The following is a 144,179-nucleotide window of genomic DNA, read 5'->3' on the forward strand; positions in this document are numbered from 1 at the left end:
CTGATATGACAGTGATTCATGAGTACAGGTGATCACAACTGTACTTATTACAATGAGCTCTGTCCAGTGCTAGTTTGGATTTAGTATCCTAGTCTGGGAGTGACAGTCTTTGTGGCAGTGCAAGAATGATGACATCTTCAGTAAAGAATCTCCCCAGGAGTGGCTGTCCTCCTACAGACGAGGCACTAGATAGAGATATTCATGGAATCAACCACTATTTTGTCAAAGGTCCATTCAACTCTGCATTGTACAGAGATACAGGTTTTTGTCGTTCAGAATTAGTCTGAAACTTGTAACTACATGTATTTACAATTCTTAAATAGCTGTGTTTAAGAAAAACAGGCTTCATAAATTCAGCCCAATATGTATAACTTTAAATGCCAATAATGGAATGTAATTCTAATGTAATGTAATTTTAATGTTTTGTTATAGTTGGTTGATTTCCGCAACGTTGTGTCGAGAATGCTTGGTCTGGACATGAACACTCTGGCTGTGCCCGACTATGAGATCATCTCTCGTCTTGAGAAACTCATCGGTGCTCACCACGCCCAGGTCTTCACAACGACCAACCTCGAGGAAGCTCTGGCAGACATGGAAGATGGCTTTGTCAGCGATTACGATGCTTCCCGTCGGATCATCGAGGGGACCGATCCGCTCATCAAACGCTCACGCGACCGGTCGAGGCGCAAGGCAGCCAAGGCGCAACTGAGAGCACGCTCACTGTCACCTCAGAGACGGGTGCGCGTGGCGGTCGATCCGAGGGCTTACTAACTGGTGTATTCACAATCAAAAACAACATAGCTTTAGTATGACGCTCCTGTGAAATATCAGGGTTTTATCATGGGCACTGGGGGTTTAATATCTGTAAAGACAAAAACAAGAATAAAAAGTTTGAAATGTTATATTATTCAACATTGGGGTAAAACAAGAATGACGAGTTTGATTGATATGTCATCTGAATCAACAGATCCCTATATTAATACTGAATCAGCATTGGGCATTGAGGACAAAACAGGAATAACATGAGCTGTTAATTGAATCAGCAGATTTTTGTATTAACACAGAATCGGCAGATTTCTGTGTTGATATTGAATCAGCAGATTTCTGTGTTAATACTGAATCAGCAGATTTCTGTGTTAATATTGAATCGGCGGACTTCTGTGTTAATACTGAATCAGCAGATTTCTTTGTTACCATTGAATCAACATCATAATAGTCAATTTTAATGCTATATATTTGACCAGAATATATTTTAAAGTCACTGTTCAAAGTTTTCAAAGTTTTCAAAGTCCTTTGTACTTTAACCAATGTTGATATATTGGCATAATATTTGGTTTGAAAAGTATCAAGACTTTATTGGTAACCTTTAAAAAAAAATTAACTATAGCAAAATCTTAAAAATTAATGTTGAAATGAAAATGCGATGATAAAAACAATTATATGATAAAAAAACAAACCTTGTAGAGAATTCTGTGATATATGTTCTATCATTCCTTATTAGTACTGTTATTTCATTATTACCACCATACTTGATTAAACTTTGTACAGTTGTTAGAAATGTTTTATTACAAAGTTATTCTTCATTCAAATGTTATATGCTCCAATACCTGTCTAGTTTAATACATGTATGTTTATAAGTTCAGTATGATACATTTATTATTTATGTAGATGTACTTTGTATTGTTATAGTGTGCCTTTAGTACAACGACATGATTCATATTTACATATTTTGTACATGTATATTTATTTTATCATTTTGACTTTTATTGATTTATGATTCAAATATTTACACAATAGTGATAGTAATGTTGCTATTTGATGATTACATATACCCTAGAACACATGATATAACGAGATGAGGATAAGTATGGATAATCTGTGCCAGAACCAAAAGATCATGCCCTGTGCTTATAAACCTTTTAGAGTCCAGACTCCATCTTTAATGACGTCACACACATACAATTTGTATGGCGTTGTCATGACATTAGTGTGTCTGACTCTATTAAGAGTTTCAAGTCTAGACTAAAAAAATTATAAGCACCAAACCAGATCTATTCTATAGACCTGTGGTATTAGCTCCTTTAAGAAAACGTGTGATGTTTAGATATTGCATGAAGTAATTTAATTTGTAAGATAACGTAAAATGATTAATCAATACCTCAAGATACCCACTTTTCCTTGTTCCTTTTCAGTAAGGTGTATGGGTAATAATGACCAACTGATTGATGGGGAATATAATTATTTAATATGTTAACTGCACAAAGATAGGTCATGTCAAATTATTGGGGGAAAAGCAGGAGAAGCATGGGTTAGAAAACAAAATGTGTTTTTTTACCAGAGTTATCCCCCTTATTGAGCACAGTTAAGAGATATATGTATATACATGTATATATTTATTACATTGTTTTTAATTTATAACTATATTTCTTTCACTAGTTATTAAGACAATTGAATCTTGTAGGAAGGTAGAAATCAAATTATATCTATATGTGTCAGATTTCAAAAAATATTTGTTTTTCATATTCAGTTAATTCATCAATTGTTCATCTAATCTGTATGACGTGATTTTTCTTCCAACATAAACCATTATGAATGATGCAGTCATTTTCTACTTATCATTTAGTTTGTTTCATTAACTGGGGTAACCAAGCATTGGTTTTTGCAGTTAGGTATACTTCACCATAAGTATAAATAAAGACTGAACTTGTTTTTTATGGGTTCACCATGTTTAAACAAACTATTTATCCTTTAATACTTTGCTGTCCTGAATTTTGTCACAATGTTATATCTTATATTTTTTTCTCTTAACAGTAACTAATACTTATAGAATTAATATTTTAATCCTGTTGTCTGTTCATTTTAAGCAATGGTTTTAATTCTGTTGTCTGTTTATTTTGATGCCTGATTATCATGTTTTATTTCAGTGATATTTCGTCCTTTGTTACTGTGATCTGTTTTTATACATACATACATACATCTGCCTTTACTATGTATATGTCATAGACACGGTGCTTTACTGTCTCTCTCCTCGTCAATGAGATAAAATATTTGTAGGGTTCACGGTGTTTGTTCTTTTCTATATAGAGTAATTTTAATTACACTGATAGAAATAAATCAGGAAACACAAGGATTACAAACCAAATTTAATTTACTACTAGTGTAGTAATGTCTGTATTTCATACAAAGATATAATGTATCAAATCGCCTGTTATCGGTAACATAGACAATATGATTTCAAGGTCACTATTTGCTGAGAGATGGTGGGTAGGGGCAGGATGTAGCCGAGTGATAAAAGGGCTTGCCTGATGTTCAGTCAGTTTAGAATCGATCCCACTTGGTGGGCCCATTCGGCTGTCTAGCCAGTGCACAATTACTGGTATATCAAAGGCCATGGTATGTGCTATCCTATCTGAAGGATGGAGAATATAAAAGATCCCATGCTACTAATGGGAAAAATGTATTGGGTTTCCTCTCTAAGATTATATGTCAAGATTATCAAATGTTTGACATCTAATAGCTGATTATTAATAAATGAATGTGCTCCAGTGGTATCATTAAACAAACTTTAACTTTTTACACTGATGGAAAGAAATATGGGAACACTAGGAATTGTATACCAAATTTAATTTGCTACTAGTATAGTAATTTATGTATTTGCTTCTAAGATGTAATGAGGGACTGAATGACAGTACTGAACTGACTGCTAGTAACATGGGTCAGCTTCTGGCAATAGAGATTGTGGGTTTTTGTTGCAGTCACTATTTTCTGTTGGTGTTTATATGATCCCTGTTTCTTTTCGTCAGTTTATTAACTGACAATAGGAAATAACCATCAAATTGAAGATTATTAGATAATTTTAAAAGGTCTCATTTGTTAAACATTTTAAAGTTTGTTTTGTGGAACAACACCACTAGAGCACATTGATTTATTAATCATTGGCTATTGGATGTCAAACATTTGGTAATTCTGACATATAGTCTTTTATATCCCATAGGCAGAATAGCACATACCACAGTCTTTGATATACCAGTTGTACATTGGCTGGAATGTGAAATAGCTCAATGGGCCCACTGACGGGGATCGATCCTAGACTGACTGTGCAACAAGCGAGCACTTTTATCACTGGGCTGTGTCCTTCCCCTTGCCCAGTTTGTGTACAATTGTGGATCTGAGATGGAGACACTGGATTCTTCCCCCTCCTCGAGATTACAGGTTAATGTTTTTGCTAGTTCATATTCATTAAAACATTGGCAGATTTGTAAAATAAAAACATCACTTATTTAGAATTCTTATCCACCCTCCAAAATTCTAGGTCTGTCTTTCTCTTTCCAAGATTAATGTTATAATATTTGAGGTAAGTTACCAACAAAACAAACCAAAACTTGAAAAAGAAATTATTGTGTTATTATGAATAGTTGTGTCTTCATATTTTTCATTTAAAAAATAAGTAGTTTTTAAATTATTTGATTTTTGTTTAATTAAGGTTGTTCGAGAAGTCCCGATGGAAAGGGTGAAACACTTTTTAGATTCCGTACACATCACGCAATGGCCAACAAAGACCATCTGTAATGAATGTCTGCTGTGCAAAGAAACTCATATTTATTATCTTCACGCAAAACTAAAATCTACCTACATGCTTATTAGTCCCCCTCTGGTCCAACAGGAGGGGACTATAGGTTTCATCTCCATTACTGTTTGTCGGCCTGTCTGTCCATCTGTTTGTACCACATAGTCTTCTGGATGTATTTTTCACAATGTCTTGAGATAGATGAAATTTTGTGTATATAGCTTTATCATGTATTGTTACAAATCGAATTTGACTTTCATGACAAATTCGCGATTGGTATAGCAACGGCCATGGTATGTGCTATCCAGTCTGTAGAATGGTGCATTTAAAAGATCCCTTGCTACTAATGTACAAAATTTAGCGGGTTTCCTCCCTATGACTGTGTCAAAATGACCATATGTTTGACATCCAATAGCTGATGATTAATAAATCAATGTGCCCTAGTGGTGTCGTTAAACAAAACAAACTTTTTTCATGACAAATTAACCATTTTTGACAAAGTTTAGGAGAGCCTACGAAAAATGTTTGAGCCCAGTAGTGACATGTATTGCTTTAGTAGTACTCTCAGAATGCTTGTTTAAAATAACCTCTAAAGACAATAATAAATGAGTTGATAGATAATAATACATTGGGAACTCTACCATGGATCCCCTCTTCTTGTGATAACAGTTGTCTTAAAGGTCGTAGCACTTTGTATAAAATGTTAATGTAAAGCATTGCATACTAGTACTTTGTGACCTAAATCTATAGTAAGAATGTTCCGAGAGATGATAATAAGACCTTTTAGTTTGATTATTCATAAATGCATTAAGCAAAAGATTTCCGGTGAGTTCTCAATATCAACTTTTCCTAAATTTATATAACCATAAGTGAATCATTGAACCAAGCGGACGCATTAACATGACAGATATTTGATTAAATCGCATTATGTACGCAATATGTATATCATACACAGAATACAAATACCAAGGGCGTTGGCCGAGAAACGAAACATTTTTACAGTGCAATATATTCATATAGATGTCCAAGGAAAATGTAGACAGAAGGGTTCGCTAGGTTCATACTCGGCCCCCTACAGGGGCGGATTATGGGGGGGGGGGGGTCCCAGTTGCACGGAAACCCCTCCCCGGCTAAAAAAAATCTCCAACCCCACCACGTAGATCTAAATTGATGTCCACGTAAAATTTATAATTTCAAATTATAAACATTTACATATTGTTTCGGAAACCCCCCTTACCTAAAGCATAATCCGCCCCTGCCCTACCCCAGGTCCAGAACACGCTATGTCCCTGAATACACAGACCATATTTTGCTAAATAGTAATTACAAGGAACGAACACAATGCTGCAACAGAACGTTATACACAGATATACGTGCGTTAACAATTTCAAGTCATACGAATGGCTGCTCCTAGGTGATGACCAGGTCACCAATGCCATACGTCCAATAAAAAACAGTGCGATGGAAATCAATTACACCTGGCGTATAGTTAACTTGACAAGTATGTGTCTGTGACGTATAGTTAACTTGACAAGTATGTGTCTTTGACGGGTAAGTCAGCTACAAGTGCAACGGCAGTAAATAACTTCTAGTCGAAAAAGATGTAAGAAATAGAATAATACATTCGCGTCCGTTAGATACCATTTATTCACAACTCGTTTTTTAAAAACGTATCAAACTCGCTTTCGCTCGTTAGGTACATTTTAAAACAACTCGTTGGGAGATAAATATCATAAGGGTAATGTTGAATAAGTTAAAATGTTTGTGCCTGGTGATGGTTTATTTATTTTTGTTTTGTAAATTTTATTTAAATTTTTAATTTTGTTTTAATATTTATATATTACAGAAAATAAATCTTTTTCAATCACACGATGACATTCGTTTCAGATGACAATAAATCATAATAGAAATGCATGTCTGTATATTTGATAAACATGTATGTAAATGTCAGATATGGGCGTACTGACGCGTGTAAAAGCTGTCCTAACAGATTACATATCAATAATTGTTCTGTCACCAATTGAATACAATACATAATTTAAACGATTTCGCCATTATTAATTTTCCCATCGCCAGAGATGGCTGCATTGTTTTAATTAATATTCAGTTCCCGTGTCAGACTATGATGCGTGTAAATGATAAACAGTTCTCGCTCACGTATTATTATTTGTATAACACCCTGCCTGTCGGAATACAAATCAAGGTAAACTGGGAGAAACCTGAATTAATTACAGTTACTTTCTAAACGCTTTAATGCCAACCCCATTCATCTCATTTTATTTGTTTCCGATTCTTTAAGTCCTGCAACAAGGACACATTGTATTTTCATTGAAACTCGCCTAGTGCAAGTATCCATGCATTCATTTATACTTATTTTCGTGCTTATATCCAACTGAGATTGAAGTTGTCCTGGGTACACACCTCAGCTATCTGGGCTGTCTGTCCTGGACAGGGGGTTAGTTGTTAGTGAGAGAGAAGTCGATGTAGTGGCCTTACACCTATCCATTGAGTCGTTAGACTCGCTTGTTGTGACAGCAGGTACCTGGATGCGAACCCAGTACCTACCATCCTTATATCAGATGACTTAACCACTACACCACCGAAACCGAGTGTCTTATCCTATATTCCCACAAAGTCAATATGTGATGATTTTTAGAATGGTCAAAAACAGTTTTTTTTGTTGTTTTTTAAAGATTCAGTTATTGCTCTCTTATATATTACGACACTTAGCGAATGCATATGCTGGTAGTACTAAACCAAATAACTTCCGGCTGGGTCAAAGTTCGAGGTGCACCCAACTTTTGATAGAAAAGTTAACACCATAAGTCCTTTGATTAGTGATAAATGTGAGTGTGTTGGCTGTAAAAAAAAGTTTTATCTGGGCAAAAAATGTAACATGTATGGGGTACCTGTAAAATAAAAAGTACTAAACTTTTATGCGGAACTGAGGTAGTCATAGACGCTATCCGTTATCTCTGAAATAAGCAGCTTGACCCCCATTTTTTTCTGATTCACTTTAAGGGTGAGGAGCGGTAGCATTTATATCCGTTGTGTTTATGTCGATTGATGCGCTTCAGGTAGGAGTTTTAGCCATGTATGTTATTATTGTCGTCTATGGGATTTCATTTGGTAGTATAGACTTCGCTACAAATATCTGACATTTTAGTTACAACTAAACACTTGTAATTGTGATAATTGTGTATTTCATGTGTGTAGGCCTTTTTGTGTCCGTAGATACATATATGGATGCTTCTTTCGCTAAGGTATTAATTATATTGTTGTGCATAATTTATGATGCATTTTTTAACAAACGGATAACAATATAATAGTTCTTACAGTTTCTTAAGAAGAAGGAGAAGTAGAAACAATTAAGACAAGCGAACTATTCACTTAAGGTGTTGAAACATTAAACTGTAAAAGGATATTCACAGATCTATAGACATTTGTGTGTCTGATATATATATATATATATATATATATATATATATATATATATATATATATATATATCCAGACTGCATATATATCCAGACTGCATCTTTATCTTTCTAATTATGATAAAACTCCCATAAAACTAAGTGACATAACAATAATACTGACGGAAAAAGGGATATGTATGTATGTATGTGTCACACACACACACACACACACACACACACACACACACACACACATGTATATCCATTTCTTTCCGTCAGTATTATATTTAGACTACCACTATTTGATGTCTGACATGGATATTTTACTCTTGGTCCGGACAAAGATGAAACCGCCACATATGCCGCCACATAGGCTACTCCTATCGATAAAACGGAAGATCTTTTATATGCACTTTCCCATAGACAGGACAATACATACCACAGCAACAAAATCCGAAGCAACAGAGGGCTATAGATCCTTTGACGCCTCACATCTCATGCAAGCGCTCTAGCACTGAGCTACTATACATTCCGTCTTATAATTGTTAACGGATGATGATCATATGGTAGGAAGTTTTATATCAGTGGTACAATTTTAAACAGCGTACAATAAGTTAGCCCACGATGTGATCATCAACCATGAATCTCAATGCATGAATCACGATGCTCACAAAATAATTAGTAGACCAGGAGCGTGAGCAGGGATTTTAACACGGGTTGGGCGTCTAGACGAGTGAGCGAACTTTGCGTGTGTGTGTGTGTGTGCGCGCGCATGCGTGTGCGTGCGTGTGTTTGGGGGTCGAGACATGCACCCTTGGAAAATGTATTTTTAAAAATTGCTTGTGTGTGTGTGTGTATGTCGCAGTGTGTGTGTGTGTGTGTGTGCGTGCGTGTGCGCGCTTGTGTGTGTGTTAAACCCTGAAACCATCCCCTGTACTCGCACCTGGTAGGCCCTACTTAACCTGCACGCAAAAGTTAAATTAAACACACATACACACACACACACAGAGAGAGAGAGAGAGAGAGAGAGAGAGAGAGAGAGAGAGAGAGAGAGAGAGAGAGAGAGAGAGAGAGAGAGAGAGAGAGAGAGGGGGGGGGGGCAAATGCCCCCAACACAAAAAACAAACAAACAAATAACAAACAAAACAAAACAAAATAATGACGACAGTTTCAATAAAAAACATTTGCACCTGATCAGTTTTCAAAACGCTTGCGGCAACAATATAATAACCGACCGCATGTGTCTGATATACAAAACAAAATTAATGTGACGTGTTAAAACACCACTTATCCAGGCGCGTGTGCATCAGGCGGGTTTCGGACGTCGAAACCTCCACCTGTTCAATGAAATTTTCATTTTGTTTTCAGTATATTTTTTGGGGCACCATGACCCGACCCCCATAAAGACTTCGGTCTCCACAATCTAGATCCCCCCCCCCCCCCCCCACCATCTGCTAAAATGCATGCACACGCGCCAAAACTTAAAAAACTATTTTCTGTTAAAATTAATGTTTGTCTTCTTACAAGAATATCTATCTAGTGTCCCACGACTGTTATGTCAAAGACCGTGGTGTGTGATCCCTTGCTGCTAATTATGTAGTTGGTTACCTCTGAAGACTATATGTCAGAATTACCAAATGTTTAACATCCAACAACCGATGATGATAAATTAATCAATGTGCTCAAACTTTGTTTATTTTCTACAAGAACAATTTTATTTATTTGTTTATTTTCTACATGACAAGGTAGATGTATTTTTAGTGTTCGCAAGTAATATGTCACTATATACACGTGCATCATGTGTAAAATTGTATAATAAATGAATGTATCTCAAATAAAATACTCGACGTTTAATATAAAAGCACATTAAACTTATTTTATTAGTTGCTTCCGAAGCGCAGCTGATGTAAATAATCCGAACACACGCGACAGTCGCAACCGAAGCAAAAAGCCGGACCGCACAGATTTGAATTAAAGGATCATATAGAATGGATACGGTGCGTGCGTGCTGTCCAACTCTTGCGTCTGCGACTTGGGCATACACACCATATACGATTATTTCATTGTGGCTGGCCGCATGCTTTTTTCTGTTCGCACGCATCTCACACATCCAATCTAGACGTTCTCATTGGAACTAATTCATGTATTTCCACTCGTTTTGTTTTAGACAGACCGCACGCGCCGCATCCAGTGTATATAAGCATTTCGTCTGCGAGGTACATGTATATGTTTTATGGAGGACAGACTGGTGCTTCATTGGATTAGGCTCGTTCTAATTTAGGCCTACGTTATTAACATGGATGGCCTCTGTACTGTTGACAGCAGCGATTTTACCCAGTCTCCCATATCACTCGTTACCAGTACCATAGTTCTACGTTATGCACACGGTCATTTAAATGTGCTGGATTATCGTTAAAATATCACCAACCCCCCCCACACACAACCCTAACTCCCATAAAAGAAAACCCCCAGATAAAACCCCAGAAAAGAAATAAAGGAACGACGACAAAAAAGACACCCTCCCCCCAAAAAACTCCCAAAACAAAACAAAAACAAAACAAACAACCCCAACAAAACCCCCACAAAACCAAATCAAAATGCTCGCCCTACCCACGTCTTAACAAAAGTGACAAAAACCAAGAATAAATTTTAAATGACCTAAATTGATAGATTTCTCATTTTAAAAATATCTTATGTTTTTTTTCTTTAACGGTAATCAGTAACTGCACGCACTAGTGGTGATTCTTCATCTTCTGTGCCTATAAACATGGCGGTAACGATTAAATCGTTGTAACATGCAAATGTGCACATGCCAACGTCCACTAAACGCATCCGTTTGATGCGCATACGCACTGCGCCAATTAAAACTAAAGAAATTAAAACTTCAGGTATTACATAACCTAAGAATCAACGTTATTACTAACATCTGTAAATTTTATTAATAAAATATATTTCATACCTTACTGGCAACAAGTATGCCCACCACTTTGTCTATTCTCGTGACGATGTTTGTTTTATATTGACGGAACGTCAAATATTCTTAATATTTCTTTTATGCACATTTAATTTTAAAGCTGTTTTGTTCTTATGTGCTGTAAGTTATACGGAAATAAACTAGTCGCGGATCAAGGTGCAGGGTTTAAGAGGGTGTGGTCCCCCCCCCCTCCCCCCGTACACGTCGAAAAAACGTTTTAAAGAGTTAGCACTGAAGGTTCAGGCACGTCCATCCAGATCGCTACCTCCAACAAATGTCGGTTGTATCGATCGTGACAAAAAGGGGTTATTTTAATATTGGGGGCAATTTAGATTGGCGTTAAAGAGTTAGTACTTAAGTACATTTAAGTACTTACGTGCAGACCCCCGTGCTAAAAATCCTGGATCCGCGCCTGTAAACTGAACTGAACTGAAATGAATTACGCCGGGTGCTGTTGCCGATGCTAATACAACGCTACGTGTTAATGTTTTGTCACAATATCGTTCCAGTAATTTCTCATTTGAATAGGAAAAAATGTTTTAGGGCAACTCAATTTAAGTGTGTTTCCCAGTTCATTGACCCTTTTTGGATGGAACGGGTGGGTGAAAAATATTTACTTGTCTTTTTGAGAATAGCCAGTTGGTCACCCCAACATATACCAACAGCTACAACACCCCCCCCCCCAAAAAAAAACAAAAAATATATATAATAATAATAATAATAAAAAAATAACAACAAAAAAACACCCCCCCCCCCCCCCCCCACAACAACAACAACCCCAAAACAAACCCTAACCGACCACCGTATGGAATAGGAATTGATGTGACTACTATATTGGTTTGCTTTTAGATACGAGTACGTGTGTTTACAATTTCAAGACATACGACTGGCTGCTCCTAGGTGATGACCAGGTCACCACTGCCATACATCCAATGAAAAACTACACGATGGAAATCGATTACAATCATGGGTCTGTGACATGTAAGTTAGCTACATGTGCAATGGCTGTAAATAACCTTTAGTGGAATTTTTTGTTTTTAATTTGCTTAAAACCTAGTTTTTGGGGATATGTAAGAAATAGAATAATACATTCGTGTCCGTTAGATGCCATGTATCTCACAACTCGTTTAAAAACTTTCGCCATGTATCTCACAACTCGTTTAAAATCTTTCGCTCGTTAGATACATTTAAAAACAACTCGTTGTGAGATAAATGGTATCTAACGGCCACTCATGTAGTATTCTCTATTTAGCGAATAGTCTCTCAATATTGAGTTGATCATGCTGCCTTTTAGTATGTTGTAATAGGAATAGACTAATTTAAACTGTTTGTCTGTCTACACACAATTAAGTTGAATTGCCCTTAGTTGTAAACATACTGTTAGTAGGCAACATTCATGCTGGTTTCTATTTTATTGATTGATCGATTTAAAAAAACAAACCCCAAAAACATTGAGGGGGAGGGATATTTAAAAAATGCTTTTGTTCTTAACATCAGTTGAAACTTGAAATTTCAACGCAACTAAAGTAATTCGCACGATATAAAATTATACACAAATTCTACATTAGGTTTTATGTATTTAGATGTGTTTTATTTGATGTATTGCATGAGCCTATGTAACATATGGTCAGACATTTACGTATAGTATTACTATAGTAGCTTTAGTCACGCCGAGTGCAGACGGATGTGGTTTATATGATATGTAGACAAAAGTTCGGCGAAGATGATCAGACTAAAATTGACAACGCAGCACAATCTCTATAATGCATAAAGGGGCGCTCTTCTCGGGTTTATTGTTTTGTAGGATCGATCAAGCTCGGTGGATCCAGAGGCGCAGGCTGGGGGAGGGTATTCGGGGATTCCAACAACCCTCATCTCGCTGGGGCTAAACCAAATATTACAGTGCAATATTAAGCTATTCATATATTTCCAGGGAAGATGTACACACAAGGATTTGCCAGGTTCAGATTCGACCCCCACCCCCGGTTCTAACGAAAATACGCTCCTGGGATCCGTCATGTTTCCCTGTTTCCAAAGTGTGCTCCACGACTGATGCACCGAAGTCCGTGATATGTACTCTCCTGCCTGTTGGAAAGTGCATATTTAATTTATGAACATCCCTCGCTGCTAACGAAAAAATATTGCGGGTTTCCTTTAAGTGTCACAACGACCACATGTTTGACATCCAGTAGCCGATGATAAATAAATCAATGTGGTCTAGTGGTGATGTTAAACAAAATAAAATGGGTTTTTTAATCACCTCAATGTTTGTTTAAGAGCACTTTTTTCTTTTTAAATCTCACTGCTCCCTTTTCTTTTACTCCTTTGAATTCCATCTCATTTCTTCCCAATCTGGTAACTCCTCCTATCTTTCAACTTCTTTCGCTGTCCACCTCCACATCCCAGTCCTGGTCTCTTCAACCGCGACAGGTGCTTGGCTCTTGTGGCTATCCGTACCACACACCTGTCATTCCCCATCAGCTTTTAGCTGTGGGCTTAGTCTGACCACGTCGGATAGTGTTCAGTGGTTACTTCTGGCATTGTTAAGAGGCACTTGTAACTATCTACTATGCTCCCCTACTACCGGCGTGTTGAACAGCACTTCATCACAATGTTCAATCAACAACCGAGGCTAACTTGGTTATTGTGCCACTATAGCAGGAGAAAAGAAACACGACTTTTAATATACATTTTTTTCTCTCTCACATACATACAACATAAACAATGTAATCTATAGAAAATATTACGGGAATATCATTAGGCCTGCATTTTATTTTTATTTTATTTCGTGCTTATATCCAGTTAAGGTTCAAACATGCTGTCCTGGGCACACCCTTCAGCTATTTGGGCTGTCTGTCCAGGACAGAGGGTTAGTTGTTAGTGGTTAGTTAGAGAGAAGAGGGTGTAGTGGTCTTACACCTACCAACTGAGTCGTTAAAACTCGCTCTGTGCTGCGATGGCTTAACCGCGACACCACCGAGGCAAACAGTAGCTTCTACAGTCTAACTTGTGTTAAGTAGCCACCAATGATTTGGTAGCATTAAACAGTGGCTTCTTAACACCGGTGGCTAGCTTAATACAGGTGACCACTAGAGCAGGCCTAAGTTCAACGTTTCGCTAACGTTCGCGAACTATTTGATTGGTTCCCGACGTGGCCATTTGGATTAACGTGAAGCGCATAAACCAGTCTGGCGGACGTTTCTTCTGCTCGGTCTAGCTGAACGATATCTATATATCTATATCTATATCTATATCTATATCTATATATATATATATATATATATATATATATACATACATACATCTAGTATGTGTGTGTGTGTGTGTGTGTGTGTGTGTGTGTGTGTGTGTGTGACAGACATCAAATAGCCGTAGTTCTAAAGCTGATGGGGTGTAGGAAAAGAAATATAGCTTTCCTTACCTTTCCATTATAGTAAAATTAATGTAATTTTCTACATAGACATATTTACGTTGAAAACAAATATGCAGAGTACAATATATAACATACAAAATGCAATTTATAGAAAATACCGAAATGCAGAAATAATTAGATATGACAGAACACTCGATTTACATTGCTGAAGCACGTATGGCATAACAATGCAATTTATAAACATTATAATGCTGAGAAAATATCAGACAGCAGGCCTATTCTACGTGTATATGATTTACAGTGCAGTAACGTCTATAACATAAAGAAGCTGTCTGCTCTCCACTTCGCTCTTCTCACTGGAGGCAATGACGTAATTTCTGATTCGGTGAGGTAATTACTAGTAGAAGACAAAGCGTAAGAAAAATAATCTGGTTATACCTGACTGGGCGTAAATCACCAGATCAAAGGTCGTGAGCCGCATCTGTCGCGTGCTAATCTTCACTTCCGTGTAAAACTAAAAAAAATTATTACGGGATTTGCAGAAAATTTCTGTTTAAATGTCTTCTTGTCAATACATAACGCAGCTTGTTTAATTTAATAGAATATATTGAATATATGTCGGTTTTTATTTGTTATTATTATTTTTTAAACTGGCATCTTTGACTACATTATAATAAACACACAAACAGATTAGATAAATAAATAAATATATAAATTAAAATAACTAAATAAATAAATAATAATAATAATAAAAAAAAAAAAAAATTGAAGTCCTAATAAGGGTACCCCCGTACCCCCAAAAGCAACTGACCTGAGGCAAAATAGTACCAATGTAGGCCTGTCAGAACATTTGGGAACAGAACAAAAATTAAACCGATACCATCAGCTTGTATTGTTGTCTCTGTCTGTCCCATTGGCTGTCCCTCTGCCTCTCTCTCTCTCTCTCTCTCTCTCTCTCTCTCTCTCTCTCTCTCTCTCTCTCTCTCTCTGCGAAAATGCATATAAAAATCCTTTGCTACTATTGAACAAAATATATAGCGGTATTCCTCTGAAGCCTACACGTCAGAATTATCCAAATGTTTGACATCCAATAGCTGATGATTATGTTATGAATGTGCTCTAGTGGTGTCATTAAATAAAACGAACTTTATTACCTTTTATATCATTAGCCATTTTAAAAGTAAGCCATGTATCACATTTAACATTTTACCATTAATACACAACATAATAAACTAGTTTTGTGCTAAAATGCAATCTCAACACACACACGCACGCGCACACATACACACATATACACACACACATACACATATATATATATATATATAGAGAGAGAGAGAGAGAAAGAGAGAGAGAGAGAGAGAGAGAGAGAGAGAGAGAGAGAGAGAGAGAGAGAGAGAGAGAGAGAGAGAGAGAGAGAGAGAGAGAGAGAGAGAGAGAGAGGGAGAGAGATTGCATTTTTGCACAAAACCAGTTGATTATATTGTGTATTAATAGTAAGATGTTCATTTTGATACATGGCTTACTTTTAAAATATATAAAGTTCCAATTATTAACAAAAATAATACATTGAAATTGGTTTGCTCTCAATTTAAAAAACTGACTTCTATTATTTATATATATATTATATCTACATCTTACTGAAATTCACGAATCCAACAGTACTGTTTTCTAAATTCCGCGATAAACCACAAATTACGATGGTGAATGGAGGCCGCCGATTGGCTGCACGTGGGAGCCAGTGTCGCGCGCTCGCTGACTGGCAGATTACCCGGTGACGACCATGCTGGCAAAGAAACGTTCCACGCAACGAGGCTACCGTAATTATAATGAATGAAGTAGGGGGGAATTCCAAAGTCTTTTTGTGTTCTCTCTCAACACTTAACAATATATTCACGTCTGCATCTGTAAAGCTGAACTGTCACGGACTAACTGCTACGTTTAAATCTCTTTAATAACTTTTATTCTTCCTCTTTTCTTTTAAATAGAAAAGTTTTTATTTATTATTTATTTCTCTCATCTATATATCAGTTGTTTAAATCAAACATGAACGAACAATCCTATTTTCATTGGGACATCTTAAGACCACCTTTGCAAGCACCTGGATTTGGAATGGGTTCAACATTCTTTGATGTGAACAGGTAAGTTTAATTCTTCTTTTTTGTTGGTGGGGTGGGGTGATGGTGTAAAAATGTATATCTACCTACCTATCTATCTATCTACATGTCAGTCTGTCTATCTGTCTCTCTTTCTATCTTAGTATCTATCTATCTTATATATACATATGTATATATATATATATATATATATATATATATATATATATATATATATATATATATATATATATATATATGTATGAATCTATCTATCTATCTATATATCTGTCTGTCTGTCTGTCTATCTATCTATTTGTCTGTTTATATGTCTCTGTCTGCCTGCCTGCCTGTCTGTCTGTCTGTCTGTCTGTCTGTCTGTCTATTTATCTATTACGTCAATTCATTCGTCCATCCATCCATCCATTACTCCATCTATCGAGGTAAAGAAAAAAGAGAGAGAGAGAGAGAGAGAGAGAGAGAGAGAGAGAGAGAGAGAGAGAGAGAGAGAGAGAGAGAGAGAGAGAGAGAGAGAGAGAGAGAGAGAGAGATGAGGTGGGAGTTGTATGTACAGTTTTCTAAATAATTTGTATTTCTCTTTGTTTAATATACAACGGCAGCTAATATCATACAGTTCACTAATATATCTAATTTCAAGCATGATAGTGTTCCAAACGACGGCGCCTCGCGACAATTGATTGTGCTTGTCAATAGCGGTAGTAATTAACAAGCTTAACAATTGATTTATTGATTACACCAGTCATTTATTAACTCATAAAACGCACAACAGCGTAAAGGAACACAGCGACAAATGCTAATAATTTTGTTATATTTTCCACATTTTACTCACATACACTGAAATTTGTTTGCACTCAGGTGTGACTAAAGGACGCCATAGCTGCTAACTAGCGGTATTCAACGAGACCCCCCATCATGCCAAACATTCCAGATAAAAGCGCGTGCAGAAAACTGCCAAGCGTACAGAAAATGGTTGATTGAATCCTACAGAAATCAGCACATTAAAAATATGTTTTTACAGGATCGTACAAATGATAACAGAAGTGGGAGAGGGGGTCACAAATATATTTTTTATTTATTTATATAGCGTAGGACATCCCCAAAAAACGCCAAACCCACCTAAAAATCAACAACAAAAATCCTTACATTTTCGAACTCAAGGGGAAGGGGTTACAAAAGATAGTTACCTGTTATCTTCTGCATCTTGATTAAGTAGATGATCAGTTAAAATAAAAATAAAACCATAATATCCAGAATTGTTTAACAATTAGAAATATAAACAGTACAAAATGAAATACTAGGCAATTTTATTTATATGAATCTATCTTATGTCGAAACTATAAGAGAAACAATTGAAACATAATAAAAGAAAGTTAAAAATTAATCTAATCCATATGTATTATGTACGTTTTGCAGTGTATATAGTTTGTGACGATATATATATATATATATATATATATATATATATATATATATATATATATATATATATATATGAACAAACAGATAGATAGACAGATAGACAGCTAGACAGACAGACAGACAGACAGATAGCTAGCTAGCTAGCTAGCTAGCTAGATAGATAGATAGATAGATAGATAGATAGACAGATAGACAGCTAGACAGACAGACAGACAGACAGACAGATAGCTAGCTAGCTAGATAGATAGATAGATTGATTGATTGATTGATTGATTGATTTGACTTTGTTATGGCACATTTTATTTTAGACATTTCTTCATCAAATGTATATAATTATAATTTTGTAAAACATTCTTCAACGTTATGTGACAAATTTACACTTCCAATTAATTCCTCAGTATCTGTTAAACAATCAGCGTTAACTGTTAGGTTGTGTTTGCTAATTACAACATCAAATGTACCACCTGCTCGGCGCACCGCCGTCGCAGTTTTGGAGTATATGGGAGTTTCCAAATGTTCTCCCTGTTTGAGTGTACGGTTTGGGTCTAAAATGCGACAACTCATATTTGCCGAGCGAAGGTTTGCAAACAAAACGCCAATTCCACGAGTGTTTGCCATGTCACCGTACACGGTTTCGCTGGCTCGCGTGCCTCGCCGTGTTGCACGGACGAAATACGGGGATTACCCGGTGACTTTTTAGACCCGCAACTGTCAGATCTCCTGGCTTTATAACTGACAGTGTGGGTTTTATGCTCTTTCGGGTACTTACAGTACAAAATAAAATATAAGACGTTTTATTTATAACTGCTAACAATGTATTGAAATGTACTGCATAAAGGATATTTTACCTACGAAAATAAGAATGAAAGTCTTCAATCCTTTTTTTCTATAATTCAGTTTAGTGGCCACAAAAAACGGGACTATAACACTATGCACATTCAACGTATGATATATATATATATATATATATATATATATATATATATATATATATATATATATATATATATTCCTTTCTGTTGATAAACTAAACAGTATGTATTTTTTTCTAACTTGAAAACTAAACAAATATGAACACATTTAATTTGACAAATTTATTAATAACGAATGAAACAATATATAGTTTAGCTCTGTATAAGATAATATAAATAATTCTACTTTTAATTTTGATGAATGAATACGAAAAAAGGTCCTACAAGGGCGTCCTAAGTTTTACTGACATTTAATCTAGGCGACTTTCCTGAACGTTTTCGTACCCATTTTCTTTTGGATTATATAATTCCAAAACTAGTTTCAACTAATCATATACGTATAGCTCTCAACGGATGTTTTTGGCAAACTGTATAATTACTATATTTATATAAAAATAGGGATTTTACTGTATATTGCCAACGTAATTTGTTAAAAATGTCACAAAATAGCCTAAAGTGAGGATTAAAACTAAAACATTAAAAACGACTGTCGGTAACAAAATCTATATTCGAGCCATGTCAACGATTAAAACTAAAACATTAAAAACGACTGTCGGTAACAAAATCTATATTCGAGCCATGTCAACGATTAAAACTAAAACATTAAAAATGACTGTCGGTAACAAAATCTATATTCGAGCCATGTCAACGATTAAAAATTGTTAATAAATTAAAAATATCAATTTAATATTCTGCAATATCTATTTATTAGAAGGGAAGGTATAAGCTACACAAAAACTAAATTTAAATATTAAATTAGTTTTCTTTAGTTTCTTTAAAAGTATTCAGTTTATATCCAAATGGCTTTTAAAATTATTTGTATTCATCGTAATGTAAAACAAACGAGTAATTTGAAATATTGTATATATATATATATATATATATATTCGCTTTTGTTTTGTTGTTCTGTGGATATGTATTATATAAAAAAACACACCACCAGGAACCAACCTACCACCGCTACCACCACGTTCACTACCAGAACTGTAATTAACCTAACACGACACGTGTAAATATTTTAAGCCATTTTTTCATTTTATAAATACTTTTTAATGTGGAAGGAAATGTGACTGTTGACGATGCTAAGTTTTCGCTTTATAATGATGAAGATTCCACTGATTCATCAATGGCAAACAAACTAACTGCTGTACAGTTTTTCGTAATTTGTTGAAGTGGACAACTGAGTAATTTGAAAAATTATATGATCTAAATTATTGTGACTTAAAAAGTGAGTTATTATGTCTTACCGTCGAAGCTTATAGCCTGCATGTATACAGCTTAGAATTTACAATTTAACTAATACAAACATGAAATGGAGATATGTAAACTAAAATATTCGTATACTAAAATCCAAAACATTACACACAAAAACACACACACACACACACACACATACATACACACACACACACACACACATACACACATATATACATACATACATATATATATATATATATATATATATATATATATATATATATATATATATATATATATATAATTCGGTAAGTAAACTGTCAATATGGGCATAAAATCTTCACGGGATATTGACAATTTTAATAGAGAAACTAATGGGATTCGAACTCAATAATTTTAAATAAAATAAAGAAAACTAAATTAATATTCGCGTTTCTTTTGTTGTTCAGTATATATATTTAAATATTAGAAGCTACGTACAAGCGTTATTATAAATTGCTCTCTGTTTAATATACAATTATACACTTTAATTTCTAGTAAATATACTCTATTTCGCTTTTGAAGTAAAAAAAAAATCTCAGTTAACAGTGCGACAGCCATAACTGCTTTCTGTCTTCTATATTAACATTTTGTTGTCAAATTTTAAGCCTATGTACATTATGTGTATTCCGTCGTTTTAGCAATAACTTTTTGTAATTTTGTAATGTGATTTATAATTATACACAAAACCATATATTCTGGGTGATTTAGATCTGGGTCTTGAATCAGAAGAATTAACACAAATTCCATTCGTCTTCACACACCCCGCATAATTCCAGATGGTCATCATATTATATAGGTTTATATCTTATTCTCTAAACCATATACATATAATTATCCCTAAGTAACATATATCACCAACTGTTACATTCAGTTTTATTGTATTATATATAAAACATGTCATTCGCAAAGCCATTACAAATCCCCTCAAGGAGTTGGATGTAACATAAAACAATACTTTGAAAAAAACCTAAACGTTTCATTCATAAGAACAGGTAATTACGAAACTAATTGTAATACATGTACTGTAAAGACATTATTATTTTTATTATTAATTTCAGAGTAACTCATATAAACTTCAGCTTTAGAACGTTTTATCGTTAAGTCAAATATATCACGGAAATGTAAAATTTAGTACTTAATATATTACGTTAAGTGATAAAACGTAGGCGTAACCAAATAACGAAAAATAAAGTCTGATATCATTTTCGTGAGGGTGATTATTAATTTTATTGTCCTGATTTAGTTAATACTTACTTACTTAGTAACTGGTTTAACGTGTCCATATACCCCTAGGGTTTCGAACACGCCTATCCCGAGTCCGGCCTCCGGGGGTAGCATCTATATTTATTAATGTAAGTAAAAGTATATATTAGTTGAATATTTATTTCTGCTTGAAAAAATAATTTCTAATTAATGTAGTATTTATCTGAAAGAAAAGTTTTGCAATATACCTGCGTCGATAATAAACCATCTAATGTGTGTTCCCTTATTTCATCATAATTATATTAGTCGGTAGATTGGCTGTCTTCCTAAAAACAAGCCATGAAATAGAGATTCATGGAATCAACCACTATTTGCCAAATGCCCATTCGAGTCTGTATTATGTAGAGATACGGTTTTTGTCATTCAGATGATTTAACTTGTATAACTGTAACAGATCGCGGTACCGGCCTCGGTGGCGTCGTGGTTAGCCATCGGTCAACAGGCTGGTAGGTACTGGGTTCGGATCCCAGTCGAGGCATGGGCTTTTTAATTCAGATTCCGACTCCAAACCCTGAGTGAGTGCTCCGCAAGGCTCAATGGGTAGGTGTAAACCACTTACACCGACCAGTGATCCATAACTGGTTCAACAAAGGCCATGGTTTGTGCTATCCTGCCTATGGGAAGCGCAAATAAAAGATCCCTTGCTGCCTGTCGTAACAAGAGTAGCCTATGTGGCGACAGCGGGTTTCCTCTAAAACAAACAGTGTCAGAATGACCATATGTTTGACGTCCAATAGCCGATGATAAGATAAAAAATCAATGTGCTCTAGTGGCGTCGTTAAATAAAAGAAACTTTATTTTGTAACAGATCGCAATCGACTGGTTATGAGACGCTGATTCTGCAAAATAAAAGCATTTAAATACTCTATTCCCAACACCCAGAATAATAAATGTATGGATTACGGCAACGGTAGATAATAATATTTGTACTGTGTGCCGGAACGATTTGTAATACATCATATAATCTATGTTTGTGTCTGTAGTGTTTGTGTCTAGCTGTACAAAATATACTATTGTTTGTACTGTACTGAGAGGCATAAATAACGCAATGGGTATTTCACTGAATATTTTCTTACAGAAATATTATATATATATATATATATTAAGCATGTGGACAAATGACACATTGGCAATAACTCTAACTGAAATAACATTTTGTTCAAATTGGAAAAATAAATCGAATAACATTCGTTTGAAGAAAAAAACATAACTTAGTGTTTATTACAATCGTTTTGCACGTCGTTTGCCTACATCCGTCTATCTATTAAAAGCAACTGTTTGGGTTTTGTTTTTGTCTTTCTTCAATATGCTACGATAAGTAATGCTGAAAAAAGCTATTTTATTGCAAAAAAGAGTGTTTTTTGGTCAAACGCATTTTATACCATTTTTTTCTTATTTGAACAATATCTTTTTTTCAGATACAGTTGTTACCAATATGTCATTTGTGATTGTTTTAACATTTCTGTAAGAAAATATCAGTAAAATACTTATTGCTTTACGTATGCCTCTCAGTGTATGTTGTTCGGTTTGGCTGCCCGATGTATTTACAACTAACATTTTTTTTACATATTGTTGTGTGTGTGTGTGTGTGTGTGTGTGGGGGGGGGGGGGGTATTTTATGTTGTTTATTATAAAAACATCCCCCCTGAATAAAATAGTACAACTCCATAGCTTTATTACCCCTAACAACCCCCTGTCTTGGACACATTCGCCGGGGCAATCGGAGGATGAACCAGGACAGACGTGCCAGAACCTTCAGTTAGAACGTGTCAAATGGTTGATTGATTCACTATGCAACACTAACGTATTGTTTGAAACATAATGGCTTATAAAAATAAGTTTCAGCAGTGGAATAGGCCTATCATACAAAACATCCATTGCTGTTAAAGGAATATATAGTGGCGGCTGCCTATATCGAGACAGCAGATTTCTTCTTTTATACCTTTGATACCCAGTAGCCGATGCATTTTCGTGCTGGGGTGTCGTTAAACATTCATTCATTCATTCTTCTTTTATACCAGAACAAGTATACATATTACCAAATATTATAACTAATAACACAGTAGGAATGGCTTGAATACGTTTTATACATATTGTCTTATTTGTAAACGAGAGAGACGTATTTAAAGAATTTATCTGTCTGTCTACCAAATATTAATTCTGACATCCAAATAGTCGCTGACTGATCAAGTGTTCAATTATCGTTACACAAGTAGTTTTTTCTTTAATATTTCGTGCTATAAAAATGAAACGTTATGGGATGCGCTGTACTATACACAGATTATTTGAGGAAAAAACCCCGCAAGTACATGTATAATTTTCGAAGTGGTTTCACGATTCCACCAATTGCTTATCAGTGCGTCTGCTGTTTGCAACACACAAGATGTTGAGGTGAGAGGGGATCACTGCATGTGCACCTATCTTGACCTGCTTTCCACGTCTCACTGCATGGACGTGCAGTTCGTAAAACACGATCGCCAAACCCTCACGTTTTATCTACGTTACATAATACTGTGCTTCAGCTAAAGCATGGCCTTCTACATGTCTAAAAGTTTATGTTTTTGTTTACAATGTCAGAAATGATAATGCTATCAGGTACTCTATTTTATGGGTAAAAATAAAACCCCTTACAAATAATAAAATTAAAACAAACAAAAAAAACAAAACAAATAAACAACCCCAAAACAACAACAACAACAACAACAAAAATAATAACAACAACGACAACCAAAATGAATAAAACAGATAAAATCAGCAAATATATAAAATAATAATAAAAAAGATAAACTTACAATTACAGATACAGATACCGAGCATAGCCTGTACAACTTACAATTATTTACATATTTTGGGATAATTATATATATATATATATATATATATATATATATATATAATGTAAAATATATATATGAACTGTTTTTGTCACCTTTGTGTTTCTAACGAGCAGAAGGTAGTTAAGTTTTATTTTTACATCGACATAATCACTAGAAATTAACATGTTTGACAAGTTTAACAGGTCGCAGATCCACAAAATCGGCTATTTGAAAAAACTCATAAACTACTAAAAATGAAAATTAGATAATAATAGTACTCATGTACCTGGGGAATGTCTCATTTGCCGTGATATATTTTCATTGCGCCACTGTATGCACATTGTTCCAGCTGGCACGATGATATCAAATTTGACCGACAAATCAATTAACATAATCAAACTCGAATTTCTGCATAATTAAATGCTTTATGAGGTAGATATTTTTGACATATCTCACATTTACCTGTCAAGTGATTTTATTGTCAACTCCAGTGAAGAGTTTACATCATTTATTTAGTAATAAGACGATTCAGAAATTGATCTTTCCCTATCACAACTGCACCGCTGACCATTGTTGAATACATGGACAAAAATGAATTATATGTGCACTACATTGAATATGAATGATACACGCAACAATAATGGGTAGTAGTGTAGGTTTATAATTACTTTTGTCTATTTTATGCCTTACTTGCTTACTTGCCAATATTTTGTTTTATTTCTTCTCCTGAAGATGTTGTTTTTTGTACTGACGAAACATCTATTAATGTTATATACTTTTAACTTTCAGTGGAAACAATTCTTTTAAAAAGAACGAAACACCCCCAACACCAACTCCTTTACAGTATACAAATTGTGGAAATCGTGGCACCATTTTAATATGCAGTTAACAGTTTGGGCATTTTGGAAACCATATTATATGTACGAACAAAACGTTACTAATGAAACTAATATTCTGTATTAATACTGTAGATGTACTGTATGTATGATAGAAAGACAGTGAATATTATGGTTTTGACCATTTTATTTTATTAATAACACAAAACAATATAATACAATACAATACGAGAGAGAGAGAGAGAGAGAGAGAGAGAGAGAGAGAGAGAGAGAGAGAGAGAGAGAGAGAGAGAGAGATATCAGCAGAAGCAGCAAAGCCTTCAAACAAACGACATGTTTTTGTGGTGTGTTTCTTTGTGCGGTATATTATAATTTACTGCTTTCAAATTGTTATGCTTGTTACTATAAGATTCCTTTTCTTCTTTTAACACTGTTCGTATTTTTACTACAGTTGACGTGGCGGACGCATCAATCTTCATAACCGTCTTTGAGGTAAACTGCTGTGACGTAACACGTCCCAATGAAAAATAACTAAAATAATCCACAGAATTGTTATTATTTAAACAAAACCGGTGCTGTCCTCTCAGTTATTATTATACATAATATATAATATAATTATAGTATATTCGTAAACAGACAAAATACGAAACTGTCCTCTATATAAAACAGTTTGTAGTACAATGTATTTATGTTGATATACAAAGTATTAAACGTTTAAAATTAACCTAGATAAAAAACAAATATAGCTTTTTAAATTATATATTTTAATTAACTTAATGCGAAAGTATGTAACAGTTTATAAACATGTATTCAGTGACAAATTCTGTTTTTATTATTAAAATACAGGACATTTCTTGGAAGGAACACAAAATCAGAGTACAATGTAGCTTTTTTCAGTTAGACAACATTTCATTGTTGTTGTTTTTTAAATAGTGAAATATACAATACAATAAAATAAATAAAAGAAAAACTGCATAACTTGTATAAAGTGTCAATGATAACTGACATTAACACTAATAATAGAAAGCGATGAAGTTTAATCAAAATGCCGACGTGCCTTGTTAACTGAACCGCCAGTCATAAAAACACCAACATATTTATTTATAAATCGTTCCATAAAACATTTGTAATAGTAGTTCAAATACAGATGTACAGACGTGTACAAATTTCGATTTATTTTATAACAGTAATTATATGACCACACGGTCAATAACTGCTTTTTTAACGATATTTCCGGAAAAAAAAGAGAGAATTTATATGTGTGTTATACTAAGAGTTTCGTGAATCGTGTTGACAAAACCCAGATTTTAATATGCATTAAGACAGCTGTTGTCAGTAGAAATACCTGGCAAATTATATTTACAAATTTTTCCAACTTCTATAATATACTTATTCTCCTAAGTACATGTACTGCTAATTAAAAACCAAAAACAAATTGTAAGTGTATAGTCTTGTATAAAATAATAACTCTACTCGGGAATTATGAAAAAGGTTACATACAAATAAATAATGGAATTCATCACCGATATGACTTTCCTCACAAAGAGTACATTATCTTGATGTAAACTGTTATTCCACCGTTCAGTATCAACAGGTAAATAGTGATTTGATGTTCCAAATGTTATAATAAGTGTCCACAGCCTTTCAGGAATTTCTAAAACCAAAAGTTGTTCTTTAAAGACGTTGATAGTTTTTCTCTCTTGATTACATTGATATGCTATTGTCCTGTGTTTGTAAAAACTGATCGTATTGTGTCCAAATTTTATTTCGTGTAAAAGCAAAATTAATAATCCAAACATCGCTCATTCTAAAATGCTGCAGTAGTGAACCAATTATGCCTTATTTCATTACTATTATCTCTCAACATAAATCTGTACACTAAACATGCTGATTTTGAATGTTTCATTGAAACTAAGTTAACAAAATAAATTGATTTCGATGTCGAGTGGGCTTTGTTGATTTTTGTTGACGGAAGCAACTCCTTTAGATCGGTGGTCAACTAAATATTTTTCTGAGTCATTTAAGTACTAGTATAACGAAATTAGGACTGGGAATAACGTTTCACCCTGACAGAACAGAACAGTACTTTATTACGCTCAGGCCGTTACACAACGGAATGAGGAACATGATATATAAACTGTAGTAACAAGATAGAATTTACAGGAGACAATAGTACTAATACAAATGCAATAAAGTAATAGAGACAATAGTATAAAACAAATAAAATAAAATAAAAGAGACAATAATATAATATAAACGGAATTATTGTAATTAGTACCAAATGTGTTGATCAGACGCGCACGCACGCACACAAGCACGCACACAGATATATATATATATATATATATATATATATATATATATATATATATATATATATATATATATATATATATATATATATATGTATGTATGTATGTATACTTGGGTAGTAATAGACATTGTAAATAATAATATGCGAATAGAAAATCCTTCTGTGTTGCTGGCACCTCTCCTTTAAAGTAGCAAGGGGGCTTGAGATAAAATATTTTTTAAAAAGAAAACGTCAGACCCTCCTTTAAAAGTCATAAAACATTTCATTGTTGTTGTTTTTTAAATCGTGAAATATACAAACATGAATGCAGTATGGTTTGACGTCTTTTAGCTTTGTTTTATAATTTCCCCGATGAAGCCTGAAGAGGCGAAAATTTGAATTAAAAAGGGATATATGACTTTTAAAGGAGGCTTCTGAATTTTTTCTTTTTAACACACACACACACACACACACACACACACACACACACACACACACACATATATATATATATATATATATATATATATATATATATATATATATATATATATATATGCCAGTGTTCTTTTAGGGTTTGCTGCATTTATCAATAATTTCTTTTATTCATTTACATTTCTTGAGAACACTTATTTTGTTATTCGTCATTAGTTGTTTAAATTTCAGCGTACTTGAGTTATTATAATAATATGGCTTAAGCAAATGTTTACGGGAGTTAGTAAAATAAGTACATGTGAATAAATAGTGAAATTCGTCTCCAATATCATTATTGTTACATAATGTGCACGTTCGATCTTCTAGTGGGGTGTTGTTCCAGCGTCCTATTTTGTTTGGTAAGTAGTGGTTAGATGTTCTAAATTTGAGTAATATAGCCCAGGATGTTTGTGGTAATATAGTAAGATATTTTTCTAATCTAAGGTTTTCTTTAAATATAGTGTACGTTTTACCTCCTGGTGTTAAAGCTATGTTACTATTTCATTGCTGTAAATACTGGTCGTTTTGTCTTAATGCTACTTAATTAAGAAGTATTTTATAGATGAAACACCGATGGTGCATGAGACTAATGAAGATTTCTAATTGTTTACATATATTAGTGCTTTTATGCATTGATACATTTGATAGTTACTTTAAAATAATTACCATTTGCTATATTATAATAATTTATGCTATATCAAACGATTTTTGGAAACTGACAAACGTTAGTAGCAGCAGCAATAGCAACAGCAGCAGTAGCGGTAGCAGACAGACAGACAGACAGACAGATATTTTTTTATTTAAGTCTCATCATGTGTACACAGGTTTAAAAACATTAAATTACAAAAATACAGGAACAGAAGCACACAAGCCAGTCCATACGGAATTACGAGAGACTGACATTAAAATAATACCTTAACTAATATATATATATATATATATATATATATATATATATATATATATATATATATATATATATATATATACACACACACACACACACCAAATAATTATTACATAATATAAAACAATTAAGCAGTAGCAATAGCAGTAGCAGCAGTATCAGCAGTAGAAGAAGTAGTAGTGGTAGTAGTAGTCGTCGTCGTCGTAGTAGTAGTAGTAGTAGTAGCTAGATCAATTGAAATCACAAAAAGCTAGCTAGGCGTTATAGTTACTAAACAGATAAAAAAAATATCCCATTATATGAGGTATTTTACGGACTAGTTATTTTACTGATTTATATTTACCACTTGTGTTCAGATGCATATGATTTATTATCTTGCTGGAAGATAGCTGATGTTAAAAACAAAGCCGCGCGAAGTAAACTAATTGTCAACACAACGAAGGAGAACACTAAAACACGCACACCGGAAACCAGCAGCGACATAATCGCGCGGGAAGCAGACGACCGAGGCTCACTTTATTCACTCTTTATGGCGATATACGTTTTTTATATCTCTAATCTGTCATCTTATGACTGGGCACCGCACTTGAACAATTAAAGGCGGCATATGAGTGACAAAGCTATTAACAATGTCATCCTATCTGTGGACGTGCTTCAAGTTCCTAGCCTGTTTATGAACAAACATGATTAAAACTTATGGTAACCTAGTTTCGTCATTCATGTAAGAGCAGGTCTGACGAATTTTACAACAGAACTATTCCAGAAATTATTTTGTAGATGGGTGTGGGCGGGAAATATACCTTTTTATGGGTAAAGTGCTCCAAAACCTCTGAATGAGGAGAAGATACTTAATTACTTTTACCAAAGGGTGTATACCACCAAATCAAATCCCAAAGACAACAATAGTAACAACTGTGGCTTAAACTCCTATCAGGTGTATCAAGCGACATATACACCACGGATATAAATACTACCACCCTCAGTGTCACCCTTAAAGTGAATTAGAAAAAATGGGAGTCCAGCTGCTCATATCAGAGATAATAGGTGGCGTATAAGACAACCCTAGTTTCGCACAAACCTTTTGTACTTTTTTTTACAGATACCCCATGTTTCAAACACAAAGCCAGGCGCGGATTTAGTGGGGGACCCAAGGGGCCCTGCCTCCCCCCCCCCTATTTTTGGGGTCAAGTTATTTTTTTTTTTTTAACTATAGCATACACTAGAGTGGAATTACACAAAAATGCACTTATTTCCCAATTTTGAAGATAACAAAAACAGTATGACAATACCAAAAACATACGTTACTATAGCTATTTTGTTACTCAGATGCGAGGAAATCGCGTTTCAGGCCACTTAAATTTCAAAATTTCGCGGGGGAGCATGCCCCCGGACCCCCCCCCTAGGAATCTCGGGCACTTCGCGCCATCGGTCCCCCCCCCCCTATTTACAAATCCTGGATCCGCGCCTGAAGGCTATTTGACACAGTGGTACTAGATGAAATAAAATTGCATACATGTTTTGCTCAAATAAAACTATTTTCTGTTACAACCAACACACATTTATCACCAATTACTTGTGGTATTAACTGCTCTATCAAAAGTTGGATGCACCTCGAACTTTGACCCAGCCAGATGTTATTTTGTTTAGTACTACCTATAGCGGACGCAGTTAATTTTAAACAAGTATCTTGGACCACATATTTTATGAACATACAGATATGGGTTGTTGTCCAATGTAAAGTTAATATAAATGTGTACCAAGGTTAAAAAACCACAATATGGACATGAACTCGTGTGTATTTCTCTACGACTTTCTAAAAACAGTAAGATGAAGACTATTTTATTTAACACAACCACGTACACACGCACGCAAAATACGAGTATTATTTTAGTATATTACCACGGCAAGTACCCATACAGTGAGAAATTAGTATGCGTTGGTGCAACGAACAATATTATTAGACGATTTAAGGTTTATAAACCAATGACTTTGTCGGCACTAAATATCATCACAATTTGGTAAACATACACAATGGCGTCATGTAATTTAAAATGTTTCATTTATCGCTTCTCAGTTTTTATTGTTAAATTTGTATTAAAATGTTATTTTTTATAATTATCTATGAATGTGAATAAAAAATTTTTTTATTGCAATACTCAGAACAGTATGTAAAGTGTTTATATGTATACATATATATTGAAAATAAAGGCTGTTTTTAGAACGAAAACAAAATCCTTTAGGTAATTTCAAACGTGAGTCCCTCGTAAAACAATTTTCATTTCTCACTCGCTAAAGCCGGTGACAAGTGACCATTATTACACTCGGGACATACATTTGATAATAACTAGAAACTCGATTATTATCTTCTATGTTATAAACAATACATGCAAGTTCTTAGAATTTTTTTATTGTGATTGTTAAAATACCTACTTTTTAACCACACTCAAGCTTTTATAACAATAATGAGGTAACTCACGTATTATATGAACAGTCAGTTTTGTCATCCGTATGAGACATAGGGACTTGAATTGACAAATTTACAATGGAACTGTTCCACAAATTATTACATAGTGGAGTGGGGCGAAAATACTTTTCTTTTATTAGTACAGTGTTCCAACCCCCCCCCCCCCCCCCCCCCCCACCCCCCAAAACCCACCCCAAAAAACCCACCAAAAACAAACCCCAAACAAACAAAACAACAACAACAACAACAACAACAACAACAAACCCCAAAAACCCCACCCAACCCCAAAACAAACAACAACAACAACAACAACAACAACAAAACCAACAAACAAAAAACAAAAAACCCCAAAACAACCCCGCTGAATGAGGATAGTATTTAGTATTTAGTATCTAGATATCGGATGTTTCCCAAAGTAACATTGTTATAATAATGTATATTAAGGTTCAAAATACAATATTTCTGTACGACGTCCGTAAAAATAGTAAGATGCAGACTATTTTATTTTAAAACCCCACATACAAAAAGGTAAATCACGCATTCTGTGATTAATGAAGTAAATCATATATTCTGTGATCATTGAGGTAAATCACGTATTCTGTAATCAATTACGTATTTTGTGACCAGTGAGGTAAATCAGGTTTTCTATGATCAGTCGATGCAGTACATTGAAATAAAAATGGAATTAATTACCAATGCATCCTTTGTTACATGTATTGCAGATTCTAATGTACCTTGATATAATTCAGTTAGTACTCTATTATTACCTAATAATCTAGTAAGTATAATTATGTTTCATAAAATAATATTTAACAATATCTCGTAAACATGTTTGGTTTTAAATAATCTATTTTCAGGCAAACTGCTTCAGTCATGTGTATTCATATTGCCATAACATATTTCAGTTTTTGAAATATTGGTATTGCGTTCCAAATATCTAATGCTCATGTCCGCTATATAAAAAGTGTTCTTCATAAAACATATTCGTCTAGATATAAAGTCACATTTTCATACAGATTAAATCAAAATTTAAAATGACGGTTGATAATTTGTGTTTATTACTATCAATGCTTCTTTTCCAGAACACTCTGTAAACTTGAAGTCAGACATTAAGCAAACCTCATATTCTCCCAGTTCTTAAAATACGCAACTATTCATTGTTGAAGTTAACATCAGTAAACTTTGTAAACTGTTTTGCTTATTTATTTGTTTGTTTATTTGTTTTGTTTTGTTTTGCTTTATTTGTTTTTTTTTATTAGATTTTGTTTTTTGCTTTGGGTATGTATATTTTATGCCGTTATTGACATTCACTTCGGAGAATTTTGAAGACGCATAATAATACCTAGAAGTTATCTTAAAAGAGTTTTCTATATATAATAGTTATTTTATTGTACGTACAATTATACCTGCACCGATGTGTTCTACCAAGCGTATGTACAGAAAACGTTCTCCGTTTTTTCTTTTAAACCAAGATGGCGACCACTTAAAAGTATGAAATATAAACAGAAACAACCCAATTAGTTTCCCTTCACTGTGTTTGCATGACGATTTCTGATGGTTTATAACAAGTCCTCGTCATATGTACATGAGTCTTTGACAAGTTTTTGAGGTACAAGCATTTGTCAACATGGAGAATAGTTTACTTTTAACGTGAACAACCACTTTCACGACTTAAAATAAGTTTCTGTATTGGATTGGTGAACATGTCATGTGTACAACATTTTTCACATTAAAAACAAAATTAAAATGTTCAATAGTTTATTCGTAGAATCAATATAGTTGGACCAACTTAGGAATGTGTGTGTGTGTGTGTGTGTGTGTGTGTGTTCTTGTGTGTGTGTGTGTGCCCATACTAGTTCTCAAAGGCTGGTATATCAAAGTGACCGCATGTGTACCCACTTGGATTTTATAGATACATGTATCTAATTCGTGTGTGTGTGTGTGTGTGTGTGTGTGTGTGTGTGTGTGTGTGTGTGTGTGTGTGACTGCCGCAGTGACGTCTTATTGTTACCGTTGCTAGTAAAAGTGTATGTCTTTACAGCTATATTTATTCCAGTGGTATCTGTCCAGTGCTACTTTTGAATCTAGTCTAGGAGTGGCAGTCCTCTTTGAGCAGTGCAGGAAGGATGCATTGTCCAATGAAGGGCCTCCTATAGATGAGGCACTAATTAGAGATTAATGCAATCAACTACAATTTCGCCAATAGCCCATTCCACTCTGCAATGTGCAGAGATATGGTTTCGATCATTCAGATTTAAAGTTGTATGAACGTCATATGGTGGACCAAATTATTCATGTTTGTTTTAAAAGGTAAACCTAATATCTTGGACAATCTTCCTTTTAAAATCACAACCAAATAGTTTATGTATTAGCAGAATGTTTTGTTTTTTTAAAATTGGAAAATCTTTAAAGGGTGACTGACAAGTTACAAAGCACATGACGTCAGAGTTATTGCGTACGTGTTTCCACCCATATTTATTTTATAAGGTACGTAGGTAATTAGTTTAACGTGCTCATATACCACTAGGGTAAGGAGGTCTTCGAAGAATGGAGACCTCACTTGTTTATATATCACAAAGTGCCACAAAAAACTGTGTAGGCATGGTGATGCATAAATCATTACGTATATCACTGATTCTAAAATCTCCATATCAATTTTAAGTGATATATCAAGTTGACGTAAAAGTTTCAAATGGGTTCAGGTCTGAGGAACGCGAATATTAATCTATGCATAGTTGGGTTTTGTTTTTTGTCTAGATAATAGCTTAAGGCATTGGCAAGACGTATACAGACATTGCCACTGATCAGAATGAATGAAATCTTCAATGGACCAGCATAACATTTAAAAAACCCCAGAAAAACAAACTATTATCATTGTTTTATTACGTAAGGCTCCAGAAGTTCATGACAACACTATATACCTGTCATTGTTATAGCCGGGGGAACAAAACGTAGGGCTTGAACCATTAACTAAATGCGTGATTGCATATTTATTACCTCTATCTAGACATATTTCCTACTAGATACCATACTGTATTATGCTAATGAGATGGGAGGAACTTTCTAAAAACAATGCTACAGTGATGGGTTGGTTATTCGTGGACTATGTGGTCTGTGAGGGATGCTAAACGTATGTAGCATCACCGACCCTTTATATGACACCACTGGACACATAGTATATAGCGGGTAAGGTATCTGTTGGGTTATCACGGCAGCACATCAAGGGACAATATGCCGGAGCGCGAAACACCGGCCTGTTGACTCAGGTGACGAATCACGCGCCAAACCTTGTTAGAAATTCAAATTAGACAGATTTACACAGTCGCTAGCCTTTTCTGCTTTCACAGTTAACACATTTTCGCGGCATGTTGGTAAAGCTGTTGCCGAAATACACCATATACATGCGAAATCGGAGACATTTTGGTTTTTGTGCGAAAAATACACAAATATATACAGAACAACCCCTTTGTTTTCGCACCTAACTGGTACTTTAATTTATTAACATACAAATTAGAATACAGTATTATGTTTTGTTTTTATTATGCAATGTCATGCCATAAATAATGATAGATAAATAAATACTATGGCACACATTCTAAGTTTATTAACACCAAATTAGAAAGCAATGTAGTTTTAGTAGGCCTATTCATTTGAAGCAATAGATATTGATGAAAATTACTATGGCAAACACTATCCAGAGTTTTCAGCGATTGTTAAGATGGTGTTGTCCAACAGAGACGTTTTGACGACTGTAATTACATATCAAATATTGGTGCTTGCAATGGAAATACCAATAGAAACTCAAGTCCTGTAAAGGATCTCCTCGGGAGTGGCTGTCCTCTTATAGACGAGGCACTAGATAGAGATTCATGGAATCAATCACTATTTTGACAAATGCCCATTCGCCTATTTGCTTTTCACCAGTCATATCTGCATTGAACCAGTGCATATTATAGCATTTTGTACATCTGTTACAATGCAGTTAATAATTAGCATATTACGAGATTGAAACGCAATATACTTTTGCAATACAAGATTTATATGAAATATTTAAATATAATGGTTTCACACATTTATTAATATATTAAAAAATATCTAATTCCATTCTATAATAATCACTGCAAAAATAAATGTGCTAACGGTAATTGTTTAATTCTGACCATTCAATTAATACGTTAAATTGAAGTTGAATAGAGGGTGGAATACGTTATTTTTGCATGCAGAATATATATATATATATATATATATATATATATATATATATATATATATATATATATATATATACATATATATATATATATACATATATATGTGTGTGTATATGTGTATATGTCGCCACTACATGGGCTACTCTTTCCGATTAGCAGCAAGGGATCTTTTATTTGCGCTTCCCACAGGCAGGAGAGCACAAACCATGGCCTCTGTTGAACCAGTTATGGATCACTGGTCGGTGCAAGTGGTTTACACCTACCCATTGAGCCTTGAGGAGCACTCACTCAGGGTTTGGAGTCGGTATCTGGATTAAAAATCCCATGCCTCGACTGGGATCCGAACCGAGTACCTACCAGCCTGTAGACCGATGGCCTAACCACGACGCCACCGAGGCCGGTATATATATATATATATATATGGGGAGAAGGCGTTATAAATAACAGATTTTTAAAAAGTTAATTGTTGAACTGTCCACATTATATACGTATATCACAAACATATTACATTAGGAACGTTAAATAGGCCAACTTTTATATAGTTAAAACAAGGTAGGCCCTAACAATTTAACAAAATTCGTCGTAGAATTTAACAAAAATAAAACCCTGCCCCTAATTTACTTTCGGATTTCGTTTGTAGCTATACAGTTTTGCATTATTTTAAATGCAGATTCGTGGATTTAAGTGTCTGATTAAAGAGACCACTTTGGAATGCAAAGACACACGGCAACAAATTGCGGAGCTTATATGCGTACTTTGTTCATGTGTGCTAAACGGTTCGTGTCAATACGCGCAACGCGCTTCTTCCAATCCTTGGACAGACTTCAAAGTTTGGGAGAGGGTACGCGCACACAAGGCAGTTTACTTGACGAAATCCGGGTCGGATTCTCATTAAAATTACTGCCACTAAACTCCTCAAATATAAATAAATGGTTATTCCTGTAATACTCTGTAATTAATTTTAAACAAAAAACCCCAACAAAAAGCAAACACTAAAACGTACAAATTTAAATTATTTATAACAAACGAATGCAGCCATTTTGTTTTACTAATATACACATATTTGACAAAAATACGTATTTCCTCATATGACACTGAACTTTTTGTCTTTATGGATGGTTATGATCATCTTTACTACAAAGACCCACCCACCCTGTCACCCCTAAAAAAAATAATAATAAAAAAATTTAAATTTGAAAAAAAGATAAAAAGAGAGAAAAGAAGCAAGAAATAAAAGTATCTGTATAAACATTTACGAAGTTATCATTTTCAATTGTAAGGCAGGTTTTTTTCTTTGTTTCTTTTTTATATAAACGAAATAGATGTAAAACAAACAAAAAACAAACTTGAAAATAATTTACAAACATAATTAGTCTCTATTAACATGGCATATGCGTCAGTAGTAGGGGAGGGGTGTCAGGATGGTACTGGCCCCTCTAACTGAAGTTTTTGAATTCCCCGCCACCTCACCACTTCTAAAGCGAATGAATAAATAGCAGCTGACCCTCTCATGCCTGCAGTGGAGGCATCGTCCGCGTCTATGCATGAAAATAAAGACCGGCGTCGGTGGTGTCGTGGTTAAACCTTCGGACATAAGGCTGGTAGGTACTGGGTTCGCAGCTCGGTACCGGCTCCCACCCAAATCGAGTTTTAACGATTCAATGGCCACTACACTCTCTTCTCTCTCACTAACAACTAACCCACTGTCCTAGACAGACAGCTCAGATAGCTGAGGTGTGTGTCCAGGACAGCGTGCTCGAACCTTAATTGGATATAAGCGCGAAAATAAGTTGGAATGAAGGCATCGTCCGCGCCTATGTATGAAAATGAATCAGTGTACTGAAGCTACAGACAGACGTTTAACGGCCCACCCAGTCACGGATTGGTCCGCCCGAGTGTCATTACATAACAACTTTGTCACCCATCTGCTTCAAATATAACGGTGCTGTAAAGTACCGTGTATCACAGTTACTGCAAATAATTCATGCACAGCTGTCACATCGCCGCAGACAATATACGTGTACTAGTATATAATATTATGACCTGTAGTTTGGTACAGTGGAAAAATCAGTGTATTAGATGCAAGTGAAGGGTTTCGCGATCATTGAAATATATTATGACATTTTGCTTTGTTCGTGCAAATATATTTATTAAAAATTAAATAGCACGCGAAATTTACAATACACTTTGAAAATTATACTACTTGGAAAAAACAAAATCAACAACAAAAAAACCAACCAAAAACAAACAAACAAAAAACCAACTGTTGTAGCCATAAGCGTACAAGACAAGGGAGCAGGGTGGGTGGGGGAGCAGGGTGGGTGCGTAACAACTACCCTCACTGGTGCTGGAGTAATCCACAAATTCGGGCAAAAACGGTAGAGTTTGTTTTGTTTAACGACACCACTAGAGCACATTGATTTATTAATCATCGACTATTGGATGTCAAACATATGGTCATTCTTGACAGTCATAGAGAGGAAACCCGCTACATTTTAATTTTAATTTAATTTTTTTTAATTTCATTAGTAGTAAAGGGATCTTTTATATGCACCATCCCACAGACAGGATAATACATACCACTGCCTTTGATATACCAGTCGTGGTGCACTGGCTGTATGAGAAATAGCCCAATGGGCCCACCGACGCGGATCGATCCCAAAACAGACCGCGCATCAAGCGAGTGCTTTACCACTGGGCTATGTCCCGCCCCTCAAAAATTATAGAGATTTTGGGGCAAAATGAGCTGGCCTGAAACCTTTTTAGTATGTATTTCCATCATTCTACCCACAATGTTAGTTGGAATCCATGCACAAAAATTGTAGTGATTCAATGCCCAACCCTACATAGCTTTTGGGGAATAATGCAAATATGAATAAACGTTGAATTATTCATAAATATTCAGGCATTTTTGTTTAATTCGGGCAAATATTAGCCAGCCCCCCCCCCCCCCCCCCCCCCCACTACTAAAATGGGAGCCCGTACGCCCATGGTCGTAGGTTGTCCGAAACTGTTAAGGGGTTTCCGTCTAACAGCATTTTTTTACCACTAAATTTATACATTATATGGACTTTTGTTTGTTTGAAATATCAGTGTCTGTATATTTAATGTGACTTGGTCGTCCTAATGTTTGTAATAGTGAAAAGTTAATTTATTTCCTAATATATATATATATATATATATATATATATATATATATATATATATATATATATATTAGGAAATAAATTATATATATATATATATATATATATATATATATATAATATGTTACAGGCAATGTGTCAAATCAGTCATTTGGCAAAATGACCGAAATATTCAGGCATTTTGTAAAATACCCGTGACCCTTAGACATTTTACAAAATGACTAAAATGTTCAGGCATTTTTATTTTTTTTAAAAAAAATTTGAGAGGGGTAAATATACATGTTATACGTTAGCACTGGTTGTTTTTGCTCTCAGACGAGTGGTTCGTGTCAACTATTTTGAACGTTTTGTGAATTTGTTTTATATCTACCCCCCAAAAAAAACCAACAACAAAAAAACAAACAACAACAACAAAACAACAACAACAACAACATAGCACTATTCGGCATTCAATAAACGAATCGTTAGATATCTTCCGCCAACTTCCATTATATTACATACTTCAGAATGTTTATATATTTCTTCTGTTTTCGTTTTTTTTCTGTCAATAAATACAATACATGTATTATTTCAAATTCATCTGACTTAACTCTTTTCTTTTATTTACTTACTTTTAAAATACTAATATACAAAAAAGGTGCCAACAGCTTGGGTGAACTGTCAGATATATATTAATTAGCCTTTGGGTGGGTGTGGGGAGTGCACTGTTAATTTTGAGGTATGCTATACGAATTTCGAAAGTTCGGACTCCCTGAAAGTCGGAACTATTTCGTCGTCCCCCTTCATGTTCGAGTTGTCGAAGCTTGACTGTATATGAATTATAAAGGTAGATAAGTTTATTTTATTCTTCCATTCTATAACACTAGTACATTTGTTCATAATTTAATGAGCTACGATTTTGTTCAAATATTCCTTTTCTTTATATATTAGATCCCATTTGATTCTGTACGTAGTATTTATAAAACAAAATCCTCATTTGATTCATTTAAATTTATTTGAAGGGATTATGTTGTTAGTATTAAATGTTACATCTATGCCAAATATCATGTTACAAGGTTAATACTTCGAAACATCCCGAACTTTAAACAGTTGTTCCACGACCCCCAGTCCATTGGAAGAGCTATTTAGATGACTTTAAAAAACATTAAATTCATCATCCATAATATACAACACATTTCCCTGAAAACGTATCTCTGGGTCATTCTACAGAAAGCCTCACTTTTCAAAACACAAATTGAAGATAAAACAATTAAAAGATATAAAATTTTATTGTTAACTTTTGGAAACTAGATGAACAAAGAAACATAAAATCATATCTGGCCACGCAGCACTGTAACCGGCCTGCACGTGCAAACATATTTTACTCCATGAACACGATCAATGTCATTGGTGTTACCGAACAAGTGGGGTAGTTCAAGAGTGTAATCCAATTGGTTTGTAGAGATCAAAAGCACATGGACGTATTATTAGAGTGTCCTTAATAACATATTTGGAATAACTTTAGCATTAAAAACTATCCAAGTGTGTGGGGTGGGGGGGGGGGGGGGGGGTGACTGAGAACAAGGGCATAAAGCAAAGTTTCTAGGGGGTTTGGGGGCATGCTTTCCCATAAAAGTTTGAAAACGTCATGACCCGAAATGACCCGGGAGCGACATGCTCAAAACCTTCGTGGTATATGAGCATGATAAAATTATCCACTCCGCTCCGCATTTTACATGTACAAGTAAAATTCATCTCTGCCTTAAGATTTACTACCTGTAATTAATATTTCCTTAAATGTGTTTGGTTTGTTTGTTGGTTTTTTGTGTGGGTTTTTTAGCCTGCAACTATTAAGGGTCTGTTAGCATAATTGTGTGTTTCTGGGACCATATTGATACAAGTTAGATACGGCCGGTCAGAAAGTTTTAAAAATATACTAAATTCAGATACAGAATTTTAAATTTTGTTTTTAGATATTAACTTAAAGATCCATTCATTCATTTATGTAGTTATTTTCGTGCTTATATTAAGGCTCAAAATCTTTTTTACTGTATACTTTGTATTCCACATAACGAGTAAAAAGTATTAATTCTACTTTTGCTTTCACGTAAGCCCTGCAAAAATCTACGCTAAATGATCAAATTGTTTTCTTTTGAAAACGAGGTGGCGTAACGTGTTTCTAATGTTTTCTGTACATACACTAAAGAGAAAATCAAACAAATTATGTCATCATTCAAGATATAAAACATACGAAATACGTCATTATTAAATACGTCATTATTCAAAAGAGTTGGTCTTTTTTCCTTCTAACTAAAAAAACTATTTTAAAGCAGACTTTTCAATATTTTTGAAAAAATTACATTTAAGTAGCCTTTATTGGAAATGAAACATACGTAATGTACTTTTTTGATATTTGACTACAACTTGGTAAGACATTTTTGATATGATTTCAACTTTCCTTTATCATAAAGTTAACCTTTAACACTTAAACAGAAAAGGGTGGTAGTTTCTAAGTGCGTTCAGGCAATTATGCATTTGGAAAAGTAACCTTTCGTCATTTCCATCTTCAAAGTAACTACATGATAAAAGATATGTTTCTCAACTATGCACAATGGACGAACAATTTATTTCATATTTTTTAAAGGAAAAAATCATTTTACAAGTCCAGCGTTCCGGTCCGGTCCGCGTTTTACCAACACCCATCGCTAACACTTGATGTCAATACAGATAGAACGTAATGTTCATACCAGTGAATAGATTGTAAAATATCAATTTTTTAATGAATTGATTCTTAATTAACAGAAAAACCTCACAAATGAACGACATGCATACGACAACAAATCGGATGTTGATTGCGCGAACCGTGCACAAGAAAACAAACTGAACGGAGTTGGACAAGTGCAGCTGACCTACAATATACTTTAAATACGTTTTACCAGTATTGCAATGATTGGAAACTTAAAATTAATAGTAACACAACAAAAATACTGATTTTAAACGGAACTGCTAAAGACTATAAACATATTTTTAAGATTGGAAACACTATTTTAGAAAATGTTAAAGAATACAAATATTTAGGAATTACTTTTAGTAAATTAAATAACTTCCGGACTACCAAGAGCAGACAGGCTACCAAGGCTATGTACTTTGTACTAGCGAAATCAAAGGAATACCATCTATCAATTGAATGCAAACTTAAAATGTTCGACTCGATGGTTCTGCCAATCTTATTATATGGCTGCGAAATTTGGGGGAACGAGAAAAATTATATATTTAACTCTGTACAAATCAACTTCTTTAGACATATTTTACCAGTTAAGAAATCAACACCATGTTTTATGTTATACGGAGAGCTAGGACGAATGCCAGTTGAATTACTCATACATAGAAGAATGATATGCTACTGGGCACGGCTTTTATCAGAAAAAGAATCAAAACTCTCTTTGTTATTATACAAAGCTATGTTAAACGATCATCTTACTAACGGAATCAACTATAATTGGATCACCGCTATCAAAAACATTTTGAATAACTTAGAATGAGCAATGTATGGATATCTCAATCGTTCATATCAGTAAACTGTCTCTCGCAACAATCAAACAAAGGCAACGCGATCAATATTTACAAATATGGAGAAATAACTTATCACAATCATCGAGAGGGAAAGGTTACGAGCTATATAAAGAAAAATTATTTCTTGAAAATTATTTTAGTATACTTCCTGAAAAGCTATGGTCAGTTATCATAAAATTTAGAACGTCTACAAATTATTTACTCGTTGAAACTGGTCGTTGGAATAACACACCTATAGATGAGAGACTTTGTACACTATGCGACGTCAATGATATTGGCGATGAGTTTCATTATCTTTTTGTTTGTAATTTTTTTCATGACTTAAGGGTCCAGTATATACATTCATATTACTATAAACGACGAAGTACTTATAAATTTAAAGAATTAATGAACAGTAAGCGAATCGGAATATTAAAGAAATTGGCATATTTTATAAAAGTAATTATTAGTAACTTAAACGTCCCTAACCAAACCAAACAAAAATATATAACTATTATTACGATGACATGTTTGCTTATAAGTACTTGGCCACACATGATGTATATCCAGATTATATTTATATGAACACCAACTTGTGGTTTGTGTTCGACGTTCTTAAATATGTACATGTATCTGATGCATTCAGAGTTTTTGTTATACATATTGTTCTTACAGAATTCTATTTATTGGTCTTTGTATATGTTTATTATCAACCATCTTGTCACGTGAATGTTATAAATTGTATATGTATATATTCCTCCTATGCCGTTGTGCAACGGCCCTAGAGTAAATGAATTCTTGTCTTGTCTTGTCTTGAAGCATAACGCAGTTAGGGACGTTGAGGATATACTCTTTACATTCGAACAAAACATTTATTTTACCCAACATGCTATTATGCAACTATAATTCTGCACAAGTCCCTTTAATTTTCAAATCATCTTCAAAAATATGCTTTAGCGAGGAAAACGGCATCCAATTAAAACGCACTGTCATTGGTGTTACTAATGGTAATTGGTGTTACTCAGTATCTGGTAACACCAATGACAGGTAACACCAATGAGAAAATTAGTAAATAATTAATTCATGCTCTCTAAAGAAACAGATGAGAAAACTGAAAATGTACACGTTGTAACAAAAATACGATGTCTATAATAACATATAAAACATTTCTTAAAATTATTAAACATTATATAAATACGATCGTAACACCAATAACTGTGAATAAACCTACTTTTATATTTTGACAACATATTCATTGCATTTAAATAAAACCACTCACATTTGTTCAAACGTTTGCTGTTTTTGACAAATAACATTGATGGCCGATATCTACTGGTGGAATTTCATCCAGAGAGCATTTAATTTCTTTGTTTTTTTCGAGGGCGAGACGTAGCCCAGTGGTAAAACGCTCGCTTAATGCGCGGTCGGTTTGGGATCGATCCCCGTCAGTGGGCCTATTGGGCTATTTCTCGCTCCAGCCAGTGCACCACGACTGGTACATCAAAGGCCGTGATATGTGCTATCTTGTTTATGGGATGGTGCATATAAAAGATCCCTTGCTGCTAATCGAAAAGAGTAGCCCATGAAGTGGCGACAGCGGGTTTTCTCTCTCAATATCTGTGTGGTTCTTAACCATATAACCGTAAATAAAATATGTTGAGTGCGTCGTTAAATAAAACATTTCCTTCCTTCTTTTTGTTTTCTCATAAGTATATACAGTAACACCAATGACATAAAACTTCAGGAACAAGCTTTCCCACCATCTTTTGAATAGAAAACATATTTACAAGATTCCTTGTTTAGTGAACAAGTCAGCCATCAGTATGTATTACATTAAAGTTATTCTGTGTTAGGTCTTCTATTATACAGTTTAACAGTGCATTTTATGTATAGTGTTGTGCTAGGGACAGGTAACACCAATGACATTTTCCAGTAATCCTGAATAAAATCTCTATGAACGCTGATTAGCAGAGATACAAAAATGCTATTGCAGGATGATATTATTAATATGAATCGTTAAAGACAACAAACTTAGTTTTCTATATATAAATAAAAAAAGAAATTGTGTAGGGACATAAAAGTGACACTTTCCGTAGAATGACCCCTCTAAGCATCTTTATTTCAAAATGTTCCGCTGATCTTGTCATCGAACCATTCTACAAATCTCGCTCTTTGAGAGCACAGCTCATTTGCTTTCGATAATATCAAATTACTCTTTTTAGAATTTTGTAACCCCTTTACAAAATCCTGGATCCGTCCCTGATTTTATACTACCAAAACTGCCACAAGTGACAAGACTTGTGGGATTTTGTGTTTGAACCGCAAACTTATGTAATTTAATTATGGTATATGTTAAATTTGAAAGGTTGCATGTAGCAGTTTTAACAAGATCGTCAACGGGATTTGATTTTGTGAAATGCATGCTATAAATGTACTTCAAGTTCTCACTTGCATGATATCTTGTTATTACTCAATAATATTTAAAAGATTCCTCGCTGCTTAGCCAGAGCCGGTTTATTCTAGTAGCACATGTAGCACGTGCTACGGATCCCGCGCTTCAGGGGGCCCCGTGGTGATGTATACATTTATTCCCCCAGGTCATGTTTTCCCTCTCCCCGAGGGGGTTGCAAACTATATATCCTGGGAAGCTGGCCCCCGCTGTTATGTGTGCTACAGGCCCCGCGGATCCTTAAACCGGCTCGGTGCTTAGCAACTAAATGGAAAAAAATGTAGCAGCTTTCCTTTAAAAACTACAAGTCGAAATTACCAACAGCCAATGATTAATAAATCAATGTGCCCTAGTGGTGGCGTTAAACAAAACAAACTTGAACGTTTAACTTTAGTACCTAGTACCTATCAGTCGTACGGCCGATGGCTTAACCACTACAACACCGGTGCCGATATATGTAAACTATATATTTATGATTCAATACTCATGTACATATTCTCAGTTTGTACGAACATTTATTTGCATATTAATTTGTAACCATTGCAACTAAAACAGTTATTAACTCAGTGCCGTAGCCAGAGGGGGGGGGGGGGGGGGGGGATGGCTCCCCCCAATCCCGGGAAATTTTTACCTTTTCGCTTATTAATAACATTAAAAAGGTTCCTGTGTCATATCCCACTACACAGGTGCCTACCCCCCCCCCCCCCACCCCACCCCCAATACAAAATCCTGCCTACGCCACTGTACTAACTGTGTAAAAGCCCTTACCATACCCACCTAGTTAACTTTTACATTTATCATAACTCCTGGCTGGAAGGTGCGACATAGTTCCCGTGGTGCGATTTTATCATAAAGTGAAATGGAGATTTCATGACGAGTTACTGCTGCGTATGAATCAGTAACACGTCGCGTAACGTGCATGCCATCTCTTCACTACTCGTATCTGCCCCTCACACAAGCGGGGCGTCGTCCATTATTACTCTTTAAAGTCTGCATCCGGAAATCCATCGTGGGTGGTGCTTCTTGTAGGTATGATAATTGGAGGCATACCAAGATTATACGAGTGTTGCCTTTGAGCATATATACCAAGGACCGCCAATCAGAACTACACGGTAGTTATGCCCATTATTGATAAAATGAGCAGAGTCAACTATTTCGCACGTGGATTTATTTCTTTTTTAACTGTTTATTATAATTATTTTTTATATTATTATTATTATTTAAAACAATTGTTTTTTAAGATGCAAATGACGCAAAACCATAGGCGTACGGACTCTCATTTTTGTAGGGGGTGGAGTGGGGGCGGGACGATTTTTACCCGAGTTAAACAAAAGTGCCCGAATCTAGATTACAACGTTTATTCATATTAACATTACTGCCAAACAACTATATAGGATTGCAAACAAATCGCCACGAATTTGTACATGGATTACAACTAATATTTGGAAATACTTGGTGAATAGTGTTCAGGCCAGCTCATTTTGCCCCAATTGTTCTGTTGTTTTTGCCCGAATTTGAGGATTTTCCCCGTCTCGTACGCGTATGCGCAAAGCTAATCTAAAAAAATAATTTAAAAACCCCAATAGCCAGTTTTGGTTATGAGCTCTCGATATATTTACAAAAATAATTTAAAAACCCCAATAGCCAGTTTTGGTTATGAGCTCTCGATATATTTACAAAAATAATTTAAAAACCCCAATAGCCAGTTTTGGTTATGAGCTCTCGATATATTTACAAAAATAATTTAAAACCCCCAATAGCCAGTTTTGGTTATGAGCTCTCGATATATTTACAAAAATAATTTAAAAACCCCAATAGCCAGTTTTGGTTATGAGCTCTCGATATATTTACAAAAATAATTTAAAAACCCCAATAGCCAGTTTTGGTTATGAGCTCTCGATATATTTACAAAAATAATTTAAAAACCCCAATAGCCAGTTTTGGTTATGAGCTCTCGATATATTTACAAAAATAATTTAAAACCCCCAATAGCCAGTTTTGGTTATGAGCTCTCGATATATTTACAAAAATAATTTTGAACCCGTTGACCTGCAGGGGCAGGACGTAGCCCAGTGGTATATCGCTCGCTTGATGCGCGGTCGGTTTGGGATCGTCGGTGGGTCCATTGGGCTATTTCTCGTTCTAACCAGTGCACCATGATTGGTATATCAAAGGCTGTGGTATGTGTCATCCTTTCTGTGGGATGATGCATATATACTGACGGAAAAACAGATGCAAGTTCAGTTTTGGTAATATGACCTTTTTTCCGTATACCAAATGTAGTAACATTTCACACATAGTTACCTCAATGCAACGGTCTAAAGAATCTTTGGTTAAAATTTGGTCAACCGTGAGCATGTGCGAAGCTGCATGCTTTTTAACGATTTGTCAAGAAAGCGTGCATCCGGGCTACTGCCACGTGGTATGGACTTGAACACCATACCAAATCAAGTTTTGAACTGTACACATTGAGTGCACAACATTTCATTTCAACACGATTAAAAAGAAAAAATGCCGCGAACGTTACAAGTGGATAGGGGCAGGGCTATTGCTCTAATTATTATCACAACGTCGCCAAGGAATTTGGGGTACACGAGTCAACGATAGCTCGTTTAGTTGGTGTCTCAGAGCTACAGGAAGATTAGCTGACCGTCCTAGGAGCAGACGTCCGCGCGTTACATTGCAACGTCAAGATAGAGGCATACGTCTTGAACACCTCCGTAAACGATGTCAGACGGCTACGGACGGCAAGTCGGGTTGTAGGCACCCATGGTCGCCCAGTGTGTCCACGAACGGTTTGGAATCGGTTGCGGGAGTTCAACTTCACGACGTCCCTACATTAGTCCGTAATTACCACCCAGGCAACGTCAACGTCGATTGCAATGGCTGCGTGCACATGTACCAAATCGGTTTCATTTGGACCACTGGAGACGTGTGTTATTCACCGACAAGTCTCGTTTTTCACTTTACAGGTCAGATGGACGACAATGTGTCTATCGACGTCGAAGTGAGCGGTAAGTCAGAAAACGACAGATTTGGGGTAGGGTCTGTTATGGTTGGGGGTGGGATTTCTCATGACGTGAAAAGACATCTCGTGGTCATCCAGGACAATCTTACAGCCGTAAGATAGCGGGATAACGTCATCAGGCCTCACGTCCTTCCACTTATCCATGCGCGTAACCTTACGTTGCAGCAGGATAATGCGAGGCCGCACGTTGCGAGGATTTGTTTTTAACTTACTCAACCAAAACAATGTCCCAGTGCTCGATTGGCCACCATACAGTCCAGATTTGAACCCGATCGAGAATTTGTGGGACGAGCTAGATAGACAGGCGAGTCAGGAAGCACGTCAACGTCCTAAACAACGTCGCTCAGCTCACGCAGGCCCTTCTTTGTGGGTAGCATAACATCTCACAAAGGACCATAAACAACTTGATTGAGTCAATCGTAAGGAGAGTTAGAGCAGCGACTGCAGCCCGGGCTGTGCATGTACACTATTGATTTGGATCGGGAAATGGCGTAGGGTACCCACATTTAAACGTTATCCATGCAAACACCGTCTGTAATAACACAACAAAACTTGTGAAAATGCATTCAGTAATGAAGACATAACCTAAAAATCCAAACAAAGAAATAATCATCAATAAAACATTTGAAATATTTACCACCGAAAAAACCTCTTGCGTTTGGTTTTTTTTCGTCAGTATAAAATATTACCAAATGTTTGACATCGAATAGCCGATGATTAATAAATCAATGTGCTCTCGTGGTGTTGTTAAACAAAACAATCTTTTAACTTTAGTCATCCCTGCGAACACCCGTATTGTTCTTATTAGAACGATCACTCGAGGTTTCTTCTTCTCTTCACTATATACTAGTACGTCTTATTGGAATGAGCGCGAGCGTTCACGGGCGATCATCCTGTTGAACACATCTTTTGTATTAACACTGTTGACTGTTAATACTAAATTAAATACAAATCTTCTTGAAATATCCATTGCTTTCCCTTATACCTACGATTTTGGCCACAATGATGCCTTATTTACTCTTTCTTTTTTTTTTCTAAAATAATTAAATGTTTACATACCCAGGTCATAATGACGGGTCATAATATAATATGGATAATATGGCATTGTCCTTCCGTTCGTCAGTCTGTTAACTTTTCTTCTTTTCTTGTACGGACAATATCTTGCATACCAGTTCATGAAGGAAGAACTTGAAATGGCAGCGTGTCCATTACTAGGAAGGAAATGTTTTATTTAACGACGCACTCAACACATTTTATTTACGGTTATATGGCATCGGACATATGGTTAAGGACCACACAGATATTGAGAGAGGAAACCCGCTGTCGCCACTTCATGGGCTACTCTTTTTCGATTAGCAGCAAGGGATCTTTTATATGCACCATCCCAGACAGGATAGCACATACCACGGCCTTTGATATACAAGTCGTGGTGCACTGGCTGGAGCGAGAAAATAGCCAAATTGGCCCACTGACGGGGATCGATCCTAGACCGATCGCACATCAAGCGAGCGCTGTACCACTGGGCTACGTCCCGCCCCTATCCATTACTAAGTCATTGCGATCTACTTTTCACGATTTACTGCACATAAAAATAACCTCGTCCGGGGATATCTTCCTTATCAGTTCATATGGGATCATCAAACCTGGCATGTAAGTACAACTTACAACATGTGTCGCGTACTTTACCCAAGTCACCGCGACCTACGTTTCACAGTTTACTGCACATTTAAAGTGAATCCTTGTCCGGGGCATATCTTTCTTATCAATTCATATATTATCATCAAACCTTGCATGCAAATACAACATAGGATGGCGGTGCGTCGCATTCAATTACTAGGTCACTGGAACCTACTATTCACGGATTACTACACATAAAGGTGAATCAATGCCTAGACCACATCTTCCTTACTAATTCATGCAAAACCATCAAATTACATATCATTACTAGGTCACTGTGACCCATTTATTTCACATATTAGTGCACATCGAAGAGAACCCTTGTCCGGGCCATGTCTTTCTTACGAACTCGTGCAGGATCGTCATACATTAAATGTACGAAGACTTAGGATGATGGCGTGTTGCATGACATTACTAGGTCACCGAGACATACTTTTCAGGGTTTACTGGACATCAGAAGAAAATCGTTTCCGCACCATATCTTCCATACAAGTGCATACAAGACCATCAAACCTTGGCATGACAATGTGTCGAGTATTCCTAACTTGTTTTTGTTTTTTATTCCAGACAATAGCATACACATCTCAGGGTTTAATTTGTATAGTGTTTAATTTGTTTTTAAAAAAAAGTAGTGCCCCACACCCTAGGATTTTGATCAGGGCACGGCCCTGAAAATGCTTCCTCCAGGTTACCAAGGAATGTGGAAGGATAAAAACAATAGTTCTATGGTCTGAATGTGACAAATAGAGAATAATACATGATTGGCCGTTAAAATGTATCTAACGAGCGAAAGCGAGTTGGATATGTTTTTAAACAACGAATGACATGATTGTCTTATTCTATTTCTTACATATCCTAAAAACCCCCAGGTTTTAATCACATTAAAAAAAAAATTCAACTGAAAGTTATTTACAGCCCTTGCACTTACATGTCACAGACAAATGCTTGTCAAGTTAACTATACGTCAACAGTGTAATCGATTTCGATCGTGCTGTTTTTTCCACTGGTGACGTGGTCACCACCTAGGAGCATCCAATCGTATATCTTGAAATTGTTAACACACGTACATGTGTAAACAATTATGTGTTACCAAAAATAACGAATGTTCTCACCAACGGGTGTGTAAGAAAGGAAAATAATTCTAGGTTTTTTTTTTAATACCTCACTTTTACGTAGGTGTATCTGGTGTCTAACGTGTTTGTGTCCCTCCACCTTCCGCCACATAAGTTACTCCTACAGAGTTTATATATATAAACCAGGGCCCCATTTCACGAAACATCGTAAGTTACGTCTGCTACTAGCAGTTATGCCGGCCGTGCGTTTACACTTGTTTGGCATCAATTTCACGTGGAAAATTACATCATTACGGAAGCTGGAGTATTTTAAAGACAAAATAAAATAAAATATGTGCTCTTCTAACTATATTTGTTGAACTATAATAGTAATAAGAATCGTAGATTTACGTTTACGTGCAAAACGTAACTTACGATGTTTAGTGAAATAGGCTCCAGGATCCTGACAAAATCCGGTTTAAACAGGTTTCACTGTATGGGACAGGGCATACAACGACCTTTGATGTACCAGACGTGGCACTGTAACAATGGTTTCATCCAAACTGAGATGCACATTTCATATTACAAATAACAAATTAATGAAAACCCCAGAACTTATTTATTGAAAACATTAGGTAATCAGAAATTACTTCCGTGTATCACTGTATGCATTAAGAAACATGTGAACGTGTTTCTATTACTCGAAACGTATCCGTGCACATGTCCTGTGCACATGTCCCAGGCACAAGCGTCAAAAGTTGCACTCAGTGTAATTATATAGGTGCAACTTGTCACTAGTAACCGATATATCCACTCGCATGCCCGACCTAGTTTGCGCCGAGCCACGAACACGTTCACAAAGCGCCGTCACAATGGACAGGCGCCGAGCGACAGGTTACGCAAAGCGTTACCTTAGACAACTTGACCCCAGATAACACGAAACGCCAGACCGAGGCGCAGACTGTGACCCGAGACGAACCCGCAGTTCATGGCATGGAAAAATGAGGCCCCAAATAAATAAAGATTGGCTGGTAAGGGCTGTGCCAGATCTGATCGTATGGGAGGGGCGGGAGACAATTTTATGTATACTCATCATCAATATACATGTTTATGTATTGATGTAGAATAGAATAGAATAGATGTTTAACGACACCCCAGCACGAAAAATACATCGGCTATTGGGAGTCAAAACTCTGGATGTATTGATGTATGAATATCTATATATTGTATGTATGTCGGGTTTTTGACAATTATATACATAGATATTAACGCACTGGCGCAGGGGTTAACTAAATCCTTTCTTACTTCACAAATTGTCTCATGCCGTTGCTGGGACTCGAACCTGTGGCACCGAATCGCCCGCAACTTGCCACGATATGTTCTGAGCTATCGAGACATCCACAAAAAGGATCCTCTTTAGCTCAAACGTATGCAAAAACAAACCGAAATACTAGTGTCCTATGGTACTGTGGGGATAAGCTTGGGGAAGAGTCCAAAGACTATTTTCTTAATTTTACCATTTATTATGTTTGACATCACCATTAGAGCATGTTGATTATTCATTGACATGGGTGTGAAACATGAATACTAGAACACACATACATACCACGGCCTTTGGTATACCAGTCGTCGGGCATAGTTGAGATAAGAGATAAAATCCAGACAGAGAATGGATCCACAGAGGTGGTTCGATCCTGTGACCAAAACATCTCAGGCGAGCTTTCTACTGACTGAGCTATATGCCGCCCCTGTTCTGAACGAGACTGTGAATAACAAAAATTGTATCAAAACCAATACATGCAACACATTCCAAATTAGCACTGCAGAAGTCAGTTAGTAGTTACAGGTCTATAGCACAGGTCGCCACTCCTCAGAACAATATATCTTACATTGTCTGTAAGGAATGAATGAATGAATGAATGTTTAACGACACCCCAGCACGAAAAATACATCGGCTATTGGGTGTCACACTATGGTAAATACCTGTAAGGAAGGGTGCATCCTACTTTGCAGCATTTACCATAGTTTGACATCCAATAGCAGGTGCATTTTTTGTGCTGGGTGTCTTTAAACATCTATTCTATTCTATTCCTACTTTTCAGGACGACACAAAATACTGTTTCTCTAGGTCGACAATGCCGTATTGTCGGTCAGGACTACCTTTTTGTACGAGGACTGCCACTTCCATGACTGGCTTGGTAAAAAAAACCCTGAACAAGACAGACACTTGATCAGTGGCACTGTGCAGCTGTAATTTGGACAAATGACAGAGTATGTACACTCACAAATCGATGTTTATGTCAGGCTGCACCGGCTGAACCCGACATAGGTGCTGCCAATAGTAACCAAGTCAGATGGGGGTTTTCTTCTCTGAATGATAAAAAGTTATGCAGGGCTAACACTACAAGCATTGAAAATTCTAATTCTGAAATTTTTGTATCAAAATGATAGCCTATAGAACTACCATCATTCATCTCCGAAAAATTAATTTTAACAAATTCTTCATATTATAGACAACAAAGAAGTCCGTTTGTCAAGCTGTACATAGGTTTTAAAATAATCTTTACGGGCCATTTCTACAGAGTGGTGGTGTTTACCGAGTTAGAAATGAACTGCTTTCAATGTTCGCAATTTTGTCCCATTTATGACCGTACCAAGTCTAAACTAACTTGGAGGGGGTGGGGGGAGGTGCATTAAATATAATAATCAGGGAACTGTGAGGATATTCTCGACATAAAAAAGGCACTTTTGAAATGAATCTCCTAAAAGAGTACATTTTAAATTTAATTTTGGTTTGTGCATAGGGCAGCACCTCTGCTCTCCCCCCCCCCCCCCCCATCCGCTAGATACGACCCTGTCCCAGCTTGTAACCGAGAGCCCAGTGTTTGACAAGTTTGTGGTATTTGATACCCCGCTCGGTAAATCGGTCTTCTCGAGATCACGCAACGCCGCGAGTTGGTTTTTCCCAGTCAAGGCCTCTCAGTATCGCTGTATGACATCGGAAGTGCGAAGCGAACCGTCTGTTTACGCCACAAGCCGAGTCACTACAGAGATGGTGGGTCCGTCTCATTAGATGGAGGGAGACCCTCTGTACGGGGGTTTGGTCGCCGGGTATCGGCGTGGCACCTCCCACGTTAATGTCGTCAGAGAGCGGTTCCACACGAGGGTAAGCTGACAAGTGTTTCAAACAGAATTTAGGGCTACAGGTTTGCACCCTTGTGTGTCTTACGTCATTTGACAGTAAGAATGGCTTAGCGGCTACGACAGGGAAACTGGTATCGAAATGTCATTTCTTTAGCTTTTCTTGTTGATGTCCGTACGTTATAAAAAAATCGATTATCGCCGAAATATGGCACGATCGCATTAACCTAATTTACCTCGACCCACCTGCACCGGGGGTCGTAAAGCGCGCCATTTTTGGGATTCCACAGACGACCGTTTCCGTTTTGCACGTGGATAAGTGTCCCAGTACACGGGTTTGCGCGGCGCGTGTTCACCTTACGCTTGTTAACTCACAGGGCTAGTGGTAGATCACGGTCTGACGAGCACCAGTCATCCATGTAATAACCGGTTAGTTCGTTGTGACATAAGGGTAGATCGAATAAGGTGACGTTATATTACCGATTTCATTTCTTCGAGATGAGCCCTGTACGAAAATATATAGGGGAGAGCGGGGATGGTTCGGACAGTATTTACCGAACCCTTTGTAAAACTTGAGCAGTAGTATATGTGAAGGTCAAACTGTTATTGTAGTAAAGCTTGACATCCCTGATATATACAATTGTGCTGCTAAGCCATTGTGTTTAATACTGATCAAGATATAACATGGTTTTATAAATTTTCTAAATGTCCAATCCATCCCCTATAGTGGGGATACATCGGACAAATTATGCAGCATATCACAACAGAATCTAATTTGATCTCCAATGAAAATTTTAATGAAAACTTAGTACATAATGTGTGATAATCTAGAAATGAACATTACTGAGATGATTTTCAACTGTTCAGTATGTGAATGTTCATAAAACGAAACATTAATTATAGCTTGGAAGTCGCACAGTCATTTCACGAAACCTGGTATTTCAATGAATGTTTAGTCCACTGAATGACATACCAAATTTCAGGTATCCACGAAGTCTTTTATTGGCCACGATTACTGGTTTTGGCAGTATGGCTTTTATTTGGTTTATATTTATAGCTGCTAGATCTTCAACATTTGGGAAAATGAAAGAATCAAGAACTTTTGCTGATTTTCTCAAATAAGAAATGTCAGTCATTGACTTCATTTTTGTTGCTAGTTATCTGCCCAATGTAGTGTATCTTCTTATCAAATTCAACTAGAACAAACTCCTCAATGTGTGGATCCCTGTCATTTGGCGTGTCATCCAGTGGTACTGTAAAGTCCTCATCAGAGTATTCTGATTCATCATCAACAATGTTGCTATCATGATCATCACATTTTTTCTTCTTTTGGAATAGGCACTTCTTCTTTAACTTTTTATTCCTCAATTCTTCTATTGCATTCCTTTCTGGTGTTTCTGTTGCAATAATGCATTTACCGCGCTTTCGTCCCCTTTGGTTCTTTTTCTTTCTATTGGGAACTTTAGGATAAACAGCAATATCATATTTCCAGGGATAATAACCCACTGGGTTTTTCCTTTTATACCTTCTGGGCATTATTTCTCAAACATCAGTATGTGACAGAATGCTGTAAAAGACAGATAGAAATGTATTATTTAATGATACACTGCACGTTTTAATTAGGCCTACAGTTTAATTAGATCTGACTTTCCCATGGGTAATACATGAGAGAATTAACCAACTGCCACCTTGCCATGGGTTACTATTTTTTTTATTAGCAACAAAGTTTTTGTTGAAAGTAACATCCCTCAGACAGCACGGTACATACCACATCATTTATTACAACTTAGTACAGTGTGAAACAAACCAATGCCCACTGAGGGATGGTTTGGACACCAAAGGGGTAGGTTCGTCCATCTGTCTGGAACTACCCCAGGATACTCCATCCTATAAAAATGGAGGCACACGCAAATATCATGGTGTAATGACATCAATGTTGTATGCTAAATATGTGTAAATGTATCTTAGTCAACATATTATATGATATTTGTATGTTTCTGAAATACTTAGCTAACAAACAGTTACTTTCTTGGAATAAAAAAATACATCAAAGTTGTCAAAAATCAACAAAATCCATACTCACCTAAACAAATGCCACTCTTTACTTCAATTAAAACATGGTGTTAAGACAACTTCTTGGAGATGTTTTCAGCCAATCAGGTTCCTTGTATCAGCTGTCATTTAAGAGGAAGAGAGGATGTCCAGACCATCCCTCTGTCCGAACCATCCCCGCTTTCCCCTACACATTTTAAATGGTATCAGGAATTATTTTCTTTCACTTATAAAGACGGGTAATTGGGATCCCCCAAATCATATTGGGTAATGCACTAATGGGACAGTAGCTTTGGGGTGTTGTTGGCCCACCCATGGTTTGAACATAAGACAAACCAAATGGGAAGGTGTATTCTGAAACGAGCTTCAGCAAATTAGAGCATAGTTTTTGCAGCACAACCTTTTATTGATTTTGTTTAAATACAAAATTTGTAATTTGCATTAATTGAGAACCATTTGATTTTAAAGTCGGTAGGTACTGGGTTTGGTTCCAGGTATCGGCTCCCACCCAGAGCAAGTTCTAACAACTCGATGAGTTGGTGTAAGACCACTACACCGACTTCTTTTTCTCAGTAACCACTAACAGCTAACCATTAACCTACTGTACTGAACAGCCCAGATATCTAAGGTGTGTGCCCAGGACAGCATGCTTGAACCTTAATTGGATAGAAGCATGAAAATAAGTATTGAAAAAGGTGGCTACTACTCTCAAACAATATTTGTGGGCTCTGTCAAATGGAGTTTGTCCAGCTCAATTTAATTGGGGGATTAGGGGCATTTTGAGAGCCTTGTTATAATGGTTTGGGAGGCATGCTCCCTGGAGAATATGTTGCATTTCAGCAGGGATGCCAAAATGGAAAATATTTATCTAGCCCACCGGACCAGAACCAACTAAACTTTATTAGCTTGCCAGAATTTCTGCTAGTCTGCCAATCTATTGAACAATATATTATTAACAATATTATAATATACAGTGTCTTCACTTAAATTATATATAGAGAGATATATTGACAAGACATTATTAAGAACATTTGGTAAGTGGTCAACATCACGTGGCAAACCAAATCAAATAGACAGGCATTGTTTCACTCGTCCATCAGAATTTTTACTCGCATGTGGCAAGCGGGTGAGTACTTTATGCAGCCCTGTTCAGCTTTTGAAATATGGCATTTCTGAGCACAATAATGGAGAAAAGTAGTGGCAGGCCCTGAACTACACCCATCCAACATTATCTATGTAATATTTTGCTTTTTTTTTGTTATCAATATTGCAGTTAGCTCATATTCCAGAAGTGAAATTTTGATTTAAAAATCACAGAAATTTGCTAACAGGACCAATTGATACAAATGATTACCGACAGGTCAGTAAAATTTCACTAGTCCCAAGACAAGACTGATGAAAGTTGGGCAACTGCCCCCACTAGTTCTGGAACAAAACGTCAAACTAAGGCAAAAATTATAGATATATTTGGGCACAATGTGCCAATCAGACCTTTTTACCATGTTTTCCATCATTCTACCCTCAAAATTAGTTGTAATCCATGTAAAAATGTGTAGTGATTCATTTGCAGCCCTATATAGCTGTTTGCTAGTACAGTCAAACTTCGGTATCTCGATGTTGAAGGGACCGAACCACCAAGCTTGAGATATCCGTGGCTTGAGATAAACATAATAGTCGATGATACAAATTATGCCAAACACATGTTTGCAAACTTAACAACAGTCAACGATATAGTCAGGGGCGATTCGAATATGAACTGTTTTGTCTATATTTTCTCTGGACATTTTTGTGAATAGCCTGATATTGCATTGTTCATCCCCAGTCTATGTCCATGAGTATACCAAAGATATTAATATACAAACATCAAACAATCACTTTGCCAAGCTTGTACACAATACTAGCTAGCCACGTTCAATAGCCTGTCAAATAATGTCCACATAGAGGCTATACTTGATTGGTTGATTAGGCTTATCTAGCTGCCACATTATTTTCACCATATGGAGACAAATTACTTCGATAAATGAAAACAACATTGGAACAGCTATCGTTACTAAAAACAATATTATTAGTTTGTAACAGGTTCGGATCCGGTGGGGGGTGGGGGGGCTGAAGAGTTCGCCTTCAAACTGGCATCTCCCTTTCATAAACGCGTGGACCCGCTCCAGTTTAATGCAATGTATACAGTGCTCATTATTACTTGGGAGAAATTTAGGGAAGAACAAAAATGGCAAATAAAAGCTATAGTGAAAGGAAAGCAGGTAATTTTTGTTCTACTTCGAGGAAAAAATGAACAAAGTGTACCTAGGGACACCAAAATGTGCTCGACATAAGCCTGGTACTCGAGATAACAGTGCTCGATTTGGTAACATTACATAGGGAAAATGCCGAGACCAGCAATGGACCTCGAGATATGTTGGGTACTCGAGGTTACCGAGGTCGAGATACCGACGTTTGACACTAATTCTAATGTAAATAAATGTTATCCAGATTTGGACATCTTCATTTAATTCGGGCAAAAATAAGCCTGCAACTCTACAAAAATCGGAGCCCATACGCCTATGACTAGTCCTCAAATGTTGTATTAAGAATTTTCATTATTTAACATGCATACATACTCAAAACACTTTCCCCACTATACCTCTATCTGGTGATCCTAATTGTACAACTTTTAAATTTTCACAGTTCACCACACACACACACACATATATATATATATATATATATATATATATATATATATATATATATATATATATATATATATATATATATATATATATATATATATATATATATATATATATATATATATAACACAAAACAATTGTATGTTCCTGGCAATCTGACCCTACCTGAAAAAAAGTGCCAACCCTAATTTTTAAAATTAATTATTTATATTTGATTTGTTAAAAATTAACATTTACATGTAGGTGAAAAAAAGTTAGAAAAGAGTAAAAATATTTTTAAAAAAGCCTACAGCAACATGCTGCTTTAGATTAGATATATGGAATATAATATGTTAACACGTGCTTTAAACACACAGTAGAATAACTATAACTTCAAATAAAGATTCTGATGCCATATAACCGTAAATGACATCTGTTGAGTGCGTCGTTAAATAAAACATTTCTTTTCTTTCTTTCAAATAAAGATATACATGTAAACCAGTGTTAGTGCTGATCACATGAAAATTGATTTCTGTATACTCCATTTTAATCTCTGTTTTTTTATATATGAAATCATGTAATATCTTCATCTGATTTCATAATTTACTTTCAGAAATCTTAGGGTGCCTAGTGAAATCAGAAACATTAATCAGCAACTTAAGCTTAAACTCTGATTTTGTAGCTATTTTAATCATATATACCTAATCTTTTAAATGTTTTATTGTCTTTGAAAGTAGGGAGCTTTTGATAGAATACAAGGGATTATTCACCAGATAGTCAAATAGGAAGTGAAATAATTGAGATAAATAGATTTTAAATAAATTATTCAAAAGCTACTTCAGTATTTGCCATATTTCATGATCCTTTGGTTTGTTCATTTTGTTGACTAAAAATAGCAGTTTGACTACATAATATGAAACAAAATCATCAAGAATATTTTTGTGTGATTTAATACATGTAAGCTACTGTGTTACAAGTGGAGCACCTAAGATTACCCTAACTAATATTTTTCCTTATTTTGTTATATTTTACTTTCCTGTTCCTTATACACAATTGATGACTCATGGATATATAAAATAACGTACACAAAATAAATTGGGTCTGGATTCAATGAGCCGTTTTTTATAAGCCATTTTCTTCTCATTCCAACCAGTGCACCACAATTGGTCAACGGCCGTGGTATGTGCTTCCCTGTCTGTGGGAAAGTGCATATAAAAGTTCCCTTGTTGCATTAGGAAAAATGTAGCTGGTTTCCTCTGACATGTCAGAATTACCAAATGTTTGACATCCAATAGCCCATGATTCATTAATCAATGTGCTCTAGCAGTGGTGTTAAACAAAAACTTTAAACTTTAAAAGCCACTACTAATTACTAGCCACAGTCAAATATTTTTGGCTATTACAGTTTTTTTTTTCCCACAGTTAACTGCCACATTTAAACTTGTTGTTTCTTTATATACTTATTTACATGTTTATATCATGTCTCTGAAAATTGTGAGAATGGTCATTTCATTTGCACATTGCTGGTGCAAATCTAATATTTCATAACCTATTTTTAGGATCACCATTTACTTGGATATAACGGGTTACACAAAAAGAAAATGTGTTACCTGTATTTATTTCTGCATAACCGATAAATGGTTCATGCAGATTTTTAATTCTCAGAGGCCTGTTATATCCACTTAAGGATGAAGCACGCTGTCCTGGGCACACAAACCTCAGTTATCTGCGCAGTCTGTCTAAGCCAGTGTTCGTGGTTAGTGAGAGAGAAGTAGGTTGAGTCTATAAAAGTTGCTGTGGGTGGGAACCCAGTAAGTTTGGTGGCTTATCCTCTACACATTCGAGTCTGGTTTCCATTACTTATAATAACTGTTTGCCTATATTGTCTATTGTGGCAAATCCAATGTGTCTCTGGTCACTGTGGTGTTTGTAGGCTCAAAATTAATTTTATGTGAAGTAAAAATGTGTGTACCTCAAAAACTAGAATCATTAGCTTTAGAGATTACCTAATTTGAACAGCAAAACCATAATACATGATTAGTGCTGTACCTATCACAATGTCAATCCCTGCAATTAAGAAAATGTCCACAGCAAAAAACATGCCACTGGAAAAAAACCTGAATATAGTTCAAGGCAAAAATTGCTGTGGAGAATTAGAAACTCCATGGCATTGCCATTTGCTGTGGGCAATTGCAGGGATTGAATGAGCATTTGACAAAATAGTGATTGATGCAATAAATCTGTATCTAGTACATCTTCTGTAAGAGGACAGCCACTCACAAGGAGATCCTTCATTAGAGATTTCATTCCTCAAACCCTGAGTGAGTGCTCCGCAAGGCTCAATGGATAGGTGTAAACCACTTGCACCTACCAGTGATTCATAACTGGTTCAACAAAGGCCATGGTTTGTGCTATCCTGCCTGTGGGAAGTGCAAATAAAAGATCCCTTGTTGCCTGTTGTAAAAGAGTAGCTTATGTGGCGACAGTGGGTTTCCCCTAAAAAAAAGTGTCAGAATGACCATATGACGTCCAATAGCCGATGATACGATAAAAAAATCAATGTGCTCCAATGGCGTCGTTAAACAAAACAAACTTTACTTTACTTTTACTTGCACTGGTTCACATATGTTTGTAACCATTAGGACAAGAGCACCAAGTGATATTAGCCTAAAGTAGAACAAGTGATTAAATGGTGATAAGTTCTCTCGACTATATGCAACTGTTTATATGCACTGTTAATCAACAGTCGTAACTATTATTATGTTAACCTAAAGAACTAATGGCTCAGGCGAAAATACATATGAGCAAATTAATACATCACTTGTTTACATTTGGGATTTAAGCACATAAGGGTTAAAAACATAATTTGCAGACAACAACATAAATCAGACTGGCCTCGGTGGCGTAGTGGTTAAGCCATCGGACTACAGGCTGGTATGTACATGGTTTGCAGCCCGGTACCGGCTCCAACCCAGAGCGAGGTCTTAATGGCTCAGTGGGTAGGTGTAAGGCCACTACACCCTCTTCTCTCTCACTAACCGACTAACCCTCTGTCCTGGACAGACAGCCCAGATAGCTAAGGTCAGGACAGTGTGCTTGAACCTTAATATAAGCACGAAAATAAGTTGAAATGAAATGAAATAAATCCGAGATCAAAGAGTATTACAAAAGTTGTAAGTTGACTACACTCCTGTATTTTATTTGACAATTAAATTACTGATGGCAGGAACAGTGTCTTCTCTTTGTTTCTTCCATCAACAAATTTTGGAATAGCAACATTTAATAAAATGCTAGTTAATAACTAGTTTTACTGTGGGTAAAATGTAGAACTGAATTTATGAAAGATTAGTTGCAAATCAGGTGCAGGAAACTATACAGGGGTGTTTGGCCCTTGAAACCCCCCACTGCACATGCAGATTTGTGTTAGAGGCCTTTAAATCTTATACACAGACAAACTATGACATGGCTATTTAAACATTTATGATTAACGTAAATTATTGAATGAAGACAACTGTTCAGGAAAGCTGGATATGTCTAAGGGATACAATTCAATTGGGCCTTCATTTAGAAAATGTCCCCACTTCATCCACATGATTCATGAATGCTTAATTTAAGAAAGCATTGAACTGGGGCCCAATTCACCAAACTCTCACAACTTTGAGATCTCACAGTGCAATGCTAAAAGACTTGCAAAGAGGATGCTTTGTTGTCTAGCAGAGCCTAAGAGAACTTGTGAATTAGGCCCCTGATTCTTTTTACAATTTTTGCTAATATTTAACAGATTTAATTTGAGATTGATTTGTTTTGTCTTTACAGTAGTCACCAGCCCAATGCTCAATCACAGTTGTTTGCTGGGTCTAGTTGTTCCCCGCCAGGCTACAAGGATTCATGGATTTTCGACATGGCCAACCCAGGAAAACATAGGTAAACCTCTACAACATATATATGCTATTTACTACACCACTACCTCTGCATTTAAGGTGCCATTTAGCAAATTTTATTATTAATTCAAAAAAAATCTCAATGTCAATAAAAATGTCATGGTTATTCAGCAAATTGGAAAATTAATTTGATGAATATATCTTAAAATGTTTTCTCCAAAGAGTAGATAATTAACATTTTAAATAAACTTCTATTTTTTAGCACCTCCAGAAATTTCAGTAATTCCATATTTTTATGTTCTTAATGAAAAAATAACAATCCCTTACATTTTGAAGACTTGAGTAAAGTTTTCTCCCAAGGTCATTTTAATCTGTAATGTTTACAAGTACATGTGTCTTAATTAAGTATGTCACCCTTAAAAATTAAATGGGTCCTTCTAAGCACATTCAAGTGTAACAGTATACACATATACATGTTGTTGAACTTCTGTCCATATAAGTATGTACAAGTTAATAAATTTAAATTATATATAAACAAATAAATAAATAAATAAACTTCCACTAACAGGCTGATTCTACAATTTCTATATGTATACAAGCATGCCATTTGAAAAAGATCACCTCACAGACATCAAACATTTGAAAATTAAAATTTGATATTATATTTGATGAATAGTGATGTTTAACTGTATATTTAATGAAACATGTACAGACCTGTTCAAACCTGTTTAGATTTTCACTTCTAATAAGATTCCACCTTTCTTGAAAGACCAACTTACATATTGTCACTATTAAATGTCTAGCAGGGCTCCACTGGAAGTAACTTAGTGTTAGCCAATTTCCAGATCTGTAAAGTATTTCTTTGAAAATATTAAAATGTGGCTAATTTGAACAAAATGTTATTACCCAAATACTAAATATTGTAGCTACTCAGTATAAAAATTAGCAGTTGACTAATTTGACTATAGGTAGGGTGAGCCTAAAAGGCTATATTCTGACAGCCACCTTTGTGGCTGTTTAGCTGGATGGATTGCCCGTGGCTTCAAGTTAAATTATGTATTTTTATTTTGATAATCGGTTTGTTATTCCCTCAGTTTTGACATTAACAGCAATATCCTAGATTAGTACATGTATGTGTCCTGGATATATTTACTATATACAGTGAAACTTATCTAAACCGGACCCTGAATAAAGCGCAATCCATGGTTTGGAATTTTCTAAATGCCGGATCCTGTCTAAATGAGATAAATGTTAGGTCCCTGGCATGGTTCGGTTTAAACAGGTTTCACTGTATATGAATTCAGAGCCCTCAAAAGTACCCAGTCTCCGGCGGCAAATCGCCATCTGAAACAGCTTTTGCCGCCGCCTACTTTTCGAGTAAAATTGTTCAGTTGCTGCATTTAATGGATGGTGACTGATTTGTGCTAACAGAGGCCATGAGAATGCATCTCAGAGGTTCGATTTTTCAAATGTTTCTAGGGGAGGGCCCCCAGACCCCCCGCTTTGCCCCCTGCTATCATCACTGTTGTAGCCTGCTACTTCTTAAACTATTGAGGGCACTGCGAATTGAAATTGAATTTGAAAAAAATACATTTCAAAAAGCTGATTTGATAAACCTATTATGTTGAATGTTTTTGTGGTTGAGAAAAATACTTAGCAACACAGTCTGCCAAATAGCTAACAATGGGCCCAATTTACAAAGATTGTTTTTGTCTTAGATATGTCTAAAGTTCTACACACATTTACAAAGAAATACAGTCTTTGTAAATTTAGCAAAATAGGTTTTGCCTTGCTTAAAGACTTATGGTTCTGTTCCAATCCTGTTGGCCTGAGTCATTCAAGTGCTAGTCACAGTGAAACACTTGGTGTGGTAACATATGGGTTGACTCGATCTCCTCGGGGTAAGATGATGCGAAGTCTGATCTTGTGTGCGAGTTCTGAATTAACAATTGCCGAGAAATTCAATTTGATCGAAACATCTCCCACTTGGTTGCCATTCTCCTCTACAGAGTGTCAGATCTAATAGTAGATGATAAATTCAGGTTCTTTCTTGACATCATTTTATTCTGCTTCTAGTTGTGTGTTCTTGTAGTGTTTTTGTGTTGATTTATTTTTATCTGTTTTATGGATATCATAGACACGTGCAGAACCAGGAAATGTGTGCTGGGAGTGTGCAGGTTCAAATTACACCCACCCTCCATACAATGTATTTAAACAGTTTGTACAGGGACTGTAATTACATATTAAAGATGTTTCCTTGTTTATAATATCAGTATCTGCATGTTTGAAAAAAAAAAAAAAAAAATGAAGAATGATTGCTACCAACTTTAGCACAAACCCATTGGATATACAGACTCTAGTATTGTTATTTAAATAAGATAATGTATTTAGTATGTTATCTGACTCATCCAAAAGGCTCTGTTAGTCAGTGACATCTTATAATGGCAGCAAACACAGGACAGTACCTTTAGTGGATGAAAACAATGAATTTATTTGTATTTATTGAAGGAGATGTAATTTATCTGTGTTGGCTGCATGTTTCTGGAGAAAACTGCATATAATATAATCATGCATAATACTATGCTTTTGGAATAATACAGGTGCCCTTTTTCAAAGACTTATGGTATTCTTATATACTTCTGCTAAGAAAATAGGTTTAAAGTTTGTTTTGTTTAATGACACCACACCAGTTACATGTATGGGATGTGAAACATTTGGTAATTTTGACATATAATCTTAGAAAAGGAAACCTGCTACATTTTTCCATTAGTAGCAAGGGATCTTTTATATGCACCTTCCCACAGACAGGATAGCACATACCATGGCTTTTGATATACCAGTCGTGGTGCACTCTGTCCAGAAAATAAAGTCTTTTGCAAGTGGCAAGGTGGTTCTTGCCCAAATAGATATTCTGAGTCTTTTCGTAAAGGACTTATAAACACTTTTTAAAAATAGTTCTTTTCATTCAGTGAATGAGGGTATATTCACATCCATCCCACCCCCTCTCCACTTTATTAACTAAATTTTACTAACCTGTCAGATTTTCATCCACATACTTTGGTGAAGAAATTGTTATTGCAATTTCAAAAGTACTTCCTGAAACTAATTTGGACAATATTTCTGTACAATTATTACAGCACCTTGCTTTAGATATTATTTTATACACATCAGTGTGCATGTGTTCAGATGTGCCTTTGTTTGCCTTTGAAAAGGTTTTTGTAGCCTACACTTGTGCATGCAAAGTTGCAGTCCTACATTACAGATGCTGTTGGAACCATGTACATGTAACAGTGAGTCGTGGCTGGTGTTAGGCAGAGATATGGTTTTGGTAGATTCATAATAAGATTATGTACATGAGATGGAGTCTATTGAACATTAAAGAAATATATTGTTTTGGTGAATTATCAGTTGGAAAGTAAATTAATGCATTATCATCAGTTTTCTTGGAATATATTGTCAATTTTCTTGAAAAAAATAAGAACCTGCTTCCTTTTGAAGGCAAAGTACACATATTTTAACCTGTATCGCTGCTTTTACCAATCAAAAAAGAAACAAAACCATGAAAAAAGAGAGAAAAGGGCCTAGATACATGTATAACCCAAAGACTGTAAGCATACAGTAAGCTGTAAGCTGTTTGCCACCACAACCCTGATATTATAGCACCATCTGTTTATTGTAACAAAATGAATGACTTCCTCTGGTTGTGTGACAAACTTCAAAACACCATGATGACATAATCCTCTTGTCATATCTGTCTTTGGTGATGAACAATGTCATCTCATCTTGAAAACATTTTTACTTCACCATAAATAGTGAAATATTTTTCTGTATATCTTTAAATAGCTTATAAAATTACTAAATAACAGCAGAGTCAAATTTTAATTTAAAAGATCTTTATTTGTGCAAGAAGAGCTACCTCTTATTTAGAAAGGACTGATTGGAAGAAATGTTATTTTACAGCATCTGAAGCCATTGTTTAATGTATGACTATATCCTTTGAAACAAGAGATGATTATGACACATCGTTTAAAGTCGTGGAAAAATACCTGCTGTTATAGCATAGGTCACATACCTTTTTATAAAAAAGAACATTTTCCACTAGCATGACAGCACTTACCATCACCTTTAATATACCTGTCATGGAGCAATGCTGGCCAGAAAGGATATACGGCAGTGAGGGTAGATATGTGGCACTGTATTGATTTTATGCTAGGATATCTCTAGCACATTTCCTAGAGGTACTGCCCACATCCTTGTATGGAGCCCACTTTTCAGTTGCAGGGGTTGCCATTTTTTCAGTGTTTAATGGTTTTAATAAATATTACCATACATTCAGAAATTATGTTTTCAACTGTTGCATTAATCACTATTTACACCGGCCTCGGTGAACGTCGTGGTAGGCCATCGGTCTACAGGCTGGTAGGTACTGGGTTCGGATCCCAGTCGAGGCATGGGATTTTTAATCCAGATACCGACTCCAAACTCTGAGTGAGTGCTCCGCAAGGCTCAATGGGTAAGTGTAAACCACTTGCACCGACCAGTGATCCATAACTGGTTCAACAAAGGCCATGGTTTGTGCTATCCTGCCTGTGGGAAGCACAAATAAAAGATCCCTTGCTGCTAATTGGAAAGAGTAGCCCATATAGTGGCGACAGCAGGTTTCCTCTCAAAATCTGTGTGGTCCTTAACCATATATCTGACATCATATAACCGTAAATAAAATGTGTTAAGTGCGTAGTTAAATAAAACATTTCTTTCTAATCACTATTTAAACGGCAATAAAACATTTTATAAATGTGTACAATGGCAGAGTTTCCATTCCAAAGCAATCCCAATAGCACTCCCCTTCTTAATTTCTTAGATCTGCTGCTGTTTATGTATATGTTTGCATATTGGTTTATTAATGGGTATGGAACGTTATAACAACATATATAGTGACAGCTTAAAAGTTGCGAATAAATGCTACACAGTGAGTCATAATATTATAAATAACACTGTGCTTATCTTATTATTGGGGCGGGACGTAGACCAGTAGTAAAGCGATCCCCATCGATGGGCCCATTGGGCTATTTTTCACTGCAGCCAGTGCACCATGACTGGTATATCAAAGACTGTGGTATGTATTACTCTGTCTGTGGGATGGTGCATATAAAAGATCCCTTGCTGCTAATAGAAAAGAGTAGCCCATGAAGTGGTGACAGCGGGTTTCCTCTCTCAATATCTATGTGGTCCTTAACCATATGTCTGATGCCATATAGCCATATATACAATGTGTTGAGTGCGTCATTAAATAAAACATTTCCTTCTTTATCATATTATCTTATTTTTATGTAATACAATCACACCCTCCACCAAAACCACAACCAAATTATGATTAAAATAATAAAACACACAACCATATGTTTTATGTGAAAGTATAAAAATCTAATTTTCTCTGTGCTAGTTGCTGTCATATAAACATATCTTTTTCACAAAGATTTCATTCCAACAATGATGGCCAAAGATTGCTGTCATGGAGTTATTGCTTCAATAAAGAGTTATTGAATATTCATTCAGAAAAATGAAAGCAATTATTCTGCTTCATTACCCAATATGTTCTGCACTAGTCTTGGTAGAGCAAAGTTCATTAATAAAATTTTGAGCAGTTAACCCAGGAACTTGGCATTGGCAAGTATTGGGTTAAATTGAGAGGCACTTAATAATAATCATTGAATGATTTGTTGTGTTAGAAGGCCACTGTACTGTAGGGTGGAGGAATTCAATTAACACAAGAGGCGGCATACTTTGCCGTTGATGATTACTTTCTATGCAAAATAACCACTGATGACATCTTGTGATTTAATAATGATGGGCACAAGACAGTTTGGAACAGTTCTTGCATCGAAGCCATTCCCTTGAGCCACTTGCATCCCTGAACCAATTGCCTGCTTTGTGATTGGAATTAGTTTATCAACATACAAACTATCTGAATAATCTAATTACCAAATTATTGAAATAGAGTGGAAATAAATTTCCAGCTTGTTAGGGAACATACTAATCTAATCACCACGTGTAAATGAAGTGAGCTCTCGCAATCGTCTTGTCTCTCTGCTCGTAATGGGCTCAAATACTGAGAGATATTCTCCAAAATATGCCACCATTTATTCTGACAAATGTGTTCACTAGATTAGCCTACAGTCTGAAAATACGTCTTAACACTTAAATTTGTGAATTAAGTAAGAAAATGAAGAGCTCTTAAGGTTAGTAGTCCCCCGAAGCAAATTTACGGTGCAATGAAGCGACAGGCTTCCGAAGAATGAGTGAAGGGGCATGCATTCTACCATTCAGTGTATTGGACATTTTTAGACAGATAAGCTTTTAATGTTAGTTGTCATTTCCCCTTTGAGGGTTGTAAAGGTAATTCTATGTATGAGATAAAGTTCCAAGTGGAAAGATAACCATTATGTTTTCCATGATCACTGCCTGTTCTCATTTTGAGAATCACTTTCAACATTCATGGTAAGTGGAATAACTGTAGTGTAAGATGTAGTATGTGTTATGGTCGTGCTTTCAACACTGAATAATTTTGGTATTCCACTGTTGTTGCTTTTTTTGCCTATAAATTTATAGTGGAAATAATTTGACATTTCTTTAAAAAAAATTGAGAAGTTCATGACTTTATTCTGCTGATTTAGTATTGAAATGCTTGCCAGCAGCACAATCATCAGCATCTGTGGAATTTTGTAAGTGACAGTCAGGTCTGACAAGTACTGACCCACTGATTAGGACCCTGTCTCCAGTGGGGACATATTTTACAAACTAGTTTAGCCTTGGTGGTGTCGTTGTTATGCCATCTGACTTCAGGCTGGTAGGTACTGGGTTCACATCCCACCTGAGTGAGTGCACTGCTAGGCTCAGTGGGTAGTGTAAGGCCACATATACCAAGTTTCACCCACTTCAGGAGTGCGATTATGGGTGTGATTATGGGTGTATCTCCTGAGTGTATGACCCCACATAGGGGATGATAACCCGGCATGCACTGCAGGTTCCGTGTACCATAGGCTTAGGTGATACCGAGATAGCTCGACTGACAGCAAGTGTGGCGCACGGACCTGTCAAGTAGTCCCATACTGAAATGGAAATACTGCGGCTTCACCATCCATCATCATCATCCATGTTTGTAATGTGCAAAAAAAGAAAAATGTCTTTGTCTCTACCTTAAATGTTAGTGGCATTAAAAAAATCCTCAACCCCATCCCCCCCAAAAAAACCCAAACTAGTTTCTTTGTATTATTTATAAAGCAGTTGATTTTTGTTTTATATAAAATTAAAATATATATCTACCACTCCCAGTCTTGACAAGTACTGACCCCTCTGAACAGGACCTTGACTCTATTGGGGGCATATTTTACAAACTAGTTAGGATTTTTTGTATTATTTGATAATTTTGATTTTTAAAATATAAAACTAAAAATTATACACACAGTTTGTCTGGATTATCTGATACATTCATTCTTTGTTCTGGTTAAATGGTTTTGTATGCATATATCTCCATTTGTCACTAGCTTGTGGAGGCAGCTAGTATTACAGTTTTTATTGCTTTGATATTTGATTTAACAATTGCAGCCTATTTGGAAATGTTTTTTTTCTCTTAATCCAAACCGGCCTCGGTAGCATCGTGGTTAGGCCATTGGTCTACAGGCCGGTAGGTACTGGGTTCGGATCCCAGTCGAGACATGGGATTTTTAATCCAGATACTGACTCCAAACCCTGAGTGAATGCTCTGCAAGGCTCAATGGGTAGGTGTAAACCACTTGCACTGACCAGTGATCCATAACTGGTTCAACAAAGGCCATGATTTGTGCTATCCTGCCTGTGGGAAGCGCAAATAAAAGATCCCTTGCTGCTAATCGGAAAGAGTAGCCCATGTAGTGGCGGCAGCAGGTTTTCTCTCAAAATCTGTGTGGTCCTTAACCATATGTCTGACTCCATATAACTGTAAATAAAATGTGTTGAGTGTGTTTTTAAATAAAACATTTCTTTCTTTCTTAATCCAAACTGTATCAAAACATGGGAGTGTTATCTGCAATATTTGTAAAGTGTAGATTCTCAACCAGAGAATTACTGCTAATAGCTACTGATTAAACAATATGCTGGGGTGTACATGTATGTGAATAAAATATTGCAATTCTTAACAAAAAGACTGTGACCTCTGTTCATAGTGGCTTTTAAAAAGAAAGTATATGAGTGTATAATGATCTTCATTTCATATGACCATTTACATTTAGAATCTACAACTATAAAAGTCTGAAAATGTTTATACTTTGATTTTATATAGAACAAAAACTGTTCATTGACAACTTGTGAAATATCAGGCAGTCTTGTTGCCAGACATCATTAGAAGTAGGATTACCACAAGACAGAAGAGTGGCAGTTAGATTGACAAAAAACCAAAGCCTTTCCATTTGGATGGATTCATCAGTCACATTTCTCTCACTAGATCTCAAGTTGATTTCACCTACTTGTGGTAAAATGAACTGACAGCACACTCAGCACTTTGAAGTACTCGTATATGACTGGAGGGGAGAGGATGAAATTTATAGAACTGAGGGACAAATCCAGTACAAAAAGGTGCATGAGATGAGGGTGTGAAATTTATTTACAGGTAGCACAGAACTATGATAATGTTCCTATTTGGTGAAGGAAGGAAAGGAAGGAATGTTTTATTTAATGATGCTCTCAACACATTTTTATTTATGGTTACATTAAGGTTGGACTTGTGGTTAAGGACAAGACAAGATATTGAGAGAGGAAAGAAACTTGCTGTTACCACTTGATGGGCTATTATTTTTAACACGACTCCTGCAATTGCCCACAGCAGTCGGCAGTGCTGTGGAGATTGCTGTGGACTTTTTCATTCTCCAAGGCACTTTTTTGCTGTGGACTATATTAGAACTTTTTTTCATGGCATGTTTTCTTGCCGTGGACATTTTCTTAATTGCAGGGTTGCAACATGTCACAGTAAAGGACGGTACATACCACAGCTGTTGTGTACCACTAATGGGGATCGATCCTAGATTGATCGGGCGTCAAGGTAGTTGAGAAGCAAGTGAAAATTAGTGATAGGTATCTATATGCTATAAAGCAAGTTCAGAACTTGTACATGGGAAGCCTGGGTGACAGTGGGAGAGATGTGACAGATTTGTCCACAAATGGTAGCTTAAGAGCTGTGAAACCTTTTAAATGGTGAAAATGGTGAAATGTTTGAAGCTGTTAGTGTCAGACAAATGTTTGAGAAAGTCACTAACCTTCACAGAAGTTTTGGCTAGTGCCCTATGCATTATAGTAATAGAGTTGATAATTTCCACTCGCCCAGGACCTGGGGTTAGTGGATTCATTGAAGTATCCTGGCAGTTATATATAGGATGGGTAAGGTCTGAAAGTTAATCATCGGTACATGTAGTCCTAGACGAGTATAAAGCAATCCTTCATGGTGATAATTCTGATGCAATTCATCTAAGCTGCCATTTGACATTTGTGAAGATAGAACAGACTCAATGGCCAGGCTAGAAGGCATGTTCAGTCTGACATCATTTAGATGGTTCGACTATTAAGTGACTGTTTGGTCCAGATGCTTGTCTGCCACTCAGAAGCATTAAACTTTCTCCCAATTAAGTCTTTTCCATCAAATTTTAAAGTTACATGACAGTTGATCCAATAAACATGTCAAGAAAATATTGCCCGAAAGTATGTATAAATTTATTTTGTCCAAAAACATACTTTATTCAAAGATATAACATAGTCATATTCTACAGGGACTTTTGGTATATTATATAAGTCATATTCTACAGGTACTTTTGGTATATTATATAAGTCATATTCTACAGGTACTTTTGGTATATTATATAAGTCATATTCTACAGGTACTTTTGGTATATTATATAAGTCATATTTACAGGTACTTTGGTATATTATATAATTCAATTATGGCTATATACTACTAAAGTTTAAAGTTTGTTTTGTTTAGCAACACCACTACAGAGCTCATTGATTTATTGGATGTCAGACATTTGGTAATTTTGACATATAGTCTTAAAGAGAAAACCCACTCCATTAGTAGCAAGGGATCTTTTATATGCACCTTCCCACAGACAGGATAGCACATCTGACAGCCTTTGATTTACTAGCTGGAAAGAGAAATAGTCCAATGGGTCTATAGACAGGACTGATCCTAGACCGACGGTGCAGCAGGCCAGTCTTTTACCACTGGGTTTACATCCCACCCCATGTACTACCAAGTCGCAAATTGGGAAAAACACTTCATATATAGCTAATATTATGTAGCTATTTAAAATGTGCAAAATGGCTTTTGATGTTTCTTAAGTATTAACTGAACAGTGAAATACTCAATGAACAGTAAAATACTCAATGAACAGAAAAATACTGCAATGTATATTTCAACTCAACATTAATGGTGTGACTCTGCCTTTAATAGGATAATAATTAACTGCCTTTGACAGTTGGCCATGCATATGTCAGACTATAACTTTACTGTATCACTTCATTTTTATATTTACCTTAGTTTGGCATCCAATAGCCGATGTAATTTTCGTGCTGGGGTGTTGTTAAACATTCATTAAACATTCATTAATTCATTCATTCATTCATTCATTCACTTTACTGTGATCAGTGCTAAAATGTAAACAAATTTATAACAATTTATGAGAAAAATTATCATGAGTCATGAGTTCATCTTTAATTCAGAGTAAAGAGAAACATACATTTGACAAACCTTGTGATATTGCAGACATGTTTATTACCTGTAGGTGTCAAGAATTTGCAACCTGTCGTTTTCACAATGAGAGAGAAATTAACCACAGTTCAGGGATCACACAGAAAAGAATATTTTTTAAAGTAATTTTAATAGATATATAGATTTTGTGCTTGAACATTATTCAAAAGTGGCTAATTTAAAATGTTTTATTGCAACTACATTGGCAACTCTTATATTACTGTCCATCAGATGTTTTTCTTTACAGGTCCCTACCAGTGACCTTTTTTTTTTAATATGCCCCTGGACCCTACTAAGCAACTAAGTCAAATCAACCAATTAGCTCCATTTTCAATTTTGATGAACCTTTTTAAATTATGCGTCAAAATTACAATCAAGAAATTATGCAACATTTTCTATTTGGCTTTAATCCTACGGGACATTTGCAAATTTAATAGCACCAAAACCAACCCTTGCCGCTAACGACCTTGTTCGTGCTGCTTGTGCTACCTTGCACATGCCATATGTGGGTAACCCCCTCTCCCACTGACCCCAAACCTTTTTCTGTCCTGAACAGAGAAGCCAGTAAAAGTGGACATCTGCACCCATGACAAGTGTGTGCTACAACAGCTTGCTCTCAATGTGCACCTTAAACCTATGACCTGACCTGGATCTGTTGGGCTTAAAGGAACAATGATTAGAAAAAAAGAGAATGGAAAAGATTCCATAGTCCGTTCAAATGTTAAAGTTTGGATTGTTTAATGACACGACTAGAGCACATTGATAGTTGATCATCAGCTAGTGGATGTCAGACATTTGATCATTCTGACAGGTAGTTCAGTGAAGAGAATTGTTCATATGACAATTAAATCACACTTGAGACAAAAGTTACATCACTAAGCCACATCCCATGTTTTAGTTCAAAAGACAGCTTGTAGACGCCACTAGAGCACATTGGTTTATTAATCATTAGCTATTGGATGTCAAACATTTGGTAATTTTGACATAGTCATAGATTGGAAAGCCGCTAAATTTTTTCATTAGTAGCAAGGGATCTTTTATATGCACCATCCTACAGACAGGATAGCACATACCATGGCCTTTGATATACCAGTTGTGGTGCACTGGCTGGAATGAGAAATAACCCAATGGGCCCACCAATGGGGATTGATCCCAAACTGACCAAGCAATCAAGCAAGTGCTTTACCACTGGGCTACGTCCCCCCCTCTAACAAGTGCACACAATAGAGTAACCAATATATTTTGTAACTAACATTAATAAATAGCTTTATGGAAACCTATTTAAATGGCAATAAAGATGTCGCACACATGTATTTCAGTTAAAATTTATAGCTTTGTAATATTTTTTTATTGCCTGACATACATTATACTGGTAATGTTAGGTTTGGATGCCCCAAATTTGACCTAGCCCAGTGATAAAGCACTTGCCTGATGCATAGTCAGTCTAGTGTTGATCCCTGTTGGTAAGCCAGGGATCAACAAGGGGTTTTTTTTTTTTTTTTTTTCTGTCAGTACTTCACAACTGGTATAACAAGGGATAGTTTGTTTTGTATAATGACACCACTAGAGCACACTGATTTATTAATCATTGGGTATTGGATGTCAAACATATGGTAATTTTGACCCAGTCATAGAGAGGAAGCCTGTTATATTTTTCCATTAGTAACAAGGGATCTTTTATATGCACCATCCCACAGACAGAATAGCACATACCATGGCCTTAGATATACCAATCGTTGTGCACTGGCTGGATGGTATAACCAATACCGTGGCATGTACATGCACTATCCTGTGGGATGTAGCATATAGATGATCCCTTTCTGCTTATCACACAGTAATCCATGGCATGTACATGCACTATCCTGTGGGATGTAGCATATAGACGATCCCTTTCTGCTTATCACACAGTAATCCATGGCATGTACATGCACTATCCTGTGGGATGTAGCATATAGACGATCCCTTTCTGCTTATCACACACAGTAATCCATGGCATGTACATGCACTATTCTGTGGGATGTAGCATATAGACGATCCCTTTCTGCTTATCACACAGTAATCCATGGCATGTACATGCACTATCCTGTGGGATGTAGCATATAGACGATCCCTTTCTGCTTATCACACAGAGTAATCCATGGCATGGCTGAGGGCGGGACATAGCCCAGTGGTAAAATGTTCGCTTGATACTCGGTCGGTCTTAAGATCGATCCCCTTCGTTGGACCCATTGGGCTATTTCTTGTTCCAGCCAGTGCTACACAACTGGTGTAATAAAGGCTGTGGTATGCACTATCCTGTTTGTGGGATGGTGCATATAAAAGATCCCTTGCTGCTGATTGGAAAGATTAGTCCATGAAGTGGCGACAGCGGGTTTCCCATCTCAATATCTCTGTGGTCCTTGACCATATGTCTGATGCCATATAACCATAAATAAAATGTGTTGAGTGCATCGTTAAATAAAATATTTCCATGGCATAGCTGCAGTGGGTTTCCTTTCCCATTGTCTGTCTGGTCCTTAACCATCTGTCATGTGTTGAGGGTGTCGTTTATTAAAATATGTCTTCCTTCTTCTTCCTTCCCTGATTCATTTACCTTAATTACACCATAATTCATGTCATGCTGATATGGACTATTCATTAAGATATGACTACTAAGCCCAATTTGTTTACCCTTTGTAGCATGAACAACAGATATTATTCACCATGGCATCTGTGGGCAGGAATGGAAAATCATGTTTAATGACATCTCAGCATATTGTGCTATTAGCAGGCATAATACAAGTATTAGTATATTTAATGGATCGTAAACATAAACATTTGTGCATACATGTAGGTAGGTGACCAGTGTATCATTTACATATATAAATGCTGGTTTTAGCTGTATGATTAGTGGTAATATCTAGTTAATATTCAAGTACACTGCCATGTTGACAGATTAGATTTAAAAATAAATAAAGCATAAAAAGGACAATAAAAGGAACAGAAGCTTTAAAGGGACAGACCCTAGTTTTTAAACACTAAGGTATATTTTTCACACAGACCCTAGTTTTTAAACACTAAGGTATATTTTTCACACAGACCCTAGTTTTTAAACACTAAGGTATATTTTTCACACAGACCCTAGTTTTTAAACACTAAGGTATATTTTTCACATAGATCCTCGTTTCAACCCATAAAAAAGGACATTAAGTTTTGGTTAATTTATTAACCTGTAACAAATTTGGATACAACAGAGGAAATAAGAGTCTGTGACATTGAAATACTGTTAAAATAGACTGACTAAAAACACAACTACATAACCATTACTTCTCAAGACACGCATGCATTTTTAAAAATATGAAAAATGCATTTTGTGGTATTAAAAACACCAGGATGACCAGAAACACTCCGGTTGTACGGAAATGAATAATGTAAACAATAAAATATAAATATTGTTTGATTTCATATGATCATAAATGGCTCTAATAGTAAAAAATATGCCTTAGTGTTTAAACACTAGGGTCAGTCCCTTTAAAGAGGCAATATGCTGAAGACAAATGGTCTGTTCTTTGTGATGGTGCTGCAAAACAAACATCAAAGACATGCTGATTAATTTCTTAGCTTCATCAGCTGTCTGGATGCAAGGAAACTGGACACAAATTTATTGTTTAGATGATTAATCCCAGTAAGTGGACATGTATTTGATAGGATAATTGATGACCTAGTCAGCTGTATCTGCCACGAGTTCAATCTTAAAGACTCCAGTTATTTCACTAAACTGGTCAGCTACAGTGACTGTGAATGAGAAAGTTGAGCAATCTTTTTTTCTTTTTTTTTTCATACATGGGTGATTAATGACTATTGATGGACACATGTTTCAGTGGTTATTGATGACTTGATGGCCTATCGACACATTTCATGATTGCTCTCTCGCAGTGCTGTATCGGAAACGCAATTCTTTATGGGAACACATTGCCGAGGCAGGAACAGCACTAGCCAGAGACATTGATACGGGAGTTTGATAATGGAAATATTGCTCAATAAAAATTGTCAGCTTTTGTCCGGCGCAAGTCTTTTGTAGCTGAGATCATGCTGGTGAAGTCAGAGAGGTGTGAATGTTATCCAGATAGGCCATTCGGGAAGTCATTATGGTACAATTATTCATTGAATTTGACTGCGAGGTGCATCTGACCGAGAAGCTCCCAGTATGAAAAATAAAATATTCTCTAGTGTCAGATCTTGGGTATTGGAGCCGTATTGCTAGACAACTACATGTACTTGCCTTCTTTTTAATAGCAACAGGGTGGAGAAGTCTTACTATTATATATAAAACATAGTATTTGGAAGGATAACCTATTATGTGAATTGTAATGCATTTTGGTCACTAGTTTTTTAATAGATGATTATGAATTAAAATTCATGAAATGCATCATGTCATTTTTAATAAAAATTCCAAACTTGTTTTTTTTTTTTGGTGTATGTGTAAACATGACAAAATATTTAATATATGGACTAGTCTATTGATAGCTTTAAGTTGGCACTGCCATAGTACTGACTTAAATTTTTTTTAAAGAAGAGTTCTTGCACAAAATACATAAGAATCCATCAAGTAGTCGGGGAACCACAATAGGCTCCATGTTTGTAAGTTTACAGTCTTCACTCAAGACTTGAACTTAAACATGTAGAGTGTGATGTCATGTTTGATTCTTCTGAAGTGTAAAGGTTAGACTCCATGTTTGAGCCTTCTGTCTGTAGACTATTACCTTTGACACACGAAATGACTAAAGAACTTAGATGTGAATCGGTGTGCATTCAATGATGTCTCAAGAGCATACAATTGTAAGTGCATGTCAGGTAAATGTAATTGTATCAAATGATCCCATTTTATGCACTTTGAAATCCTATGCTCATTTGTGTTATTTTTGTTTTAATGTTTCAGCATCTTGGAAATAAGAAAGGAAAAGTCCCGAGATGCAGCACGTTCAAGGCGTGGCAAGGAGAACTATGAGTTCTATGAGCTTGCTAAGCTGTTGCCCCTCCCGGCGGCCATCACCAGTCAGCTAGACAAGGCTTCCATCATACGCCTCTCGATTAGCTACCTCAAGCTAAGAGACTTTGGCAGCCACGGTGACCCACCGTGGCACAGAGATGGGCCACCCCCAAACAAATCCATCAAAGGTAATCACAGGATGAAAATGTAATAGGCTGTGGGCCGGTTGTTCAGAGGTTAGCTTAACCAGTGGTTAACAGAAATTTGTAAAACCAAAGATTGAATCAATACAAATAATAACTGAAACTTGATTTAGAACAACCAAAGATATCCAAACATAATCAAATCTAAAGTTTATTTTGTATTTGTATAATCATAATTAAAAGGAAAATATTAGACTAACCCCAGGTTAATTTAACTATTTGAACAACTAGGCCCTGACTTCTAAGCTAGTTTTAGTCCCAGAAATGTGGCATTTCTGCTCAAATTGAATTAACAGTTTAGTTTTGTTTTCCACTTGATCTGTCTTTGTTTTCTTTTTATCATTTGAGTTTTAAACAGTCATCTATTTATGTTCTTCATGTGACCTTACCCAAAGAACTATTAATAATAAATGCCGGTATAGTTTGGTACTGTTTGACCTATGCCACTTGGTATCGGACCGCTGTAATTGTGGCATGATAAATACCGCCTTCTCTCAGTTGTCTCAGTGTGGTCAATCAAGAGTTGCTCAGGCAGAGAGTGATGCAACTCTTGTGGAACGTGTGCGAGGCAGGTTACAATACCGTAATCACCAATTACTATCAGTCTCTGTAGGCACTGGGGGCTGGGTTATAGTTATTTATACTGCATGTCACGTTACATCCATGGCTCATACAGCCATGCTCTGAAGCTGAATTTAGATTCCCCAGTTAAATTCTTGGGTAATAAACAGACAATACTACATTAGTGGCCATTGGATACCATTTATCTTACAAGTTAGTTAAAAAGAATGTATCTAATGGGTGAAAGGGAGTTAAATACATTTTTAAACAATGAGTAGCTCAGTGGTAAAGCGCTAGCTTAATGCGCAGTCGGTTTGGGATCGATCCCTGTCAGTGGGCCCATTGGGCTATTTCTCGCTCCACCCAGTGCACCACGACTGGTACATCAAGGGCAGTGCTATGTGCTACCTGTCTGTGGGATGGTGCATATAAAAGATCCCTTGCTACTAATTGAAAAGAGTAGTCCATGAAGTGGCGACAGTAGATTTCCCTTAACCATATGTCCGACACCATATAACTGTAAATGAAATGTGTTGAGTGCATCGTTAATTAAACTATTTCCTTCCTTTTAAACAATGAGCTGTAAGATGAATGGTGTCTAATAGACATGAGCATATAGTAGGCCTATTCTATCTTTTACATGATTCAATAAACCAGATGTAAAATAAATTTAAACATCTTTTCTAACAGGGCAGTTTCAGTTTAATTTACGGTAAACATCACAGAGTAATCAGTTTTGTTCATTTTTGTTTTATTGGATTAAAACTAAAACTGTGGTAGTATCCTTAGGTAAATGTGAAACTGTGGTGACCTGTTCATGACCTCAGAACAGCCAATCACAAGCCTCAGAAGTGATCTCCAGCATATGTTGGAGGTGATATTGATCTAAAATGGGTCATCCCTTACAAGGGTGTGTAAGAAGGATCGGTATATAGCATTAGATATTGGTGGGTAGTATTAATTACTGTTAAACTAATCTACTTTTATTCAAAAGGTAAATGATATGTATTATGATATACTCTACCTGAATGATCTGTGTTGTCTGAGGTTTAGCATGAATCAAAATGCTGTTGTAATAATATGATATGTACAGCGTACCCATATAATGATATATATGCTGCAAATAATATCTGGAGTATGATACGGGGTGCCCATATGATAGTATAGCATGATAAAAAAACACCTATGTAATATGACATTGGAGGTGTTGCAGTTAAACCATCAGACTTCAGGCTGACAGGTACTGGGTTAACATTCTAGTACTGGCTCCCACGCAGAGCAAGTTTAACAACACTCACTAAAAACTAACCACTAACACACTGACCTGGACAGACAGCCCAGATAGCTAAAGTATGTGCCCAGGACAACATAAAGGCACCTTAATTGGATATAAGTATGAAAATAAGCATAAATGAAAAGAAATGTATTTGAAGGAATTCTAATGAAGTCAAAGATTGTGTCCACAACATGTGTGCTTAAGCAGATCTCTGATAGAAGCACACCCACCCACATGTATTTTACTGTTTAGTGTTCCATATAATTTAGCCCACATCACTCCAACCCCTCCATGGAACAACCAAAAATAAAGGCTGTATTCTGAGTCTATTCATATGTTATAGTGTATAACCCCAGAACACATTGCATAGCTGATAATAACTGATGTACAATGTAGCTGCTGATGATGTTGAAAACTTTGACAAGTGCTAGACTAATAATGATGATGACGGTAATGATGATGACAATAATAAAAACACAAAGCTTTATAAATGATAATTTAGTAAGTCACTGAATTCCCCCATGAGGTGTTTTAAACAATATTATAAAAGACATTTAGCCTGCAATATACAAGAAATCTTTATGAAACTTAAAAAAAAATTTGTACCAGGATATTTGTGATTAAAGCAAAGGGCTCATTAAAAGAATCAGGTACGAATTATGAGGGTTTCATGTTATTTTGTTACCTTGATGAAGTCAATAGGCCATATATAGGCAACTTCTGTGTTTAGATCCAATGATAAATTTTGATATTTAACTCCATTTCTCACAAACTCAAGTTCTAGATATGATCAATGAAAATTGATTTATAGGTGCATCTATGATTGTTCATCCCAATGCATGAACAAATAAATAATTAAAACTTAATTAAATTTGAAAAACAATTGTTTAAATTTAATAAAAAAATTCTTAAGAACTAGATTAGTAATAAATTTTATGTTAAAGTTATTTTATTCACTGAAATAGTTTAATGGTGAAAAAGACATTTAATTTAATTTGTTTGGTCAACGTAACCCACTGTCTGTTTAGAAGGATGTAACTTCTCTCACAGGACTGAAGAGAAGGGTAACTCTGTGAGGCCGAACCCGCAATTAATCTGAAAGTTTTACTGAACTTGGAACAAAGTGCGTGTTAAATTTATGAATATCGGAAATAGACTGTAGATACAGTTGATAAGGCCTGATAACGGCTCGAGAGCAGAACCAGTGGCAGGGGACAGCATATCTAGATTAAAATTGACTCCCTGTCAGATAAGCTTACTGTGATAAACAGGTATTTAGTGGTCTCCTCATGACATTTATTGCACTGATCTTCACCGCTATGCCTCGGTGGAACTCATGCTTATAAGCATTATGGCAAATTGAGTTCCGATGCATCAGATAGGATGGTGCATTATTTTAAATGAATAAGCAGTTTGGACCATTTTGCACCAAAGGTATAAGTGATAAGCAGTCCTTTGGTAATTGTAGATAACTTTGTTAGCCTCAACACTAGAAGTTATTACACAATAAAGCATTTTCGCCTGGTGATGTTAGGAATGATAGCGGCAAATCCCCAGGGGCATTAGACTGCCTTCCGGCCCTTTCCCCTTTAATCGGTGGAGACAGTTGGACAATCTTAAAACTTCTGCTGTCTTTCGTGATCAAACGCAAAACCAGTTAGGCCATATGTTTGTTAGGCAATGTTTTGGCTTCAGTTCCCACAAAGACGTTCAGTTCTGTCACTGTAGTGTGTATTTCTGTTCCATTGTTGTGTTCTTTTTTTAGGTATCAAATAGGTAGTAACGTGACTGACCCTGACTTTTACTTCATCAAACGTGACTTTTCAGCAACAAAAATGACGCTGGATTCTTGGCGTGTAATCTTACAACTAGATCTATATACAGGCATGTGTATGTGCAATTCTAGAAGATATTGCAAAATCAAATGAACTATTGACCCAATTTCCTCATGCATATATATGCTGCTGTAGCTATTTTTGACAATGAAAATGATACCATGCATCTTGACATCAAATATTAACAAGTACAGTGCACTCTGTCTAAACTGAATTCACTTGGAACCAACAAAATATACCGGTTTACACATAGTGCTGGTATAGACAGATTTCATCCACGGTTACGGTTCTTATGATATCATGATTGGGAAAATACTAACATAAATAAGACACAGAATCAGTATGAGGGAATGCACTTAGATATGAACATATACTAATAATAATCGATTGCTTACGCTGAATACAACCGTCACAACAGGTTTGGTTCATTATCTACATTTATCTGATTATTATATTTAACTTTAGTGCCCTAACTACTGGGGAACTGCCGTCATTGTTCAATAGGTAAAATTGCATGCAGATATAGACAAAGCTAAGTACTTGTTAATCCATTCTTTTGTTCTTGAATTTGCATCCAGAATAGACAGCATCTAGTTTAGGCAGGAGAGTTTTCTTGCTAATAGATTAACAGTAGCTGGACATGACTTCCGATTTAGACAGGTGATGGTTTAGACAGTTAAAGTTTGTTTTGTTTAATGACACCACTAGAGCACATCGGCTATTGGATGTCAAACATTTGTTAATTTTGAATATAGTCTTAGAGAGGAAACCTGCTACATTTTTCCATTAGTAGCAAAGGATCTTTTATATACACCATCCCATAGACAGGATAGCACATACCACAGCCTTTGATGTACCAGTCATGGTGCACTGGCTGGAATGAGAAATATGTTTACACAAATATTTCTTTGCTTTCCTTTTTACTTTAAATCAAAAAAAAAAAATTGCTTTGGTAAAATAAGTTTCTTTCTTATTGCAAAAAAAAGTAATCTTTTTTCTGATACAGATAGTTTTGCTAAGGAGAATGTACTGTGAAGAAGAGGTCATCAAACCATTTTGATCCTAATGTACAGTTTAAATTTGCAATAGTAAAAAGCCAGATATTCTAACGACCAGACAGTAAACCACAACTTAACGGCCATTAATGTCTTGGTCCGGTTTACTAACCGGTGGATACAGACAGCTTCTTTTATGTATCTTTTGGCCCAAGACAGAGCATTCACATGACAGCAGTTATGGCCGTCTAATGTCTGCCATGTCATATCTGGGTAGAGGTTACAGTATAATAATGGCCATCATCACAGGCCATGATGACAGCAGGTAGACGGAGGTACAGAGTTGAGACCACATGTTTACAGCACACTGACACTAGCCAACTGACAGAACACCAGTCCGGAGAGTTGTGCCAAAGAAATAGGAAAGGAAATGAATGTGTAACAACATCCAAACATGTTTAAATGGTCATTATCACTGTATCAGGTGTGAAACATCAGGTATTTGATACAGGCTTTCTGTCAGAAAATAATTTGAGAGTACCTAATAAAATCTAAATAAATTATAAGTGTCTCTACTAGGTGGTTATGAGTATGAAATCTTCTGAAATTGGACACATTTTAAACAGCAGTTCTATGATGTACTTAAATGGTTTTTTAATGTATATTTAATTTCCAAAATATTAGGGTACGTAATTTTACCCTTTTGACAGAAATCCTGCATTGGTATAGTCAGAGTGAAAACCTGGTGCCAAATACAAGCTTCTCATTTTGAAAAGCAGTAAACATATATTTGATGCCATACATATAATGTAGGCTAATCATTTTCATAAGTATATTATACAGACACACTTACTTGTAGTTTACTTACTAGCAAGGTGTTTTATACCCAAACAGAACAGCACATACCACAGACCTTGAAATAGTAGTTACAGAGCATTTGTTGGAATGAAATACAGCCCAGTGGTTTTCTTTTATGGGGATGATCCTACAAACCCTTACAATTGAAGAAATGTGCACTATAGCCCTACCAGGCCCATAGCAACCACGTGATCTTTCACTACAATGTCTATAGACCTAATATATATGTAAATAAACAAAAATAACCTTTGAAATAGTTATATATTGTCATTCAATGTTAGCAAATTGTGACTGTATAAGGCCATCCAAAAACAAAAATGTCATGGAGGAGCAAGTTGCACACCCATGAAAAATAGATTAAGACTCCCACTTCAAATATCATCTTCCATTAAATGTTGCCACCAATTGCATCAAACAAAGACCAAGTGGTTTGATGTAAAATCTGCTTTGAGCAATGCTAATAGTTGCTATGAATATCCATCATGAACAACTGGGGTGGCTATTTTAGGCTGATAAGTTACGGTCGTATAACATTCTGGAGCCGTATGTCATGTGTGTCTTTTGCTGTAGGTGACACTAATTTCTCGTGATGTCTTCACCTGGATATGAGTTATGATTGGCGTGCTTTTCTGTATATTAATTGTGCAAGGTTATTGTCTTTTTATGATTGTCAAGGTGAAAAAGATGTATTAAATTTTGATTAATAGTACAGTGGATCGCAGCAGCTGGGTAAAACAAATAATAACCTTAATAATGGGCAGTTAAATGGCATTTTGTTTATGAATGCCCTTTGTTTTCTTTTAATGCACCACTTCTAAGTACTTTCAACTGAGACATGCTTAGGGACATTCTCTGCACTTTTTGCAGGCTCTCATGTTTCATATGTCAATGGTGTTGTCACATGTGGCTAGTGAGGTCTGTCTAAGAATGTATCATAGGTGTAAATATGGCAGACTGCAGTGCCGAACGCTTCACCTGTCTTTAACAATTAGAGAGGCAGAACAAAGCCCTGTGGTAAAATGATTGCTTGATGTGCGGTCAGTCTAGGATTGATCCCTGTCGGTAGGCTATTTCTCGTTCCAGCCAGTGCTCCACATCTGGTGTAACAAAGGCCATGGTTGGTATTATCTTGTCAGTGGAATGCTGTATATAAAAAAATCCCTTGCTGCTAATCAGATAGTGTACATTGCATGCAGGCAGCAGGTATTCATCTCATTTCTGTGTAGTCCCTAGCATATGTCTGACATCATATAACCATAATTAAAATGTGTTGTGTGTGTCATTAAATAAAACATATGTCTTCCTTCCTTCTTTTTAACGACTAGTAATGGGATGTAATGATAGAGCACTTACCTATGACGTGATGAGTTACAGGATCAACTGGTCTTGACAGACTCGTCCCCCCCCCCCCCCCCCACCATCCCAACCATTGTCTAATAACTGGTTCATCAAAGGTCATGGAATATGCACTGGAAAAGTGCATGTAAAAAGTCCTGTAATTGCTTATATTTTTGTAGAAGCAGCAGCCTATGTTGTGGTAGTATTGTTGTTTCCTTTTTGTTGGCCAAGTCAAAATAACCATGCTGCAAATTTAACAGGACACCATGCTTCCATGAATCCCAAGTTTTGGGTCAGAAATATAATGCTATTAACTGGAATCCAAAAATATCTGTAAATATTACATCATTTTTGTGATACCCGCGAAATCCTTAAACAAATTTCCCTGAATCATTATTTGATAACCATATATATTAGACACCAAATATCTTAAAATGTCTAACCATATATATTAGACACCAAATCGCTTAAAATGTCTAACCAAATATATTAGACACCAAATCGCTTAAAATATCTAACCATATATATTAGACACCAAATCGCTTAAATTGTTTAACCATATATATTAGACACCAAATAGCTTAAAATGTGCTGAGAAGTTATTCCTTTCCTTAATAAATAAATGAAAAACCCCAACACTACCATCCAAAAATTGATCATTTGTTTACCATGTAATCATTTTTGAAATAAGCCTAAATTAAACATGAACTAAAGTAAAAAAAAAAAAAATTGTCAACGAAACTAATAAATTAATTTATTTTATTACTTTTCATTTGGCTGGTTCATAGAGCTTACAAAAAATGTAGGCTTTATTTAGTTTATTATGTAAATTATAATCAGTGTATTATTATTATTATTATTTATAGATGGCTCCACCCGTCGAAGAAGTTTGTCTGCAATTGCAATGGATATCTTTGAGACGCATCAGGGAACTCATATATTACAGGTAATCCTAGATCTACAGTTATGTTTGGTAACAGTTTGAAATGGTATATATATACATGGCTATAAAACTTTCCTTTGATATTATTAATACATTGTACATTTGTAATCAATTTATAGACACTAATTATTATTTTTGCAAATTTGCTGTTTGTATTGCAGTTTTGCATTTGTTGCTGTTTGTCAGTTTCTATTTTTGAGATTAAGTAAGAGTTCTTTAGATACATGTAGATCAAATACGGTTAAAAACAAATACCTGCCTCCACTTGCCAGATGAAGATTAATTCCATTTGAACACAAATAAGTATGTTTTAAATTCAGCAATTTAGATAATGCATGAGGTGTAATCTTTAGCATAATGTATTGTTTTCAGTTTAGAATGACATATTTTGTAAGCAAAAAGCAAGATCTTGCTAAAATTGTCTCAGACAAGCCTTATCTTTAATTCTTGTGCATCCATATTATTATTTGTAACTTAGAGTTTTATCCTTTTTTATTTTCCTTTTAATGCTGATCCAATAAATATTTGTGAAAAGGCGAGTAATGTTATTTTTTCCTCTCTGTTTGACGACACAATGTTATTTAGTGTTGTGCTCATCTCGCACTCAAGAACCAATAACTCCAAGGGAAATTACTCACTTTAACCCAGAGTTGATCTGCTGTGGCGAGGTAGATCCTCTCTCCACTATAGAATTAATTAATGTCTTCTTTGTGAGCTATCATCACCGTTACTACTTGTTGGTGAGATGGCAGTTCGGATTCGCAGTATTACTTCAACATTTGCATTATAATTGAATACCACACGATTTGCATTTTATCTCCTCACTTGTGTAACACCAGTTTGGTGGGAAATCTCAAGCTTAATTCAGGGCTGGCCCTATAGCTTTGTATTTAGATTTGCCAGATAATCAATTCACCAACATTAAATTTGTTTGACAAAATTAAAAATGTTATGCCTGATGAAACAGTGTGAAAAAACATTATACTATTTTTTTTATTAACAATACAATTGAGTGCATTGTTAAATAAAACATTTCATTCCTTCCTTCCTTAACTATGCAAAGGTGCCCATCCATCTTGCCAAAATAAAAAAATAATTGTGTACAATAACCACTTAATAATATAAATAAATGATCACGCCCCTCCACAAAAAAGAAGTTTTTTAAACCCCCATTTCCCCAGTGTCTATTGTAATAGTTTCCATCAATGTGGGATCTGATTTGTGTTACTGAGTTGTACCTCTGAAGTGAAGCCCTAAGTTGATAATCAGGATATGAAATACTTGCAGTGTCATTTAAACTGAAAAACAACAACACCCAATTGAGCTCAATTACACTAACATCAATACTTAAGTATTGCATACTATCACTACTCTGAATGACATCTATTTTGTTAAATATACAGCATTAATACATATTTTTAGAAGTTTAATGGTCGATTGCATACCAGTAACCTAATAGCTGTAGGCCTATTTAAATGTGTGCACGTATTCTATTACATACTACAACAAAAAAGAGAAAAAAAAGAAGCAGAAAAAAAAAAAAAAGAAAACAAGAAGAAAATAGACACGGCAGTTGATTAATAACACAATTATTTATGAAAACCATAACAATTATGTTGTTTGATAGCTTGGCAATACTAAACTATTTTAAGCACTTTTTAGAGCTATAATATGCCTTAATTAATCAACTGTGTAAATTATAAACGCCCAGTTAATAAAATCAGAGTGCAAACATGGATTTGTAAATGTTGTCATATACTAGAGTGCAGGAAATGGGAATGACTATTTATGGAAGATGTTTCCTGTGCTGATGTCTTGTCTTCAGCTTAGGATTTATTTCTAAACTGTCGTCTTGTACAAAAGTTGACTTGTACAGTCTACATGTATGTATACACATATTAACATGTGATGTGAATCACATAATGTAGGAACAATGATTTCTTCACTTATCAGAATAAAGAGATAAGATTCAAGACACATGTTGTTTTACCAGGTTTATACATTACACTTTCTTGTTACTTTTGCACATCAAATATTTATATTTAATTCTTTTTAGCTCAAATAATAAAAAAAAGTATCAAAAGTTGGAAGAGTTTCTATGAACAAGCCTACCCTTTTCAATGGTTACAACAATGCAGAATGTATCGGCTAAAACTTCTTAAACATCTAACATTGTTCTGATATGCACATTCAATGAAATTGTTTAGAACATAAGCTTAAAAATTACAAAGTTGTATCTGTGTATCTGAATGTATATAAAATACTGCGATCTTTTAAAAATACTTAAAGAAGATACACGTACCTCTATACATGTACATGTATGTATAAATTTATACTAAAATTAATATAATTAAATTTGTGCATACAGGTAGATGTATTTTTTAATATTTTAACTAGATGATGATATTATTTATTTTTGCTTTCAGAATCTAAATTAATATTTTGCATTTACCATAATTTGACACCCAATAGCCAATGCATTTATCATGCTGGGGTGTTGTTAAACATTTATTCTATTCTATTCTATTCAGAATCTAAAATTATTAACAGGCTATTAATTTTAAGACAAGCAATCATTTGACGTTTCGTTGTTTGTAGTTTAGCTTTTATGTAATTTTTCTCTGTAATGTTTATAACATCTGAGAAGTGAGACGTTGACATTTTGGTTGGTTTATTTAATCACAGTGAATTACGGCTGGCCTTGTGAGAGTAATCCTGTTCATTCCTTGATTTGAGCTCTTCCTCCCCAAACATTTCATCAGTCGGCCACATTATAACAGCCCTGTACCAGTATTCATGAGTATCAAGTCTCGAGATTGTTGGCCAAACAAATTTAAAGACCACGTCCCATGGGTGCCGGACGTGAAAAGAATACCATTCGCTGGCTGGTGTGCTTCTACCCACACTACGGTCGGTTAAGAGAATGTGTGTGTGTGTGGGGGGCTGCCTCGACACTGACTAGACTGGCTGTGCAATCAGAAGAACATTAATAACCATGTCGGAAACGCTGAATGGCATTTGTATTAGTTCCCTGATTGATTGTCTCAGTGGAGACCCTCCCTAATTAGACCCATAATCAAATTTGAGAAAGCCATTATTGTTTGTGGCACCCTTTCTGAATTAACAGGAAAGGTGCTTGTGGCTCGTTGACCTGCTCCTGCCTGCCGTAACCTGCACAATTGCATATGAAAAACACCAGTCCGTTGTCGGCTTGCAGTCTTTTAAATACGTGTAACAGGGTCCACGTCCACAGGAAAAACTGGGTGATCGTTTCTCTTTTAAGAAAAACAAATGCCATAGCATATTGTTTAATCTCGAGCTGTTAGATGTTGAAGGTATTATGTATTTCATACAACAGCTACCGTAACCAGTGAAACCTATTGTTGTCACCAGCTTGCCATCTCTAAATTAATGAGATGTTTGTGGAGGAAACCTTGTGGCTTCCTTCCCCTAAAAGGAAGACAATATGTTGTTTAATGACAGACACTGCAGCACACTATTATATAGACGGGTAGATGTCAAATGTATGATAGTTGTGATGCATTGATTTGTCTAGAGTGAAAGATAAGTGATCTATGTTAATAAATAATGTTTTGTTCTTCTTCTTTAAAATTATCTGCAAAAGATATTTTATTCATGTTCTTTCGTAAACAGAACATCTCATGTATGTGTGGATCATGGTTTGTTATATATATACTGGTTGAAATGACAAACGTTATGACTGATTATGAGCATAAATTGGCTTTTTCCTGGGAAGGTAAGAAAAGGGCACTTCATGGGCCTCGCCAATTCATCTGAACAGGATAAAGCCAATATCCTACAGCATAAACCAGTTGCTATCTTTTTCTAAACTGCAGTTTATCAAGTAGCCATAATGGACAATTTGAATGCTCTTTGATGTGAAAATATATATTAAAGAGAAAAATAATAAAACCTAGCTAAAATGGTAATGCTTGTTTAAAAAGGATAGCCTTCAGTTAAATTTATTCAAGATAGTAAATCATTATGATTAATATTGTAAGTGCTATATTTCTCTATTTTTACATTTACATTAGTTGTAATAAATAACTACAAATTAATTTGTTTTTTCTAGTAAATGAAATTATGAAGTTGTCATTTTTTATGGTTATATACATGTAGTATAATACATTAGAAAGCAAAAAGTTACTAAATAATGGTGAAGTGCCATGATTATGCAACTTTGAGATAGCACCTTTAAGATCAGTGAGTGTGGGTGGTAAGAACTGATGAGTGTGGTGTACATGCACTTACATGTAGATTGATGTCTAGCATTACCACACAGAGGATTGGGTTTTCTCGAACACTGAGATTAGTGAACAGTATTATGGTTTTAGATACATGTGGCTGTTACACATTTCTATTGGTAGTTTCCATCATGGAGGAGTCAAATAAAACACTGTTACCCTTCTTTCTCAAGCTTTAATGCATGCTCATAATACACAGATAATACACATTGGATTGGCCAGTCTAAAAGGGATTAATGTTCAATTTGCGCTGGTAATTATATTGGGGAATTCAATTGAAAAAGATTCTTTTGCAATGCAGATCTGCATTTTATTGAGGGACTATGTCTTCCACTGGAATTTTACAGTCTTCTAGTTAAGATCTTGGCTTTCTTTATAAGAGTTAAGAGAGAAAATATTTTCTCAGATTGTTATAGTTTTATAATATGACAGGGTACTTTGTCTGCATGTGACCAGAATGATTATTGCATGGCTTTATAAAACACACTAAAACTCTTCTAATAGCAGTGTTGATTATTATCTGTTATTTCATTCCTAACTTAGGCCATATTTATGCCTTAGCCATTTGCATGTTAATTTAAAAAACCAATCTATTGCTACATTGTACATATTGATAACCCCCCCCCCCCCCCCCCAGAAAAAAAAACGTAGGAAAAAACACAAATGTACATTATTTGAGCCTTTTGAATAAGTAAAGGTCCATTTACAATTATGTAGGATGAACACATTTGATAAACTTTTCAGACCCAAACAAATAGTAGGCCTCAGATTTATTTTCCCACATATTTTTTGTGCAAATCTAGTTTTACATGATTGATTTTTCATTTGCACATTAAATTGATGACATGGTTATAATGGGTAATTCAAAATGAAATGGGTTACCTGAATTTACTTGTAAATGGGTTATGCTAATTTGCATATGAAATATAGTCATTTAAGTGTAAAGAAACATTTTTAATGATGAATAATATTTGTAATAATTGCATGACTTTGGACTGAGCTGTATGACTTATGTGTTGCACTGAAAATTGTATAGGTATAATCTTGATAAAATTTCACTTTGCCAGCTGGATACTGTATTTTCTCTAACTTTTATATTTCATAAACGAATATGTAACTAATTGTAATTTACATGCATGTATAGTTAATTAGTACTGTTCGGTTTTTCATCTGAAATTTGTTTTTCGTCTATCTCTGAAGTGTTAATACCTTGCCTTTTGGATGAACCATCTTCATTAACAGGTAACTGGTATAAAGTTGTTCTTCGCTCAGTGTTTGTAGACGTATGCTGCAACATAGACCAGAGCTGTACAAATATTGAAACAATTTAGCCATGTTTACCTCTGCAACAAGTTGCTCTTTGAGGTGATTCTAACAACACGACTGAAATTCCGGCCCAGTTTATCACTTGGCTCTGTTTTTCAGGGACCCATCTAATTTACAATTCATTAAGCCTGTTTCAGATTCATTGCATCAAGGGGTTGGAGGGAATTTATTTAAATATTTAATAATCATGAAATACAATTGAAATGTGCAGAGACTCAATACATACCCCTGCCAATCCAAAAGTCACTTCCCATTCCCCCAACAAAAAGATATAGGTAACAAATAAAGTACAGTTAAACCTGTGTTGAGCAGCCACTAAAGGGGGTATCCTTTTAAGATAGGTGGCTGTTTAATAAATGTCAGTTTATTCTATATTAGATTATTTTGGGATAATAAAAATGTGGCCTCTTAACACAGGTAGATGCTTAAAACAGTTGTGTCAAACTTCCATATCGTGTCTTGCAACATCACTTAGGGTTGTCATACAAATCAGTTAATGCATGAACTTAACTTGTGATATGCATGGCTATTTGCTAATTTTAACTGACAGCAGATAAACTCTTGTGCTGTCACACTGGACTATTGGCTGTCAATCAAAGCATCGAAAGTGCGATAATCATGCATACCACTCATAAGTTTATGTGTAACGTAACAGTTTGGTGCAACTCATTTAATGTTCTGTGGTCTATTGACATATGGAAATGTTTTTGGATTTTGTGGAGAAGAGTGATAAATTAATGTTCAGAAGTAAAATGTTTCAGTAGATATAAGGAAATGATGAGCACTCCATCTGACTCCTCCATATTATAATTTATAGACTGTCTTGACAATTAAAAGTTCAACAGCTGTTGAAATGCAAAATATGTACAATTGCATTTCAGTACACAAAATGTTCATCATTTCCCCATTAAGAACGGCAAAACATATATAATGTGAGAAAGGGCATTATAGACCTATACATGAGAATAGACAACCATTGTAATTTAACTTATATGTTAGCAGTATACACGAGAAAACATAATTACCTCTTTTGTCCTATTGTTGTAAAAATAGCAAAACAAGGTTATTAAGTGCTTACAGATTAACAGAGGTGTATTTTAATGAAAAAGTACTTTGTTGTAGTGCATGTATGATTGTACCAAAATTAAATGAGACTTTTCTCGTCCAAAGTCATACGGAAATATACACATCTGAAGATCCACCAATTAGGCTTGATCACGGATGCATTGTCGTTCAGGGTGCATTGTCGTTCAGGGTGCAGTCTGTCTGGGATCCATCCCTGTCGGTAGGCCCATGGACTATTTCTCGTTCCAGCCAGTGCACCACAACTGGTATATCAAAGCCAGTGGTATGTGTTACATGTTTGTAATTTACCTAAAACTACAAGTAGATTATAGATCATTTGCTTTACCCTTGATTCATGATATATGTGGATTTTCTCTTTTTTTTTACAGTCTATAGATGGTTTTGTCTTTGCTCTGGCAAATGATGGCCGCTTCCTGTACATATCAGAAACTGTGTCAATATACCTTGGTCTTTCTCAGGTAAGATTGAAAATAATCTGTATTCTTCATTTTTCACTTGGACCTTTATCTTTATTCTTCATTTCTCCTTAGAGATGTTGGAGGTCAAACCCATGAGGCCTAAACCTTAAATGGATAGGAGCATGTTAAAAGAGTACCCGCACAAGTAGCCGCATTCCTCCTTAATCCATTTTCATTATTCAACTTTATTTTCCACTTCTCATTTATTCATCTTTCAAACAGTCATATACCTCCTCCATGTGTCACAATATGTTTAGTCAGTAATTTGCATTTGTTCATCCTTTCATACTTTGTTCCTGTGTTACATATATGCATCCATTTTCCTTCATTTGTCCTAATTTTTATTTATTCTTCCACATACACCTACATTTATTCATCTTTGGGTGGGATGTAGCCCAGTGGTAAAGTGCCAGCCTGATGCACGGTGGGTCTGGGATCGATCCTCATCGGTGAGTCCATTGGGCTATTTCTCGTTCCAGCCAGTGCACCACAACTGGCATATCAAAGGCCATGGTATGTACTACCCTGTCTGGGATGGTGCATATAAAAGATCCCTTGCTGCTAATCGAAAAGAGTAGCCCATGAAGTGGTGACAGTGGGTTTCCTCTCTCAATATCTGTGTGGTCCTTAGCCATATGTCTGATGCCATATAACTGTAAAATAAAAAATGTGTTTTGAGTGTGTCGTTAAATAAAACATTTCCTTCTTCTTCTTTCTTACTCATCTTTGTTTTCCATACCTCATTTTTTTCATCTTCATTTATTGATCCATTTTTTTGTTTCTTATTCATACATCCTCATATACCCATATTCACCCAAACACTTTTTTTGAATCATTTTCATTCTTCACTGCATTGATCCTGTATATACACATATATGTATTAATTTATTTTTACTCACCATTCCTCATGGATTCCAGGGCTGCAGAAAGTACTCATCTGCTCACCAGATGCTAGTATAAGTTCTTACAGATGATTTAAAACATGCAACTACTAGCCTGACGGTCTATCTGTCATTTTGACTTCATTTGACACATGTTGTTGATCACTTAACAAGTGTTATTAATAATGTTTTGTCAGTATATCTATATATTTCATTTGAAGTGACGACACTGTATATTATAAAATTGTTAATAACATATTGTTCTATAGACTGGCGGACTAGTAGAAATTGTGGTGGGCTAGTAAATTTTAGTTAGTTCTGGTCCAGCGAGTTAGTTGAATATTTTCCATTTCTGCACTCCTGGCTTTTTATTTATCATTTATTCATCTTCATTTATTCATCTTCTTATACCTATGTGTATATTCATATTTAACATCACATTCCCCATCGTATATACGCCCATGATGTCACTAAATTTCATAATAAATTACCTTTGTGCCTCTGGTGCATAGAAAGTTTCTTTTTAATTCTTGCCCAACTTAGCACAATCAAAGGTCATAAAGCCATGATTACAGCCTAATAGTTTAGTGTTGATACATAACTGTCAAGGCAGCACAAACAAATGTACATAAAATTGCCCAAATCCCCTTTGTCATCGCAACTGTTGGAAAATTAATCAAGCCTAATTAAGTTAACCTCCCTTGGTGGCTTTTCTGATTGGAAAAATGCAGAAAATTAATAATATTGGAGTTATCAATCCTTGAAAGAAATAACATTACAAGACTTGGAGTCATTTAAGGAAAAGTTAATCAAATTTTAGAAGCAAACCTTGCCCCTCCAGGATGTTGGAGCGCAGGAGTAAGCTGCTTGATTTGACTGGCTTACTTGCTGCCCAGTCTCGCGAGATCGGGTCTTCGCAACACTGCCAAGCAGTAAAGAAAGATGAGGGGAAATTGCACGCTCTTACTTTATTGGCCTACAGGGAAGTGAATAATGAGAGGAAGGAGCATTGTGCAGGACCATCCTGGGGAGTGTTTGATTTGAGGCCATGACACTTTTGGATTAATCGCCTCCTGGGAGATGTGCCGGCAAATGGGAATCACTTGACACGAGCCGTGGCCGTGACAGGTGCTCTGTTGTTCACGATGACACCATATGTGGGCCAAGATTGACCCGCCACTCACAGGGGCTGCCTGTCCTGGAGGGGGGCGCTTCTCAGTAAATGGCTGGATTGACTTCGGGCTAGGTTTCTGCTGTCCTGACCACCACTGATGATGTTGCTGACACTGAATTAATCTCGAAACACGCACAAGATTAAATTATGTTCTCAACAAACTATTGGACATGGGTCTAATGTGGTATCATCAAATGAATAACTTCATTGTTTGCTACAAAATATTGGCCATTACTAAATTAACCCTTCAGTCTGATTTAATCCATGAGATTTAAAATTTAAATATAATGTTTATTGATTCTGTTTTTATTAATGTGGAAATGTTTAATGATGACAAATAGTATTTTGGTGTCCTTGGTTTCGTTTAATGTCATAATGAGGAGATGTAAGGTCCCCACACTGGCTTCTCTCTCACTAGCGGGCGGGTTGTAGCCCAATGGTAAAGCGTTCCCTTGATGCGCAGTCAGTCTGGGATTGATCCCCGTTGGTGGGACCATTGGGCTATTTCTCACTTCAGCCAATGCACCACGACTGGTATATCAATTGCCGTGGTATGTGTTATCCTGTCTGTGGGATATATGGTGCATATAAAAGATCCCTTGCTGCTAATTGAAAAGAGTAGCCCATAAAGTGGCAACAGCAGGTTTCCTCTCTCAATATCTGTGTGGTCCTTAACCATATGTCCGACGCCATATAACTGTAAATAAAATGTGTTGAGTGCATCGTTAAATAAAACATTTCCTTCCTTCTTTTTCTCTCTCTAACCATTAACCCTTGTCCTGGACAGACAGCATAGATAACTGAGGTGTGTTCCATGGACAGCACCTGAAATTTTATTAAATATAAGCAAGAAACTCAAGTTAAAATTAAATGAAAGTTAAAAGTTTGTTTTGTTTAACGACACAACACGAGCACATTGATTTATTAATCATCAGCTATGAAAGGAATTATTTCAGTAGATGGCCAAAAAACAAAAACTATTTATTAGGGTTATGAGCTGAGTGAGTTTATGAGAAAACGACAATCAAGTATGATGAAATCTTATGTAGAGTCTATGGTCAGGTTCATTTAGTTTGTTATATTTCAAATGAATTTAGTGTTGTCAATTTTTTTTATAAAACCATGTCAGATTGTTTTACATATTATATTACAACTAAAATAAAATTTACTTAATATATAACATTTAAAAAAAAAAAAAAAACTTTAAAAAAATTCAAATACATTGTATGTGTCAAAAGTGTTTAAAAGGCATATATATATGTGTCAAAAGTGTTTAAAAGGCATATTGTCACAGACCACTGATATATTAAATGGCCTAACAAAGTATTACCTGAAACAATATAAATTTGATTTGTCCCTAAATGTACTTCATTCAACCATATACGTAACCACCATACTCCACTTATTAATTATGAATTATGGCAATGGTCCATAATTAAAAAACTAAAATTGCCGAGAGGGTTGACATGGATTTTACTCCATTATGGTTCAGTTAGGATGATGCAATAACCAGATTTGTTTTTCAAAAATATAATTTTCATTTATTATCCACTTTCAGTGAAATAAGGTCCTTACATCCGTGACAGTGTGCCTTTAAAATGTATTAATTTTGATCTGAATGAAAATTATTAGAGAAATGTATGTGCCACTTGTTGTGTTGTGAAGTACAAATGCCTGATATACACTGACTGATTTGTTTGATCATGACAGTGAGAAAAAGACGTGCTGCTGTGAAACATGAGCTAGCAGTTCTATAAAGCCTTTCATTTTCAACACAGACCTAGATTCCTTATAGATTTTTTTCTTCGATTGCAACATATACACTTAGATTTCCTTTGGTATCATAATCAGTATCATATTCACATTTTGCCCTACTTGTACCAAGATTTTTTAAATACATGACTTTGTATTGGAGAGGTATTGGTTACATGTATGTAGTTTTCCTAATTCAGTTATTAGATATTAGTGTAGTAAATATTGTTTTTATTCCATTTACTGTTTTGCTTACACTTTAGCAGGCTGGTGATGAGGATGATAATTAAGTTATTTTCTTGCTTATGTTGTACTAAAGTTCAAGTATGCTGCATAAGCTCGTTTTCTCCTGTCCCCGGCTACCGTATGCAAGACAGATCCATTCCATGACGTCAGCCGATATGGAATAAATCTGTTTTGTATAGGCTATGATGTCATTGCATTTAATGTGAAGAGTATTACTTTGTTGGTAATATATGATGTCATATTAATGCAAGTTGGTTAGTTCTAGATCCATATTTTGTTATTAAAACCTTCATTATAAAAGCTATCTTGTTAATTGTAAATTGTATTTTACACATGAAACAGACACATCTAATTTGACAGTGTAGTTTATTTATGATAAAATGGTCGAAGAAAGAAGTTACTTTTTCAGCCATCAGTGTTTTTTTGTGTAAAATAATGGTTTATTTATCATATGGATAGAAGAAAAAGACTCCATCAAATGTGGTTATGTGGGATAGAAAAAGTGCACCCTTGTTGGTGGAAATTTCTACTCTGGGACTTTGCAAGCCTCGTCCCAGGGCGAATTTTCTACCACCTCTTGTGTACTTTTTCTACCCCACATGATCACATATGATGGAGTTTATTAGTCCAGCACACAGAAAACCTTCTGAACCCATATTGACACTTCCTTATTACACATTTGGAGCATGGAATCTTTTTATAAAAAAAGAAGAAAAAAAGAAGTTTGTCTTGTTTAATGACACCACTAGAGAACATTGATTAATTAATCATTGGCTGTTGGATGTGAAACATTTGGTAATTATAACTCATAGTCATCAGATGAAATCCACTACATTTTTACTAATGCAGTAAGGTATCTTTTATATGCACTTTCCCACAGACAGGAAAGCACATACGATGGTCTTTGACCAGTTGTGGTGCACTGATTGGAACGAGAAAAAATCCAATACGTTGAATGGATCCACCAAGGTGGTTCGATCCTGTGACACAAGTTTTTTATCAAATGCTGATCTTTGGAGAACCTCCACAAATGTGTGTTTAATGGATGATTAAAATGACTTGTTTTCATTCTAATGAGGGAGATATAAATCTTGAGTCAGCTGGATGTTTGTAGGGAAGAAGAACACAAAGTGAAACCACATCCTTTGACCATACTGGGGTGGGACATAGCCCAGTGGTAAAGCACTCGCTTGATGCACGATTGGTCTAGCATTGATCCCTGTTGGTAGGCCATTGGGCTATTTCTCGTCCCATCCAGTGCATCATGACTGGTATATCAAAGGACGTGGTATATGCTATCCTGTCTGTGGGATGGTGCATATAAAAGATCCCTTGCTACTAATGGACAAATGTAGCAGGTTTCCTCTCTAAGACTATATGTCAAAATTACCAAATGTTTGACATCCAATAGTTGATAATTAAAAATCAATGTGTTCAACTAGTGTCATTTAAAAAAAAAAAAACACTGAGCTACATCGTGTTCTTATAATGATAATGTAGACAAATTGAAGATAATTTTCAAGGCCTATAACTACTGGCCTCAGTGTTTAGTTACTTTGAGTCATCAGACTTAACGTTGCTAGGTATTGGATTTGTATCCTAGTACCTACTGCAGCCCAGTTCTGGTTTCTATCCAGAATGAACTCAGATGGGAAGGTATATATAATGCCACTAACTTGCATCTCACTAATAACTATTTACCGGTATTAACCATTAACCCATTGTCCTGGAAAACCCCCAGCCTAGATGGCTAAGGTGTGCTTGAACCGTGAACCAAAATGAATGCATGAAATGGTAGCCTCTATGTAACTGTGTGTTTGTGTTTGTGCAGGTTGAGATGGCTGGCAGCAGCATATTTGACTATGTTCATCACCAGGATCACATGGAGCTCGCAGACCAGCTTGGCCTTTGTCTTCCTCAGAGTGAGTTTCCTTCAGTAACCACCTTCCTCCTTGCTTAGTCTTTGAAATACTCGGAATCCCCTTTGTTGTTTGCTTGGTTATGAACAACATCCAGTAACACCGTATAATACGAGCTTAGTGATTTCCCTAGAAATTAGGCAAGGCATGGTAGACCCAAAACTTTTGGGGCATTTTCACCATTTTAAGGGCACTTGTTTTTCCTTAAAAATACACAAAAATTAATTGAAATAAACATTAATGTAAATGAATGGCAAAAGATATAAAAGGCATATTTTATTAATTAATAATACCCTTTTTGGTGTTTTATAAAGTCTATTTTAGAATTATTTACTAAAAAAGGCTTCTTAATCTCAGGGCAGCATGGTGCTGATTAAGGCAAATTAAGATGGCACTAGACTATTGAGGCATGGTGCCGCACAATGCTAAAACAAGCTAGGGAAAACACTACAAGCTACTCTCAGCATACTAAGTTCAAAACAATATGTAGCTCCCTTTTTAGCTTTCGAGGAACTGTTAAAAAATGTGCCAAAATTCCTTCAAGAAATCGCACAATTGTTCTCTTTTGACTTAATCCTACAGGATATTCAAAATTCAATAGCACCAAAATTGCCTCCACCCACTACCGACCTTGGTTGGTCTGCTAGTGCTCCCTTGCACTTGCCAGCACGGGCGGTCCAGTCTTCCACCTACCCCTGCCCATTTCCTGTCCAGGCCAGAGTAGCCAGCTGAGGCCATGATAGGCGTGTGCTATAACAGCTTGTTCTGAATGTGCATGTAAAACCCTATGACCTGACCTGACCTGACAGTATAATCTTTGACCTAGTATCAGCCACTGGCCAGAGACTGGTGCCAAGGTGGACATGCCTGAATCTTGAATGGATTTGGGCATGAAAAAAAAGTTTGGACTTGAGACAGTATCATCATGGGTTAAACAAATATTTAATACTGTAAATGTAACATTTGGGATAAGCAAACAAGGAAAAAGCCTATTGTAAGGGATGTTCTATACATTTTTCTCTTCTATAATTTTCCAGAGTTATTCAGTTGAAGTGTATTCCAAATAGAATTCCAAATAGAGATAACACTTAGCCTAACCTGTACATATCTGGTATTGTAATTGTATTGCCAGACTTATATAAGTTGTAGAAGCATCACAAGGGGTTTATGGATTTTTATACCCTCTGTATGGTCTTGTACCCCAAGCCGAAGGTACCAGAGCATACAGAGGGTATAAAAATCAATAAACCTCATGTGATGCTTCTAGAATGAATTTATGTTTTTTAATAACAAGATTTTCTTCAAACACATCCAGGTGCATTAATAATGTTCAAACAAACAAAAATTCAATAGCAGCGTCATGTACCCAGTTTAGTGTTATTGTAAGGAGATTTAAAGTGACATCATTGGAATACTGACGTCATTCAAATTCAAAATTAGCTGTATTATTACAATGCTTTGCCACATTAAAATGCTCACTTTTCTTAATTGGTAACAGACAAATTTTTGCATGCTGCATTAATATAATAACAACAGTCCGATGTTACAGATACGGTATAATAGATTTGACTCTGACCACATGGGTATAAGGGTTTTGTCAAAAGCTAAATAACCAATGAAATTTGAGTATTTTACAGGAAGGTGAGATAATCCTGTATGTAAACATATAATTTTCTTCTCACTTTGATTACATTGTCTTGTTATCTTTACAGACTCTACATCAGTGAATGTCCCATCCCCTGGATCCCTGTCTGATGAAGGGTCCTCTCTACCCAGTGGTTCCCGGTCCATCAGTCCATCTTTACAAGATGGGGGTATGTAGAGTACAGTTCTTTATTGTCAACATCTCAGTTAGTATGCTGTCATATACATTTACAGAGATTTGTAGATACTGACTTTTCTCTAGGCAGCTGATTTTGCAGGTTATTTCAAGTCATTTTGGATCAGCTAAGGTGATTCAGAGACATACAATTTTTCTTCTTCTAATTTTATCATTATTTTTTTTTTAATAAAGAAAACAAATGAAGTAAAACTTTAGAAATACTATAACACACAAAAATGGAATTCTCATATATTTTTATTCTACTGTGTATTTGAAACTGTTCTGGTGATGGTAACATTTCACATTAAACATTTCGAAGAGGTCAGAACATGTTCCTATTCTCAAAACCCACACTACCTCGCAAAGTGGTGTGACGAAAATGGGCAAATGCAGTTTTGAATATTGATTATGGTGTTTTGGACTGTTTCTCTAATAATAAGTTGTTTCAAGTGTCCTGTACTGATCTGTCTGTAGGTTACATCATGAACCCCAACTTGAACAGAAGCTCTGGAAGATCGTTCTCACTGCGCATGAAGTCGACTCTCACAAAACGAGGGGTACATGTTAAGTGTGCTGGATACAGGGTAATTTCACTTTTAATTAGACAAGCAAGTGTTAATAAAGAAAATATTAAATTAAAAAAATATATGAGTACTTAAGAAAAAACAAATAAAGCCCCCAAAACCTGTGGTTAAGTTGGATGTGTTTGAAGCGACTTAAGGAATCATAAATAGTGTAACAGAAAAAATTATAGGTCCATTTCTATGTCAAACCTGAATATGAGAAAATTATATTACACTTTACTTAAATTCCTGTATGAATTTGATTTCTTATCTATATTGGGCACAAAACATTCTTGAGATTGACTGGTTGTTTGTATTCAGTATGTATTTATGATTAGACTTGCTTAAAGTAGGTGTTATTTTATATATTCATAAGAAACATGTCTGAAATAAATTGTGTTTTTAATCATGTATAGAAATAATTATATAATTTAAACGTTTTCATGCATATTGAGCTGAAAGAGTTGGGGTTTTTTTTACAAGTATTTTCAATGTAATCTGCACATGAGACTCACCTACAGGAATAAATAATGTTCTGTCAGACATTTACATTGGTTCTGTGATTCTTGTATCTATAACACTTAAACATTGCATTTTAAAAGAATATTTGTTTGTAATTATTGTTCACCCTGCAGGTTGTTCATGTCCTAGGACAACACCGAAGCCAGTTCTCGTATAACATGAACCGTAAACACACCACGCCGGTACTCGGAATGGTCTGCATTGGAGTCGCCCTGCCACCCCCAACAATCACCGAACTCCGTATCGACAATGATACATTTGTTATGAGGCTGAGTCCACAGTTCAAGGTCGTCTACTGTGAACCGATGTAAGACATGCATGTCTTATACACGAATTAGTTCTTATTCCATTATTGCACTATAATAAAGGAAAAACACATTAAGCTGAATTTACAAAGCGTTTTAGTCATACACATGTGACGATATAATATTATATTTATGGAGCTTAAATAGCAGTGTTGAAGAAAAAAAAAGGCTTTTTAATTTTGACCCATCCAATTTTAATAAGCAGGATGTTCCATCTGTAATAAAGGTTGCTATTTTGAACAACTCAATCTGAACTGTTATTACCTTCTTTAGAAATTGTGGTCTAAGCAGTTATCTCCCCTAGTATATCTCTATAACCAAGGTTGCATTTGTTTTGTGGGTGGGTTTTTTTATAAGTTAAAATACTTTGAATTAAATGGTTTGTGAACTTAATTTTGGATAACTGGACACATAATGTGTAATATTACTTTAATCCAAATGTTAAAAATCTTTTGAGCAATCTGGATGATATAAATAGACCTATGATGTGATAATATTAAAATTGTACTTCAAGCTTGAATCCAAAAAATATAATCTTTTTATCAATCTGTATGAAATAAAAAGACTATGATGTGATAATATGAGAATTTTACTTCGAGCTTGAATCTCTGCCCCCCTCCCTAAAAAAAGAGGTTTTTTTAGCAGTCTGTATGGTAACTAAGTGGTGTTATGTTGACAGGATATCTCAGCTGTTGGATCTGTCAGCAGAGGATCTCACCAACAATCTCCTGTATGACTTCTGTCACGCAGCAGACCTGCCCAGACTGAGGAAGTGTCATGTTGACTGTAAGTTGAATCACATTAATGTCATAACACCTAGCTGTAACACAGTGTAAACTATTTTTGGCTATTACAGTTTAAATTAAATTATACATTACTTACAATGTTTTGTTTAAATTAAATCAAATTTAGCAAATTCAGTGTGTTTCTAGTCATCTTGGTATTGGTAGTACTTGGTTCCAAATTCATTTTTTGCAAAACAGAAAATGTACGTACATTTTGTATCTTGAAAATGTTATGTTTTTGGTTAGATGTTTTGTTAGTTTTTCAGTAATATTCACCTATTGAAATAAAAAGCACTTACGTTTTTGTTGTCTTGGTTTAGTACTTTAATCCTGTTTCACAATTTTTAAATTCATTTATCAAAACATTTCAATATGTAGAGGATTTTTCACGAGTGTTTTTAATATGGAAAATATCAACTGAGTCTTATGTTAATCGGTATTTGTTGAGGCTCTACTGAGACAAATACCGATTAACTACACGAAGTTGATATTTTACACATTAAAAAACACTAATAGCGAATTCTATTTATCCTATAACACTTCTAAAATAACATTTAATATTTTTTTTTAGTAAATCACAGTACTAAAGTTGCCGCCATCAGTAATATGATGTCATCACGATTAGCACAAATTAGTTTGACTTCACACATTTTAACTAAATCTTTGAAAATGTTATGCTCGGGTATACAGGTCTTGTTGGCTTCTAAGCAAATGACCCATCCACAACAACACATTACTTAAAGACCTTGCAAATTTGCATACCACCATTAACTGGGTTAATACACATATTATCACATAAGTTTATGACATGAATATCATGGGTAAGTTATAGGATAAATTAATTTAATTGGATTGTACATATAAAAATTGAACCTTTTTTCCAAATAAAAAAGGAAGAAGAATTTAACAAAATAGCATTAAAAGACTTTGTTTTTTTGTTTTTTTTATACATTTATAAAGAATTAAAAATAAACAGTGAAAAGAATTTGTTTTTAAAAGCATTATAATTTTATTTTACCTTTTGAAGATAAATATTATATTAGGATAAACAGCACTACTTTTATTATTATTTTTCATTTCATATTTCAGTGCTAGCAAAGGGTCAGGTGTTGTCCGACTATTTCCGCTTAATGAACCGACAGGGAGGCTACACGTGGATACAGACGTGTGCCACAACGCTGTATAATTCCAAGAGTATTGACGACCAAAGCATAATAGCTATCAATTATGTACTGAGGTTAGTAACTGATCTTCATATTTGAGCTATTACACAAATTATTACATGATATGGAAGGCAAAAATTAAATTATTTATGCTTGTTGATGGTTTTAAAGTAGAATGCATAATAATAGTTAAAACTTTCAGTTGTTTTTAAAGTCAATAAATTTGGATATTTTATTTTGTAGTGCAATCTGCAATAGGTAGTCGGCCAATATGGATATTTTGTTTGCTTAGCAATATAATGCTTTTCATGTAACAACAATGTTTGTAGTATTTTTAAAATACTGAAATTGTTATCACCAAAAAAAGAAAATGAAAAAAAAAGGAGAATATAATAGCTGTAGACTAAAATTTATTGGTATAAAATTCAGCTCAGACTGAGCCATTGCTTTAGCACACTTATTTGTGAAAAAATCCTTTGTTAGGATGTTGGTTGTTCATATTACTTGATTTGTTCAAGAATTTGATGCAAGTTGTGAGATTATTGAAATAGTGAGATATTTATTGAAAATTTTAAAGTAATCTTTGTTTTTGAATTTACTTTTTATTAACTACTGTAAATCATAAAATGTTAACAATCTTAAAATTTAGCAAAATCCAAATAAGTAACATATTAGCAACATAAAACGTTAGCATGATCGTTGTAATAATATTTTAGACCAATTTTAACTTTATGCAGCTTACAAACAACTTAAATGTAATAGAAAATAGCAGTTATGTGCATGCTAACAAACTATTAAAGTTTTTAAAAAACTTTTTAATCCTTTTTATCAATAGCATTGTAACCATTGTTGTGTGTTCAGTTAAACACTGACAAAATAATCATACAAATTTTTTTTTTGCACAGTTTGTTGCACATCTCTTTAAATTTAATGTCTAGTATCAGGGTTCGTAGCGGTCTTTAAATTCCTTGAAAGTCTTTGAATTTAAAAAAAGAAGATATTTAGGTCTTTGAATTATAATAAAAGTCTTTAAAAGTCTTTAAATTCTCACAAATCATAGCCAAAGCAATGATGATACCTTTTACAGCTGCATGCATTTGATATTTTCCAGTTACAAGGTTTAATCTGTCATGATGCATGTGAAAAAGCTAAAAACATTTGCCATGGACAGCATCATAAACAAACTGATTTGGCATTTTTATTGCATTCTATATTGTCTTGACCACTGTGCAAAGGTTTTGAAAGTCTTTGAAAATGGCAGGTAAAAGTCTTTGAATTTGTTTGGTCTATGAACCCTGAGTATAGCTAATTAAATTCCTGAAAATTTTATGCTCACTAATATTTCCTTGGGTTTACCATCTGTTACACTGTGTTTCAGTGGGGTCGAGGGAGACCGATGCATTATGGACAGTTGGCAACTATCCTGTGTGAAAAATGCAAACCCAGATCAGTCATCTGATCACAGCGATCCAGGTGATCTCGGGGCAGAACAAGGTAGGTAACTCTTAGATCAATTGCAAAATTAGTGATGTGTCTATACTTTGTGAAAGGTGAAAGACAATTTTTGAAATTAGGTGACCTAGCTATAAAGAAAGTCAATGAGTAAACATGGCATATCAGTAAGTTGTGAATGAAATTTATTTGATACTTATCTATTTAGTTGGCTGGCTTTCATTAGTTGGCTAATTTTAGGGGTCATTTTCTGCTGGTTTAGCTTTACAATCGCTGAATATTTTCCAGTGTTTTATGGTTTGAATGGATCCCATTATATACATGGAAATGTTGACCGTAGTGTAGTTGTTATTTGGTTCAGCAATCATTCTCTTCAGTTGATAATAAATTCACTGAATGTTGAGTATACACTTGTATAATATAAAATATGCAGTTGTCGCACATCATATTAGTCACCGATTGGATTTTACTGAATGTTGCTCAGTTATTTTCACTATATATGATATTTCTTAAATTTCACTTCAAATTACTCCAAGAATTGCACTACATATTATTTAACTTTAACTTCATTATTGCCTGAATTTTACTACATATATTTTGTTAAAATCTCACTTTATGATAATCATTGAATTTCATTACATGTTCTTTTTCAAATTTCACTTCATGTTATAAATTGCACATTTTACAACTGTTCTAAAGTTTTGTCCTTCATTATGGAAAATAATGCTACAAACTGAAACACAAACAGTACCGGTACATGTATAATCTTTTTCAACAAAATGGCAGAAGACAAACTCGAATAAAAGCTTATGATTAATATTTTATTACTGCTCATAAAAATAAGGAATCGTGGATGTATTTGAAAATGCTCATTTTACATGCCTTGTAGATAATTTATTTATTAAATTAAAGCATTGTTTATTATAATGTTAAAGTTTGTTTTGTTTAACGAGACCATTAGAGCACATTGATTTATTAGTTCCCTACCGGTCCAACCGGAGGGGACTATAGGTTTCATCTCCGTCCATTTTTGATGGAGTAATGGCCCTTGAATTTAGGCATTGTGAAAATTGGTTTTTCGGACTTCTTTTTTAGAAGGCCTTGAGATTTTGAACTGACATTTTGTATATAGCTTTATCATGTACTGTTACAGATGAAGTTTAATGTTCATGGCAATTTACCCATTTTTGACAGTTATGGCCTTTGAACTTAGCAGATATGAACATTTATTTTCCAGACTTTTGTTTTTTAATACCTGAAAATATTGATGCGAAATTTTGTATCTAGCTTTATCATGCACTGTTACTGATCAAGTTTTACTTTCATGGTGATATACCCACTTTTCACAGATGTTTGGCCCTTTAATTTAGGAGATACGAAAAATTGTTGGGTCAGGTAGGGGACTTGTATAGCTTTACCAGCACTCTCAAAATGCTTGTTAATCATCGGCTATTGGATGTCAAACACTTGGTAAGTTTGACAGTCTTAGAGGAAACCTGCTATATCTTTCCATTAGTAGCAAGGGATCTTTTATATACACCATCCAACAGGCAAGATAGCACATACCACAGCCTTTGATATACCAGTCGTGGTGCACTGGCTGGATTATTTTAATGTCTGCATACTCTAGATAAATCCTTAAATATAAATTATATCTATTACACAGTGCTGGATATAATTACAAATTGATTGTCTGAGGTCGTTTGTCATTAGGTTATCACAAAATAACAATACTATGGACAAACAATGAGGGCATATAGTTTGATAAATAAATGTTGTTGTTCGTATGACTAAGATGAATTATTTGTTTTACAGGTGAGGCAAGTCCTAAGGGAAAGGAAAGTGAACACACAGAATCAGATGAGAAAACTGGTGACCAGTCTAACACGGATGAGAGACTCAAGTCACCACCCACACAGAGCAACTCTGATTTGCTGGATCATAACGACAATTCCTTAGACATGAAGCATGGTATTGATCATGTGTTTTCAGGTGACAGTGCTGCATCCTTAAACAGTAGGGATCTTAAATACAGCAGAAGGAAAATGGAGAAGCCCCGTAAACGGAAACAAGAGTTTGACATTGAAGAAACATTCCTGGACAAAGAGTCCATACCATCACAGACATATTGTGATAATTCATTCAGTGATCTTGTCGGCAGAAACATTGAACAAAGCATGCAGTGTGTGTCCCACAGTCCGGAACTGATGTGCCCACCAATGACGTCCCCAATCCCACAGGATCTCTCTCTGAAATCCACAACATCAGAATCTCTAGGTGAAGGTCATTCAGACTGGAGGAGGACGAGTAGTTCTGATCATCAGTCCATGACTGGTGTGATTGCCTCGAGCTCTGTGAAGGAGCTTGAGGCAGTGATGAACCGTCACCTTCCCGTCATCAGTTGTAACCACTACAACACTGATTTGTCTCACAAGTCTGCCAGGCCAGTGGGAGGTCAGGCCCAGAAGAAGTCGACCATTCAGTGGATTGGATCCCAGCCAGCCACAACGGAGACTCTGCCTGCGACCAACTTGCTTCGCAGTATCTATGCGAATCGTGAGAGTGTGATCCGCACCAACACTCGGCCTGGCTATTACACCGAGATGCCGGTGAACATGCTCACACCACCAGGAAGTGAATCTTACAAGGATCAGTCTCATTCCTTCAGTATCTCCAGCACACCTGTAACGCACAAGTCAAATGGTTCGTATAACGTGACCAGTAACTACAGCTCTAGCCCTGTCTCCCTCTCCATGACAACTCCCATTGATTCGTATGGTATTACACCTCCATCGTCTGTGTCACCAAGGGAAAAGTTGCAGTCACCATTTGCAGAGACCCAGAGTTATGCAGAAACTAGTGTGGTGTCTTGTGCCAACATTTCCTCTGATCCACTTTCCAGCAGGCAGGTCATGAAGCAGGCAACTCCGCACACATATCAGCTGGTAGCGGCAGCCACGTCACAGGACTACTGTGGTGCTAAGTATGGTGCACCTTCATTTTCAAGTAACACGGTCTACTGTGACAGCACTGCTAATTCCTACGAACCATGCTCACGATCAGTGCTTCCATGGTACCCTGTTTCATACACTTCATAATGAACATGTAGCATAGATTCACGTATCTCATAATAAACATAATGTGGCATAGTTTCATATATATATATCATAATAAATGTGACATAATTTCATATATATCATAATAAATATATATATATATTTCATAATGAACATATTAAGCATTGTTTCATACACATCATGAACATTTGGCATAGTTTTATCCACATCATCAAAAGTATGTCAAGTACATGATTTTGTTTTAATGTATATCCAAACATTGCTGTATTACTGTAAGTAAAATCATTTAAATCTTTGCTATATTTTTAAAATACAGTTGAATCTCATTGTCTCACCTTTGGTCTGTGTGCATTACTCAAATAACCTTGAAAGTGTCAATGATTTTTTTTGTTTATATCATCCCAACAATGGACCAAGGACTGGAAAATCTAAAGGCCATGGTATGTGCTGTTCTGTCTGTGGGAAATGTAATAGATCCCTTGCTGCTCTTTAGTAGGAGTAGCTTATATGTTGGCAGCAGGTTAATTGTGTGTCTAGATCAAGTTTAAAGATAACCATATTCTCAAACCTAGTCTTAGCTTAAAAAATACCAAGGTGTCTTCAAGCTAATAATATATTTTCCCCAAGTTCTTATATGATGTGTATGACTGATTCTATTACCAGTTGGTTACTAACAGTGAACCAGTGAAATTTAGTTGGATGTTTGGCTTGGAAGGAGGGAAAGAAATATTTTATTTTAAGATGCACTCAACACATTTTATTTATGGTTATATGGTGTCGGACATATAGTTAAGGACCACACAGATATTGAGAGAGGAAATCCGCTGTCGCCACTTCATGGGCTACTCTCTTCGATCAGTAGCAAGGGATCTGTTATATGTACCATCTCACAGACAGGATAATACATACCATGGCCTTTGTTACACTAGTTATGGAGCACTGGCTGGAACGAGAAATAGGCCAATGGGCTTACCGACGGGAATCGATCCTAGATAAATTATGCATCAGGCAAGCGCTGAACCACTGAGCTATGTCCTGCCCTGATGTTTGGCTTGGATTTTTGTTCAAAGAATATTTGTATGAGATAAACATTCCAATGTTAGTGATCTTGTTGGGCCTAGACAGTTTTAATTTCTTAATAGTTATTTTTGTTGTTTTCACCAACCAAAGAGTGGTTGACTGGAATCTTGGGGCTAGACAAAATACAGTGAAACCTATGTTAATATTTTTCCTATTTTTCACAGTGTTTAGAGGGACATGTCTTAGAATTTATAAAATCTGGGACCATGAAGTTTTGCTGGTTTTGACAGGATTCCGGTTTGTTCAGGATCCAGTTTTGACTGGATTCATTGTAGAATGTTTTTAGTTTCTTAATTGTTTTGTTTTTTTGCCTCCACCAACAAAAGAGTGGGTAGACAAGAATCTATGAAAAAACCCATGCGTTAGTTACAACAAAAATGTTAACCATAAATATTGAGTTTTTAACCAAAAGAATGAATATAGAAGCGATTTTCATTTGAAACAAAACATTGTTTGCTTTTGCAACAACCAGTAGCTATTATTTTATCTATTGTATTACTTGTTACTGTCTTACTTGTTAGCTTGCTTGTTATTTTACATTTCCATACTATGAAATTGATTCTGTTTCATGTTCAGAAGAACTGATGTCGAATGTGGGAGTTACTGGTTGAAAATGCTATTACACTTCAGCTTCTGTTGATTCCATTCTGTGTTCAACATCTGTATTTTGTTATAAGGAGTTTTTAAGGCACCTTAATATTAATGTATGATTATTTATTACCTTGGAAAATATCTGTGCATGTTAAATAATTTCATGTATTATATTCCTAAAGTAAAATGATTTCAAGCATTATTAATTATACTGTCCTGTAAAGTAGCACATAAATTTTAAAAGAGTGAACATGCAAAAACAAACACGTTTAAATGACACCAGAGTTGCATCTGCTACAATTTAAAATTCTTCTTGAAGTTGTAATTCTTTCAATTGGTCAGTGCCATAGATTGTCCAAGGGCTTTATTAGAGACAATGCTAGGACATCATGTCAATGTATAAATTGTTAGTCATTAATAAGGATATACTGGAAGGATGAAACGTTCTAGCACGGTTCCCATGTAAACATTTGTTGATAAAAACGTTAGTTCAAAAGTTATATATTTTAATGAATCCTCAAAGGATGTTTTGGCACTATTTATTGATTACTATGTATTTATGTGTGATTATTACCTGTTTGGGTGTTTCAAAACCAAATAAAGTAAGACCCAAAATGCACCGAATCTGGGTCTGAGTCTGGGCCTGGCGAGTATGATACCAGTCGAAAAAGAAACTATTGAATCAAAGGTGATAAAACACATTGTGTCTGTGCTGGCATGAACTACAGATCTGGCAACAGATGGAATAAAACATGCTCTATAGTTTAACACTGCCAGACTGGCAGCTGCACAATGTTCGAATATTATTCATTAAATGTTCTTAATGAACAACATGAAAGTTATATATTAATCAATGTGGATTTCTCATACTTGTTATTGATGGTTATAGAAGTAAATTTATCAAAAGATATGAACAAATTAATATATATTGAAAACACGTAACAGTTAAAGACACTGACGTCAAAATACAGTCTTTACCACACTCACCAGACCTGGACCGAGATCCAGACGCAGTGTTTTTTTGGACAAGATTTAAATTATATCCGATTTTCTTGACCAAATGCTTTGATACACCAGTAGGTTATGTGTAGATTGACGTTAATAGACAGTAAGTCTTCATTTAGCGATTTTGTTATTATTTACGTGTGTAGCCAAAGGCTGAGACTGTTAATTAAATTAAAGCAATTCGCAATCAAACTATGAAGATCTCATGCATAATTGATGACACCATCTTATAATATACATGTCTGTTCTAGTTTTGTTATGCTTTCCAATCAAATTGGAAGTTGACTGTACATTTTTAAATCCATATTTGTTGATTTTTAATCACTAATTTCTCTGACGGAGACTAAATTTTATTTATGTTTTCGCTGTGTTACGTTATGATATGTATTTTGTATATTCAGCATTGTAAATTTACCTGTACATATGGCATATGTAGTACATAATACTAATTATACCTGTCATGTAATTGTTTTCTTTTTCAGTGGGGTAGAGTATTTAATGGATATTAACAAATAAATGTTTAATATCACACTTATTTCCTGAAGGTGATATATTTTATTTATCACTGTTTGTGATAAAAAAAAAATATATATATATATACATGGGATTTAAAGGTGCATTCTCAGAGCTGCAAGGGTCATATTTCGTTATCGTCACAGGTGTTTGTAATAAATAACTTCAAATTAATCAATACCACATATAATCGCTTTATAATTAACTCTGAAATATTTTTAAAAATTGTCATTTTCTTGAGAATCCTTGTTGAGAAATATGAAAAGACATACAAAATATTCATTGTGTATCTATTAAAATAGCAGCCAGTACTTGGGCAATATGGAGATGCAATTAAAATGCCTAGTAACTTGTAGGTCTCTTGTTGGAGTAATATAAATGTATAAATAATAGTAAATAAACCTATTTAGATGTAATGTTTGTAGGCATGGAAAAGAAATGAATAAATCGTTTTGATCATTATGTGACTTTGAGATTCTCCCTTTAAAGAGGCTGTTGAATTTTTAAAAAATTATAATAATTTCACAAGCGACACAAAGTTAACTACATTGGTACTTTTTCTATTATTTTGTTTTTAGTGTTCTTATCCAGTAAAACAAAGGATTTCATTGTATATGTACCTTAAGAAATGATAATATCATGGTGCAGATATATCTCCTTTTACCTAATTATACAAAAGTAATATTATTTTATTTATCATGTGTAATATATTCTGTGAAAAAAAACATATTTTGTCTAGCCTGTCTTGAGTGGCATTCCTCCTACATGCGAAGTAGGAATGATGTATTGTCCTGGGAGCTGGCACCTCTCCTAATGGAGAAACATCTGGCAGTAACTCTACGGAACAGTCACAATATTGTCAAAATATCATTTGGACTGCTTTGTACAGAGATACGGTTTTGAAAATGTAAATATGGCTTCGAAAATGTTAAAGCTTTGTTCACATTTCCAAGCCTGTCTCAGACCTTGATTATAATCAGTTGTGTTCACTATGTAGGTCCATTAGAGCACTTTCATATTCTCATTTGTTAAAATACATAGAGAAATCCTCTTTTTCTTTGTTGATTGGTGATTGTCATTTATTATTGTTGTTGTTAATTTAGTCTATACAGTAAATTAAAGTGAGAAACTGGTGTCTCGTTCATGCAAGCTGTACACTTGTAAATAATGGATGACATTCAATACCATTAGCCAACAGAAACTTGGATTTGCCGCCTGTACTCTGCGACATTTAGGCTAACATAATTAATTAAAAAAAAAATCAAAATCTATGAATAAAGATAAAAGTCCGAATCGTTTTTACCATATTCTAAGTGCAGTAGGGCCCATATTTTTTAAGCCATCTTAGCGCTACGGTATCATAAATCTATCTTAGCGCTACCACATTGTAACACCGTCTTATCATGCAACCTTACTTCCTGTGACCGGATAACACTTACCTGATAATTCAAAGTGTTGTTACGTCACTGCCTGTAACACATCCGTTGCTAACATGATAACCTTGGCGTTCCTATGTGTTATCAGATCACCAGGAAACGAATTCTGCGCATGGCAGTGGGTTATTGGGTTACTAGGAAGTTAATTCTGGGTATGACAGTGGTTTGGTTGCTCATTTGTGGAATGTCCATTTCCAGCAATAAATGGTGAAGTGCTTAAATAAATATAACTTTTACACTTTCCGTAACTTTAAAATACTAGTACCTGTTATTTTTCAGTTCTACGCGTCAGCCTCAGTTTTAAACATGCCATTGTTCTGAATTAAACAATTAAATTAAAAAAGTAGTTTTCTGCAAAGAATGTTTTACATTAAATCAACATCTGATTTAACATGTAGTGACGAAAATAACTGTGACGTAGATACTGTCAACATCCAGTGACGCAGATCTCCCTTAAACGTAAACGATTTAATTTTCACAGAAAAACAGTAAAACAAAAATGGCTTCAAAGGGGTTGTAAGATAAAATATGAAGATGGTTATTTAACTCGCTCGACAATGGTGTAACAGGCTTGCTGAAGCTCGCCCGTTACTCTGTTATCTAAACATCGCCAAATAAATGCGACGCACCAACACTAACGTGAGGTAAATCTAAAGCAGACTTGGCAGCTGAATCTGCCTTTTCATTACCTGATATTAACATGGCAGGGAACCCAACAAAACTAAAGTCTTTGTTGGCAACAGATAAGAAGACACACTTGTATTATCACAAATAAAAGGATATGACAGCTTCATATTATGTACAGCTTGGAGACACCAAACTGAGTCCGTAAAAATACTATATTTGGATGCAAGATGATCACTAATTTTGTTGGTCTTTAATGATTGCCCACATTTCAGCAGTAAAGATTGATGCAGAATCGGGCAAATTCATGGGAAATATTGTGTATGATGGAAGCACTAGCACAATGCATAGGATTCCCATCCCGTAATCCGTCTGTATAAACGGTAATGTAATCACTGTACCTGTCTTGAATTTCCATGAAATATTGGTTACATATAACAACATCTGTACGAGCTTTATTGAGATGCGCAAGATCAAACAATTTTGAGTTTTATTATAAGTCAAAATACAAGTAATGGATTTCTCTTCTAAAGATCTCTAGATTACACAACGGCTTCTAAAGTGGCTTCAGAATTGTTTATGGAAATTACTTTTGTTCGAAACAAAAAAGTAAGTAAATAAATAAATAAAGTTATTGAAGTATTTTATTATGCACCAACATAAAATATAAATGTACTGGTACGTATTTGGTTAGCGAATTAACGATGGTGTCTGGTTACTAGAAATGTATTCCTTACTAATACTAGCCAGAGAATAGTGAACTTAAACCGACATCGTAGAACATTCAGTATGTGCATAATATTTGAAAATGATAAAATTGTTACATTTTATACACCTTTTGATCAGATAATTTTATAACGGAAGTAATTTTATGTCGGGGTGATTTAGCATGAAAGACAGAGAGAGCATCTAGCCAGCCTGCCGGGTGGCCGATGACAATTTTGTTATTATCAATATTTTTTTTCCATCTTATCAGACTAAACATAGCCAATGTCATTGCTAGCAGACGTAATATCTCAAGTCCGGCAATGGTAATTTGCGAACCTTGTTTTGTTTTTCAGTACCAGATTAAACACAGTCATTGTTAACAGACGTAATGCCTCACTCAGGCAAGTAACAGTAGCGCAGCCGTAGATCAGTTACATGATGTGTGATGGCATGCATATGATATTATGGTTGTTCCGGCCAGTGCACCACGACTTGTATATCGAAGACCGTGGTATGTGCTTTTCTGTCTGTGGGATGGTGCATATAAAAGATCCCTTGCTACTAATGGAAAAAATGTAGCGTGTTTTCTCTCTCAGACCAAATATTTGACATCCAATAACCGATGATTAATAAATTAATGTGTTCTAGTGGTGTTATTAAACAAAACCAACTTTATGATATAATGATGTATGAATTGATTCCTACATTGCAGTCAGTGCTTCACGAATGGCACTATATCCAGCCCCTCTGAGCGGGATTTAGCGCAGTCAGTAGAGCTGTTGAGTGAGGTGCTAGGGTCGTAGGATCCAGCCTCTTCTGTGGACCCAGTTTCCCCCATCTCAACCAGTTCCACTCGACTGGTATATTAAATATCGTGATATGTGCGGTCTGTGGGAAAGTGCATATATAAGATCCTTTATCGCTATTGGAAAATTATAGCGGGTACCTTTTAAAAATGTCAGAATTATGACACGTTTGTTATCCAGTAGCCGATGGTATGAAGAGTCTTGTAAAAGATCATTTACTATGATTTGCTTAGTGTATAACAGGGTTTCTTCTTTTAACACTAAACCAAGAATGCAGTTGACAATTTACTGGCAATTAAAACCCGTTTGTTAAACTATCGAAATGTTACCTTGTTAAAGAAATTGTTCGAGAGAAGGAATTATTTCAAGGGCTTATACGGAATGTTTTAAGGGAGGGGATACAATGTTTAAAAAAGTAACCCATGGTAATCATAGACTGTTTAAAAAACAGAAAGAAAAAAAAGGGCATTATTCAAAAGTTCGCTAGCATATATTATATCTGATAATGTTCCCAGGAAACACTTGGCCGATCATTATACTATATTGTAAAGAAATAAATTCATTGTAATCTGCTAAACAGTGGATTTTTTGGAGTACTTCGAAGTTTGGGTGTGGGGGTATAGGGTTAGAGGTGGCATCTTTAGAACCCTGTCCATGGATCCGCGTCTCAGTCTTAACACAAACACTCATAAAATGTAATTAGCTAATGTGACATCCTTTGAATTAAAACAAATATCGCAGGCAAAACCATCCTTAAAATAATAGTAAAAATGCCTCCCACGTTATCCCATAGAATTATTTAAATTATAACTCTTCGCAAAAAGTAAATATTATGTGACACTGCTAATGCATAGTCTGAACACTTTGTTTTATATACAGTACGTAATTAACGCTGCATTTACTGTTTTAGCTTTAACTCGTTAGAAGTCGTGTTTGCATGTCGGTCATAGATCTTGGTTGTTGTACTTTGACATTATGTACGCATCGTTCATAAATCAAATTATAAAGGATGTTTAATATTTTCTCTAAACAATAACAATAAACCAAATATATCTTTATACAAAACTGTTTGGGTTATTTATTAATTCATGTATGTATAATTACATGTATGAAAAGCAAAATATAAATCATTACCGATAGGCCACAGAGGACTCAGATTGCAGTCGAGTGGAAATGACTTGTCGGTTGTATTTGATATACAATGACATGCAACTCTATTATACATGAACTACATGTGTATTTATATATACATTTTTAAATATGGTCTTTAATAGCTTCGTCGAAATCATGGAAACCGAGCTTATTCGCTTGGAGCGTGATGGGCACAGCTTGAATTTGAACTATAAAATTTTTGTTGTTGTGAAGAAACGAATGATTAAAACGTGTAGCTATGTTCTGCATAGAACGTACAGAGCCCACCGACTTGCCAAGAACTATACACTATCTACATATGGGGACGGGGCGTAGCTCAGTGGTACAGCGCTCGCTTCATGCGCGGTCGGTCTGGGATCGATCCCCCGTTGGTGGGCCCTTGGGCTATTTCTCGTTACAGCCAGTGCACCACAACTGGTATATCAAAGGCCGTGGTATGTACTAATGGAAAAGAGTAGCCCATAACGTGGCGACAGCTGGTTTCTTCTCTCAGTATCAATATCTATGTGGTCCTTAACCATATGTCTGATGCCATATAACCGTAAATAAAATGTGTTGAGTGCGTCGTTAAATAAAACATTTCCTTCCTTTCTATCTATATATTGTCACTGGTTTAAAATCAGAGGTTGCGACTTTTAAAACAAACTATACATACATGTACTTGATATAGTATAACGTCAGGTTCATACACCAGTGAGGCGTTACCATACTCCTTTGCTCATTGGATGTTAATGGGAAAGCAGATTCAATTAAGCCATCCTTCACCAACATATAGAGGAGAAATTTGCGCCGTATCAGAGCAATAATACACACACACTCGTATAGAAGAGGAATTCGCGCCGTATCAGAGCAATAATACACACACACACACATTCTTATAGAAGAGGAATTGGCGCCGTATCAGAGCAATAATACACACACACTCTTATAGAAGAGGAATTGGCGCCGTATCCGAGCAATAACACACACTCGTATAGAAGAGGAATTGGCGCCGTATCAGAGCAATAATACACACACACTCTTATAGAAGAGAAATTTGCGCCGTATCAGAGCAATAATACACACACACTCGTATAGAAGAGGAATTGGCGCCGTATCAGAGCAATAATACACACACACTGTTATAGAAGAGGAATTGGCGGCGTATTAGAGCAATAATACACACACACTCTTATAGAAGAGGAATTGGCGGCGTATCAGAGCAATAACACACACTCGTATAGAAGAGGAATTGGCGCCGTATCAGAGCAATAATACACACACACTCTTATAGAAGAGGAATTGGCGGCGTATCAGAGCAATAACACTCGTATAGAAGAGGAATTGGCGTCGTATCAGAGCAATATTACACTCGTATAGAAGAGGAATTGGAGGCGTATCAGAGCAATAATACACACTCGTATAGAAGAGGAATTGGCGGCGTATCAGAGCAATAATACACACACTCGTATAGAAGAGGAATTGGCGGCGTATCAGAGCAATAATACACACACTCGTATAGAAGAGGAATTGGCGGCGTATCGGAGCAATAACACACACACACACACTCGTATAGAAGAGGAATTGGCGGCGTGTCAGAGCAATACCAGACACTCGTATAGAAGTGGAATTGGCGGCGTGTCAGAGCAATAACACAGACACTCGTATAGAAGAGGAATTGGCGGCGTATCAGAGCAATACCAGACACTCGTATAGAAGTGGAATTGGCGGCGTGTCAGAGCAATACCAGACACTCGTATAGAAGTGGAATTGGCGGCGTGTCAGAGCAATACCAGACACTCGTATAGAAGAGGAATTGGCGGCGTGTCAGAGCAATACCAGACACTCGTATAGAAGAGGAATTGGCGGCGTGTCAGAGCAATACCAGACACTCGTATAGAAGTGGAATTGGCGGCGTGTCAGAGCAATACCAGACACTCGTATAGAAGAGGAATTGGCGGCGTATCAGAGCAATACCAGACACTCGTATAGAAGTGGAATTGGCGGCGTGTCAGAGCAATACCAGACACTCGTATAGAAGTGGAATTGGCGGCGTGTTAGAGCAATAACACAGACACTCGTATAGAAGAGGAATTGGCGGCGTATTAGAGCAATACCAGACACTCGTATAGAAGAGGAATTGGCGGCGTATCAGAGCAATACCAGACACTCGTATAGAAGAGGAATTGGCGGCGTATCAGAGCAATACCAGACACTCGTATAGAAGAGGAATTGGCGGCGTATCAGAGCATACCAGACACTCGTATACCAGACACTCGTATAGAAGTGGAATTGGCGACGTATCAGAGCAATAACACAGACATTCGTATAGAAGAGAAATTGGCGACGTATCAGAGCAATAAAACACACACACATACACACATACACATACACACACACACACACACACGCACACACAGGAAAATCTTATGACAACTCCTACAAAAAAAGGAGAAAAAAAAAAGCACGACAAAAAAACCCATGATAGTACATACCACGGCTTTTGAAATACCAGTCGTGGTGCACTGGCTGGAACGAGAAATAGCCCAATGGCTGTTCGATATGCAAAGAGAATTGAAAAACCCCCTACAAACCCATAAACATTACGAAAAATTGAAAAATGCCTAAATTTACGAAAAAGTCAAACATCGAGGACACGGAAAACGACCTACCTTGCTCTCATGGAGGAAATAGGAATCTGATAAAATTAGGCCTATTGGAATTATATGGTGGGGTTTGTTTTTCAGATATACAAGAATACGTTTTATAAAGCCATACGACTAGTACCATTTATTAAGCAACTTGCTGTTATAGTATCGCTAAAAATGTTTTTATATAGTGTTCATATTACATCATTCGATATTTGAACATCCCAATGGGTAATCACTGGTTCTAGGTTTTGGGTGAGTCAAACAATCACATCAGACGACATACGTATGAATTAGGCTATAAATATTAAGCAACTTGCTGTTATAGTATCGCTAAAACAATTTTTTTATATAGCGTTCATATTACATCATTCGATATTTGAACATCCCAATGGGTAATCATTGGTTCTGAGTTTTGGGTGAGTCAAACAATCACATCAGTCGACATACGTATCAATTAAGCTATAAATATTTCACGTTATGGTCAGTCCCCATTGTCAATGATCTCGCCTCAGTGGGCGATCGATCGCTTTAGGCTTGGAATTCATTTTAACACAAATACTACGATGTCATGTCGGCTCCCATTACTTTTAACATTAGAACACTGCATCGTGTTAATGTAGTGTCGAAGGATTGTCTTTGATAATGATGTTGTGTATTCATGCACTAGACGTATGCTATTATGTACAATTTAAATGCTTACACATAAAAAAGCCCCAATTGCAATGGAAGTAATACATGCTAAGGTACATCGCTGAGTACGTTCACCAGAACAGTTTGATTGAAGATGCTATATCTACCCAGCACGTGAATTAGACCGGCTCTCTATGCGATGGTGTATTAAGGATTGAGGTATCGCCAGAAAAATTCGTTATGCCTTGGACTATATCCTTAGCCTGTATGGTTTTCATTGTTACTAGATCTGGTAATCCACAAAGTCGCCACAACGGTAAGACCTTTTTAATGTTGTTCTATTATAAGTGTTGTTCTTGATTCTGTTTGATAGTAATCTAACTGAAATCAGACCTCTTGCTTATAACACTTGTCGTGGCTCATTGCAATAGTAACGCCATACAAACTGCAGACAGCAGTGCCGACTTTACTAAAGTTTGGACTTTAAAAGTTTAAAAGCACAGGGTTAGATATTATAGGCAAGCTAGACATTAGGTCTCTGTCAGTGGACATAACAACAGAACCGTAATACTAGACTCAGACTATTAACTGTCACGACAGATTTGACCATCTCGACAGTTGCGTTATAACCCCCCCCCCCCCCCAACCCCGCCCCATCCTCACTCCCAACTTAAAACGGGTGCGCTCAGACCCCACTCCCAAATTAAGTCTGGTGCGCTCAGATTAACAACTAATCGGTCGTAGGAGTTGTATACGACAAAAATCGAGTTTTAAGTGCTCGGCCTAGCAAATGGACAGTCGTAAAAGTCGAGATATCGGCGTGATGGCCAATTCCGTCTTGACAAATGGCAGTCTGAGCCTAGCACTAGCGTGACCAAGATATGCAGACAGCCTTCGAAATGACTGTTCTCGACGGTAGATCCCCTGACCCTGAAATATCATTGGCTCATATTTGATATATGAACGACAACGAAGGCGGAGTGGCAGAAGAATCTGACTTTTGATCAAATTCAGTTAAAGGGAAATACAATTATTGCTCTGGCGTAGGACGCGGGGGGTGGGGTGAGGCATGTACCCCCCTCTTGATCCAATAGCAGCAGCGATGGTTTATATATATTTATATATATGTGTGCCTCCCCCCTCTTTTAGCACCTTCCTACGCCACTGTTATTGTGCTAAATACATTATGTTAAATTAATTACTATGTTAAATATATTAGTTTACATTAATTATTGTTAAATTAATAACGTGAAATAAATAAAATAATTAATTATTGTGTTAAATTTTTTTTTTATGTTAATTATATTATATTCATTATGTTAAAATTATTACGTTAAATATATTATTATTAATAATAATTAACGCAAAATGAGGATGAATGACTTTTAAGTGTTAATATTCTTTCCTTTTTTTTTTTGGTACACGCAGAAACGACCATAAGCTTTTATGCACGTTATAGTGATGAAAACACTTAACGGCAGTGGTTTTCAACCAAATAATACGTGCGTAAACGCAAATTGCAAGTCTAACCTTTATTTTCACAAATAAGGTGTAACTCGTTTTCATTATTCTTCCAATATAACATGGCCGTAACAGCAACGCAATTATGTTAACAAAGTAATTAATTTTCACAAAATATTTAATATACAAAATACATATATACTTTAAAATATATTATACGATTTAATATTTTGTAACATTTTCAAAACTTTTAACCTTTTTGTTACAATATAACCTGTACAAATGTTATATGTTTACTGCTCTAATATGATGAAATGAAATAATTACAAGAACATTTTGAAATAATAAAACAAACCTTGACTGCTGTGTTCTGCGTTAGCAGTTTCGTTTCTGAAATGAAAGAGGTTTGCCGCATCGGTAAGGTTGCGGTCACACTTCTCTATCTTGCAATATTTTTTTACTAATTCCAACTGCAAAGATAACTACTGTTTTAGTAAACTCGTATGTTTCTGCTCTCAACAGATATCGTAAATGTCCTATATACCGTTGCTCAAGTTCCATTGCCATGTTAAACCTATTGTTATAAACGGATACTGTTTTTTTTTACATTAGTTATCGGTGACATATATTGTTATTTTAATAAACAAAGTTATTGTTCCAAGGAATTTAGTAATAAGATCTAGTAGGTAACTTCTAAACGATATTTTTCAACTTCACGTGTGCATGTGATCTTTAACATTGGAAATCGGCAGTCACAAAACGTTTTCTAATTCGGTAAACGTGCTTTTGAATGTGATCTAGATTATAAATAAGATCTAAAGGAAAGCGACGAATGGCAGTTTACGGGGAAAAAAACAAGGAAACAAAAGTTAATAATATGCTAGCAATAAGTTGCTATTAAAGATAATACGAGAGATGGTAACTTTAAATATAGGAACTCATCGACTTTACCTCACAAAACGTGTGTCTGATTATTTAGTTATTAAATTGATTGATTAATTAATTTAATTTAATTTAATTTAATTTATTTATTTATTTATGCTTGTTCTGTTTAATAAAGAAAACACGAAATACTTCGAAAGAATATACCTTGCGAGAGATCATTTCCAAAGAGCAATGAAGCCAATACTTGATATAATGGCTTTGAAGCAGGTATATACAGCCGGTCGATATAACGACAATAGTGACAATACCATGTCAATGAAACAACTGAACACAATAATAATTAATCAAAACAGAACATTGTTACGGTGTGAGCAAGCTAATACATCTTTCTATAGCTGTTATGTTGATTTGAATACCGAGATATTTATTTAAGCACATTTTAAATAAAACAGTATAATAATGTTCTAATGGGTGAACGAATTTTCTTACGTTGGCATTAGCTTGGGATCTAACATCATTTATCATAGACACTAGAAGAGCCAGCGACTGGGCGTGGGGACATTTGTATGCCTATGTTTAGATAGTGATTTACATGGTGATTTATAATATAGGTTTCTAAAATAATATCTATAGATTTTGTATGAAATTGTTTCGCAAAATCAATATATGTTTTTCATAGTTATGAATACAATACGGAGCATATTCCTATTTCTGATCCACTGATTATTAATAGCTCTACTGCGCCAAAGAATTGTCAAAATATCGATAATCAAAGTAACAACATGTTATTACAATTAATTTTTCCAGATGGATTGGTGTACGTTACATCCATTGCAAGTAATCAGATGATTAACCTGTTTTCATATTTACTTCTTTTTTTTCTCCAAATTCAAGTTCTTTATTGCTTTACCTTTTACAAATTTACAAGCAACTATGTAAACATTAAGCCAAATATTAAATTAAACATCGTAAACTGGAAGAAGATGATGTTTTAAAATTTACGTTAAACTAGAGTTAAATTCATATCAGTTAAAACAGTCTAGAACTGCTTGTAAATTTCTCATATCTGCTTCTAGATTTATGTCCAAAAAAATTAAATCGCTTCCCATTCCACAAAAATATGTTCGAACCTTGAAAACACAATCTAAATAAAACCCCAGAAAGAACTACCAACCCATATAACATATGAACATCGAGAAAACGCTACACATTTTGTAATATGATATGATATCAGCTCCTTTGGATCCATTTAATATCTGGAATGAAAGCCTTTAAATATCTTCTGAATATTAGGTGTTTAGTTATTTGCATACTCTTTGTAAAGTTTACTGTTGTACGGTTTTTGTTTTATCCAGAGCTTTAGCTGTCCCAAATTTGCCTGACCTTGTTACATTCCCTAAATAAGTGTATCAATGTTGATATTCCATATTTACAAAAGCAGCAAGGCGATGAATCAATATATCCAATATTACATAGACAGGTATTTGCTGGAAGTATTCTATGAATAATAATATACTTAAACCATCTTAGCTCTGGACTAGCTGTGCAGTGAACATGCATTGTACATGTGTTTATAGGTTTCCAGTCCGCATCTTGATATGTTAAAGTTTAATTCTTCTTCCCATTTTGAATTAAATTTGTATTTTAAAAATTATGAATTCAGTAAAATGTCATAAAAATATTTACAGCCTTTACAGTTTATTTTACTTTTATTTTTACAATACTGTTTCACTTCACTTACAAAAACATGGTAATTTAAAATTAAATTAAATATTAAAAGTGTTTACAAATTGCATGTATAGATAATACTACACGTTCATGTATTATATCATTTATAAATCTAATACACTCTTTATGGCAGCTTAAAATGATATATATAACCAAGACAAAAAACCCAACAATAACAAACCCCCCCAAAAAACAACCCCCCCCCCCCTTCCACCTGATTTGTTATTTCATCGTTAAATCATATATATTTAGATTGGACTTCATTTTCACTAAGCTGAAAAAGAGCATCTTTCCAAAAGTTATTTCTTATTTTTTTGCAAAATGTTTTCTTTTATGTATCTGGAATCTTATGCCGTCATATGTTCCAACATATTTACTTCGTCAAGTACTAGTGATCTCCACTTTGAGTCTTTTAACCCAAGCAATCTTTAGTGCCATAACAAATGTTTGGATATCTGGTTTTTTAATTCCTTCATCTTTGATCTGCATCTGTAAAGGAGTGAAATAACTTGAAATGCTACCGGGAATATATGTACAACATTGTATATCATTATAATGTTTTACTTTGATTATCTAAAACATTCCGTGTAGTGTATCAACTGTGCACGGTTTATAATGACTCGTTTTAAAAAATGTTCTGATTGCAGCAGGCAACACGTTCCGTTGTAAAGAGCCATGTCTTGTTCTGTCGCCTGCCATCAAGCAATGGATAAGCAGAAAGCCCAGCGTTTCTGATTTGTGGATCCACACTGCTCTGATAGAGGTCATTGGTAGATTGAACTGGTCAACCGTAGTCGTCCTATACAGTCATGATTACGGTAACTGTCCATAAAATAGCTATACACTACATGTATTTCCAAAAAGGAAAATAGAAAAAAGCGATTTTTGTGACAATTATTTCTCCCCAAAACAAACTGAAGTTAGTAAAGAAAATCGTTGCGATAATACCCAAACAGTGTGCAGTACGTGTCCACTTGGGGGAAAAGGACCACTGTTCGGTAAACACGGTGGCTTCTTTAAATAAGTGTCATTGATCGGTGGTCATCATCATACAGTTTACTCTGTACTTTGATTTATTTCCAGCTGACCAGGACAGTATTTATTCAACATACCAAATACTAGTATAATGTACAGCCTTATGAAACGTATCCTTGTACCACATCCGCGTACACTTAGAAAACATTCCGCTAATATAGCTACCATCTATCTTTCCATCCATCCATCCATCCACTCGTCTATCCATACATCCATCCATCCATCAACCCATCTACTCATCCATATCCACCCATTCTCACACAATAACCGATGTATAGGCTGGGGATGTCGTCAAACACTTATCCATTCACTCATTTTCTTCTTCTATTTGTAGGGGCGGGACGTAGCCCAGTGGTAAAGCGCTCGCTCGATGCGCGGTCGGTTTGGGATCGATCCCCGTCAGTGGGACCATTGGGCTATTTCTCGCTCCATCCAGTGCACCACGACTGGTACATCAAAGGCTGTGGTATATGCAATCATGTCTATGGGATGGTGCATAAAAAACATCCTTTGCTGCTAATCGAAAAGAGTAGCCCATGAAATGGCGACAGCGGGTTTCCTCTTTCAATATCTGTGTGGTCCTTAACCATGTCCGATGCCATATAACCGTAAATAAAATGTGTTGAGTGCATCGTTAAATAAAACATTTCCTTCCTTCTTCTTCTCTCTCACTAACCATTAACCCTTGTCCTGAACAGACAGCACAGATAACTGAAGTGGCGACAGCGAGTTTCCTCTATCAATCTGTATGGTCCTTAACCATATGTCTGACGCCATATAACCGTAAATAAAAAGTGCGTCGTTAAACAAAACATTTCCTTCCTTCCTTCCTTCTTCTATTTGTATGTTAATTTTATATTGATATATTTTTTAACTTTTAGAGCCGGTGGTATCTCAGCTTAGTGACAGTTCGCCGTTTCTGCAGGTACAATTTCTTCTGTTTCGTGTGGACAACACAACCAATCAAACGCTAGCCGTCAACGACATCCTAACCAACGTCGCCAGATTCGCAGACAAGATGGAACTCAACTTCCTGTTGTTATGCGACAAAGACTGCGTCATAACAGCACTTTCAGCGGTATGGATGGGTGTGGATTGAGTAATGTAAAATACAAATGCGAGTGCGAGTGCGAATAATTTTTACATGCTCATATACCACTAGAGTTTCGAGCATGTCCGTCCCAGGGCCTGTCTCTGCATAGCCAGGGGCTTGTCCCGGGACAGAAAAAAATTAAGTGGACAATTTTGAAATTTACATCCAAAAATTAAATAGTGGGCCTTTAAAATTTTGATTCGCATCTCTAATTAATATAATTAATAAAGAAAATTCTACTCATTAAATTTGGTCGCTAGATTAGATCGGATGGTCAAAAAGAAATCGGTGGCCTGACTCGGGATGGAGGGTGGGGGGGGGGGGGGGGGGGGGGTAGAGTTGAAAATTAGCAGAATTTTTAAAATAGCAATTAGTAATAAAGTTAATAGAATTTAAAAAAAGAAGAAAAAAAGTTACAAGCCAAAAATAAAAAGAATTGACTACTCGGTCGAATATTTATATAATTTGGAGCATTTTAGAAAGACAGTCCAAAAATAAATAAGAGAAAGAAGAGAGAATCGGATTATTTAATAATATTAAAAAAAGAAGTAATTTAGACATAAACTTTTGAACGAAGGTCTAAAAGTTTAAAGTCCAATCTATATGTCCACGTGAGTGGCCTCGTTAAGGGTGCACAGCTTGTTGGGACGAGATGGGTTGCATCCAGTCAAGAAAACCCCTAGATTGACAGTCAATAGACATTGAAGGTGTAGTGCTGTGCTGAAGTACAAATCTTGAGAAGCCGGATCCGTCTGAGCGAGCGAGAGAGAGAGAATCAGACTAGGGTACAGTCCAGTTGTCATGGGTTGGTATAGTGGTGCGGACGGGCCCGACTCCGGAGGATACGAGATGGTATCACAATAAAACAAAGTAAAGTCTAGAAAAGAGTAGTAGGGGCCGACCCCGCTTCCTATTTCTTCTTAGAGTGGGGCGGTCAACTTCCAGTGCTAAAAGCGAACAACCGTGGCGTTCTGCAGAATGGCCGTCATACGAGTCACGAAAAAAACAAGTCAACACAGAAATGACGTGGAGGCAAGGAATCTCGCTAAAAAAGAATCCAACCTGGTGGTGCAGACTGTTGAAACGAGAAGCGTTCCAGCGTTCATTCAGTTCCAATGGCCGCATACATCCCAGTAGAAAACTTCACTTCGCTGACAAAAAAGTGAAGGATTCCCACGTCCAGCCGCGAAAGCACGTGCAGTGTGCACAAGCGAAACAAGCACGTCTTACCGCGTCGAGCTCCAGACTGGGAATGAATACAAATGCAACGTTATTATTACAATTTGTTTTTTATCATTATGCTGTGTTATCAAAAATAACGAATGATGGTGTGTTAGAAATCAAATTCATATACAAATAATTGCCCCCTCCCCCACCCCCGCCGCCATCTCCTAACATCTCCTAATGTCTATGTCTGGACTGGCATATCAAAGGCCGTAGTATGTGCTATCCCTGGCTGCTAATGTAAAAATGTAGCGGGTTTCCTCTTTAAGACAAAATGTCAAAATTACCAAATGTTGGGCATCCAATAGCCGAAGATAATAAATCAATGTGTTCTAGTTGTGTCATTAAATAGAACAAACTTTAATTTTAACTTTCATCATCACCAAAACAAACACATGTAAAACGCTTGTTTGTACCCTTCCCTGTTAAGCGGCCCTCACATATCGGTCGCGGCGCCCCCGCGACTCCTAAAACAGGCCAAAAATGGCATTTTCGCGAGCCTTCCGAGCGGACGCTGCCCGATTTCTACGGGCTCCGCTGCAATATTTAGGGGTCGCCCGAACCCCGCGGACGTGAAAACCTGACTCCCAAATCTGCGATTTTCCAAGCGCGATTTTAGGTCGTGGTAACCCCGTAGAAACGTCGCTAGGGCCCCGCCCGGCGGTCTGCCGGAAACCGACCTGTGATCTGGCGGTCGCCTGAAGATTTTGACGAAAATTATTGGAAAAAAATCCGCCTCACTGCCACCCTACGATAGCCTCACGGACCCCGGGCGATTTGTACAACATCGACCGGGCGCCGCTGGTCCCGACTGCCCCCCCCCCCCCCCAGCGGCTTGTAAACGGCCCCCACGCGAGCCCCAACTGCCACCCCAAGATTTGGGCCCTGGAGTATATGTGTTCTTTGATCAGCCGGCGCCCGCCAGATTATCTAGCGGCGTCCGGCCGACGCCCTGGCGGCCGCACTGTCTTCACTGCGATCCAATGTTCAAAGGGCACCGCCCGGGCCCCGTCTAATATGTGAGGGCACACGTCGTAGACATGAAATTCGCCCGATTCAGCCACGGGCTCTAAAACCCCAAGCGACTCCTGCCATTAGAAAAATCGTGCGGACGCCGGCTGATTATGTGAGGGCCGCTTTAGCAAAGGCCGCAATGACCTGCCGTGTAATGACGTTTAAAAACCCCCGTAATCACTGTTGATGATTGGTGGGCTCAGTAATGGTTGGTTTAATACAGATAACTGATATAGTAATCGATATCAATCGGAAATATAACTGATTCCAACCCATTAGTTCTGTCTAACAGACATTTTGTTATATGTTATGATATAATACAACACAACACAACACGACACAATAACAAAGTACAATACTATAACATAACATAACATAACATAACATAACATAACATAACATAACATAACATAACACAATAACATAACACAATAACATACCATAACATAACATAGCGTAATATAACATAACATTAACATAGCATAAAATAGCATAAACAAAATTGTAACTGATAGCGAGTGTGTTCTGTATTGTGATTGGTTAATTATATTCTTGTTCCCGGATCAAAGGAAAATAACACCCGGAAAGTTACAGACATAATTAGAAAGTGACTCATTAGCAATTGACCGGTCTCGGTGGCGTCGTGGTAGGCCATCGGTCTACAGGCTGGTAGGTACTGGGTTCGGATCCCAGTCGAGGCATGGGATTTTTAATCCAGATACCGACTCCAAACCCTGAGTGAGTGCTCCGCAAGGCTCAATGGGTAGGTGTAAACCACTTGTACTGACCAGTGATCCATACCTGGTTCAACAAAGGCCATGGTTTGTGTTTTCCTGCCTGTGGGAAGCGCAAATAAAAGATCCCTTGCTGCTAATCGGAAGAGTAGCCCATGTAGTGGCGACAGCGGGTTTCCTCTCAAAATCTGTGTGGTCCTTAACCATATGTCTGACGCCATATAACCGTAAATAAAATGTGTTGAGTGCGTCGTTAAATAAAACATTTCTTTCTAATCATTAGCAATTGGAACAGGCCAAGTTAACGGTTCAAGGGTCAACAGTTAGATTTTAGCCAGGTATTTTTTCAAGAAATACCAAATATACGGTTAGTTCCGTAGAAAAACGATTCAGTTTACCATGGGCGTACATAGGGGGGGGGGGGGGGGGGTTCGATGGGTTCGACCGAACCCCCACTGAAATCGCTTTTTTTATAATTTAATATATCTGACATTGATATCTGACATTATTATATTTACTCAACATAGAAATATATGCCCAATATCTCTGCAATCTATTTTGGAACCCCCCTTTTCAAAATCCTATGTACGCCCATGTTTACAGTTTCATGTTTAACTTCAACACCTTCGGTCAAAAATGATATTTGCGGGTTCAAATAGATAATAACAATCCGCAAATCTAAAAACTCCATATAATATCTTCTAAACAAAACAACATAACACAGTGGCAGATACAAAACATCCATGGGGGTGGGGTGGGGGGGGGGGGGGCAGCAATGACATTAGGCGAAATGCCAAAGGAACTTTGGGGGAGGTTTGGGGGGGGGAATGAACATTAATATAATATAGCTCAGTAATATATTATAATGCATTATAATTTAATATAATATTTGACATAAATAACACTTTATAACTACAAATTAAAAACTAAAATGAAGAATCTTTAGATTTCACGCTGTGTTTTGTTTAAATGAGTCGAACTAGTTTTGTTTTGAGAGTAGTTAGCTACAACTGACACTGACGATACTTGATTAACAGCACGACACACACGCAGCCTAGTTAATAGTATACGTGCGTAACCGAACTCAAACAACACATTATCCTTGTCGTGTGCACAAGAATGTATGTTAAATAGCGATTTATTTTAGATTCACGAATAGGTCATGTCTGGTGTCGATGTAAAATTTATAAAAAGTATATATATATATATATATATATATATATATATATATATATATATATATATATATGCATGTATGTTTGTGTGTGTATATATGTATGTATGTATGTATGTATGTATGTACGTATGTATGTATGTATATGTAACGTCATAATATGTATGACGTCATATTTAGCAGTTATTTAGCAGTTATTTAGCAGTTCCTTTCTGAAGATGAACAATTGAAACATGTAAAAGGATATTTATTTCTTAAAATTGTTTTTAAATACGTATATACTGTATACTTGTTTTCTTATATATATATATATATACACACACACACACACACACACGCACACGGACAATCGCAGACTGATTGGATTGGTGAACGTAATGAAATGTAGAGAGGATGAGAAAGAAATCAATGTACTAATGTAAAAACAAACCACACGCCTACAACTGCTATTATAAAATCTGATCTTTCTGTTAGCGGTATCCGTCAAAAGATCTAATCAAAGTCAGTGTTAGCCCGTACTTAGCCGACTTTTCAGTGTTTACCTTACAGGTGAATAGAAGATGACATTGTGTTTAGCTTATATGTTACAGACCTACATACATGATGATTTTGTTTACCATACAGGTGAACGTGTTCGACGAGACAAACCACCGAAGGACTGCTTACTGGATGTTCTCTAAGTGGGTAACTGTTTTCCCCTACACCGTTTTAAAAACAACTCTACACCTAGAGTTAAACAACGTAGCGTTCATCGTCTGTCCCACAGTAGCAGAATGTCGAAAATACAAGGTACGTGTCGGCAGTTTTTCTTTCGTATGTTAGTGACCAAAATACAATTTGAGGATAAAGAGATATCTGGTTTAATATACGAATTAATGTCATACCCATCCGTACTTCCAACTCCCCCGTGTGTGTGTGTGTGTGTATGTGTGTGTGTGTGTGTGTGTGTGTGTGTGTGTGTGTGTGTGTGTGTGTGTGTCTGTCTGTTTGTCAGTATATTTTGAGTCCCCAGTACTTTTAACAACAATGCTTTTGTAACTTTGTGGCGGTGCAAGAAGGGTGTCATCTCCAGCAAAAGATCTCCTCGGGAGTGGCTGTCCTCCTATAGACGAGGTACTGGATAGAGATTCATGGAATCAACCACTATTTTGGCAAATGTCCATTCGACTCTGCGTTGTGCAGAGATACGGCCTTCATCATGTATTACGGTTTTGTCGTTTTGATTTATTCAAAGGTAAACAGCTGATTTCAGGTTTAAATAAAAATTAAGTTGCATATAGATCAAATTTATGGACGCTGTGTTGAAAATGCAAATCATGATACCTACATCACTATAACAATGTAATAACTTGATGCATTGTGTTCAGGTGTGCATCCCACAGTCTTTTAAAGTGTATGTAAGATATGTTATTTCAGTTTACAACCCCTGCGCGTGCTGTAACCTCACCGTGGTGCAGGTGTGTAACATTCTCTTTGAGAATGGCCAATACAGCACAAATTGAAGTTTAGAGTAAAATTCAGTGTCCCTAAAATTCTGTGATATTTGTATTTGTATTTTTGCACAGTTCTTTACACTGTTTTTGTTTAAACCTTGAATTTTTATATTGATGTTGATCATCACTTTATTTATTTGCATTACCATAGTTTGACACCCAATAGCCGATGTATTTTTCGTGCTGGGGTGTCGTTAAACATTCATTCATTCATTCATTCAGTTTACAACGTTTCTTTCACAATATGGTAACATAGAAACATTAAATATTTTCCCTGAATATGTTTCTTTAAAAAAAAACCTAAAAACATTCCGTTAGTCCCCCTAAAAAGGCCTACAGAAGAAAATACGTTTAAAGTTCATTTCACTCTGGGATATTTGTGTTTAAAAATAATATTTTTGCTTAATTTGTTTTGCAGATTTCCAATAAATGTATCAAAATGCCAGATATTGTGACACTCATTTTGGAAAATGGAAAGTGTCCATACAGTACCGTGGCATACGGCTACAACTCAAGCATACCAAACACTGACGTCTTCCCAAACTCACAGTATGGATTTAACAATCACAATGTGATCGTCGCCACTCACGTGGTATGTATTAGCTTGTTATTGTTCCAGTATGTAATAATATATCGGGCGATTGATACATTATTGCGTCACATGGACATCTTTTTTATAGTTGAACAGTGGGAAAAGTATACCATGAGAATATTTGCTCAAAACAAGTTATCACGATCTCTATTTGTGATTACAATTTCACTTTGATGCATTGCTCATTTTTAAAATGGTAGATATTTTTAAAACATATTTTTTATTAAGCATAATGGATGTGGAGTAGCTTTTCAGGGATATATATATATATATATATATATATATATATATATATATAGGTGTGTATCTATGAATGTATGTATGTATATATGTGTATATATGTATATATATATATAAACACACATATACACACACACACACACACACACACATATATATATACACACACACACACACACACATATATATATATATATACAGCAGTCACTATTTTCAAAGCACTGAGTTTGATTACTCAAATAATATTACTTTTCACAAAAAGTACATATATCATTACATATACACATAATACACAAGTACACACACACGCGTGCACGCGCATGAGCGCGCACATACACACACACGCACACACACACACACACACACACCAACGCACGCACATCATTGTATATCCTTACAATATACTATTTAACTTTATTTGTTCTTTATAGGAATATCCCTTTGTTACGAAATCTGTTATCAACGGCGTGACCATCTATGACGGTTTCTGTTTGGATATCCTGAACGCCCTGTCTATAATATTGAACTTCACGTAAGAATTCAATTACTCAACTTGGTGTGTGCAATTAGTACGCAACTCGCTGATTCTATTTGAAGTGTGATTGCCAAATACAAACACGTCCCATGATGATACAAGCACATGTTATGCTGAATGTGCAACATGCTTTCGGTCAATAGAGCATCTTTTGTTCATTAAAATTGCAATATATTTACACCGTCTTACGTATTCTAGGATTGTCTGTATATTCAACGTATTTGTTTGCAGTAGCTCAGTATAGATTTTTGCCTCAAATAATTTTGTACGTAACATATTTATGTCATCTTCCATCAGCGAAAAACAAATCATAAATAATTGGATGAGAGGAACGAATCCTAAATATTAGTATATTTATTGATATTATGTTTTATGAGCTCAGGATCATCGTTTAATTCGTTTGTCGGGCGGGATGTGAATTAATGGCGGAGTACTCACTTAACTTGCGTTAGGTTGTTGGATCGATCGCCTTCGGTGGACCCGTCGCCCCTGCCCCCTCGTCCCGACCAGTTCCCGCAACTGCGGCATTTGAAGGATAGCGAGAAATCGCGGTCGCTCGCTAGACTGGTGTTTATGTCTAACGTAAGATGAATGTGATATGATAGATGACAATGGCATCAGTCAAACTGATGTCCTGTCTATAGAGAGATGCATATAGCAATCACTTAATGCTTTTCGACAGACGTAGCCTGTATTGCGACAACGCGTTTCCTCTCTTATTCAAGAATTCAAGTGTCGAACGATCCTTATATTAAACGCCGAACAGCCATGGATAGAATGTGGTATATTATATATGTCGTTAAAAATATATTCCGTTGTTAAATTTTAATGCTTTTTAGAATGATATAAGTGTACTAAACCTGTAAGGAAATATATATATATATATATATATATATATATATATATATATATATATATATATATATATATATATATATATATATATATAACAAGACATGTTCTCTCTTGCTAGATACCCGCGTTCATTACGTCGCTCATTACGCGCAGACAGTTATAAACCAGGCAGTTAGCAAGATTAAACGATGACGATGACTGTTAAAAAAAACACGGTTCACAACATATTTCAGTTACCAGTGGGTATTGCCTAGAAACGTCTTCAATTCATTCATGTAAGAAATTTACATTAATTATTTAGTTAACTTGGTTTAATTTATATTGTACTGCCAATGCTTCTTTGCACTCGCCAGCGTGTGCGACTCCTTACTTTTCTGTCACCAACACCTTTCCTGTCTCGGACGAAGGAGCTGGCAGTAGTCACAACCTCTGCCCCAGACAGGCGTGCGCTATAAGAGCTTGTTCTCAATGTGCACATAAAACCAATTGACTTGACTTGATTTCACTTATTCTGAAATATTTTAAATTGACTTTTCTTTCATTAACACTGAAGTAGACAAAAGTGAGAGTAGGCTTCCCCAAGTTATGATGATCCTGATAATTGACCCCAAAACATTAAGTGAACTCTGCAATCAAAGCACGACCTACATGTATCTATATTTTTCTTTATACATCCTTATTAAAGGGGGCGAGAAGTAGCCCAGTGGTAAAGTGTTCGATTAATGCGTGGTCGGTTTGGGATCGATCCGCGTCAGGGGCCCATTGGGCTATTTCTCGCTCCAGCCAGTGCACCACGACTGGTACACCAAAAGGCCGTGATATGTGCTATCCTGTCTGTGGGATGGTGCATATGAAAGATGCCTTGCTGCTAATCGAAAAGAGTAGTCCATGAAGTGGCGACAGCGGATTTCCTCTCTCAATATCTGTGTGGTCCTTAACCATATGTCCGACGCCATATAACCGTAAATAAAATGTGTTGAGTGCGTCGTTAAATAAAACATTTCCTTCCTTCCTTATTAAAGGTACACGATGGTGGAGCCACCTGACGGGGAGTGGGGAAGATATGAAAATGGGAGATGGACCGGTCTCGTCGGAATGTGTCAAGACAGGGTAAGAATTGAGAGTAAAACATCGATCTCAATTTACCGACGTTGTTGTAACACTTTAAATAGCCAACATTCACCTTTAAACACATTGCATGACATACAGAAGCATTTATGGATTCTTCTAGATCCTCCTACACTTGTCAGAGTCGAGTCTGTACGTGTAAGTAGGAATTTAGAACAATCAATAAATTAGACCTTCAGAACCGTTAAGAGTCAATCTTAAAAAAGAAAAGATCTTGGAAAAGAAAGGTTTGAACGGGAACAAACTTTAAAAAGAAATAGTTTGTGGTACTATTAGAAACGGAAAACAACATCTGAACATATGAAAAGTCTATAGAAATCGGATCACCACAAAGTGGTAAAAATGGTATAATTCCAAAATGGCTGATTCTAATAACTTCTGTGTCTTGAGTGATGATATCATGTATTGTTGCTAACATATAAATGATGTCCAAAAATAGAATGCCGCTTTTACATTTTAAAAATCAAAATTTCTTTTGTTTTCGTTTAGGAGGTGGACCTAACCATTGCTCCGCTAACAGTATCAGTAGACAGGTCTAAAGTCATGGATTTCGCCTATCCTTTTTACTATGATAAGCTGGTGGCTATTTACAAGATGCCGGACGCAGCTGGCTCCAAGTGGAAGACATTGTTGTGGCCGTTTCGCTGGGAAGTCTTTCTCAGTCTAGCTTTAACCTGCATCATTACTGTGTTACTGGTGTACTGTGTGGACAGGAAATTGGCTACGAAGCTAAAACATCGCTTAGCTATACAACAGAAACATTCGGTAATGGAGAGTTCTCTCATGGTGTGTGCTGTCTTGCTTAGACAAGGTATGATGAAACGGTCATGTCATTTACATTACCTTTTCTCTGTAGTTCTCTAATACACATGTCATCACTCCTTTAAAAACGCAATCCTGCAGAAAGTGATTTTTGGACATACGGTAAGGTGTTTTCTGAAGAATAAAATCAACATGAAAAATAAGTTTTATTTCAAAACTGAAATATTAACCTGTATTTTGATAAACAAAGCACAAATGACGTCAGTTTTCAAGGTAATTTTAATGCAGAATTTGTATTAAATTGAAATAGCGTTAAATTGTATTGTAAATGAAATAATACTAAAAACAATATACTCGAAATTGTTACTTAATACAATGTAGTTTATTAGTATGTCACAGCCAGCTTTTGTTAAACGACTTCACTTGCAATGACATTACATTCTAAAATAGACATAGTTGCCATGATTTGTATACTTTTTAACAGACAAATATGTTAAAGGGACATTCCTGAGTTTGCTGCATTGTAAGATGTTTTCGACTAATAAAATACTTCTACGATTAAACTTACATATTAAATATATTTTCTTGTTTAGAATATTAGTGTCTGTATATTCAAGTATTTGTAAGAAGCCCAAATATTAGAACGATCATAAACACGTTTAATATACAGCCACTAATATTTCGTTAACAAGTCTCTCTTAGTCGATAACATCTTTAAAAAGTGCAGCAAACTCAGGAATGTCCCTTCAAGCACATGTATTTCTCTCTGATGTAAATGACGCTTCAGAAATATCCTTTTTAATTCTGATGGTCTTTAGACTGTGCACTTCCACCGATCTCGACGCCAGGCAGAATGATAATAGGCGCCTTCTGGTTGTTCACAATCCTGATCGCTGCAGCGTACTGCGGCAACCTGGTGGCTTTCCTCACCATAAAGAAAGACATTCCGCCACTGAAGACTTTAAGAGATCTAGTCAGCCAGACACAGTACATATGGGGAACTATTGACGGGACACTGTGGATGACTGTCTTTGAGGTAGTGGAAATAGAAGTTGTCTGTTGTAAAATACCAGTAATTATTTTCTGTTATATACTCTTCACAAAAAGTAGAGAAACTCTAATAAGAATTTACAATTGTCGAAATTGTAAGGTATATTAGCTGTGGGGAATGGTTATATGAAAATAGTGAATTATTTGGGCAAACATTACATCCGGTATTTCAGTATTACAGTAGGTTTTATGACCACCAAAGATCTTGAAGGACGATTGGGGTCAGAAGTGAAATTTGAAAGTTGACGGGTTTTTTATCAGTAAATCGCAAATTCAAACAATAAAACTGACTAAAAACAAAACAATAACAACTGTATGATCAACAGAATGAAAAAGATTGACAGAAGTAATATTCCACAGTGATTAATCGACCCTCCTGGAAATTGTCAAAATCGAGAATGACACCCCACGCACGTGTACTGAGCAACTGCGTGATGCACGTGCAAACTATGGAATGTGTTTCGGTGTGTTGATACACAGACCTGAATGTTCTTTACTAGGATGTCTGTGGTCAAAACGTATGTTTGGTCTAATAGTTGATATTAACATTAATATTTCAGGTTCCCCTACTTTTTTGAAGAGTATATATGCATGTAGAAAATACTATATAAATGGTTATACTATACTATTTACATTACGAGTTGTTTCAAAACAAAGTACATTTTAAGTAGCAAAAACTCGTTCGTTACGCTTTTAATTGCAAGTTGTAAGATAAATGACATCAAATAGACACGAGTTTGGTATTCTATTTCTTACACATCATTAAAAATCAGATAAAAAGATATTTAAATTTATAATAAGAATATGTGTTTGCACGATGAACTAACACGTCATAGAGCTATCGGTTTCGGTAGTATTGATTTCAGTGGTCGATGTGTCTGTGGCGTCCGAATCATGACCATGTAACATCCAATCAGATGAGACCGGCATCGGTGGCGTCGTGGTAGGCCATCGGTCTACAGGCTGGTAGGTACTGGGTTCGGATCCCAGTCAAGGCATGGGATTTTTAATCCAGATACCGACTCCAAACCCTGAGTGAGTGCTCTCCGCAAGGCTCAATGGGTAGGTGTAAACCACTTGCACCGACCAGTGATCCATAACTGGTTCAACAAAGGCCATGGTTTGTGCTATCCTGCCTGTGGGAAGCGCAAATAAAAGATCCCTTGCTGCTAATCGGAAGAGTAGCCCATGTAGTGGCGACAGCGGGTTTCCTCTCAAAATCTGTGTGGTCCTTAACCATATGTCTGACGCCATATAACCGTAAATAAAATGTGGTGAGTGCGTCGTTAAATAAAACATTTCATTCTTTCTTTCTTTCCAATCAGATGTTTTTAAAGGGACATTCCCGAGTTTGCTGCATTGTAAGATGTTTCCGAGTAATAAAATATTTCTACGATTAAACTTACATGTTAAATATATTTTCTTGTTTAGAATATCAGTATCTGTATATTCAATGTTTTTCTGATCGTCTTAATATTTGTAAGAAGCCCAAACTGGATTTTGTCTTCAAATAATTTCGTACGTACGAAAAAAACATTTTTAGGAAATAAAATGAAATTTAATCTAGTACAAATATTAGAACGATCAGAAACACATTTAATATACAGCCACTAATATTTAATGCAGATACATATATTTGATATTTAATTACAATCGTTAAAAAGTCTCACATCTTACAAAATGCAGCAAACTCAGGAATGTCCCTTTAATCGATCTTCCAATTATGTGCGATATTGCCATGCTTACCAAAAATGCTCTCACTATCGGATATGTAAGAAATGACTGATTTTAAGTAGTACTATTCATCTAAAACAAATTAAAAAAAGAAAGACAAGAAAGAAAGAAAGAAATGTTTTATTTAACGACGCACTCAACATATTTTATTTACTGTTATATGGCGTCAGACATATGGTTAAGGACCACACAGATTTTGAGAGGAAACCCGCTGTCGCCACTACATGGGCTACTCTTTCCGATTAGCAGCAAGGGATCTTTTATTTGCGCTTCTCACAGGCAGGATAGCACAAACCATGGCCTTTGTTGAACCAGTTATGGATCACTGGTCGGTGCAAGTGGTTTTACACCTACCCACTGAGCCTTGCGGAGCACTCACTCAGGGTTTAGAGTCGGTATCTGGATTAAAAATCTCATGCCTCGACTGGGATCCGAACCCAGTACCTACCAGCCTGTAGACCGATGGCCTAACCACGACACCACCGAGGCCGGTAAACAAAGACAAATGCGTATTTCGTTTCATTTGCAGGAACCTGTTGCATTTCAATACACGTTAAATTCTCTTGTTTTTCAGTTTTCAAACAGGACAGATGACCAGAAAATATGGGATGGTTTGGTAAAATTCAACAAAACAGACACAGACGTGTTGGCCCCGCATTTTCCAGAACACCGGCAAAAGGTTGAGAAAGGGAATTACGTGTTCTTCAGTGAGCGCTCCATACTACAGATGTGGGCCGAGGACAACTGTGATTTAGTCTTCCTCGACGAAATATTCTACAAAGTCAATTTCGCCATTGGATTTCCACTCAACTCGCCATACACTCGACTCTTTTCAGAAATGTTGGTTTATTACAGATGCTATTCTCTTAGTTTATAGCACAGTCAATTAGAGTGACAGACCCTTGTTGTTAAAACACTGCCGCGTATGTTTCACTAGATTAGAGCCGTTTTTGACAACCTAACTCTGAAATTACTTAGATTTTATTGTTTAGATTATCCATTTCCGTACATCCGAAGAGTTTCTGATCATCGTGTGTTTCTAATTCCACGAAATGCATTTTTTTCATATTAAAAAAGCAAGAACCTCTGAGAAGTAACGGTTATGGAGTCGACTTCTAGTCTACTTTTAAAGGGCATTTCACCATTTTAACATCACAGACTCGTGTTTCACTCTGTTGTAACTTTATCCAAGTGTGTTAGAGGTTTATAGATTAACTAAACCTAGTGTCCATATTCACCGGTTTAAACTAGGGTCTGCGACTTTAAAGTTAATCTTTGTTTTGTTTAACGCGCTAGGGCACATTGATTAATTAACCATCGATAAACCTTCAATGAATTTTAAGCAAGTGTTTCTTTATTACTTTGACCTTGTCACGGGGGCTTGTCATAGAATCACATTTATAATTATAATGCTGAAGGTGTGCACTGTCAGTTGATGAACTAAAATATAAAATCCACCTATTAAAGGATTGAGGCGTTAACAACAATTATAGACATTTAAACAAAGTTGAACCAATAATTAACCAAGTTCTAAAATAAAATTAGGGTACAGTTAAAGTCATACGAATGGGGTGCGCATGTTATAATATATTATAAGCATACTAGGTCAGGCGGCTATAGAGTGTGTTAAAGACCACTAGCTAGAAATTCCCGTATAGGAAACAGATACTCATGGCAGGTTGTCGGTTTTTTTTTCAGTATGGTGGATTTTGAACAGAACGGTCTGTTACACTTTTGGAAAAGAACGCGATGGCATGGGAACAACAAGTGTGTGTACGAACAACAACCTGGTGCTAGAGTTATCGGACTTGTTGATATACAGAGTGCATTTTTCGTTCTAGCTCTGGGACTATCATTAGGAATTTTATCACTTTTAATTGAATGGTGCTGGAAACACAAACTGATAAAAGAATAAAAGATCATTGTATTGCGTTTTAATTTTTATTACATGCGTACTTTTGCTTTGTGTTTTTATTTTAATAAAAATAAGTAAATGTTGTTTGTTTATGTATTTTTAATTTAAAACAAGTTTGGTTGTGGATCTGATTATAAATAAGATATTATTAAATATTAAATAATGTAGGCCTACATATGTAAGCTAAGCAACAACACTAATAACAATAACAATTACACAACAACAAGACAAATAACACTCACGTATTATTATCGTATTTTTTTTCTCGCATTATAGCAATGACTAGAAAGAATGAGTCGACGAATTTATAAAATGTGTCACACTGTTAGAGATTGGAGAACAGAAATGTGTATTACGGTAAAGAGCCAGCAGATGCCATATTCGCCCATCTGGTGCATTTGCCACATGTCTGTCATCAGTATACCCCACCGGATAATGTGACTGGGCGTAAAGTATACAAATAACACCCAAGACACTCATAAAATCCTGATAATAGATCGTCTTAAAAGTGCTAAATCCAAGTTGCATAATGGAAGCTTCCCACTAAAACTACTTATTAACTTTTGCTTTGAAATGTAAACATTTGAATACATGCCCATAAAAAATAAAACCAAATAATTTAATTTAGTAGCAGATTTTTGTTTAATTGGAGAATATTTAGTGAATGACCAACGGAATTTAACGTATTCATTTGAGGCAAACACTCTGTTACGTTATGCCACGCTGTGTTTCCGGCAAGTTCGCTGTCTTTGTGCAACATATTTGACTCTGAGTATCTTTACTTCCAACAGTTAACTTGCCCGCTTTTGTAGATTTGTCAATTTCATAAGATTTTTTTACGACTTGATAAGGAATCTAATCGAACTAAATACGACCTAGTTTAGATAGCGTGGGAGCACATTATGTTTTTGTTATTACCGATTTGTGAAAATATTATGTGTCATTAGTATTTAGTAAAAACAATAAATGTAAAAATATTGCTCTTTTAACTATGATATAGCACCATTAATAAAACTAAGTAATACGTAAGGTATATTTGTTTTTAATCTAGTAATGATTTTTGTTTGTACTCCCTTTCCGTCCTAGTGTATACAAATATCTAGGTCAGTAACTTAATGAAGATTAAAAAGAGTATTTTCCGAAACACGCGAGGCGTTATCAGTTTCTATACACTTACCAAGCAACGCCTTGTCATCGAATTATATTTTTTTGCACCGCACTATAAACATACCAAATAAATTATATTATTGAATTCGCCCCAAAAGTCTTAAAAATATGGTATATGTTAAAGCGCTATCGATCCATTCGTCTGTCCATATTTATTTTATGTTTTATTTAATTTCGTTAAACAATATATATTTAGAAAATGAAGTGGCTTATAAAACCTCCGTATGCCTATGTAAACGACTCTGGAAGATGACGTCACATACTGTATACAGTTAAATGCATAATAAACATAAAACATAACATTACACAATGTCAATACAGACAAACTGTACCATGATGGGTCTTCAAAACGTTAGTACACACGTTTGGACCAAGCCATTGGACAAATATTCATGGAATCCACCACTATTTTGCCAAATTCCCAATTGGACTCTGCATTGTGCAGAAATACGGTCTTGATACGGTTTTGTTTTTCAGATTTAGGTTCGGATGCATAATCCAAATAGTAATGATTTGAAGTTTTTTTTATTGTCTTTAAAGATTCTTGACATTATCGGGGTTGAGGAGCCCCGAGCTCACTGACTTACAATTATATATATATATAAAGTAACATGCACATCAATAGTGGAATGTTTTATATACATATAATTATATCTAATCTCATATGTGTACACACCAACACGATGTACATCAATAGTAAAATCTGTTACATACATATAATTATATATCATATCATGTATATATATATACACACACACACACACACACACACACACGCGCGCGCGCGCGCGCAAGCACAAACACAATGCACATATATTCCTGTAGATGCATATATTTTAAAGATATTAATCAAGTATGTAGTTAGGGATTATTTTTCTGGGGACAAGAAGCGGAAAGAGTTGAAAAGAAGTGAACAAGACACAGTAAAGCAAAGAAAAAAGAAGACAAAAAGAATTTAAAAAAAATATACAACTGCAGAAATGTGATGTAAAAATGATATCTATTTCTGTCATGTATAGAAAAACCACCATAGTGTACTTATATATAAAAGTAGAGTTGTCAGTGAAATAAATTATACCACTTTATCCAATATTTTTAAACGATTCATATTCAGAGTTTTTAAGCAGAATACATTTTTCAATTTCTAATTTATTTTAAGTACCCTTTGTAATGCGTTTAGGTTTTAGCTTCTGTTTTTGCACTTTGGTAGAATATATATATTTTATATTAATAATCAACAAATTTACCACATTACTATCGGTTTGATTAAGCAATCCCAAAATAACTATATCTTTATTTAAACTAAGTTGTTTTCCATTAGAGTCGTATATCCAGTTTGCTACATCTAGCTTTTTAACACAGACGCAGTCACGCAATAAGTGTTCCAGTGTTGCCGGTAACATGTTACAAAAAGTGCACTTTTCGGAGACTAAGTAATGGATTTTATATAGAAAACTATTTGGTGCAATAATTCGATGTAATATTCTGTATTGGAACAACCGTACACTTGTATCTCTTACACATTTGAAAGGTATACTGTAATATATGTTTCATTCTCTTGGCGAACATTTAAATTGCGATTTTGGAATTATGGATGTATGACTTAATATTTTGTACTATTCTTCGCAAACCCGTATTTTAAAAAAAACACGTTTTTATCAAATAGCAATGATTACTATCAAAACGACTATTATAAATAAGGATTATCGTGAATATGTGTTGTGAATCTATGCGTATTTAGAATTCCTATACAGTTCAGTTCTACTGCGAATATTTATTGTCCGAGGAATATATTCTACACTATATGACCCAAAACCACATTGTGTTATATGCAATAAATAGGTCACTGTGACTTACTTGATATGTGATATAATCCAACCAATATTATATTGATTTAAAAACAAAAGTGAACAGTTTACTTTATTACCCGTAATCGTACAGTTCATAAGCATTAGAGATATTAAATAACATTATGTACAATACATAGATCATTAAAAGGGAACATGTTTACATTGTATGGAAAGTGATTAAAATATCCAATATAAAATATAATAATAATTATCAATATAATATAGAGTATGCAGATAATAAATGAGAACTTCATTTTAAGTTTGAATGAATGAACGGAATCTGCATACTTGTTTTAAAAGTATTCCATTAAACTACATCTTTTATTAAGTCTTTTAATGTCAACTGCATTGAGTAAGTTTTCACCAAAACGTTTCTAGTTGTGAGTGCACTTTTAAAGTCAAATAATAATAAGAAGAAATTTGATATGTAAATATGCAAATTCACGCCATTACACAATTCCGAAGAAGCTTAGCTATTTGAATTTTAAAAAAAATATATATTTATTGTCCCAGATATTTATATATTGATAATGTCAGGGTTGGGGCCCTGAAATCATTATCTTACAATAGATACATAAATATAAAGTGCATTCAATAAAATTACTAGTTAACTGAAACAGTCAAATTTGGAGCACAAAATTAATGACAGACTAAATATATAATAAAAAAGAAATTAAACAGTTAGAGAGAAAAGAAGAAATGAAAAATCCATATTTCCAAATATAGAAAACAAACGTTATTGGCTTTTAGGTTACAAAAACCCCCCACAAAAAACCCACCACCAACAGTATGCGTCTTATATTGGAGTTATTTTTAACTAT

At 35.7% G+C, this 144,179-nt stretch overlaps 3 protein-coding genes across 3 annotated transcripts in view; all 3 read left to right on the forward strand.

The window, feature by feature from the left end:
- Window positions 1-3,058, forward strand: part of LOC121371316 (coiled-coil domain-containing protein 170-like) — a 15,546-nt gene extending 12,488 nt beyond the window's left edge. The window contains exon 12 of the mRNA XM_041497120.1: window positions 433-3,058. Coding sequence (XP_041353054.1) covers window positions 433-771 — 339 coding nt within the window. The 3' untranslated portion in view covers window positions 772-3,058. The remainder of the gene's footprint in view (window positions 1-432) is intronic.
- Window positions 3,059-53,197: 50,139 nt separating this feature from the next.
- Window positions 53,198-109,355, forward strand: LOC121371317 (protein trachealess-like). Its single transcript, XM_041497121.1, has 13 exons — window positions 53,198-53,395; window positions 61,905-62,012; window positions 77,659-77,897; window positions 85,642-85,721; window positions 92,764-92,853; window positions 98,738-98,828; window positions 100,538-100,639; window positions 101,122-101,231; window positions 101,846-102,039; window positions 102,717-102,823; window positions 103,912-104,059; window positions 105,364-105,479; window positions 107,253-109,355. The coding sequence occupies exons 1-13, from the start codon at window positions 53,367-53,369 to the stop codon at window positions 108,533-108,535; spliced, it is 2,697 nt and encodes an 898-aa protein (XP_041353055.1). The 5' UTR covers window positions 53,198-53,366; the 3' UTR covers window positions 108,536-109,355.
- A 25,426-nt stretch (window positions 109,356-134,781) lies between these two features.
- Window positions 134,782-140,341, forward strand: LOC121370046 (glutamate receptor ionotropic, kainate 2-like). Its single transcript, XM_041495144.1, has 5 exons — window positions 134,782-134,862; window positions 135,370-135,691; window positions 136,461-136,678; window positions 139,001-139,266; window positions 140,125-140,341. The coding sequence occupies exons 1-5, from the start codon at window positions 134,782-134,784 to the stop codon at window positions 140,339-140,341; spliced, it is 1,104 nt and encodes a 367-aa protein (XP_041351078.1).
- The last annotated feature ends 3,838 nt before the right edge of the window (window positions 140,342-144,179 follow it).

This window comes from Gigantopelta aegis, chromosome 4 (genome assembly GCF_016097555.1).
Source record: "Gigantopelta aegis isolate Gae_Host chromosome 4, Gae_host_genome, whole genome shotgun sequence".
Taxonomy (NCBI): domain Eukaryota; kingdom Metazoa; phylum Mollusca; class Gastropoda; order Neomphalida; family Peltospiridae; genus Gigantopelta; species Gigantopelta aegis.

Bases quoted from the DNA above. Each gene is read 5' to 3' on its own strand.
- LOC121370046 (XM_041495144.1), top strand. From the start codon at position 134,782: ATGGTGGAGCCACCTGACGGGGAGTGGGGAAGATATGAAAATGGGAGA. The intron at 135,692-136,460 runs GTATGATGAAAC...GATGGTCTTTAG, and splicing joins TGCTGTCTTGCTTAGACAAG to ACTGTGCACTTCCACCGATC. The intron at 136,679-139,000 runs GTAGTGGAAATA...CTTGTTTTTCAG, and splicing joins TGTGGATGACTGTCTTTGAG to TTTTCAAACAGGACAGATGA.
- LOC121371317 (XM_041497121.1), top strand. From the start codon at position 53,367: ATGTCGTCAGAGAGCGGTTCCACACGAGG. The intron at 53,396-61,904 runs GTAAGCTGACAA...TTGTCTTTACAG, and splicing joins GAGAGCGGTTCCACACGAGG to TAGTCACCAGCCCAATGCTC. The intron at 85,722-92,763 runs GTAATCCTAGAT...TTTTTTTTACAG, and splicing joins AGGGAACTCATATATTACAG to TCTATAGATGGTTTTGTCTT.